Raw genomic sequence first — 144,179 nt, forward strand, 5'->3', positions numbered from 1 at the left:
GAATATGATGATACAAAAACAAATTCATTTTTGTAAAATATTGTTTTTAGTGTATAAAATTAGCAAAGCATAAAAAAAATGTATAAATCTGATATCGCTGTAATTGTACCGACCCGAAGAATAAAATGGTCTTATTACTTTTAGGCCAGGGTCAAATTAGCGTACAGCATCCGACGCGAAATGCTAATGACACTCGGCTCAAACTCTGCTGCAAGCGTGAGCCGAGTGTCAGTGTTCTCTGCTCCGATTCTTTCGCATGTGAGAATCGCATCACAGGTGAGGAGAAGAAGGAGAGATTAATCTCTCCATCTTCTCCATTGTCTGTCTCGGCATATATCAGACTGCACTTGGATGACAACCAAGTGCAGTCCAATGTTTTGCATATGTAGCGCCCCGAGGACTTGGTCGCTACAGAGGTATTGCACCTCATCCAGAGGTGTGATATTCCACTCCCGGGTAAGGATGGAGTGTGGACCAAGACTCAGTAAGCTGCATGCATCACACACACCCCATTTCCGAGGGACAGCTCAACGGTGCTCCCACTAGACAGAAGTGCAGGCACGACAGCATCTGTCCCTGGCTGGAGTGGGGAGGGGGTGGAATACCCAGTGCTGTAGGGGCAGATAGGGGTTGGGTCCTGAGCATAGGAAGGAGCCCATTGGTTGCTAGTCACCTGGGCTCATGGTCAGAGGGAGGTATAAAAGGTGGACACCATCTTAGCTCTGGGAGAAAGAAGAAGTTCAGTCTGTGAGGAGAAGTGGAGAAGGCAGGGAGCAGGGCTGCTGCATGGGCTCTGCTCCCTGGGCAGGCCTAGCACAGAGGCCGGGGCCAGAGAGAGAGAGAGAGCGAGAGGAGAAGGAACAGTGGAAAGGAAAGGGAACAAGACCAGAACAGAAGTAACAAGTGAAACAGAAAGGCTCAGGAACGAGAAGGAAGAGAGAACCCTAAGGACCCAGGAGATTGCGGGTGACGGGTTGGCAGAACAGGGTACCGGATCACAAACTGGTGGAAGCAAATCATCTTCAGCCAAGAACCGGAGGTCGTGACCAGCCCTTTGTGCGACCCCTCGCTACACCTTGCTAGGAAGGCATACCATAGAGGGTCAGGGACGTGGGCTCGTAGCCCTCCCAAGAGAAGGCCCGCGGGAGCTGGACATAAGCTTGGTCACTGGTGGGGCAAGAGCCGGAGGAAGGACAGAGAGGAGCCTTGAGACATACTCCAGAAAGACCTGGGAGTTGACCGAGTCCCCTGCCTGGTGGACGCAGCACGGCTCGGGTGGTCACTGTTTCACGAGAGTGACCTGGAGAATACAAACTGTGAGTAAAGGACATTGGATTGCAACACGTTGTCTGTGACTTCTTGCTCCTCCGGCACTATTTGTATTGGGACTATCTCCACCATCACTCCCATCGTCCACACTAACTGCCCTGAGGCTATACTTCTCCCGTGGGGAGTCATCCCATTCTTAGCTGCACACACAACTCCGGCCTCAGCGGTCTGCCTTGCAGCGGCGGTCCCCACTGACCGCAATCCACGGATGGCGTAGTCGGACTATTATCACACTAATAAGACTGCCACTGAATTGACCACCCTGGGCACGGACAGGGGTCAACGCCACAGAGACTACAACCCCCAGCGATCTGGCTCCGGGTATTTCCTGCACAACACAGGCCCAGGGGGCGCGTCACATACACCTACTGATTTGAATGGATGCGCAATGTATGAGATACACTGCCAATCGCACCAAGGCTGGGGTCCCACTAGCATATCACATCTGAGGCGAGAGCATCGGATACGATATGCTAATGACACTTGGCTCCTGCTCTGCTGCGTGCCTGAGCAGAGTGTCAGTGCTCTGTGCTCTGATCCTCTCGCATGAGAGAATCTCAGCACAGATGTGGAGGAAACAGAGAAATTAATTTCTCCATCAACCTCTGTTACCGGCGTCGAGATAAATCAGGTGGTATCCGAGTGCAGTGTGATGTTTCACAAGCACCCATAGACTTACATGGGTGTGTGCGATCCGATCCTCGGGTGCAATTGCAGCATGATGAGTTTGTTTTCGCATGCCGAATCAGCAAGAGAAAATAATCGCAGATGTGAGCTGCATCGTAGAGTAACATTGGGGCGAGTGCAATTTTTTATCGGATTGTACTCTTCTGATTGCATCGTAAGTGGGAACAAGCCCTAAGCTGTCATTTTTTTTTTCTCATGCCGGATCGGCATGAGGAAAAAAATCGCAGATCGGCTCTGTGTCATTGAATAAAACTGGTCAGAGTGCAATGCAAGATTTTCTGTGTGAGCGAGCACTTACTGCATCGTGAACCACTAAAAAAATATAAAAATAGTAACTGAATTGCTGTTTTTGTTCATTCTGCATCTGAAAAATCTAAATAAAAAGAAATATATGTTTTATATGGTACCTGAAAATGGTAGGTAAAGATCTTTAACTCGTCGTGCACACAGCTCTTTTCGCCATAAAATAAAAAAGTTACAGCTCTCAGAATATGGCGACTGACAAACTATTTTTTATTAAAAAAGCATTTTTAGTGTGTTATGGTAGCAAAATATAAAAGAAAGTGCCTAAACCACAGTAAGCGGCCACATGTTTGGCATTTTTGTAGTGGAGAGAGCCCAATTAACAATTTATGGGGTACATTTCTCTAGAAGCACAAGGTGGACACAATGTACAAGCACTAACCTGGCATATTTACTAATCTCTAGAAAAAAAGCATGGCGTAGATGTTGGAAAATAGTCACTACAGCCATAGATGAATTCATTGAGAGATGCAATTTCTACAATGGGGTCACTTTTTTTTTTTTCTGCTGTTCTGGCACCTTAGGGGCTCTGCAAACGTCGCCCGCAAACTATTCTAGTAATATCTCTGCTCCAAGAGCCAAATAGCACTCCTACAGTTGTGCTCATAAGTTTACATACCCCGGCAGAATTTCTCCTTTCTTGGCCTTGTTTCAGAGGATATGAATGATAACAAAAAAACTTTTTCTCCACTCATGGTTATTGGTTGGGTAAAGCCATTTATTGTCAAAGTACTGTGTTTTCTCTTTTTAAATCTTAATGACAACCAAAAACATCCGAATGACACTGATCAAAAGTTCACATACCTCAGTTCTTAATACCTTCTATTGCCCCCTCTGACATCAATGACAGCTTGAAATCTTTTGTGGTAGTTGTGGATGAGTTTCGTTATTTTCTCAGATGGTAAAGCTGCCCATTCTTCTTGGCAAAAAGCCTCCAGTTCCTGTAAATTCCTGGGCTGTCTAGCATGAACTGTGCACTTGAGATCTCCCCAGAGTGGCTCAATGGCATCAGTGATCCACCTCCGTGCTTTACTGTAGGAATGGTGTTCCTTTCATCATAGGTCTTGTTGACCTCTCTCCAAATGTGATGTTTATGGTTGTGGCCAAAAAGTTAAATTTTGGTCTCATCACTCCAAATTACCTTGTTCCAGAAGTTTTGAGACTTGTCTCTGTGCTGTTTGGCGTATTGTAGGCGAGATACTTTGTGGCATTTGATCAGCAATGACTTTCTTCTGTCGACTCGATCATGAAACCCATTTTTCTTCAAGTGTCTCCTTATTGTGCATCTTGAAACAGCCACACTGCTAGTTTTCAGAGAGTCCTGAATTTCTGCTGATGTTATTTGTGGGTTTTTCTTTGCATCCCAAACAATATTCCTGGCAGTTGTGGCTGAAATTTTTGTTGGTCTACCTGACCGTGGTTTTGTTTTTACAGAATCCCTGATTTTCCATTTCTTAATCACAGTTTGAATGCTGCTGACTGGCATTATCAATTCTTTGGATATTATTTTGCGTCCCTTGCCTGTGTTATACAGTTCAACTACCTTTTCCCATAGATCCGTTGACAATTCTTTGGCTTTGCCCTTGACTCACAATTCAGAAATGTCAGTGGATGGATGAAAGATGCAAGTCTGTCTGGATCCCAGAAACTCACTCAGCTTTTATGCACACACACTGATTACAAGGAAACAGGTCACAAGTGAGGATGTTACCTTTAGTAGCCATTCAAACCTATTTGTGTCAAATTCTGTGCATGTTATCAGGCCAAAATCACCAGGGTATGTGAACTTTTGATCAGGGTCATTTGGATGTTTTTGGTTGTCATTAAGATTTAAAAAGAGAAAACACAATAGTTTGACAATAAATGGCTTCACCCAACCAATAACCATGAGTGGAGAAAGAGTTTTTGTTATCATTCATATTCTCTGAAACAAGGCCAAGAAAGGAAAATTTCTGCCGGGGTAAGTAAACTTTTGAGCACAACTGTACCTATTCAGCCCTGACATATGGCCAACCAGTAGTTTCTGACGATGTATAGGGAATTACTGCATTTGGGAGAAATTTGCCCAATAAATTGTGGGGTCCAGTTTCACATCTTAACCCTTCTGTAACTGACAAATTTGCAGCTAATAAAATTAAATTTTTAACACTAAAATGTTATATTTCCACATCCCACTGTTATAAAATTCAGTGAGACACCTGTAGGTTTGAAATACTCACTACACCCTTAGATGAATTCCTTAAGCAGTGACGTTTCAAATAAGGGGTCCACGTTAAGGAAGAAAAGCCGGCACCAGACCTCGTTATTCCAGGATGCAGTAGTCCTCAAACAGAATCCGGTGGTGAGTGGCCAATGGTCCACGGTGCTACACCAGAGAGTTCCAATATAGTTCAAATAAAAAGTAGAAGAAAGGTGGCACTCACCATTGGCTTGAACAAAACGACAATTTTTATTTGGATAAAGACATCAAGGAGCAGCGGTGAACAGGGGAGTGCGGGGGAGCATGAAGCTGGACTACGGCCGCTTCACTCAGGAATGTGCTTCCCTTGTGGAGTGTTCCGCTAATATGGCCCCTCAGGGCTCGGGTCATGGAGTCCACAATCTATTCCAACAGAATCTGCGTTCTAAAAGCCAAGTAGGGCTTCTTCCAATCCGATCCCTGCCATGTGCTCAAACAGTAATGTACAGGCTGTGACAAAGTCACTGGCAAAGTACTAGAGGGGAGATATGTAGCACTGAGATTGATAGCTGCAGTAATTGTACATAGGGAAAAAGGTTCCAGCACACGAGTGGGTTAAACAGCCATCTTTGGTGCTGGGATGATTGAACACCTGTAGAGAGGGAGGAGGTCAGAGGATAAAATTCACAGCCTTTCAGAGCATTTGTGGTGGGGAGGGCCTGGAGGTGAAAGCTCTGAACTGCTTGTTTTCACACATGCTGGATGTATGGAGATTGCAGGTCTCCTTGTTTGAATCTCTTTGTTAAAGGACATGGAAGCTGGACTCTAAGCCAGGCAGGCTAACCAGTACTATTGTATGGACTTGTTATTTTATGCTTACCCTTCTGCCGGACAAATTCTGTATTTACGTTTTTTGGTGACATGATTTATGAGAACTGCAATAAATCAACCGAACTTTTAATAGAAACGGTTCCTGTGTCTGCCTCTTTAAGAAGCCGAGTATCACAAGGCATATACAGTGGGGGAAAAAAGCATTTAGTCAGCCACCAATTGTGCAAGTTCTCCCACTTAAAAAGATGAGAGAGGCCTGTAATTGAAATCATAGGTAGACCTCAACAATGAGAGACAAAATGAGAAAACAAATCCTGAAAATCACATTGTCTGATTTGGAAAGAGTTTTTTTTCAAATTTTAGTGGAAAATAAGTATTTGGTCAATTACAAACAAGCAAGATTTCTGGCTCTCACAGACCTGTAACTTCTTCTTTAAGAGGCTCCTCTGTCCTCCACTCATTACCTGTAATACTGGCATCTGTTTGAACTTGTTATCAGTATAAAAGACACCCTCAAACAGTCACACTCCAAACTCCACTATGGTGAAGACCAAAGAGCTGTCGAAGGACACCAGAAACAAAATTGTAGCCCTGCACCAGGCTGGGAAGACTGAATCTGCAATAGGCAAGCAGCTTGGTGTGAAGAAATCAACTGTGGGAGCAATAATTAGAAAATGGAAGACATACAAGGCCACTGCTAATCTCCCTCGATCTAGGGCTCCACACCAGATCTCACCCCGTGGGGTCAAAATGATCTCAAGAACGGTGAGCAAAAATCCCACAACCACATGGGGGGACCTAGTGAATGACCTGCAGAGAGCTGGGACCAATGTTACACAGGCTACCATCAATAACACACTATGCCGCCAGGGACTCAGAGCCCGCAGTGCCAGACGTGTCCCCCTGCTTAAGCCATTACATCTGAAGTTTGCTAGAGAGCATTTGGATGATCCAGAAGAATATTGGGAGAATGTCATATGGTCAGATGAAACATAAGTAGAACTGTTTGGTAGAAGCACAACTCGTCGTATTTGGAGGAGAAAGAATGCTGAGTTGCATCCAAAGAACACCATACCTACTGTGAAGCATGGGGGTGGCAACATCATGCTTTGGGGCTGTTTCTCTGCCAAGGGACCAGGACGACTGATCCGTGTACATGACAGAATGAATGGGGCCATGTATCGTGAGATTTTGAGTGCAAACCTCCTTCCATCAGCAAGAGCATTGAAGATGAAACGTGGCTGGGTCTTTCAGCATGACAATGATCCCAAGCACACCACCAGAGCATTGAAGGAGTGGCTTCATAAGAAGCATTTCAAGGTCCTGGAGTGGCCTAGCCAGTCTCCAGATCTAAACCCTATAAAAAACCTTTGGAGGGAGTTGAAAGTCCGTGTTGACCAGCGACAGCCCCAAAACATCACTGCTCTAGAGGAGATCTGCATGTAGGAATGGGCCAACATACCAGCAACAGTGTGTGCCAACCTTGTGAAAACTTACAGAAAACGTTTGACCTCTGTCATTGCCAACAAAGGATATATAGCAAAGTATTGAGATGAACTTTTGTAATTGACCAAATACTTATTTTCCACCAAAATTTGAAAAAAAATTCTTTCCAAATCAGACAATGTGATTTTCAGGATTTGTTTTCTCATTTTGTCTCTCATAGTTGAGGTCTATCTATGATGTCAATTACAGGCCTCTCTCATCTTTTTAAGTGTGAGAACTTGCACAATTGGTGGCTGACTAAATACTTTTTTTCCCCACTGTATGAGGCACTGCCACTTTCGGTATCAATTGCATAACAAATTGTCCTGTCTATTTTCTCTGATTACCCCTTGTGTGAATTAAAACTTTGAGGCTAAAGTAAAATTTTTGCAAAAAATTCTTACATTTTTCATTTTCATAGCTCAATTGTTTGTGAGTTAAAATTTTCACCACACCTATAGATAAATTCAATATGGGGTTTAGTTTGCCAAATGGGGTCACTTGTGGGTGTGTCTACTTGTTGTCACTCAGGGGCTCTGCAAATGCAACACGGTGTCCAAATTTTTGTTCCAAAAATTAAATAGCACTCTTTGCTTTCCGAGTTTTGCCATGTGCCCAAACATTAGTTTTTCACCACTTGTGGGGTATCACTGTGTTCAGGAGAAATTGTATGACAAATTACGAGGTCCATTTTCTCCTATTACCCATTGTTTAAATTATAAATTTGGTGCTAAAACAGTAACAGTATTTTGTGGAAAAAAATATTATTTTTGTTTTCACAGCTAAATGTTATAAAGTTTTGTGAATCACCTGTAGGTTAAACATGCTCAATACACCACTAGATTAATTGCTTGAGGGGTCTAGTTTCTAAAATGGGATCATATGTGGGGGGGTTTCTGCTGTTTTGACATTTCAAGAGCTGTGCAAATGTGACATGGCATTCACAATCTATTCCAGACAAATTTGCACTCCAAAAATCAAATACCGCTCTCTCTTTTCCAAGCCCTGCCATGTATCCAAACAGCAGTTTTTGACAACATATGGGATATCATTGCATTTGAGAGAAATTGAGTAACAAATTATGGGGTCAGTTTTTTCCTACTGTCCATTGTGAAATTTACAAATTTGGGGCTAAAACAACATTTTAGAGGAAAAAAATTATTTTCGTTTTCACATCCATATTTTAAAAAGTTCTGTGAGGCACCTATTGGTTCAGCCTGCTCAACACACCCCTATATGCATTCCTTGATGGGTCTAGTTTCCAAAATGGGGTCACTTGTGGGAGTTTCTGCTGTTTTAGTACCTCAGGGGCGCTGCAAATTAGACATGGTGTCTGCAATCCATTCCAGTCAAATTTACACTCCAAATACCAAATGTCGCTTCATCCCATGCCCTGCCGTGCATTTAAACCAGACTTTTGATGACATGTGGGGTATCGCCACACTCGGAAGAAAGTGGGTAACAAACTGTGAGATCTACTTTTTCTTGTCACTTCTTGCAAAAGGGAAATATTTGGTGTTAAATCAACATTTTTTGTGAAAAATGAACATTTTCAATATGACAACCTAATGTTATCAAATTCTGTGTAGTTTCTGTGAGTTCAAAATGCTCACTATACCCTTTGATAAAATACTTTATGGATGTAATTTCCAAAATGGGGTCACTTGTGGGGGGGTTCTGATGTTTAGACACCTTAGTGGCCTTGCAAATGTGACATGTTGGCCGCAATCTATTTCAGGAATTTGAGTTCTAAAATTCAAATGGTGCTCCCTCCCTTCCGAGCCCTGCTGTTTGTCCAAACAAAGGTTTCTGACCACATATGGGGTATCAGCGGGCTCAGAAGAAACTGGATAACAAATTGTAGGGTCTATGTTCTCATGCTATTGTAGCACCCTGAGGATTCGGCTGCTACAGGGGTATTGCACCTCAACCCAGAGGTGTGATATTCCACTCCCGGGTAAGGATGGAGTGTGGAACTGAGCTCGGTAGGCTGCATGCACTACACACATCCCATTTCCGGGGAACAGGCCGACGGTACTCCCACTTAGAAATGTGCAGGTACGACCGAGTCTGTTCCTGGCTGGAGTGGGAGGGGGGTGGTACATCCCATGTAGTGTAGGGGCAGATAGGGGGAGCAGCCTGGGTAAAGGTAGGAGCTCATTGGGTGCTGGTCACCTGAGCTCACACATAGAGGGTGTATATAAGGTGGGCACCAACTAAGATCAGGGTCAGATGCAGAGGATCAGATGCAGAGAGTCAGTCAGCTGCAGAGAACAAGTCAGGAGCAGAGGAGAGAAGAAAGACAAAGACCCAGAGTGAGAGAGGAGAAAAGAGAGAGACCCAGAGCACAGAAGAGAAGGACTCTGAGATCCCAACTAAAAGCACCGGGTGAAGAGTCGGCATCAGGGTACCGGAACCCAAGCTGGTGGGGGTAAAAACATTCCCCAGCCAGAGACCGGAGACCGTGGGCAGCGTCTGCCACGGTCACCCATCACATCCACCCCGAAGGCACACCACATGAAGGGTCAGGGAACCCAGGGCCAAGGGTGTCCCAACAGAAGGCCCGAGGGAGCTGGACCTAGGTGGATTACTGGTGGGGACGGCCAGAGAACGGGACAGAAAGAGAGCTCAGGGCCACGCTCCGGACTTGTTTGGGGGTTGGCTGGATCCAGGACCTGGTGGACGCAGCACGGCTCGGGTGGTCACTAGCAGCTGGAGTGACCAGTACAACATCTGCAGTAAGTAAACACCCTTAACTGCACAACCCGACTCTGTCTTCACTGCCGTCTGCACTACACCACCACAACCCCCATCCTCTGCGCCTGTCCCCTCTGAGGCTATACCCCTCCCGTTGGGGGTTATCCCACCAAGCTGCGCACCCACCATCAGCCTCAGCGGACCCTGCTGCAGCGGCGGCCACAGTGACCGCATCACAACGGGTGGCGTAGTCGACACAAAAGAACTCTTAATAACATCTGTAGGACTGCCACATAACACTGAGTTTGACGCCCTGGGCACGGGCCGGGTCACAGCCGCTCGGAGACTACAACCCCCCCCATCTGATCCGGTGCCGGGTATTCCCCTCAAAAAGGAATATGTCCCAGGGGGCGCGTCAACTTTGGCGTAGTCGGCAGGATTACGTGCCCGCAACACCCGGGTACTGCGTGCCTGAAGAAAAGTGCAAGTTTACCTCAGAAAGAAGTCTCCCGCCGGTTCCGGAGGGTCCACGCCATCGGACTCCATCACCAGTCGTTTCCCGCCGGTTGTCCGCCATTAACAGCTTTTTCCCGCCATCTGCAGAGTTTCCCGCCACTGGGAAGCGATTCCCGCCATTTCCAAAGGTTTCCCGCCTTGTCAGAGCGGACGCCATTATGGGCGTGCCAGAGGATGGCAAGAGGCCGCCTCCCATCGTGGGCCAGGACCGAAAATGGCGCCAAAAGTGGAAACCGCCCCCACCAACAGAGACTGTGATGCTAGAGGTGTCTGTCAGCGTGAAAGAACAGCCCCTGGAGCTGACAATCACCAAATGGCCTCGGGACCGCCCTCGAAGGGGGAGGAGATGAAAGAAAAGAGCAAAGATGGGTGCCGCCTGGAGCAGTCTGGAGCGAGCGCACCCGGAGACAGGAAGCCTGGAGAGGAGCAGCAGAAAAGCTCACCCGGAGATGTCCAGAGAGCAGAGCAGCACCGGCCCGCTGGCCAGGAGCCTGCTGGAAGAAGAGCAGAGCAGCACCGACCCGTTGGTCAGGAGCCTGCTGGACACCACGACCCCACTAGGCCTAGTGGAGGTCCTTGCACAGCTCCCCCGAGACCGGGAGTGTGCGCAGACTGCCCTGGAGGGCCTCGCACGGAGGATGGCCCGGGTACAGCGCGAGATATTGGCGGAATGGAGCCGGGAGATGGCCCAGCAAGCTGAAACCAAGACGCAAGCTGAAACCAAGACCCGGAGCACGCCAGCCGAGATGAGGAAGGAGACCGCCTCTGAGGATGGCGCGGGAGGACCCAAGGCCGGAGACGGCGCCGAGAAGGGAGCCGAACGCATGGAGGCAGGTAAAGGGGACGCCTATACCCCAAGCCGTGACACCGCTTACCTGCCCCAGCTCCCCGTCGCAGAGCCCGAAAGTCCCCCTGCTGTGCCCGAAAACGCCATGTGACCGACGCAGACTAGGCCCCAACCGGAAGCCGCCGCCGCGACCCCTGTGACGTCACGCGCCTCGACCCGGGGCGTGACAAAGCAGGAAATACCACCAGCCTGGTCGCAAGGCCTAGTACCCCCGGGCGCCGAATCACCAACAGCGCCCCCTACCTCCGCGGAGCCTCCGGCCTGGCCGCAAGGCCAGGTAGCCCAGGGCGCCGCCGTCCTAACGGTGCCCTTCACCTTCCAGGTGCCCCAGGCCTGGCCGCAAGGCCTGGGCAACCCGGGCGCCAACACCACCGCGCCCATAAGACCTATAGTGCCGCATCTGGGAGAGGACCTGTACGCCCAGCAAGAACAAGAGGACCCGGACGGGTCTGAAGTAACAACCAGCTGTAAGCAAAGAGCAGGAGGAAGACGCCGTTGAGTGCGGCAGAGCAAGTGATGTAAATAGTTACCCGACCGGGTACCAAAGAAACTGTTGATACATATATATAGTCCCCGTTGGGACCAGCTGAGTGAACTGTTTACCCGTTAACCCCTTAATCCCACAGGCTGAGGACTGTGAGCAGCCATTCCCTTCCCTCTACCTGGCCGAGGACTGAGAGCGGCCATATCCTTGTATATAGTTGCGCGTCCTAAAGCGCCCCCTACCGGTTTTATAGGAAAACCAGTTTTTCTAAGAGACTGTCGCACTTTTCCCGGACACACGTTGCACAGTGTCCGGAGGAGGAACCTGAAACAAGAGACGACGAGAAAGTTTTATCTGCTAAGATATGTTATTTATATATGTTTATGAAAAAAAAAAAAATGTATGTTTTTGGTGTTATTTATGTCTTACAGCCCGAGGACGTGCTGTGGTTTACCAGGGGGGAATGTAGCACCCTGAGGATTCGGCTGCTACAGGGGTATTGCACCTCAACCCAGAGGTGTGATATTCCACTCCCGGGTAAGGATGGAGTGTGGAACTGAGCTCGGTAGGCTGCATGCACTACACACATCCCATTTCCGGGGAACAGGCCGACGGTACTCCCACTTAGAAATGTGCAGGTACGACCGAGTCTGTTCCTGGCTGGAGTGGGAGGGGGGTGGTACATCCCATGTAGTGTAGGGGCAGATAGGGGGAGCAGCCTGGGTAAAGGTAGGAGCTCATTGGGTGCTGGTCACCTGAGCTCACACATAGAGGGTGTATATAAGGTGGGCACCAACTAAGATCAGGGTCAGATGCAGAGGATCAGATGCAGAGAGTCAGTCAGCTGCAGAGAACAAGTCAGGAGCAGAGGAGAGAAGAAAGACAAAGACCCAGAGTGAGAGAGGAGAAAAGAGAGAGACCCAGAGCACAGAAGAGAAGGACTCTGAGATCCCAACTAAAAGCACCGGGTGAAGAGTCGGCATCAGGGTACCGGAACCCAAGCTGGTGGGGGTAAAAACATTCCCCAGCCAGAGACCGGAGACCGTGGGCAGCGTCTGCCACGGTCACCCATCACATCCACCCCGAAGGCACACCACATGAAGGGTCAGGGAACCCAGGGCCAAGGGTGTCCCAACAGAAGGCCCGAGGGAGCTGGACCTAGGTGGATTACTGGTGGGGACGGCCAGAGAACGGGACAGAAAGAGAGCTCAGGGCCACGCTCCGGACTTGTTTGGGGGTTGGCTGGATCCAGGACCTGGTGGACGCAGCACGGCTCGGGTGGTCACTAGCAGCTGGAGTGACCAGTACAACATCTGCAGTAAGTAAACACCCTTAACTGCACAACCCGACTCTGTCTTCACTGCCGTCTGCACTACACCACCACAACCCCCATCCTCTGCGCCTGTCCCCTCTGAGGCTATACCCCTCCCGTTGGGGGTTATCCCACCAAGCTGCGCACCCACCATCAGCCTCAGCGGACCCTGCTGCAGCGGCGGCCACAGTGACCGCATCACAACGGGTGGCGTAGTCGACACAAAAGAACTCTTAATAACATCTGTAGGACTGCCACATAACACTGAGTTTGACGCCCTGGGCACGGGCCGGGTCACAGCCGCTCGGAGACTACAACCCCCCCCATCTAATCCGGTGCCGGGTATTCCCCTCAAAAAGGAATATGTCCCAGGGGGCGCGTCACTATTCCTTGTAAAAGTGAAAAAATTGTTGCTAAAGCAATAGTTTAGAGGAAAAGTACTTTTTTTTCCATTCCAGTTTGCATTAATTCCTGTGTAGCACTGAAGGGGTAACAAATTTCCTAACAGCAGTTTTGAAGTATTTGAGGGGTGCAGTTTTAAAAATTGTATTACTTTTGGGGCATTTCCGATATATAGACCCATTCAAAGTAAATTTAAATCTAAATAGGTCCCTAAAAAAACAGGTTTTCTAAATGTCTTGAAAAATGCAAAATTGCTGCTAAACTTTTAACCCTTCTAACATCATTCTAAAGTCATTCTAAAATGACTTGAAAAATGATGCAGATGTAAAGTAGACATATGGGAAATGTTAATTTTTCATTATTTTGTACAGCATGGCTAACTGGTTTAAGGATGTAAAAATTAAAAGTTTTAAAATTGCTAACTTTTCAAAATTTTTGGCACAAATTCTGATATTTTCACAAATAAGCGCAAAACATATCGACCTAAATTTACCACTAACACAAAGTACAATATGTCACGAAAAAAAAACATTCTCATAATCGTTGGGATACGTTGAAGCGTTCCAGAGTTATTATGACATAAATTGACACTTGTTCAGATTTCAAAAATTTGGCCGGGTCATTAAGGTCAAAATTGTCTTTGTCACTAAGGGGTTAATAGATGGCAAAATGGTGCAGAAAATCTGCAACATCATAAACTCACCAAAAGCTCATCCTGGGAACGTAACCTAAATGGACCCTATGATGTAGCAGTGGGGAATGTCTACTTGTTTTGGAAAATTGGTAATTTTACAATTCACTTAATCCATGTATAAAACAGCTGTAACTAAAGCTTCATTATAGTGCCCTAATTACTCTGTTCTCATACTGTCTATGCAATCTTTTGAGGAAAGCTAAAAAAACAAGCATGTGCCAGTGTAGTGATCTGTCACAAGACTATGAGGATAGAAGAATCATAGAATGTGTCAATATTATGTGAAAGCCTTTGTTGTGTATATTCTTCTGTATCACATTACTACATTTGACTGATGTGGAGAACAATCTGAGTTTTTCCTCAGTGACAGTTTTACATATCTGCTTGTCTTCTCCGCAATGTCTGCTAAATGATGTCCTTGCTGAGAAAATAGGCAATAAGCTGAATATTTTCAGAAAACATTGCTGCAAGGAGAGTATGTTTGCCCCCAAACAATCTCATCATGCCTTGTGTTGTCAGTGCAAACAGAGAAGAGTAGGTCTACAGTGTGTCCTGTTTGGTAAATACAATGTTGTTGGTGTATACCCGGTGTTACAAGTCTGTGATACATTAAATTCCAAGGATTACAGGATTTAATCTTCTGAATCTAGCTATTTCATATACGCTAAAGAAAGTGATTGTAGTGATAGAAAGTGATCACACTTCCTAAAGCTAAATGTGAACAAAACTGAGCTCATCATCTTTCCTCCATCTCACCTAACTCCCCTACCTGATTTGTTTATCACAATAAATGACATCATGCTCTCCCCTGTACCACAAGTCGGCTGCCTCAAAGTAACGCTCAACACAGTTGTGACGCTCACAGCCCTACCCTGAGAGATGGGGGTACTCGGAGCCGGGTCAGATGTTGGGGGTTGCAGTCGTGGCCTGGACCCGTTCCGTGCTCAGGGCCGTCACATAAAAGATTTAATGGGCTATCAGGGTTGGTGGTAATCGAGTGGATGTATTGACTACGCCACCTGTGGAGTCTGGTGATTCGCCACCAGCGCTGCGGCAGTCCTCTGAGGCGGGATGTAGTGGCAGCAGAAGATGGTACTACTCCCCACAGGCGGAGCAGGGCCTCAGGGCAGAGAAGACGGATGAGGGGAGTCGTAGTGGGTGGGGCGGTGTGGTGTCGCGCTGAAATAAGGGACCGGAGGCAATGGATGCAGTCTTCCAAGCTTTACTCACGTTGTTAGGTGTCAGCCGCAAGGCTTCTCCTTGCTCCTCACGGCGCGCTGCGGCCACCAGGAAGGGGTTCAGCACACTCCAGGTAGTTCGGGTGCATCAATCAGGACCCCCTGCACCAGAGTGTTCCTAGACTTTCCCACTAGGTCCTCTCCTGTCCGTATGTGGTACGTGTACTAAGGCCGGGTCTCCCTCTGGTCTATGCACAGAACAAGGGTACGGGTGGTGACTCCGCTCCGTCTGTTACCCGGTGGGATCCACTGAGCCTCCGGGCTTCTCTGACTAAGACTTGAAGTGACAGAGTCAGATATCGGGGGCCGGTACCCCTTTTGCAGCAGGAGTCCCTCTGACTAGGCCAGAATAGTGAGGACAGGTGGCGTATGCCGCTCTATCTGCATCCCCCTGGGATCCTTTTGCCTGTGGAGCTTGTCTCCTCTGCTCCCCTCCAGGCCTTCTTAGGTAGGGACCTTGACCGGGTAGAGACAGCCGTTAACTCTAGCCCGCTCCTCGCCTCAAGGCCAGAGCACGAGGACCGTGTATCCTCAATCAGCTGCAGGTTCACACAGAAAGCCACGTTCAGTGATGAAGATCACAATCAAAGGACCATAAGCCCAAGATGGCCGTTTATTAAATATGAATTTTGTGGTGTAACCTAAAGTGCGTCCTCCACCCTCACCCACTACATGGTTCCCCCTGTGTTTTGGTTCCCCCCATCTCCTCTTATCCAGGCTGGGGCAGCACCCTGGTGCATATAAGCCCCCCTCAGGTGGGAGAGGGGTAGTGTTGGGTGATGTGGTGGGGTCCTGAGAGGTGCTCCTTCCTTACCTCGAAGAGGAGATACCACACCTCGGTCTGAGGTGCAGTACCCCTGTGGCGAGAGTGGGGACCGAGGCTGCCCCCTGATAACGTCTTGTTTAAGTATCCCAACATGCTCTGGGGATTCTCAAATGAATCGTCATTGCTGACGGCTCAGCCGTCCAATCTTGTACAGGGGCGTGCTGGAGCTGTCAGTATGGTGATTGACAGCTCGACCGTCCAATCTGGTACAGGGGCGTGCAAGAGCTCAGTGTGGTGATTGACAGCTCGGCTATCCAATCTGAGACTGGGAGGCACTGGCTATCTTCAGGTGTTCATTATCCCAGGTGAATGCCTGGCTACTTAACTGAGCTGTTTCTCCCAGATCTTTGCCAGCGAGTGTGTGGTTTGTTCTCTGTGCCTTCCGCTCTGTTTATTGATCTTCTGCTGACCTTGGACCTTGTTCTCACCATCCGACTGTTTAACCCCTTCTGCTCTGATCTGCTTTCCTCCTGGTATTCTGGTCTACGGTACATTACCTGACTACGCCTTTGCCTCTTCCCTCTGTTTATGACGTACCCTCCTGGCCTGGCTGTGAAAAGTGACTCAGCGTCACAGTCATCACATAGGAAGCTGGTAAAGTAAAAAAATAAAGCAGTTAGAGATAACAGAGAGGGAACAGTAGGGAATTTTTTATTGAAATTTATTAGAAAAGAGATTAGATAATTACATTAAATAGAAAGGAATTTAGGAATAAATCAGTATTAGTTTTGGGCCAACCCTTTAATTTTCTTCTGTATCTAAATACACTTTATATAAGGCAGAGTGGCTTGTTGCTGCCCACCTGGAATCCAACATCAAGGGCACACACAGCAGCAAGATATCCCTCTGCCCTCCCCTCATCTAGCTATGAACCCTATAGAGTTAGAGAAACACAAGAAAAGCGTTGACAGTGCAAAAAAATGAACAATTTTTAATTTTTTTTTCATTTTATGTTTTTAATTATTATGTTATCCAATAAAGAATACACGTTTTATTGATTTTGAGCATTGCATATTTTTATATAGGTATTTTTTAATTAATGGTGTATCTTGGCCCCTTATTTATAGCTCTTTATACTCTTGTAGGAGTTTGATATTGATATATAAGCACAAAAACGTAGTTCTTAGTTAACATATTTTTTATTTTATCAAAAAACATAAAAACCACCAACCACTCCAGGGTGTACCTCATATGGCTGAATCCTTACTCTAGTTACTCATCTTTCCATGTGCCCAGACAGACCTCAATTTAAATGGGGAAGAACCAAGTTTAGCTCTCATTAAATCATTTCTGGGAAATATAGGTGGATAAGGGTGCACAGTCCAGGTGGGGTCCACAGCCAAGGTTTTAATTAGAGCTAAGCCTAGATTCTATCTTTTCCTCAGTTCATTTGAGGACTGTTTAGGCACATGGAGAGGTGAATCACTCGAGTTAGGGACCATCTTAATTGATGTACACCTTGTCGGTGTTGTTTTTAAAATGGATGTGTGTATGGATCAATGAAACTCTATGGGTCCGATTGCAGTCAGAGAAAAAAAAGGACAGCACACATGATGAGGCGCAATGATGCATGAATGCAGCTCATGTGCGTCGTCTGTGTGCAGGGCAGGCTCGAGGTTTTTGTGGGCCCCGGGCAAAAGAGTCTCTGTGGGCCCCTTTAACACATACCACGCTTAATGATGCACAGATACAGCAGAGAAATATATATATAGTACAATGCCAAAGATTTCACTTACGTCTTACATTACATGACCGATATCTATTGTAAATTCCACAACAGCTTAGAAACCGGCGAATCGCTCCATACAGAATACTGGCCCCCATAAAATGCTCCATACAGGATACTGGCCACCATATTACGCTCTATACAGGATACTGACCCCCTTATAATGCTCCATACAGAATACTGGCCCCCAAATAATGCTCCATGCAGGATACTGGCCCCCATATTACGTTCTGTACAAAATACTGGCCCTCTTATAATGCTCCATACAGAATACTGGCCCCCAAATAATTCTCCATGCAGGATACTGGCCCCCATATTACGCTCTGCACAGGATACTGGCCCCCTTATACTGCTCCATACAGAATACTGGCCCCAAAATAATGCCCCATGCAGGCTGTTCCCCCCACATAATGCCCCATGCAGTCTGTTCCCCCATATAATGCCCCATGCAGGCTGTTCCCCCCACATAATGCCCCATGCAGGCTGCTCCCCCATATAATGCCCCATTCAGGATGTCACCTCTCCCCTCCCTTATAATGCCCCATGCAGGATGTCACCCCCTTATAATGCCCCATGCTGGATGTCACCCCCCTTATAATGCCCCATTCAGGATGTCACCCCCCTTATAATGCCCCATGCAGGCTGTTCCCCCCACATAATGCCCCATGCAGGATGTCACCCCCGCTTATAATGCCCCATGCAGGATGTCACCCCCCCTTATAATTCCCCATGCAGGATGTCACCCCCTCTTATAATGCCCCATGCAGGTTGTCTTCCCTCATTTAATGCCCCATGCAGGATGTCAACTCTCCCCCTATATAATGTCCCATGCAGGATGTCACCCCCTCTTATAATGCCCCATGCAGGTTGTCACCTCTCCCCCCATATAATGCCCCATGCATGATGTCCCCTCCCCCCCATATAATGCCCCATGCAGGATGTCACCTCTCCCCCCCATATAATGCCCCATGCAGGATGTCACCTCCCCCCCCCATATAATGCCCCATGCAGGATGTCACCCCCTCTTATAATGCCCCATGCAGGATGTCACCCCCCTTATAATGCCCCATGCAGGATGTCATCTCCCCCCCTTATAATGCCCCACGCCTCCATATATTAAAAAACAAAAAAACAAATACTCACCTCACTTCTCACCTGCTGCCGCTGCTCCGGACTCCTCACCCGTGCCGGTTTCTTCCCGCTCTGCGCTGTGACTGCTCAGGAGAGAGCGTGGTGTAAAGACATCACCGCGCCCTCTGACCTGTGACGTCACAGTGCAGCAGCTGCGGAAGAGACCGGACCTGCTGCGGAGGCACGGGGAGAGGTAAGTATTGTGCCGCCGGCTGCCGGGATCCTGAGCAAGCAGGGGGAGCGGGAGCTGGCACCACACCGCTCACGGGACTCATAGCAGGCAGGGGTCCCCAACAATGAGTGGGCCCCTCCGCCTGCTCAGGGCCCCGGCACTTGCCCGGGTGCTGACTCCGGCCCTGTCTGTGTGGAAACAAGGAGCATACGGACAGCACACTGACCAGTGCACGTCAATGTGGTAGTTCACATGAGTGTTTTTACACATGGTCTGCATGTAGAAAAATTGCAGCATGCACTACTCTAATCCTTTTTTTGGATACGACTTGCTCATTATAAGTAAATGGGTGCATACAAAACAGATCACATACAGGTTACCATCCTTATGGCATGTTTTTTTATGGATCCTTTTCAATTATTAACATAGGAAACTTTATTTTGCTTTTAATTATTTATTAAATTGTTGATGTTAAAATGGATGCTATACAGATGTCATCCAGATTTAAAAAGGGACACACGGATGGCATACAGATGACAATAAGGATGAAACATGGATTATTTTGCAACTGTCTGTTCCCGGCCTCATAGTGTCTTTAAACTAGATGACAAATTTTAAACGACCCCTTACCAGCTACATATAAATGGTTGCTTAATAGCCTGTTTAGATAGGTCAACTGTGCTTCCGATGTACACACAACAATTAGTCATAGATCATTCTGTACATTATTCTGTTTTCACAATGTGCTGTTGAGAATGATGATTTTTAAGCAAGCTTAAAAATCATTTCACCCTAAGGCTAGGGTGACACGACGGTATTTTCTCTCATCCGAGAGAATCTGGCTGATTATGCTAATCACACTCAGTCAAACCCTAAAAGCTCATGCAGACGACCGTATTTTTAGCCCGAATTCAATCCGACAAAAAATCGGATCGCATTTGAACCAATCTTATTTTATGGGGCAGTAGAGTCTGTCCGAGGAAAAAAATAACAGCATTCACAATTTGCATCCATAAGTCGAAATTGCACTCAGCCATTCAAGTCAATGGGTCCGTCCAAAAAAAAAATCAGACAGCACTTGGATGACATCCAAGTGGAGTCCATAATGAAGAAGATGGAAAAAAGTTTTTTTTATTCCATCTTCTCCACTTCAAAGAAAATCAGATCACAGTGTTATCACACCCTGATCAAACTTTGATCAAATTTTGATCTGCATAATTGGGTCGATTCTCTCGGTTGAGACAAAATTCGGTTGTGTGACCCTAGCCTAAGAATGAGCATTTTGCTTGTTTTTTGGTTGATTGACAGCCTGTTTACACTGCACAATCTAGAAACGAGCGTTCCTAGAAATGCGTAAATGCACCCTTGCATTGAGACATAGGATTTTTGTGACAAAATAGGCCGACCCTCATCCTTCTAGATTCCATAGACTATTTTATTCACCTAAATGAAGGAATTGGAAAAATTGTGTAGTAGTTAAAATTGCTTCCATTGCCAAGTTTACAACATAGAGCATTGTCTCTTGTAGGGCTGATTCACAAGTAACATAACATTTTGGTGGATTCCATCAATGTGACAGTAGGTATGTCCATGGCAGTAATTTCAGTGTGTTTAGACACAGGAGGACTGTGTGAGGCAACATGAGGCATTCCACAATGCCACGTTACAGTAACAGCATACCGCCGCTATGTGCTTTAGGCTAAGTTTAGCTGCAGCGGAGCTGCTAATTATCCTACCCTTCTAAAGATTTGTGCTGGCTGATATTTAAGCCTTGCAGGATTTTGAGCATTATTCTAGCTCTATCCAGCAAATACTTTATCCATTGTCAACACAGTATCCGTTTAGCACTACAATAAGAACCATTGTAAATTGTTGATTTATTCATACATGTCATAAGCTACTGACTTCATTTCACAGTCCGCAATATATTATGCAGGCCAATGAAACAGCGTGACATCTGTTACATGTGTCACCACCAACTGTGTCTGGGGGTAATCATCGCTGAGGAATCTAACTCAGCTTCCTGTTATCCTGTCTCTTCCTAGAAACAGAAGGGAAGGTAGAAGTTGTAAACTACATGGGTGAAATGCGCTTTTAAAGCGGTTGTCCAGAGATAAGAGTCTGTTCACACTAACAGACTGGCCTCACCATACGACCGCTAATCAGTAAACTTTTGCGGTCTTTTGAATGCCTGTTTACAGAGGCAGACTAAAAAAAACGATCTATAGTAAATCACACAATGCGCATAGGCTGCCATTGTTCTCTGCAGTGGGAGTCCTGATTACACAGGGCGATGCACCGCTAAAGGCCCTGTCACACATAACGAGATCGCTAGCGAGATCTCTAGCGAGATCGTTATTGCGTCACGGTTTTGGGATCGCTGGGGAGATGTCAAACATGCAGAACTTTCCAACGATCTCGGCCGCCCCAGCGATCTAACCAACAATCTCGGTGGTCGTTGGGACGCTTTTACACAGCAGCTATTTCAACGATCCACACCTTGATAGGGACTGTACTTTGTCAGAAAGGCGTGCATAAAATTGCTTTTCCGTGCCCCCCTCATCTCCAGTTGGTGGACGCAGGGGCGGACACAGACTGTAGTGGGCCCCTGTGCAAGAAATTTTGGGGGGCCCCCCCTGCCCTTCATAAGGCAACAAAGTTATGTAAACATAACCCCCCATGTGCATCTCTCACCCCCCCATGTGCAGCTCTCACCCCCCGTGCATCTCTCATCCCCCCCATGTGCATCTCTCATCCCCCATGTGCATCTCTCATCCCCCCCCCATGTGCATCTCTCATCCCCCCCATGTGCATCTCTCATCCCCCCCCATGTGCATCTCTCATCCCCCCATGTGCATCTCTCATCCCCCCCATGTGCATCTCTCATCCCCCCCATGTGCATCTCTCACCCCCCATGTGCATCTCTCACCCCCCCATGTGCATCTCTCACCCCCCCATGTGCATCTCTCACCCCCCCCATGTGCATCTCTCACCCCCCCCGTGCATCTCTGATTCCCCCCACTCCTAGTTAATTAATTGTATTTAAAAAAAATAAAACTTGTTATACTTACCCCCATGCAATCCCTGCAGAATCCTGGCGCTCGTCCACGTCGCTGCCACCAGGTTCTCCTGACGTTCGGCCATGTGACGGCGCCACATACATAGCCATCAGCTTTTGTTTTGGCCAAAATATTTTTAAAGCCGCCACCACGATAAGGTAGACTCTTCTGGGCGGGCCCTACTCTAACCTATTAAAATTTTCTTAAAATATCCAATACTCTTTTTAGATATATTTTTATTTAGTTTTCTTTAAGGGAATGTGTCATATACATTTTTTTTTTAAATGACCAATAATACCACATACAGGGAATACCGCCACACCATGACCAGACCACATATTACCACAACATAGTGACCGAATAATACCACACAGAAGGGAGAAAAACTGCCACACCATGACCAGACCACATATTACCACTACATTACTAATATTACCACCACATTACTAATATTACCATAAGTGTCATTATACACGGGAGCTCTATACATGGTATGTATAACGTAAGTGTCCAGGTAATCTAGTGATCACCAGTGAAATTATACACAGGAGCTCTGTATATAGTGTCAGTGTACAGGTAATACAGTGACATTATACACAGGAGCTCTGTATATAGTGTACAGGTAATACAGTGATCATCAGTGACATTATACACAGGAGCTCTGTATATAGTGTCAGTGTACAGGTAATACAGGGATCACCAGTGACATTATACACAGGAGCTCTGTATATAGTGTCAGTGTACAGGTAATACAGGGATCACCAGTGACATTATACACAGGAGCTCTGTATATAGTGTCAGTGTACAGGTAATACAGTGATCACCAGTGAAATTATACACAGGAGCTCTGTATATAGTGTCAGTGTACAGGTAATACAGTGATCACCAGTGACATTATACACAGGAGCTCTGTATATAGTGTCAGTGTACAGGTAATACAGTGATCACCAGTGACATTATACACAGTGTACATGTAATAGACTGACTCACCGGTGACGTCTCTAGGTGAAGTCCTTCATCTTCGCTTTTCTCCTTCATCCAGCACAGACCGCCATCACGTCTTCCAGCCAGGACTCGTCTCTGCATAAAATAACACAGTTATCTAGAGCACATTCCCCAACTTCTACATTACGCAGCTGAATACAGACGTGCATCCACCATCAATATATGGTTAGTTATTAGGCAACCTACCATTCCAAATATAAATTGTAATCCACCACTGTGCCCCCATTAACTGTAAATAGGCACTTAATATATAATTTAATTAGAACCTCTACTCTTTCCGCCAATTTGTTACCAGTCACACTCCTGCATCCGCAACGCCCCCTACTCTATACTTCCTGCTCCCCGCATTCAATATTTACATGCACCCCCTGCCCCAATTCATTATATCATGTCCGTGCTCTCCCCACCCCATCATCATTTATCATTTACTCTCCCCCACCCCACATTCGTTATGTGCAGCTCATTATCCCCCTACTCCCAATTCCCCCATGTGCAGCTCTCATCCCCCTCCATGTGCCCCTCTCTCATCCCCCTCCCCCACATGTGCCCCTCTCTCATCCCCCTCCCCCACATGTGCACCTCTCTCATCTCCCCCCACATGTGCATCTCCAATCTCCCCCCCCACATATGTGCATCTCCCATCTCCCCCCCACACATGTGCATCTCCCATCTCCCCCACACATATGCATCTCCCATCCCCCCCCCCACACACGTGCATCTCCCATCTCCCCCCCCCACACACATGTGCATCTCCCATCCCCCCCCCCACATGTGCATCTCCCATCCCCCCCCACATGTGCATCTCCCATCCCCCCCCACATGTGCATCTCCCATCCCCCCCCCACACACATGTGCATCTCCCATCCCCCCCCACACACATGTGCATCTCCCATCTCCCCCCCCACACACATGTGCATCTCCCATCTCCCCCCCCCCATACACATGTGCATCTCCCATCTCCCCCCCCCCACACACATGTGCATCTCCCATCTCCCCCCCCACACACATGTGCATCTCCCATCTCCCCCCCCCACACACATGTGCATCTCCCATCTCCCCCCCCACACACACACATGTGCATCTCCCATCTCCCCCCACACACACACATATACACACACACACATGTGCTTCTCCCATCTCTCCACTCCTAGTTAATTGTATTTAAAAAAAAAATAAAACTTGTTATACTTACCCCCATGCGATCCCTGCAGAATCCTGGCGCTCGTCCAAATCGCTGACAGCAGGTTCTCCTGACTTCCGGCCATGTGACGGCACCGTCACATGACCGGAAGTCAGGGGAATCATGAAGGCGCTGCTGCAACAGCGCAGCTCAGCGCTGAAATGTCCCGGACCCGGCGCTTAGCATGGGGCCGGGGGCCCCATGAGGAGAGAGACGCACAAGAGGGGGGCCCCCTACCGGCCGGGCCCCATACTAGAGTCAGGGCAGTCATGCCCTGATGGCGGCCCTGCTGGAGGCTGGAGGGGCCCCCTCTCCCTCGGGGCCCCCGTTCAATGAACCGGCTGCACGGGCGGTAGTTCCGCCCCTGGGTGGACGCTACTGCATTCAGATTGGGTGGCCTTGGTTTAACACTGCGTCTCCGGTCAGATGGGATCTCTACTGCGTCTCCATTAAAAATGAAAACTCATTTGAGACCCCAAACAATACCTACCTCGCTAAAGATGCCTGATTTCTTCAAAGTGGAGTCACAGCCGGAGAACGCTGGTGGGATCTGAAAAAACAAGGACGCAGTAGTGTCCACCAATCGGGGACGAGGAGCTCAGAAAAGTCCAATTTATGCACGCCTACATGTCTCAGTTCTGAATCGCTGACGAGGTCGTTGATAAGGTGTCAAATACAGCGATGCACACTGCCCAGCGGGAGCGCAACGACCCAGGAATGGTCCAGGAAGCTTTGTAACGATCAGCGATCTCACAGCAGGGGCCTGATCGTTGCTACCTGTCAGACGTAACGAGATCGCTAGCGTGACTCATTAGCGATCTCGCTAGCGATCTCGTTATGTGTGATGGGGCCTTAAGAACGATGATCTTTTATCATGCATAAAAGATCATTTCACCTGATGAACAAGCGTTTTACTTGTTCATCTGGTGATCGGCAGCCTGTTTACACAGCAAGATTTAAAGTTTATAGCAATGCACGTTCACTATTACCTTGCGGGGTAAATTCCTCTTTAGGCCAAGTGCACACGCTGAGTATCTGGTGAGTTTTTTACATCAGTATCTGTAAGCCAAAACCAGGAGTGGGTGATAAATACAGAAGTGGTGACGTGTTTCTATTATACTTTTCACCTGATTGTTCCTAATCTGGTTTTGGCTTACAAATACTGAGGTAAAATACCGTATTTTGCGGACCATAAGATGCACCCCAAATTTTGGGGTGGAAAATGGGAAAATATTTTTTAAATAAAATGGTGGTGCGTCTTATAGTCGGTTTTAACAGTTGCTTCCCAGGGTTGCGGCAGCGGTGTAGCAGGGTCACAGGAGGCAGGGTCGCTGCTGCAGGAGGTCGGTGGTGGCGGCAGGAGTGGGGTGATGCTGCGGCTCTGGGCTCTCATAAGATGTCGGCGCCGGTGAGCGGAGTCCCCTTTCCCAATGATTTCCCTGTGTTGGGCTTCGGGAAAATGGCCACTGAAGGCAGCACATGCGCAGATTGAGATCATGGGAGACTAGGTCTCCGCTCACTGGCGTCGACATCTTATGAGAGCCCAGGGCCTGCAGCATCGCTCCACTCCTGACACCGCCGGCCTCCTGAAGCAGCGACCCTGCCTCCTGTTACTCCACTAGACTGCAGCCGCCCCCCTCCCCGGTAAGGATTATAAGATGCACTCCCATTTTCCTCCCAAATTTGGAGGAAAAAAAGTGTGTCTTATAACCCTAAGAGTGCAGTACTCACCAAATACTGAACATGTGCATGTGGCCTTTTATGTTGATGGTTAGGTCACAAATATCTGATCCGTGGGAGTTTGTTCACTTCACTATCTCACGTAAGCCTATTATTGTGAGACCACTCCAGAGTTATTCACTCATTTCCATTACATGCTCTCATGTTTTCAATCTCACCAGCGTGCACTAATTCTCAGTATGGGCCAGTTATAAATGTCAATTCCATTTGGAGCATTCATCACTTTAATTGTTGCATGTGGTTTGTAGCAAAGAATTATTTATATTGATATTATATTTAGTCCAATGATTATTGGGCTTATACACTGCTCAAAAAAATAAAGGGAACACTTAAACAGAATATAACTCCAAGTAAATCAAACTTCTGTGAAATCAAACTGTCCACTTAGGAAGCAACACGGATTGACAATCAATTTCATATGCTGTTGTGCAAATGGAATAGACAATAGATGGAAATTATTGGCAATTATCAAGGCACACTCAATAAAGGAGTGGTTCTGCAGGTGCGGACCACAGACCACATCTCAGTACCAATGCTTTCTGGCTGATGTTTTGGTCACTTTTGAATGTTGGCTGTGCTTTCACACTCGTGGTAGCATGAGACGGACTCTACAACCCACAAAAGTTGATCAGGTAGTGCAGCTCATCCAGGATGGCACATCAATGCGAGCTGTGGCAAGAAGGTTTGCTGTGTCTGTCAGCATAGTGTCCAGAGGCTGGAGGCGCTACCAGGAGACAGGCCAGTACACCAGGAGATGTAGAGGGGGCCATAGGAGGGCAACAACCCAGCAGCAGGACTGCTACCTCCGCCTTTGTGCAAGGAGGAACAGGAGGAGCACTGCCAGAACCCTGCAAAATGACCTTCAGCAGGCCAGAAATGTGCATGTGTTTGCACAAATGGTTAGAGACTGACTTCATGAGGGTGGTATGAGGGCCCGACGTCCACAGATGGGGGTTGGGCTCACAGCCCAACACCATGTAGGACGTTTGGCATTTGCCACAGAACACCAGGATTAGCAAAGTCGCCACTGGAGCCCTGTGCTGTTCACAGATGAAAGCAGGTTCACACTGAGCACATGTGACAGATGTGATAGAGTCTGGAGACGCAGTGGAGAGAGATCTGCTGCCAGCAACATCCTTCAGCATGACCGGTTTGGAAGTGGGTCAGTAATGGTGTGGGGTGGCATTTCTTTGGAGGGCCGCACAGCCCTCCATGTGCCCACCAGAGGTAGCCTGACTGCCATTAGGTACCGAGATGAGATCCTCAGACCCCTTGTGAAACCATATGCTTGTGCGGTTGGCCCTGGGTTCCTCCTAATGCAGGACAATGCCAGACCTCATGTGGCTGGAGTGTGTCAGCAGTTCCTGCGAGATGAAGGCATTGAAGCTATGGATTGGCCCGCCCGTTCCCCAGACCTGAATCCGATTGAGCACATCTGGGACATCATGTCTCGCTCCATCCACCAGCGTCACGTTGCACCACAGACTGTCCAGGAGTTGGCGGATGCTTTAGTCCAGGTCTGGGAGGAGATCCCACAGGAGACCATCCGCAACCTCATCAGGAGCATGCCCAGGCATTGTAGGGAGGTCATACAGGCACGTGGAGGCCACACACAATACTGAGCCTCATTTTGACTTGTTTTAAGGACATTACATCAAAGTTGGATCAGCCAGTAGTGTGTTTTTCCACTTTAATTTTGGGGGTGACTCCAAATCCAGGCCTCCATTGGTTAATAAATTTGATTTCCATTGATGATTTTTGTGTGATTTTGTTGTCAGCACATTCAACTTTGTACAGAACAAAGTATTCAATGAGAATATTTCATTCATTCAGATCTAGGATGTGTTATTTCAGTGTTCCCTTTATTTTTTTGAGCAGTGTATATAGAAGATGTAGTATTTTTCTGATGAAGTAAAATGGAATTAAAATTGAAGTTCTTAGGCCACAGCCCCCTATCAGTATTTGGTCAGTATTCGGTCAGTATTTTTTCTCAGGAGTGGGAGACAAAACCAGGTGAGGAACAATCAGAGACAAGATATAATAGAAACAAGTCACCAATTCTGCATCTGTCACCCACTCCTGGTTTTGTCTCCCACTCCTGAGAACAAATACTGACAGAATACTGACCAAGTACTGATAATGGGGCCGTGGCCTTAAACAGACAATATGAGATCAACAATAAACTATTAAAGTGGTCGTCCATTTTCAGTAAAGTGGGTCCCAACTCTGTGAAATACCTAAAATAACAAACTCAGCAGGTATTCCCCCTTCCTGGGTCCAGTGCTGGCTCCTCATTGCTGCTCCAGTTTCAAGGTTCTGGCTGTGGCATAGATGTCATGTGAACGCTCTAGCCAATCACTGAGCTCAGTGCTGTGTGCCCTGAAATCAGTAGTGTTTGCCATAAACCTCTGCACAGCCGCTGAGTTCAGTGAGCGGTGACGTGTGTTATTGACATGACTCAGGGAAAGTGAGTACCTGCTATGTTTGATATTTTAGGATTTTGGGCCCTCTTTCCTGAAAATGGACTTGATGGGACTTGTAGTTTGGCAATGATGATTAATGCTTCAGTCTTAGGGCTCCTGCAGAGCCTTAAGTAATAATCAGATGAGTGCTATCCGTGGGTATGACGGATTACCCTTGTTCCCATATTATTCAACAGCCAGTGCATATGTCAGATTTTTTCCTTAGACAGTGTCTGTCTTCAAAGATGCTTCGAAGAAGTGACATTCACTCTCTTCAAAAGTTATAGAAAAATGCTCAAAAGACTGAACATAGGACTATCAAGTTGTTTTAGAATTTCTCCTTAGAGACCAGGAGTCAGTGCACTAGAGTCATCGCCACAGGTCACAGAAGGAGCAAGGCTGTGGTGGTAGGCAGGTGATTATGATTCCTTACCTGGAAGAGAGCAGGGATTTGTTTCTTTTAACTATACCACAGACTGTTACACTTTTCAGAACAAAACAAAACATAAAGCACCACTCGGGCAGTTTTTTTATTACACCGCCAAAGTGGTATCACTAAAGTCTGTTCCCTGCCCCTAGTAAAATACTTACCAGTCACTGTCTTCTGCTCTTTCCAGGGTCGCTCCGGGCCCGCATCTTGTGACCGCAGTTCTTGAGAGACTGAAAGTCAGAGATAATGGTTACAAGCTTACATTGAGAATTAACTTCCGGTCTGACCAGCAAACACTGGAGTGATCCAGCTAGTCACAACTAGCAGAAGATGACCAGAGCAGTGCTGGGAACAGCAGAAGACGGCGGCTGGTAAGTTTTCTACTACACACAGTACACACAAGGAACATATATTAGTGATACCACTCCAGGAGTGACATGAAAAATAAATGCCGGAGTTGTACTTTAGAAAATATATAATTTATGTCAATGGCAGACATAACTGTATATAAATTATGTGCATTAAAATAGTGTCATATAAGAAAGGGTGCTAGTTAGCAGTACAAATATGATGAAACTCCATTGTAACTCAGCCAGTAAGACTCAATATGGTAAAATGATAACCAGGTTTATTGCCTGTGAATGTCTGCCAGGTTATGATCATACTGCATCCCAGACTCTATGTATTGTAAAACAAAAAGTGAAATATCGTCTATGTATTTGGTATAATGATGTGTATAGCTAAGAGTAAAGGATTATGTTGATTTTTCATATAGGCTTTATGTTACTGTAAGTTTTTGAGATGTAAAGGGCTTAAATCAGTGTTAAACTCAGACTGACCCCCCTTTTATGATATCTTAGGTAATTATAACCCAATAAATACTTGTCATGAGTTTTCAATTTCATTGGTCCTGTTAACATGGCACTTACATCCTCTAAGTACCAAAGGTTTCATGGCATGAAATGACTCGTAATGTAACGTTATACAAATGGTTCATATCTTATCTCAGGAAGTTAATAAATATTTACCCTGTGTAATGACTTAGTGTATTCTTTAGTTTCCTTGTTACACAGTATGTTAAATACTTCACAGAAGCCTCTGAGCTCATGCCAAAAATATGGCTTGTAACTAGAGATGAGCGTTGTTCTACTCGAACTGTTCGCCAATCTCAAATTCGAGCTGTTTTGGGCGTTCGGCGAACACGAACGATTTGAGAAAAATTCGGCTGTTCGAGGTTATGTTCGATAACTGTTCGTGCACCAAAATCATAACTGGATTTTTTCTCAGTAATGATGAAAATTAATGTTAATACGCAGTTTGAGTGTACAGCGGGGTGGGGGGAGGGGCAGGGGATGGATCTCTGCAGGAACAATGAAGATCTCCATTTTTTTTTTCTCTTTCCCGCATTTACAGTGGGGAGGTGCAATCTGTCAGCCTATCAGCAGCGCACACACGGAGCGAAGTGCTTTTTTTCACACAAGCAAGGGCATGTGTCATTGGCAGTGTATGTCACATGTCCTTGCCCTATAAGACCAAGCCATTTTCCCCGTCGCCACCATTTTCTCACTGCTGCAGCTACGTGTTAGACGGCACCGCTGTTGCTGTGTGCGCTATACCTTGTTAATTTCAAGCCAATTTTCGCACAAATCTACAGATAGCTTGGGAGTAGGGAATAGTTGTGATTGCAGTCCTTTTAAGGACTAGGTTACAGCATTTCCTACGACTTTTATCAGGCAGGTCTGTGCTCTTAAATAGATAGATTGTGGGAGTAAAGACTAATTGTAATTGCAGTCCTTTTCAGGACTAGGTTACATCAGTTCCTATCAGTTTTTGCCAGGCAGGTCTGTGCCAGTGCTGTGCAAGTTTTTTTCACAGCATTTGGCTGAATCTAGCAAAGCTAATCCTTTTTGGCCTATTGCAGAGTGTGTTAGTCAGTGGAGTAGCCTATCTGTGTTGCAAGATATACCACCTGTGTATAGAATACCAATTTTTTTACTGCACCTAGTGAAGTAAAATCTTTTGGGCATAGCATCATTCTATTAGTCCATCTATACTGACCTCCATCAGGTTGCAAATTGAATATAATTTTTTTCTGCATCTAGCTCTGAAAAAATATTTGGGCTTCTAGCAGTGTGTGGGACTTGTTCTATTAGTCCATCTATACTGACCTCCATCAGGTTGCAAACTGAATATAATTTTTTTCTGCATCTAGCTCTGAAAAAATATTTGGCCTTCTAGCAGTGTGTGGGACTTTCTCTATTAGTCCATCTATACTGACCTCCATCAGGTTGCAAATTAAAAATAATTTTTATCTGCATCTACCTCTAAAAAAATATTTGGGCTTCTAGCTGTGTGTGGGACTTGTTCTATTAGTCCATCTATACTGACCTCCATCAGGTTGCAAACTGAATATAATTTTTTTCTGCATCTAGCTCTGAAAAAATATTTGGCCTTCTAGTAGTGTGTGGGACTTTCTCTATTAGTCCATCTATACTGACCTCCATCAGGTTGCAAATTAAAAATAATTTTTATCTGCATCTAGCTCTGAAAAAATATTTGGCCTTCTAGCAGTGTGTGGGACTTTCTCTATTAGTCCATCTATACTGACCTCCATCAGGTTGCAAATTAAAAATAATTTTTATCTGCATCTAGCTCTGAAAAAATATTTGGCCTTCTAGCTGTGTGTGGGACTTGTTATATTAGTCCATCTATATTGACCTCCATCAGGTTGCAAACTGAATATAAATTTTTTCTGCATCTAGCTCTGAAAAAATATTTGGCCTTCTAGCAGTGTGTGGGACTTTCTCTATTAGTCCATCTATACTGACCTCCATCAGGTTGCAAATTAAAAATAATTTTTATCTGCATCTACCTCTGAAAAAATATTTGGGCTTCTAGCTGTGTGTGGGACTTGTTCTATTAGTCCATCTATACTGACCTCCATCAGGTTGCAAACTGAATATAATTTTTTTCTGCATCTAGCTCTGAAAAAATATTTGGCCTTCTAGCAGTGTGTGGGACTTTCTCTATTAGTCCATCTATACTGACCTCCATCAGGTTGCAAATTAAAAATATTTTTTTTCTGCATCTACCTCTGAAAAAATATTGGGCTTCTAGCTGTGTGTGGGACTTGTTCTATTAATCCATCTATACAGACCTCCATCAGGTTGCAAACTGAATATAATTTTTTTCTGCATCTACCTCTGAAAAAATATTTGGGCTTCTAGCTGTGTGTGGGACTTGTTCTATTAGTCCATCTATACTGACCTCCATCAGGTTGCAAACTGAATATAATTTTTTTCTGCATCTAGCTCTGAAAAAAAATTTGGCCTTCTAGCAGTGTGTGGGACTTGTTCTATTAGTCCACCTATACTGACCTCCATCAGGTTGCAAATTCAAAATAATTTTTTGTCTGCATCTAGCTCTGAAAAAATATTTGGCCTTCTAGCAGTGTGTGGGACTTTCTCTATTAGTCCATCTATACTGACCTCCATCAGGTTGCAAACTGAATATATTTTTTTTCTGCATCTACCTCTGAAAAAATATTTGGGCTTCTAGCTGTGTGTGGGACTTGTTCTATTAGTCCATCTATACTGACCTCCATCAGGTTGCAAATCGAATATAATTTTTTTCTCCATCTAACCCAGCCAATAGTTTTGGCCTAATACCACAGTTTGGCCACTCAGCTCTTCTCGGTTCCCATCCATTGTTTTTTTGTGCAAACAACTCCAGAGTTGTGAATTAGTTAACCACCAAAATGAGTGGAAAAAGGCCTGCTGCTGGTGGAAAGGGGAATAGGCGTGTTGGGAAGGGGAAAAAAGGTTGTGTCCGTGGGGTAGGTGTTAAAGCAACAGTAACATCTGCAGAAGAAAGACCATCTTCCAGCCAAACTAAAATGTCTACTTCTTTTAGCGGACAATGTGATAAGATCCCTTTCTTACGGCCACGCCAATCGCTACAAATTCCAGATGAGGCACAAAAACAGCAGGTGCTTCAACGGATATCAAGTGCTCCTTTAAGTGGGCTCTCCTCCACATCAACTTCAACATCACAAATACTCCAGTCCTCAAAGGTGTCACCCCAATCGCACTTGCTTCCTCACAGCTCCCAAATCTCCAGCTGCCCGTCTGAGTATGAGGTAGAACAGATGGTTGAGTCTGCAGAGCTGTTTACTCATACTATAGCCTGGGAATCAGAGGTCGACTCCAGCGCTTCTGTGAATCCAGACGAGGAAATGATCTGCACTGATGCCCAGAATCTTTATGAGTCGGATCCAGGACCAGACGCAGAAGGTTCTGACCATAATGTAGACCCTCATTCCCAAACTGTAACTCCTGTTGGTGGAGACAATGAGGAAGACGATGATGAGACTCAAATACCTGATTGGAGCGACAACTTTAGTTTTTTGTCAGGGCAGGAACAGGTTGGCTCTGAGGACGACGGGTGTGATAACGCACAGGGTGATGATGATGAGGTTGGAGATCCCACTTACTGTCAACCCACAGTCAGCCAAGAGATGAGGTCAGCAGAGGAGGTGGAGGAAGATGCTAGTGACGACGAGGTCAGGTTGCGCCTTCCTGGACAGAGACGTAGTACTGGAAGCATGTCAACAACTGCATCCTCAAACACAACTCTGCCTCTCACCACAAGTCGTGGTGGCTCTTCAGGTCGCATGGGTGCTAAGCCTTGCATAGCCTGGGCATTTTTTCAGATCGATAAAGATGACCCAACTCGTGTTATCTGTAACATTTGTCAGCAAAAGCTAAGTAGAGGCCAAAAAATACATAGTTTTAGTACTTCATGCATGAACCGGCACATGGACATGAAGCATAAGTTGCAGTGGGAAGCTCAGTGTGCTACAATGCGGCCTAGCCGGCCGGGCCAACCACCGTCTGCCATATCTTGTGCATCCGCGGCCTCTTCATCCTCTGTGACTGGGGGGACAGCAGTCACACCTGTTTTGGGGCGCAGACCTGCCACCTCTTTACCCGCAACAGCCAGCGTGATTGGCAGGTCATCATTTTCTTTGGAGGTGGTAACACCAGCTGGTGTTGAGCGCTGTCCGACATCGTTAGCACCACCTTTGGATCAAGGCAACCTAACATGTCCGCCTGCATCTTCCTCACAGACCGGCAGTTTGCCGGGGACACCCTTATCAACCCCGTCTAAGCACAATAGCCAGCCCTCGGTCCCTCAGATGTGGACAAGTAAAAGACCATTTCCTCCTAGCCATGAGAAAGCTAAGAGGTTGAATTTCACCATCTGCAAGCTCTTGGCTACAGAAATGCTGCCTTTCCGCCTGGTGGACACAGAGGATTTTCGAGACCTTATGTCCGTCGCAGTGCCCCAGTACCAGATGCCCAGTCGGCACTACTTCTCAAAGAAAGGTGTGCCTGCGCTCCACCAGCATGTCGCACACAACATCACCGCTTCTTTGAGAAACTCTGTGTGTGACAGGGTGCATTTCACCACAGACACTTGGACGAGTAGGCATGGACAGGGGCGTTACATGTCGCTGACTGGGCACTGGGTAACTATGGTGACAGCAGGACAAGGGGCTGCTGTCCAAGTCTTGCCGTCCCTACGAGTTGTGCGTCAATCCTCTTTATGTCAAAGTTCCTCCACTGCTTCTGCCTCCTCAACCTCCTCTCGGTCTTCCACCTGCACCCAAAGCCTGTCTGGTCATGCCACAAGCTTTCTAACTGCGCAGAAGGGATCCTGCACACCTCCTTACTATGCTGGCAGTAGGGCTCAACGTCATCAGGCGGTTTTTACTTTGAAATGTCTGGGAAATGTGAGTCACACAGCTGAGGAGTTGTGGTCAGCTCTGGAGAACCAATTTCATGAATGGTTGTCTCCACTGGACCTGAAACCAGGGAAGGCCGTGTGCGACAATGCTGCAAACCTGGGTGCGGCCCTTCGCCGGGGCAATGTCACACACGTGCCTTGTATGGCTCACGTGTTGAACCTGGTTGTCCAGCAATTTTTAGCCCACTATCCCAGACTAGATGGCCTTCTGCAGAGGGCACGGTCGCTGTGTGCTCACTTCCGCCGTTCGCATCCCGCAGCTCAGCGACTTACATCTCTACAGAAGTCGTTGGGCCTGCCACTTCACCGGCTAAAATGCGATGTGCCTACCCGGTGGAATTCAACTCTGCACATGTTGCAGCGACTGTGGCAGCACCAACAAGCCCTGGTGCAATACGTTCTGACGTATAGCCTGGGCCAACGAGATCCAGAGGTGGGGCAAATCACGCTGGAGGAGTGGTCTTAGATCAGGGACCTATGCACCCTTCTGCACAGTTTTGAAATGGCGACGAAGATGTTTAGTGCTGACGATGCCATTATCAGCATGACTATTCCGGTGATTTACATGCTGGAGCACATGTTAAACAGAATTCGGAGTCAGGTGGTGGCACAAGAGGAGGTGGAGGAAGTAGAGGAGGAGGAGTTGTATGCGGAAGGGCTAACATCTGCAAGGTCCAGACGGTCGGCAGCACCAAGGCGGCAGGCATGTGAGGGTGGGGGAGATGGTTTTACCAGGGCGCATGGTAGCAGCCAAACTAGTGAGGAAGGTGCAGGAGCCCAGGAAGAAGTGGAGGACGAACTGATGGAAGACTCATCAGATGAGGGAGACCTTGATCACATTTCTGTTGTGCGAGGTTGGGGGGAGAGGACAGAGGAAGGAAGCATGATTGTTACCTCGCCACCAACACAACAGGGACTTGGTGCTCCTGGATGCGCAACACACATGAGTGCCTTCTTGCTGCACTACCTGCAACATGACCCTCGAATTGTGAGAATTAGAAATAATCCTGACTACTGGGTTGCCACACTGTTAGATCCCCGGTACAAAAGTAAATTTGCCGAAATTATTCCTGCCATAGAAAGGGATGCACGCATGCAGGAGTATCAGCAGAGACTGTTGCAGAATCTTACATGTGCTATTCCACAAAACACCAGTGGTGCACGTAGTGAATCTCACAGTTCCAACTTGCCAACCGTGGGACCGTCAAGTGTTCAGCACTCAAACCATAACAGAACCACAGTATCTGCTGGTAACATCAATTTTGCGGAATCATTTCACCACTTTTTTAGCCCATCCTTTGCAAGGCCACAGGAGACAAGAAGTCTGACACATAGTCAACGCCTAGAGACGATGGTACAGGAGTATCTCCAAGTAAACATTGAAGCCATGACTGTGTCACTGGACCCTTGCTCTTTTTGGGCTTCCAATCTGGATAAATGGCCGGAGCTAGCCACTTACGCCTTGGAGATCTTGTCATGCCCCGCAGCCAGCGTTCTGTCTGAACGTGTGTTCAGCGCTGCTGGTGGTGTGCTGACAGATAAGCGCACGCGGCTCTCCACTGATAATGTAGACAGACTCACGTTCATAAAGATGAACAAATCATGGATCCGAAACGACTTTTCTACCCCTGTGTCATCCTGGGGAGAGTAAAAGCTTGATGATTGGTTAAAATCACCCTACCAACCGTTTTAAGCTTTCAAATTACTAATCATGTTTATCTGTATCTTGGCTCGAAAATAATTTGGGCTTTGTAGCAGTGTGCAGCACTGATTCTATTAGGCCATCTATAATAAGCTCCACCAGATTTAAAATTACTAATCATGTTTATCTGTATCTTGGCTGGAAAATAATTTGGGCTTTGTAGCAGTGTGCAGCACTGATCCTATTAGGCCATCTATACTAAGCTCCACCAGATTTAAAATTAATAATAATTTTTAGCTGCATCTAGCCCGGAAAATAATTTTGGGGCTCCGAGATGCGCAAGACACATAAGTGCCTTCTTGCTGCACTACCTGCAACATGACCCTCATATTGTCAGAATTCGAAGTAATCATGACTACTGGGTTGCCACACTCTTAGATCCCCCAAACTTTTCGATCAACCTTTTCATTTTAATAAAGACCAAAAAAATGGTCATTTTTGAAATTATAACCATTAGCAGGTTATTAGAAACTGAAATCAAACAGTTTTCAACTCAAAACTTTATTCTAGGTGATGTTACATTTTCACATAGGACCCCTTGTTCGAAAGGAGCTTCTGAACTCTCTCGTCCATTGAATTTGTCAGGTTTTGGATGGTTTCTGCTTCAATTGTTTTGCATGAGGACAGAATACCCTCCCAGAGGTGTTGCTTAGATGTGAACTGCCTCCCGCCATCATAGACACTCCTTTTGATGATGCTCCAGAGGTTCTGAATGGGGTAGAGGTCAGGGGAGCATGGGGGTCACACCATAAGTTTGTCCCCTTTTATGCCCATATCAGCCAGAGATGCAGATGTTTTATGTGCAGCATGAGATGGTGCATTATCATGCAAAAAAATGATCTTGCTGTGAAATACACGGTTCTTCTTCTTGAACCATGGCAGGAAGTGCTGTTTGAGAAAATCCACATACATTATGGAGTTCATCTTTAGCGCCTTCAGGGATCCTAAAGGGGCCGACAATCTCTCTCCCCATGATTCCAGCCCAAAACATTACTCCACCTCCTCCTTGTTGGCGCTGTAGCCGTGTTTGCGTGGGGTGTCCATCAACCAGCCATCCTCCACTCCATCCATCTGGACCATCGAGCGCTGCACGGCACTCAACCGTGAACAAAACAGTTTTGAAATCAGTCTTCATGTAATGTTTAGCCCACTGGAGCCGTTTCTGCTTGTGTGAAGTGGATAGAGGAGGTCGACAGGATGGCGTATGCACAGCTGCAAACCTCTGAAGGACCCTGCATCTTGTTGTTCGGGGGACGTTGGAGGCACCAGCAGCTTCAAAAACTTGTCTGCTGCTATGACAAGGCTTTTTTGCCGCTGCTCTTTTAACCTGACGTAATTGCCTGTAGGAAAGAGTCCTCAATTTGCCCTTATCAGCACGCACACGTGTGTACTGTGAATCAGCTACATACTTCTTGATTGCCAAGACACTTCATCCTGATCATCGCACAATGTTGATTGTAGTCATGCCTTGACCTAAACACTCCACAATTTGTTGCTTCTCAGCAGCCGACACATCCTTTTTCTTTCCCATTTTGGCAGAAAATGTAGGCTGCTTAATAATGTGAGAGAGCCTTCTTAAGTAGTCTTGCCTTTCATTGGACACACCTGCCAAACTAATTAGCACAGGTGTCTGCAATTGCTTACAGTGATATAAAGAGCCCTGACACACATCACCATCAATGAGTTTAACTGACAAACAAACAAATTCTTCCCTTATCACTCCTAAACACTTTTTGCATAATAATTTGGAACACAGTGTACATGTGCTTTTCCACAAAACACCAGTGGTTCACGTAGTGAATCTTACAGTTCTAACTTGCCAACCGTGGTCTGTATGGAGTTGTTCAATAAAGGGCCCAAAATTAAGATAACATAGATGGGAGAGGTCTCTATGAATAGGAATTCCTAAGTATTTGATACCCTGTGAGGGCCAGGCAAAGGGAAAGTTGGACTGGATGGAATCCTATATGGATTTGGGGAGGGAGACATCGAGGGCCTCAGACTTCGCTGCATTGATTTTAAAATTTGACCATGTAACAAAGTCATCTATTTCAGCCATAACAGCATGGATGGATATATATGATTGAGTGATATATACTAGGACATCATCAGCAAATAGAGAGCACTTGTACTCGGTGCCTCCCACCTCAATCCACCTAATATTGGGGTTATGGCGAATTGATGAGAGCAGGTGCTCCGTCACTAGGATGTATAAGAGAGGGGACAGAGGACATCCCTGCCTTGTCCCATTGGTGATTGTGAAAGGTGATGAAAATGTTCTGATGCACCCCCTGGGCCTTGGGACACCCGGAGCCGGACCCTTTTTGGTGGATGCTGGTGGTTGTAGTCTTCGTGGCGGCGACCCGGTTCCGTGGCTCAGGGTGGTCAAACCAGTGGCGGAACTATTTATGTGGTTTTGATGTTTAAATGTCCGACTACGCCACCCGTGGATTGCGGTCAGAGTGAACCGCCGCTGCAGGGCAGACCGCTGAGGCTGGTGTTGTGGGTGCAGCAGAGCGTAGCATAACTCCCCACGGGAGGAGTATAGCCTCAGGGCAGTGTATGCGGAGGATGGGGGTGATGGTGCAGGGCAGCAGCAGTAACGACATGGAGTCAGTGATGCAGTCCAGGGCCTTTACTCACAGTTCTTATTATCCAGACCACGTCTGCAGGTAACGGCTGCCCACGTCGTACTGTGCTCACCAGGTGAGGGGCTCAGACAACTCCCAGATAACTTTGGAGCGCTTCACAGGACCCCCTTTGTGTGTCCTTTGTCTGGCCTTTCTTACCAACCCTTCTGTCCGGCTGCCTCGGGCCTCCTCTTGGTAAACTTGGCGCCAGTTTCCCTGACCCTATGTGGTGCCTTCCTAGCGGGTGTAGCGAGGGGCTGCGCCACATAAAATGTCACAGCCTCCGGTTTCTAGCTGAGGCTCGTTTCCTGCCTCCACTAGTTTCGGGGACCGGTCTCCCCCTTTGGCCTGACCCCTCCACGCAGGTGGATTCGGGCGTGCGGTGGCGACTCGCCCGTCCGCACCCCTGGGATCCCTTCATTCCTCGTTCCTGGAGCCTTCTCCGCTCCTCTTCCTTCCTTCTCCCTCTTCCAGGCCTGGGCCTCTGTTACTAGGCCCGCCTCCGGAGCAGAGCTCATGCAGAGCCCCTGCTCCCTGCCACTTCTGCTCAGACTTCTCTGCACTGAACTAAGATGGTGCCCACCTTTTATACTCCCTTCTCAATGCACCCAGGAACTGCTTCCTCCCTGCTCCTGCACTACAAGGTTCCCCTTCCTCAGTGTTCCCTCCCCCCACTCCAGCCAGGGACAGGGACTGTCGTGCCCATCTCAGAGGCATATTGGTCGCCCTGCCCCACGGCAATGTGGTGTAATGCATGCAGGTGTCGGGTCCTGATCCACACTCCATCCTTACCTGAGAGTGAGATATCACACCTCTGGGTGAGGTGCAATACCTCTGTAGCAACCGAGCCCTCAGGGTGCTACAGTTCCATTTATCTTCAGCCTAGGTGACATACTGTGATACAGGGCCGTGATTTTGGCTATAAAAGGGTCCCCTAGACCCCTACCCCAAGCTTTTTAAGAGAATCATATATGGCGTGCCAGGAGACTCTATGGAATGCTTTCTCAGCATCCAACGAGAGTATCTAATTACAAATTTTTAACTGCATCTAGCCCAGGAAATACTTTGTGCCTAGTAGCAGTGTCTGCTAGTCAGCGGATTATCCCGGCTGTTAAGCAAGCTACACCACCTGTAGTTTGGACACTTAATTTTTTCAAAGGAAATGCTTCGGGACCACGGGATACTCAGTGAAGAGCATCAGGAGGCACCCCAAGGCATAGGGGCTGGGACTGGCAGTTGGATGCCTTGCGGTGGACAGCCGAGCTCGATCCTTATGAAAGCTTTTTAACTGCAGCAGCTTTAGTGGACGCTACTGGAGCTGGAATTACGCGGCTGCTGGCATGAGACTTGCCCTCCAATAGATCCTTGTAAATGGATTTAAAGTGTATTCATTCAAATTAGAGAGACAATTTAAATTAAAAAGCTTAGAGCTGCCTCCACCACAGGGGGGCTCGCTCGACCCACCAGCGGACAGGCACCAGTATTGGGAGAGGGGGTTCACCGCGGCTCTGGCACAAACCCGGCGACACGGAGGTGGCACGGGCAGGAGCGGACTGAACGTGTCGGCTTCTCACTTTTTGGATTTTAGAAGGGCATGACATGCCTATATTTGTGTCTCCCCCTCCTTTTACTCCTCCACCTCTTTTCTTTTCGCATGACTATATGTACTTGTCACTTTTCCATGTGTTAGTTGTGTCTTCTGAGCAGTTTGTCAGCTTTTGGACACCTTTGAAGGTGTTTTCTATGTGTTTCTATGTGTTTTTGTTTGCCTGCCATTGGTTTTAACGGTGTTCGAAGGTGTTCGACGAACAGTTCGACGAACAGTTCGGCGAACACACGGGTGTTCGACGAACCGAACCGAACTCGAACACTACGGGGGTGGCTCAACACTACTTGTAACAACCATAAATATGTGTCCAAGTTTTAGGAGCTGACACAATTGCAGATATTTGTGATAAAGTTTTGATTGTGTAGAAAGTTTTCTTTAGTTGATCATAGACTGAACATCTGCTACACAACGCATCAATCTACATCTACCCGATTGAGCAGATGGAGATAAGGTCCAGCTTTTTTTTGTTCTGTCGTCAAGATATGAAATGATCTCTCATTTAACAGACCCCATAGACATTATAGTCTTTGAGAAAATTGGTAGGATCAACTAAAATCAAATGCCTATATCAAGCTTTTTCACGATACATTCCCAATGTAGAACACCTTTAACCCTTAAAGGGATTGTCCACTCTATGTGACTGCAGACTTGTGAATCCTCACATTGCGTGCACTGCGCGCTGTGGGGATTCTCCGATGCTGGCGCCTGGAATGACAATCATGTGACCACAAGTATGTGATATGCATACTCCCAGCCACATTACGACTAGATGGGCGCAGTTTATTGAGCGAGGCCAGAAACAGTCTAGTCGGAATGTGGCCGGGAGTATGCATAACACATACTTGTGGTCACATGTCTGCCATTTCTGGCGCCAGCATCGGAGAATCCCCACAGCGCACAGTGCGCGCGATGTGAGGATTCACAAGTCTGCAATCACATAGATTGACTTGTAGTTTAAGACCGGACAACCGCTTTAAGAAGAGAGAATTATTGCTGTGAAAGAGTCATCGGTCTAAGAGTTACGTGAAACGGTGATGGATGGATAGAAAGAGATTGGCAACTAACTTGAAGATATTGAGATGATCTTTTCTTAGAGGCTCCAATATACATTTTACTCTTTTATCGCATTGTTATAATTGTTGCCTATAGAAGTAATGACTGTTCTGAACTAGGCAACCAGCAAGTAGAACAAGTAGATATGGTTTGTGTGTTTCACAATTGGGGCCTATTTTTCATAGTTTTATGTTTGAGAACCAGTCGAATTTGTAAAAGTGTAATAGAGAAAAAGGGGCTACCTAGGTCTGAGATCCTTCAATGAGAGAAGAGCTTCAGTACCTAAAAATGGCCATCACTACACATAGTATGGAGCTGTGGTGTCCCAGCTATGTATACTGTGCACATGCAGGTGCACTAGGTATCAGCTGATGTTTGGGGGTAAGGGGTGTTAGACCTCACTGATCAGATATCGATCATCAATCCTAATTGTGCATTTACAGGGTAGAATCTACTATATAATCGGCTTATCCCGTCTGTCTGTCCGTCCAGGAAATCCCGTGTCGCTGATTGGTCCGGCCGCGGCCAATCAGTGATGCGGGATTTCAGAACAAGATGGCTGCCGTTAGCGGCTCATCTGCCGCACGGAGGTCAGCAGCGATGCAGCCGGGAGATGACCGGCTAGTGCCGGTCATCTCCCGGCTGCTCGCAGCAGGAGTACCCCGACCGGCGGCCTAGGCGGCGCCGCTCCCCGGTCCTCCCTTCACACTTGCTGTCGGGAGATCAGCGGCCCTAGCCGCTGATCTCCCGACGGTAGCCGCATTGAGGTCAGCAGCGATGCAGCCGGGAGATGACCGGCGCTAGCCGGTCATCTCCCGGCTGCTCGCAGCAGAAGTACCTGCACAGGCAGCGCCACTTCCCGGTCCTCACTAACGCGGTTCGCTGATCGGTCGATCAGTGATATTGGCGCCAAATTTAAACACCGCTCTGCTGATTGGTCGTGGCCGGTCGGCCGCATACATATTCTAGAATACCTGATGCTTTAGAATTGGGCCACCATCTAGTTGGTGAATAAATGGGCTTATTACACCAGGTAGCAATTATCGGCCTGTGTAATCAAACTCACGATCACCCGATTAACAAGCAAACTCAATGTTGTTGGCTTTACATCACCCGATGTGAACAGGGGATATTCTGCCAATATCATGATACTGTATCAAGACAGTATGATCACATTAGTGCACTTTCGGTACCTGTGTAATTAGGCTGGTAAACCACTACTGATGGCCTTGTATTTAGTTGATCAGTGCTCGTCAAAGATGTATTGACAAGCTGAAGTTAGCACGTCTAAATGCAACATAAAGTAATCTCAGCCCCTGACAGCCCCTTAACGTTAGATTAACAACAACCAATGAAACAAGCCCTAAAAGAGGCACTGTGTAGATATACATTTTCTTTACTTACTGATGGAAAACTTTGTTTGATCTGTGTTTTTACTCAGATTTAGAGATAGAAAGGGCATGCTGTAACATGCTTTTTTTCATCACTGGGAGGAATCACCAGAACAATTTTACACCAAGATCATATTTTTCACATGTTCCCATTACAAACATTGCATATCTGGATGCTGAGTCAGAAGCTACAGCCGCAAGAATGCCCAAGTAATAATAAATCATTTTACCATATATCACTGAATGTTTTGTGTACTCACATTTAAAGAGACAGTATTATTACATGTTAAATGAGCCAATGCTAATATTGTAAATCTTTGATTGCACAATGGTATCATGGTATGTGTGAAAACAGTAAATTTATTACAGAAATTCCTGGGACTGAATTTTTTTTTTCAAGGTTGTTTCTGCAAAATGTGCATTGAGTTTTACAAACCCATTTAGTTTTAAGGAATAGTCAAATGTAAACCTCAGTGATTTTTATAAGCATCCCACAAAATGTTTACCTCTTGTAGGCCTTTAAAGGGTTTCTAAGCTTTAGAAATTAGTATTCTATGGTCACTGGATGGGAGCCCTGCGAACTGCCTTTTACCCATCGGCATCCCCAGCTCCTCTTTTGATTAACAGGCCTGATGCAATGTTATAAATGCGACATGACGTATACAGTGGCGACTAAAAGTTTTGCATTTTTTTTAAAAGTGTGATTACTTCTGTCTGGTTGTTGTGATGCCATTTCCGTGGTGATGAATTGAAAGTGCATGAAGTTGTCATCATGCAAGACCTTAATTTTAACCAAAATGCTTTTGAATATAGGTATGGCCATTTAATTACAGAAAACCGACTACCAAAAGTTTTGCATATAACATTTATTGATCACAACATAGAGGGTAATTCATTGTTTACAATGCCATAACTTAGTATTTTGTAGCATAACCTCTTTCTTTAATTACTGCACCACACCAATGGGGCATTGAAGCCATGAGGGTATTCACATCATCTTGAGGGATCTTGCTCCATTCCAATTGCAAATCTGCAAATAATTCATCTTTATTGTCTTTATTGCTATGGGTGTGGGCCCCAACTCGTCTCCCTAATTCATTCCAAATGTGCTCTATAGGGTTTAAATTAGGTGACTGGCTTGGCCATGGCAACAGGCGAACATTTTTCTTTGCTAAACAATTTTTGACTAAACTGCATGTATGCTTAGGATCAATGTCTTGCTGGAATTTCCATCTCCTGCCTACTTTGGCTTTACCATGTGGTAGCACTACATTCTCCAGTATAACCTTGTACATGGTAGCATTTATATTTCCATCAATTCTATGCAGAGGGCCAATGGCAGATGCAGAAAAGCGGCCCCAAACAATGATATTGCCACCACCATGTTTCACTGTAGGTGTTTGGTACCTTACATCATTACGTTTTCCAATTGGGCGATATGTATACTGCTTGCCATCACTACCAAACAGATTGAACTTCAATTCATCCGACCACAACACCTTAGACCAATCTGTCTCTTTCCATTGACTGTGTTCTTTGGCAAACTCAAGTCTGACCTTCCGGTTCTTTGCAGTGATGAAAGGCTTCTGGATTGGAACTCGTTCATTCAACTCTACTGCTCTTAGCTGTCGCACCACAGTTTGGCTACTCACTTTGACCCCAGATTCTTCATTCATTCATTTCATGCAAAATCTGTTCAGCACTTTTATGGACATCAGATACTGACTTTTTCTTAATCAACTCTAGAGGAAGTTTTCCGTGGTTGTCCAGTTCTAGGTTTGTCAGCTGTTCCATAACCTTCTTTTTTTTTAATATACAGGTGCATCTCACTAAATTAGAATATCATCAAAAAGTTAGTTTATTTCAGTTCTTCAATACAAAAAGTGAAATTCATATATTATATAGAGTCATTACAAACACCGTGATCTATTTCAAGTGTTTATTTCTGTTAATGTTGATGATTGTGGCTTGCAGCCAATAAAAACACAAAAGTCATTATCTCAGTAAATTAGAATACTTTATAACAACTGCTTGAAAAATGTTTTTACAATCCGAAATGCTGGCCTACTGAAATGTATGTTCAGTAAATGCACTCATTACTTGGTCGAGGCTCTTTTGGCATCAATTACTGCATCAATGCGGTGTGGCATGGAGGCGATCAGCCTCTGGCACTGCTGAGGTGTTATGGAAGCCCAAGTTGCTTTGATAGCAGCCTTCAGCTTGTCTGCATTGTTGGGTCTGGTGTCTCTCATCTTCCTCTTGACAATACCCCATAGATTCTCTATGGGGTTAAGGTCAGGCGAGTTTGATCGCCAATCAAGCACAGTGATACTGTTGTTTTTAAACCAGGTATTGGTACTTTTGACAGTGTGGACAGGCGCCAAGTCCTGCTGGAGAATGAAATTTCCATCTCCAAAAAGCTTGTCGGCAGAGGGAAGCATGAAGTGCTCTAAAATTTTCTGGTAGACGGCTGCGCTGACTTTGGTCTTGATAAAACACAGTGGACCTACACCAGCAGATGACATGGCTCCCCAAACCATCACTGATTGTGGAAACTTACACTAGACCTCAAGCAGCTTGGATTGTGTGCCTCTCCACTCTTCCTCCAGACTCTGGAACCTAGATTTCCAAATTTAAATTGGAACTCTGGGACCTTGTGGAGTGTGTCAATGACTGCCTTCTGGACATCTGTCAAGTCAGCAGTCTTCCCCATGATTGTGGAGCCTACTGAAACAGACTAAGGGACCTTTTTAAAATCTTAGGAAGCCTTTGCAGGTGTTTTTTGCTAATTATCTTAATTTACTGAGATAATGACTTTTGTGTTTTCATTGGCAGTAAGCCATAATCATCAACATTAACAGAAATAAACACTTGAAATAGATCACTCAGTTTGTAATGACTCTATATAATATATGAGTTTCACTTTTTGTATTGAAGAACTGAAATAAATTAACTTTTTGATGATATTCTAATTTAGTGAGATGCACCTGTAAGTACACAATGACGTTTGATAATGGAGCCATTGAAACGTATGCTATTTATTTTGGACTAGCTGGCAAGAGCAATAAATTATTTCCTTATTAGTGTTGAGCGAGCACTAAAATGCTCGGGTGCTCGAAGCTCAGGCAGAGCTCACAGTGATACTCGGGTGCTCGTCCCGAGCAACGAGCCCAATGTTAGCCTTTGGGAGACTTGAGTATTTTTGCGGCGGCACCCCCGGCAGTCTCTAGTGAGCCTAAAAAGTGCCCAAAACGATAGTGACAGTGTTAAAATGACATGGGGACAGCATGGGGATCGCCCCAGGAAGCATTTCTGACTCCCAGGTCACTGCTGTCAACAACGTAGTCAGAGGTATTAAGCCACTTTTACGGGCTCACAATAAAACGTTCAAAAACTAAACTGAAACGGTTTTCCTGTGAAATATGTTAAGGTACTTCCTTTCCAGGGTAAAGACTTGTGTATAAGGTAAAATAAATAACCAAAAACAAAAATACTCCTCCACACCTTGGGCTATGTTCAAAAATAGCATTTTTTATGCGTTTTTGCACTTTTGTATTGCTTTCAACCGTGACAAATGCATTCACCGGGAAATGTCATTTTAACATTTTACAACCTTATCTGGCCATGTGCTGTGTGACACATTCATACAGTGCTACAAAAAAGACATGGGAACAGCATGGGGAAGACCCCTGGAAGCATCTCTGACACCCAGGTCACTGCCTAAAAGTGTGCCCATCAGAAGTGATCCTTGCCGCATCAGAAGATGCAGACTTGCAACCATCCCCGTGCAAGTCCTTGTCCCAGGGCAGTGTTCAATTGTACCTCCCCCATTCCTTGCAATGCAAGCGCAAGTATGCAGCCTGCCACCCACCCACCCCCAGGCTGCAATACCATACTGCTTGCTTGCACTTGAAATTGGGCCTTTCAGACATGTGGAGGCGGAATCTGGCCACCACGTCATGGCTGCATCAGCGGTCTGGTATCCATACTCAGTCCCCAGCCGCCCGGCGGCCGGGTGTCCACGCTTGGTCCCCAGCCGTCAGGGGGCGGCCGGGTGCCCATACTCGGTCCCCAGCCGCCCCTATTTGAAGGACAGCCTAACCACAAACACGTGGACAAGTGAATGTGGCCAAGGATGATCCATCTGACTGACGCCTTCACACTGGGTTAATATTGTGGAAGCCGGGAAACAGTTGGACACTGGGATGCAACACGTCCTCCAGACATAGAGGATTGCGGGTCCTGGGTCAATCAGGTTTCAACACAAAGTTCAGAAGGTAGACAGCAGCAGTGGTCGGCCTACTACACAATGAGTAAATTATTCATGATCATGAGGCCATCCATCTCCTTAGCTTTCTGTTCCTTGGAATGCAAGCGCATGTATGTAGTAGCGGTTAGGCCTGAGGCGGTCAGCGTTTTGGCGCATATCCTACCTCCTCCGAGGATTGCTGGATGTTTTCCTACTACTATCCCAGTTCTATGACTCCCGTTAAAACCTTCAGGTGATGAATGATGGATGAGGTGGTGGCAAAGGAGAAAGAGCAGGAGGAACAGGGACCATTCACATCAATATCAGGCCAGTCAACCACACATGTCTTGTGATATGTTTCTGTACCAAAAGGAGCGGTTCGACTACACAGTTATAGGGCATACAGTGAGTGCAATGCCTACTAAAAATTTCGAGGCACTCCAATGCCCCTTGGAAGTGACATGGAGGTCAGAGGGCCTTATCTAAACCGTTTTTTCCATTTATAGCAACTGGGTCTCCTGTACACTGCTGGCCTAAGCAGTGAATGGAAATTATGAGGAACTGCAATGCCCCTTGAAACAGACGTGGATTACAGCGTACTAAAAACCTTCTACCCATTTTTGGGGAGTGGGTCTCCCTTAGTTTTCGCCTATGCATTGAAAAGCAAAAGCTGATTAAAATTAGGAGGAAATGCAATGCCCGTTGGAAGAGTCATGGAGGTTAGAGGTAATTAAAAACAACATTTCAATGCCCCTTGGAAGAGCTGTGGAGTTCAGAGTGGTTTAACAAGACGGTTTTAATGCTCTTTGGAAGAGACGTGGAGGTCACAGTAGCTTAACAAGGCGGTTTTAATGCCCCTTGGAAGAGACGTGGAGGTCACAGTAGCTTAACAAGACAGTTTTAATGCCCCTTGAAAGAGTGGTGGAGGTCACAGTGGAATAAAAAGACTTTATCAATGCCCCTTGGAAGAATGGTGGAGGTCACAGTAGCTTAACAAGACGGTTTTAATGCCCCTTGGGAGAGCTATGGAGTTCAGAGTGGTTTAACAAGATGGTTTTAATGCCCCTTGAAAGAGTGGTGGAGGTCGCAGTGGAATAAAAAGACAATTTCAATGCCCCTTGGAAGAGACGTGGAGGTCAAAGTAGCTTAACAAGATGGTTTTAATGCCCCTTGGAAGAGACATGGCGGTCACAGTAGCTTAACAAGATGGTTTTAATGCCCCTTGGATTGCTGTGGAGTCCAGAGTGGTTTAACAAGACAGTTTTAATGCCCCTTGGAAGAGCTGTGGAGTTCAGATTGGTCTAACAAAACGGTTTTCATGCCCCTTGGAAGAGCTGTGGAGTTCAGAGTGGTTTAACAAGACGGTTTTAATGCCCCTTGGAAGAGACGTGGAGGTCACAGTAGCTTAACAAGACAGTTTTAATGCCCCTTGGAAGAGCTGTGGAGTTCAGAGTGGTTTAACAAGATGGTTTTCATGCCCCTTGGAAGAGCTGTGGAGTTCAGAGTGGTTTAGCAAGACAGTTTTAATGCCACTTGGAAGAGACGTGGAGGTCACAGTAGCTTAACAAGACGGTTTTAATGCCCCTAGGAAGAGACATGGAGGTCACAGTAGCTTAACAAGATGGTTTTAATGCCCCTTGAAAGAGACATGGAGTTCAGAATGGTTTAACAAGACAGTTTTAATGCCCCTTGGAAGAGACGTGGAGGTCACAGTAGCTTAATAAGACAGTTTTAATGCCCCTAGGAAGAGTGGTGGAGGTCGCAGTGGAATAAAAAGACAATATCAATGCACCTTGGAAGAGTAGTGGAGGTCTCAGTAGCTTAACAAGACAGTTTTAATGCCCCTTGGAAGAGCTGTGGAGTTCAGAGTGGTTTAACAAGACGGTTTTCATGCACCTTGGAAGAGCTGTGGAGTTTAGAGTGGTTTAACAAGACGGTTTTAATGCCCCTTGGAAGAGCTGTGGAGTTCAGAGTGGTTTAACAAGACGGTTTTCATGCCCGTTGGAAGAGACGTGGAGGTCACAGTAGCTTAACAAGACGGTTTTAATGCCCCTTGGAAGAGACGTGGAGTTCAGAGTGGTTTAACAAGATGGTTTTAATGCCCCTTGGAAGAGATGTGGAGGTCACAGTAGCTTAACAAGACAATTTTAATGCCCCTTGGAAGAGTGGTGGAGGTCGCAGTGGAATAAAAAGACAATATCAATGCCCCTTGGAAGAGACGTGGAGGTCACAGTAGCTTAACAAGATGGTTTTAATGCCCCTTGGAAGAGACATGGAGTTCAGAGTGGTTTAACAAGACGGTTTTAATGCCCCTTGGAAGAGACTTGGAGATCACAGTGGCTTAACAAGACGGTTTTAATGCCCCTTGGAAGAGCTGTGGAATTCAGAGTGGTTTAACAAGATGGTTTTAATGCCCCTTGGAAGAGCTGTGGAGTTCAGAGTGGTTTAACAAGACGGTTTTCATGCCCCTTGGAAGAGCTATGGAGTTCAGAGTGGTTTAACAAGACGGTTTTAATGCCCCTTGGAAGAGTGGTGGAGGTCGCAGTGGAATAAAATGACAATATCAATGCCCCTAGATAGAGACATGGAGGTCACAGTAACTTAACAAGACGGTTTTAATGGCCCTTGGAAGAGACGTGGAGTTCAGAGTGGTTTAACAAGATGGTTTTCATGCCCGTTGGAAGAGACGTGGAGTTCAGAGTGGTTTATCAAGACGGTTTTAATGCCCCTTGGAAGAGACTTGGAGATCACAGTGGCTTAACAAGACGGTTTTAATGCCCCTTGGAAGAGACATGGAGGTCACAGTAGCTTAACAAGACGGATTTAATGCTCCTTGAAAGAGACATGGAGTTCAGAATGGTTTAACAAGACAGTTTTAATGCCCCTTGGAAGAGACGTGGAGGTCACAGTAGCTTAACAAGACAGTTTTAATGCCCTTAGGAAGAGTGGTGGAGGTCGCAGTGGAATAAAAAGACAATATCAATGCACCTTGGAAGAGTGGTGGAGGTCTCAGTAGCTTAACAAGACAGTTTTAATGCCCCTTGGAAGAGCTGTGGAGTTCAGAGTGGTTTAACAAGACGGTTTTCATGCACCTTGGAAGAGCTGTGGAGTTCAGAGTGGTTTAACAAGACGGTTTTAATGCCCCTTGGAAGAGCTGTGGAGTTCAGAGTGGTTTAACAAGACGGTTTTCATGCCCGTTGGAAGAGACGTGGAGGTCACAGTAGCTTAACAAGACGGTTTTAATGCCCCTTGGAAGAGACGTGGAGTTCAGAGTGGTTTAACAAGATGGTTTTAATGCCCCTTGGAAGAGACATGAAGGTCACAGTAGCTTAACAAGACAGTTTTAATGCCCCTTGGAAGAGTGGTGGAGGTTGCAGTGGAATAAAAAGACAATATCAATGCCCCTTGGAAGAGACGTGGAGGTCACAGTAACTTAACAAGACGGTTTTAATTGCCCTTGGAAGAGACGTGGAGTTCAGAGTGGTTTATCAAGATGGTTTTCATGCCCCTTACAAGAGCCATGCAGTACACCATATTAAAAACATTATTCCCATTATTGGGGAGTGGGTCTTCCATAGTCTTTGCCTATGCCTTTCAAGCAAAAGCTGCCAAAAATTAGGACGGAGGAACTTGCAATGCTGGCAAACAAGAGCCATGCAGTACAGCATATTAAAAACATTATTCCCATTATTGGGGAGTGGGTCTCTCATAGTCTTTGCCTATGCCTTCCAAGCAAAAGCTGCCAAAAATTAGGACGGAGGAACTTGCAATGCTGGCAACACGGACCAAGGTCACCCTGGTGGTATAGTGGTGGTGGAGGCTATGGATAAGGAGAAGAGCAAAATACAGCCGAAATGAGTAAGCGTATACCCATGTGTGGGTGTGAAGCGGTGCATGGGAATACACCTCCCGAAATAACACAGTGGATTTGACTTTATGTTACTCTGCTGTCATTTGGTGGTGTTAAGAAGTCTGGCCCAATCCAGCCCTTGTTCATTTTGATAAGGGTCAGCTTGTCAGCATTGTCAGTTGACAGGCGAGTGCACTTATCAGTGATAATTCCCCCAGTGGCACTAAAAACACGCTCCGATAACACGCTAGTGGCAGGGCAGGCCAGGACCTCCAAGGCGTACAGAGCATGTTCATTCCAAGTGTCCAGCTTGGATACCCAATAATTAAAAGGCACAGAGGAATCACGGAGGACGCTGATACGGTCGGCAAGGTACTCGCTCACCATCTTTTGAAACTTTCCACTCCTTGTGAGAGTACCCCGCGTCTCAGGGCCTGTAAGCTGGGCGGCCCTCAGAAAACTGTCCCAGAACGTTGACAGTGTTCCCCTGCCTCTGCTGGATTGGAGTTGCATCTCTCTCACCTGTACGCCTTGGTTGGGCAACGAACTGTGACCTCTGCCGCTAGAGTGTTCAGATGGGAATTTTTTTAACAGTTCTGCAGCAAGGGCCTTCTGGTACTGCCCCATTTTTGTAGACCTCTCCACCTCAGGAATAAGAGAGTGAAAGTTCTCCTTGTAGTGGGGGTCTAAAAGTGTCACCAACCAGTAATGACTGTCACCCAACATTTTGACAATGCGAGGGTCACGGTTAAGGCAGCGTAACATAAAGTCAGCCATGCGTGCCAGACTGGTAACGGGCAAGACTTCCGTGTCCTCACCAAGATGACGACTGACCATGCTCTCCTTCTCCTTCACCTCCTTCTCCCCCCTGTCCTCAGGCCACCCACGCTGAACCGAAGGTATGACAGTTGTACAGGTACTACCGTCTACAGTGCATGATACCAGCTCCTGTTCTTCCTCCTCCTCCTCCTCCTCTCCCTCATTGTCCCCCAATGCATGTTGGGATGAGATGAGGCTGGGCTGTGTGTAATCGCCCGTTATGGCTTCTTGATCCATCTCTTCATACTCTGGCTTCAATGCCTCCTCTTTAATTCTCTGCAGAGAGCTTTGCAAAAGGCAGACAAGTGGGATGCTGATGCTAATGATGGCGTCATCGCCACTCACCATCTTGGTGGACTCCTCAAAGTTTGTCAGGATGGTACATATGTCAGACATCCAGGTCCACTCCTGAGGTCTTATGTGTGGAGTCTGACCTGAATATCGACGGCCTTGTTGGAGCTGGTACTCCACAACTGCTCTCTTCTGCTCACAAATCCTTTGAAACATGTGGAGGGTAGAGTTCCAACGTGTGGGGACATCACACACCAGTCGTTGTGCCGGAAGCTGCAAGCGCTGCTGCACCACAGCAAGGGCGGCGGAAGCTGTAGCCGACTTCCGAAAATGAACTGACAGGCGGCGTACTTTGTCGAGCAGATCTGGCAACTCGGGGTACGATTTAAGAAATGCTGAACCACGAGGTTAAGCACATGAGCCAGGCATGGTACATGTGTGATCTCGCCTCGCCTCAGAGCCGCCACCAGGTTACGGCCATTGCCACATACGACCATGCCTGGATGTAGGTTCAGCGGTCTCAGCCAGAGATCTGCCTGCTCTTTCACAGCTGTCCACAACTCACAAGCAGTGTGAAGTTTATCACCTAAGCTTATGAGTTTCAGCACAGCCTGTTGCCGCTTGGCTGAGGCAGTACTGCAGTGCTTCCAGCTTGTAACTGATGTGGTGATATCTGAGATGGAGGCTGAACATGAGGAGGAGGAGGATGATGCGCAGGAGCTGTACACTGTGGGGCAACTCTGACTGACATAGGGCCCGCAATCCTCGGTGTGGGGAAGATGTGTTCCGTCCCAAGGTCCGACTGGGTCCCGGCTTCCACTATGTTTACCCAGTGTGCCGTCAGGGAGATGTACCGTCCCTGGCCACAAGCATTTGCCCACGTGTCCGTTGTCAGGTGTACTCTCCCAGTAACTGCGTTGTTGAGGGCACGGCAGATGTTTTGGGACACGTGCTTGTGTAGTGCGGGGATGGCACACTGGGCAAAATAGTGTCGGCTGGGGACCGAGTACCGAGGGACGGCCACCGCCATAAGGTTGCGGAAGGATTCCGTCTCCACCAGCATAAAAGGCAGCATTTCCAACGTAAGCAGTCGTGAAATGTGCAAATTTAGGACTGTGGCCTGTGGAGCGTTGGCTTCGAATTTGCGCTTTCGTTCAAAGGTCTGGGATATGGGTGGGAAGTGGACGTGGACGTTGATGCTGTTTCTTGAGAAACTGCCATAACAAGTGAAGACTGAGAGGAGGGGGCATCTTTGCATGCAGTATGGACAGGGGATTGCCTTGCACGCACAACAGGGGGTTCTATTACACGCACAACAGCGGAAGAAGCAGTGATGACACCCGCTGACATTGGTCGTGGACCCTGGGGTACGTCCCACAAAGTCGGGTGCTTTGCTGACATGTGCCTGATCATGCTGGTGGTGGTCAGGCTGGTAGTTTTGTCACCCCTGCTGATGCTGGCATGGCAGGTGGTACAAATCGCCTTTTTGGGGTTATCAGCAGAGTCTTTAAAAAAATTCCAGACTCTGGAAGACCTACCGGTTGCACTGGCAACGTCCCTCGTGTTGGTGTTACGGGGAACTGTTGCCCGCCTTCTGTGTGCAGCCACCACACTGCTTCTTTCTGCCTGTTGGGGTACTCTGCCTCCCTCCCCCTGTGTGCTGCTGACCTCGCTCTGCGTGTCCTCCTGCCACGTTGGGTCAGTTACTAGATCATCCACCACCTCCTCCTCTTCCACTTGCGCACCACGATCCTCCTCATCACTTCGTGGCAAATGTGTCTTGTCATCGTCCACCTCTTGTGACAAATTGCCAGCGTCGACTTCCTGTGGCCGTGGCTGTTCAAATATTTGGGCATCGCTACATGGGATCTCCTCTTCCACCACTTCAAGCGGAGCAGGTGAGGGGCCAAAATATGGAAATGGACCAGTGAACGGCTCTTCAGAGTGTCCAACTGTGGGATCAGTTGCTGTCTGACAACACTCGGCATGGTGGGAGGAAGGAGCATCAGGGTGAGGAGGAGTATGCGGTCGAGACTCATGGCTACTAAAACTTGACCGTGTGGAAGACAGACCGGAGGTGGTGGTGCCCAGGTAACTGGAAGTATTATCTGTTATCCAATTAATAACCTGTTCACACTGATCAGTTCGCAATACTGGTGTTATAGTGTGCTTCCCTAGTAATTCGGTCAAGAAGTGGGAGCGAGAAGATGTGGCTGTTGGTTGTGGCACATTTTCACCTTGGCCACGGCCCCGTCCTCTACACGCACCATCACCAGAACGTCCAGTTCCACGTCCCTTGCCACATGCATTGCTCATTGTAAATGAAGTAAAATAGCTTACACTCGCACTATCAATGGAAAAAGGGTAATAAAAAGGAGATTAGAACCGTGGAAGTGGAAAACCACAGTTCTATTTCTCTGGCCTACACCAGAATATTTTAAACAGATATATTTGTGTTTGAACACTGAGGGAGACACTCAATTTATTTATTTTTTATGTAAAAAATGCAAAAAGGTGGATAATACAGAGATTTGAACCATGTAACTGCAAAACCACAGTTCTTGTTCTCTGGCCTACACCAGAATCTTTTAAACAGATATATTTGTGTCTGAACAGTCAGGGAGACACTATTACTGTTTTTTTTTTACGGAAAAAAAGCCAAAAGCTGGATAATACTGAGATTTGAACCGTGGAACTGCAAAAGCACAGTTCTAGTTATGTGGCCTACACCAGAATCTTTGAAAGAGATATATTTGTGTCTGAACAGTCAGCGAGACACTATTACTGTTTTTTTTTTTACGGAAAAAAGGCCAAAAGCTGGATAATACAGAGATTTGAACCGTGGGACTGCAAAACCACAGTTATAGTTATGTGGCCTACACCAGAATCTTTTAAACAGATATATTGGTGTCTGTACAGTCACAGACACACTCAATTTTTTTGGGGGGAGGGAAATACCAAAAGGTTAATAAGACGCGTATTTGTACAGTCTGACTGAGGGAAAAATAAATACAGGATTTAGATGAAAAAAAAAGGATTTTTCCTGGCCCCTGAGACCTCTAGCAATTTGACCAGCAGGAGCACAGAGGACTGTAATGCACTGTTTGTTGGTATAACCACTGCGTCTCCTATACAGCCTGTCTGATATCTGGTATGGATATTAGTCATGAGAAGGACTGTTTGTTTGATTTGGCAGGCTTTAGAGACCCTACACTACCTATTTCGCACTATATATCTCTCCCTAACTCAGCAGCACTGACCCTACACTGTCTGATCCCGGGCGACTGTGTCCAAGATGGCGGCGCCCGGTTTTAAATACTCAAGGTGACACTGTGCGGCCAGCCAATCACTGTAATGCCCACAAACAACATGGCTGCGGCATTACAGTGACTGGCTGGCAATCCCTGCATGTTCATTGGCTCTGTAAAGAGCGCCAAACGTGCAGGGCGGAGACCTGAGCTCCCGCCCGAGTAGCCCGGAAATGCTCGGTGCTCGCCAAACATCCCGAGTAGTGAGATGCTCGGGCGAGTACCGAGCAGTGTCGAGCATGCTCGCTCAACACTATTCCTTATATATTATGAAGGTGTTGCCCACTACTTACATATACTGTAGATAACCTCTCTTTAGGTCATCAATATCAGATTGGTTTGGATCCATCATCCGGGCACTCCCACTGATCAGCTGTTTGCAGCATTGCCAACGTCAGTGTACAGAGCCAGAACACAATAGCTCTGGACATTTTATAGTGGACATTTCTGAGTACTGCAGCTCAGCTCCTATTGACGTGAACATGAGCTGAGCTGCAGCACCTAAGATCTGCACCTACACGGATCTGTGCTGTTCTAGCTTGCTAGACTGTTTAACAGCACTACAAACAGCTGATCCACAGTTGTGCTGCGTATCAGATTCCCTCTGCTCTGACATCTATGTAGTGGACAGCCTCTTTAAATTATACACACCACAGACTGGCTGCAAAAGAAAACCATTCAATTGTTTCCAAAGATATCTCTTGTAGTAGGTAAATTAATGTTAAGTGCTATTCTGATGAGGTGGATTCTGTAAGCCATAGGTCTGGTTGAGCAACATGGCCTAGAAGCAATGGTGCAGTGGAGAAGCTTGAGACAGATGCTAAGTAGATCAGCGACAACCATGATAGCAGGGTAAGCAGGAAGGCAAACAAATAAACAGAGCCGGTAGCACAAATGAAGTAGAGACAGGTATGCGGTAAACATGGGAAAAGTGACTGTATAATAAACTGGTATCTTCCAGTAGGGATACAGTTAATTACAGTAATGCAGTCTAGTATATTCAAGCAGGTCAATGATTAATCACAGTTATAACATAAGTAAAGGCAGTCTCAGATTTTTCAGCAGGTAAATGGTTAATCACAGGTATAACAAAGACGTAAATGCAATCTGATATTTTCCTTGGTCCAATCCTGATATATATCCTCCATTCTGGTCAGGGGCTGGCTGGCAAATTTTGGTCTAGGGGGCAAGCATATAGCAGTCGCCCATGAACAGCGGCCCATCTTTTTTGTATTTACCTATGGCTACTTCATAAAGGGAGCAGAGGTTACAAGACTTTAAAAAGATAAAGTCAGAGTAATGATGGGATAGTTGTGGTCAAATGCCGACTAGATTCTCAACCACTTCTTGCAGTGAGCTACTCAAAGAAGTGCCAGACTCGAGTCGGCATGTGACCATAACTATGCAAACTCATACTTGCTATCACTACGCTGGCAATACGGAGGAATAATGACAATATGTGCACAGCGCTCTATCACGATTCAGCAATCTGCAGTGACAGAGGGACTACAGAAATTTGAGCTCTGAAAAGTGTGTGGGAAACAAAAAGTGTGCGGCTGGTAAATTGCGTGATGTCTTCAGGATTGATTAATATATTCTTGCCTCTATTGTAAAATAGACAAAACAGTCCATCTAAATGTCAGTGTAGTGTATGTAATTTTATTAATACACTCACCTACCGCCGCCTTCTCCGGGACCAGCACCGTTCTGCTCCTCTTCTCAGTGATGCCACCGCCCTGCAGACTCTCTGGGTCACGCTGAGCTCTGAGTGACCAGGAAGTGACTTTCACAAAATAAGTCTATGAAGCATAAGAATGAGGCTCATAACAAGAGTCCATAGACTTGCATTGTAAAAGAGACTTCCACGTCACATAAAGTATAATGGGCCCAACATAGTCCTCCATACAGTATAATGGGCCCCACATAGTCCTCCATACAGAATAATGGCCCCACATAGTCCTCCATGCAGTATAATGGCCCCATATAGTTCTCCATACAGTATAATGGGCCCCGCATAGTGCTCCGTACAGAATAATGGGTCCCTCATAGTGTTCCGTACAGAATAATGCACCCTGCATATCACTCAGTACAGAATAATGGGCCCCTCATAGTGCTCGGTACAAAATAATGGGCCCTGCATAGTGCTCCGTTCAGAATAATGGGCCCCGCATAGTGCTCTGTACAGAATAATGGGCCCCGCATAGTGTTCCGTACAGAATAATGGGCCCCGCATAGTGTTCCATACAGAATAATGGGCCCTGCATAGTGCTCGGTACAAAATAATGGGCCCTGCATAGTGCTCCGTACAGAATAATGGGCCCCGCATAGTGCTCTGTACAGAATAATGGGCCCCGCATAGTGTTCCGTACAGAATAATGGGCCCCGCATAGTGTTCCATACAGAATAATGGGCCCTGCATAGTGCTCGGTACAAAATAATGGGCCCTGCATAGTGCTCCGTACAGAATAATGGGCCCCGCATAGTGCTCTGTACAGAATAATGGGCCCCGCATAGTGTTCCATACAGAATAATGGGCCCCGCATAGTGCTCCATACAGAATAATGGGACCCGCATAGTGCTCCATAGAGTATAATGGGCCCCACATAGTCCTCCATACAGAATAATGGGCCCCACATAGTCTTCCATACAGTATAATGGGCCCCACATAGTCCTGCATACAGTATAATGGGCCCCATATAGTCCTCCATACAGTATAATGGGCCCCACATAGTCCTCCATACAGTATAATGGGCCCCTCATAATCCTCCATACAGTATAATGGGCCCCACATAGTCCTCCATACAGTATAATGTGTCCCACATAGTCCTCCATACAGAATAATCGGCTCCACTTAGTCCACTATACAGTATAATGGGCCACACATAGACCTCCGTACTGTATACATGGCCCCACATAGCGCTCCGTATTGTATACATGGCCCCCCATAGTGCACCGTACTGTATACATGGCCCCGCATAGTGCTCCGTACTGTATACATTGCCCCGCATAGTGCTCCGCACTGTATACATGGCCTCGCATAGTGCTCTGTACTGTATGATGGCCCCGCATAGTTCTCCGTACTGTATACATGGCCCCACATAGTGCTCTGTACTGTATACATGGCCCCACATAGTGCTCTGTACTGTATACATGGCCCCGCATAGTGCTCCACACAGTATAATGGCCCCAGATTGAAAAAAAAATAATAAATACTCACCTCTGCCATTCCAACACTGATCTGGTCTCTTCATATAATGCAGTCCTACCTGTGGGCCCATGGGCCAACCCCTCACCCTTGTCAACGCGCGCCATCCCCCTTTCACTAGCGCCGCTGCCACTCTCCTCTGCACGCTCCCATCAGGCCACGTGCCCTCCCATCAGGCCACGCGTCCTGATGGGAGGGCGTGTGCAGAGGAGAGTGGCCGCGGCAGTATTGAGGCTATGGCTGCTGTATTCTAGGCAGCAGACGGTCGGGCGGCCCAAAACCTCTGCTGGGGGAACGGCCCGGAGGCCATTTGCCCCTCTTCCCCCCCCGGCTCAGCCCGCCCATGATCCTGGTATATGTCCCTCTTCTTCCTCTGTTCTTTAATGCATAGGAAAAAAAACAATTATACTCACCTTCCCTCCGCTACCTCGCTGCGCGGTGTCCATTTCTGAAGCCGGCAGCTGACTTCAGCATGCAATTGACAGAAGTGCATGACATCACTGCTATGCGCCCCCAGTCACCTGCACGTTGATGTCAGCTGCTGGCCTCTGATTGACCGTCAGCGTGTATTGCCACACACAGACTTCGGTCTCTGCGCCGCAATACACTTCAGCTGAATATGCGTCTGAGTTGAAGATTGTGCTGGCGCCGGTGGCCCCATTACCGGCACGGGTCTAATCGCAGTCGTGATCTCTGCGACCAGGGTCTTTACGCCCCTGCTGGTACTTGAAGTGAGGAATTGGTTTACCACAGGGTAGCTGCGTAGTATAGGCAAACTGGAGATTCTCTTGAAGAGATGCGTTTCCTTGATCGCAGACGCCAAGTGTGAACAAGACCAAGAAAAGTTACATGAAGGTAAATTGCTGAGAGATTGGTCTGGGTAACATCAAGAAAACTGCACTGAACTTGCAAATAACTCTGGTTGTAGCGTGGAAGCCTTCTTCTGTCTGAGAAGATGACAGACATCTGGCTGGAGCTGAGATAAGAGAAGCAGTGCAAATACCTAACTATCTTAAAGCAACCGTGGACAATGCCACTTAATACAAAAGCATTTGACCTCAGCCAGACCCGCCCCTAAATGACCTAATATTATGATGTTAGAGGAGTTTGCCTGGTTACCTAAGAAACCTGATGTTAACTACTACAAATGGAAGTGAAAAGAGCCTCGCGCTTTTGCCAGGACAGGTAAGTAACATGTGAAGGCTGTGGGTGTGGACTCACTGTGTCACAGGCCGGGCTTACCCTAGAGGGACATGACTAAGAGATTTCCTGTTTTTTGCCAGAGACTCTAGTGGTGAGGATAGGCTTGGCCGCAGGTGTCGCAGAGTGCATCTTCTTACAGTCACCACTGTACTTACGAGAGCTTCAATCAGCAAGATATCTTGAGTAAACAGTATTTACTTCATACTGGTTAAACATGAGATACAATTCAGTGTCACACAGTCCGTGTGCTGCTGACATAACACATTCAGGAAAAAAAGAAACAAAACACAGGAAGTAAAAACAACCAACAATTGAGAGCTTTCCTCCCCTCATTACAGCAAGCATATAACTTTACACACTATTGCCATCTGCTGTATGGTTAGTATAAAGTCCTCCTTTCAATTATAATAAGTCCTAATCTGTTGCATATGCCAACACCCTTTCTCAACAGTAAGGACTTATTCAATCAAACCCAACTTTTTTATTAGTCTCTGGTGTTTATCAGCATTCAACGCATTCGTGAAGATGTCTGCTGTCATTTCTTCAGTAGGACAATACTCTAACTTCAAGACTCCTTGTTCCTGATGATCTCTCAAGAAATTATATTTCACATCAATATGCTTGGTTCTTGGATTGACTCTTTCCATCTGAGCAAGAACAAGACATCCTTGATTGACTTCTTTCAGTTTTGTTGGTTCCAACTGTGGTTGTCCTAATTCTGTCAACAATTGTCTTAACCACAGTACTTCTTGACTCGCATGTGCTGCGGCAACATATTCTGCTTCTGTTGAAGACAGTGTCACAATTGACTGTTTCTTACTTGTCCAACTTATTGGTCCACCTGAGAGAAAAAAATATGTCCACTGGTAGATCTTCTGTCAGTTGGATCTCCAGCCCAATCTGCATCAACATATCCTGTTAAAATGCAATTATCACTTGTGGGTAATTTCAGCTTAACATTGCTAGTTCCTTTCAAATAACGCATTACTCTCTTCACGGCATTCCAATCAGCTTTATTTGGTTTTGATACCTTTCTACTCAGGATTCCTACTGCTGCTGCGATGTCTGGTCTTGTAACGGTAGCTAGATAAAGTAGTTTTCCTATTGCTGTTCTGTATTCTTCATTATTTGGTAGAATATTTTTTTCACTGTTCATCTCTTTGAGATAATTAGTTTCCATTGGAGACTTTACTGTTTTTGCATCCTTTAATCCAAATTTTTCTGTTTCTGTCTTGAATCATGTGATTTTGATTCAGTAGTTAACTTCCATCTTCTTCTCTTTCTACCTGTATTCCTAGGTACTGTTTCACATTTCCCAAGTCTTTGATTTCGAAATGTTGCTTCAGGATTTTTAGAATGTTTTCTTTATCCCTTTCTTGTTTAAAACAAATCAAAATGTCGTCTACATATATGAGTACATAAATCCATCTATTAATCAGCCTTTTTGTGTACAAGCATGGATCAGCTTTGCTTCTTTGAAATTTTTCATTTGTAAGTACTTCCGTGATTTTGTCATTCCACGCTTTAGCTGCTTGCTTTAAACCATATATGCTTTTCTGTAGTTTGCAAACTTTGTTTGGATTTCTTTCATCTTTGAATCCTGGAGGTTGTTCCATGTAAATGTCTTCTGTTAAATATCCATTCAGAAAAGCTGTCTTTACATCCAGATGTCTCAGCTCCATCTGTTTCATTGCTGCAACTGTAAGTAAAGTTCTTATTGTAGTGTGTTTGACAAAGGGAGCAAATGTCTCATAATAGTATTCTCCATATTTTTGAGAATACCCTTTAGCTACGAGTCTTGCTCGGTATCTTTCAGCTGTGCCATCTGTTTGGTATTTTACTTTAAAAATCCATTTACATCCTATGGCTTTTCTTCCTTCTGGCAAATCTGTTAGTGTCCATGTATTTGAATCATGCATGGATTTAATTTCTGTTTCTGTTGCGTCTATCCATTTATTAGCTACTTCTTCAGAAAATTTAGATATGTCTTCCCAAGAGGTAGGCTCATAGATTTTTCTTATGCTTGTCTTGTATGAGAGACGTTTTGGTGGTTTTCCTTTGTTTTCTCTCATTGAACGTCTTGGTTCTGTGTCTGTTTGTAGTTGTGATTCTTCACTTTCAGTATTTTGTTCTTCATTGATTTCTACTTCTTTCTCATCAGATATTTCTTCAGTTATGTCACTATTGTTTTTCTCATTTTTTGTTTCAACTGAAATCATAATGTCTTCATTTAAATCTTCAATGAATGTCACACTGTTACTCACCGTAACTCTGTCTGTTTTGGGATCTAGGATTCTTTATCCTTTGCAATTTTCACTATATCCAACGAATATTCCTTCCATGGATCTGTTTTGAAGTTTGGAACGTTTTTCTGTTGGAATGAATATAAAAACTTTACATCCAAAAACTTTTAAATGATTGACACTTGGTTTCATACCTTGCCACAGTTCATATGGAGTTTTCGTCAGTTTTCTGGAAAAAAGTCGGTTCTGTAGATATGTAGCTGTCATTGCTGCCTCACCCCAATATTTCTCTGGTAGTTTGGAATCCGTCAGCATACATCTTATCATTTCTGTTAGAGTTCTGTTTTTCCTTTCTGCTACTCCATTTTGTTCAGGTGTGTGTGTGGCACCCCAGGGGTCTGGTTTCCACAGTAATGTAATGTTATGTCTGAGAGCAGGTGGGAGGTCCATTGGTCAGGGATCCTGTGCATGCCACACCTCCTGCCCAGTCTTGGGAGGGGAAGAACTTCCCCTATAAAAACCCGGGGCTGAAGCAGGGTTAGTCAGTCAAGGAGAGTAGAGACAAGAAACAGTCATAGGAAGAGACAGCAGAAGCTCAGTGGGAGCAATACTACTACGAGTCAGGGGCTGGCAGCTGCAGAGCTCGCCCTGACTGAGAAGCTTTCTTACCGGACCCGGCGTCCGAGGCTGTGGGGACTAACTCTTACCCAGCAGCAGAAGCCGACCGGCAGGGGATTTCAGGTCCTCAGGCCCAGAAACCCGAAGGCAAGGTCACACGCGTGGGACCAGCACCGCCATCGTGGAGCGGAAGCCATTAGAAGGCCCCGAGTCACCGGCCATACGGGTGAGCACCACACGGCACACTCAGGGACGTGGGCTACTTATATCCGCTTCTAGCAAGGTAGCCAGAAGAGTACAGTCAGTTTGGGAGGCCTACAACTCCGCCTGGCCAGGGGAGATCCCATCTGCTCAAGGACTGACCAGGCCCCGTTCGCTAGCAAGTACTCCGGGAGGGTCTATCGTTACCAGTAAAGACCCTGAATTACACCGCACCGTCTCTGAGTGGTTCCTGCTACCCCCATCTTCCACGTCGGCTGCCCTGAGGCCATACCCCTCCCGTTGGGGGTTATACTATCACGCTGCACAATTCTACACCGGCCTCAGCGGTCTGCCCTGCAGCAGCAGCTCCATAGCTGCAAATCAACGGGTGGCGTAGTCGACACTCAAATAACACCTATCAAGACTGCCACACACTGAGTTTGACTCCCTGGGCACGGACCGGGTCCCCGCCACTCGGAGACTACAACCCTCATCTGATCCGGTTCCGGGTAAGCCCCCGTGCGCGAGACGCTGCGCGACACAGCAGGCCCAGGGGCGCGTCAACTTTGGCGTAGTCGGCAGGATTTCGTGCCCGCAACCACCGGGTACTGCGTGCCTGAAAAAGAGACTTTCAAACTCACCTGTGGTGAAGATTCCCGCCATCCGGCGCCATTTTCAGCCTTCTTCCCGCCATCTGTGAAGATTCCCGCCATCCGGCGCCATCTTCAGCCTTCTTCCCGCCATCCGTGGAGTTTTCCCGCCGTTGGACGCCATCTTGAGGACGCCGCGCGGGAAGAAGAGGGGCGTGGACTCCGAAAAGCCCGCGAGAACTGAAGCCCCGCCTCACGTCCGGACGTTGCGTAAGGTCCTGGAAGGAGCCCAGCAGACGCCGACGTCACTGGAGCGCGACGGAAGGTCCTCAACCCTGACGATCCACTGCGGAGCCGCGGCCTACGGAAGAGGATCATCGCAAGGTAGGCCACGGTCCACTAGGGGGGAGAAGGATGTCGGATACGGAGGAGAGCTTCACCGCTTCAACCCCCGCCAGCGCCACCGCTGTCGCGGTCATGCCTTTCACCATGCCCTATATCCCGGGGGCAGACTGGCTACCCCAGTACTCAGGGGACTGACATACCCTGCAGGACTTTAGAGAAAGGCTGGATAGCCTCTTCCAGGTGTACCCCCTCACAGAAGAGCAAAAAGTGAGCATCCTGGTGGCCCAATTAACCGGAGCAGCCCGAAGGGAGGTAAAGTCCTGGCCACCTGGGGGGAGGACTGTCGCAGGGATACTAACCCGGCTGAGGGACACCTTTGATACCCGCACCTCAGCCGAGATCAAGCTTAGATTCTACGGGTGCAAACAGCGGGCCCATGAGAGTATAAGGGACTATGCCCTGAACCTACAAGAGGCCCTGAGAGCCGTTAAGCAGACCGACCCTGACGGCGTGGGAGACGAGGACAGGCTGTTGACTGAACAATTTATAGAGGGTTTATATTGCAATGCCCACCGAACCCAGTTGCGGGCAATGGCCCTACAGGACCCTCATCTGGGATTTGCACAGTTCAAGGACAGAGCCATCCGGGTGCTCCGAGAACCGGCACCGGATGGCGTTGTGACCCACAGGCGCCCAGCTATCACTTACCACCAGGAGGCGGCGCCCTTGTCGGCAGGGCCTGTAGGGGCTGATGCGCAGGCTTTGAACAATGACCCGGCTCCAGACCTGCACCATCAGGTCCAAGAGCTAGCTAAAAGCGTTGCTGCGTTAACCCGAACTGTGCAGTCTTTACAGGCTTCCACTCCAGGGAAGATCCAGCTGGCATTCGGACCGGAGAACATCCCGTGGCGTCGACCAAGGAGGACCCCACCGGCCAGAGGAAGACCCAGTGACCGGTACAACGAGGACGGACGACCCATCTGCCGCCGCTGCAATCAACCCGGACATATGGCAAGGTACTGTCCTTTAAACTGGCACAACCTGGGGGTAGAGGGCCAACCCCAGGAAAAAGACCACCAGGCCCATCGAACTGGCGCGACAAATATGTCGGAGGGCGTCCAGTCTTGCCTGTGGTACTGGATGGCATCCCTATGAGTGCCCTACTGGACACCGGGTCACAGGTCACCACCATCCCGTACGTGCTCTTCAAGCAGTACTGGAATGACTCGGATATAACCCGCTACCCTGACGACGACTTGAGTATCATCGCCAGCAATGGTCAGCCCGTGCCACAGATCGGATTTAAAGAGGCGACCATTAAAATTGGTAGAGTCGAACTGGCGGCACAGGGACTGATTATTGTAGACATTGACAAACACGAGAGTCACCCAAAGATAACGCTAGGAACTAATGTAATTGAAAATTGTCTTGCAGAGGTGATTTTCCTTTTACAACAGGTTGCCAAGAACGCCAGCTCCGGCGAGCAGCGAGTGCTCCAGAAAGAGATCCGGGCACTGATGCGACGGCAACAGGTGGAACTCTCCGGCGGTGAGATTGGTAGCGTAAGAATGTGTGACCCTTTCCCTATTGCCATGCCCCCAAAAAGTGAAATGATGATTTGGTGCCGGGCAGCTATTGGTCCGAGAGGTAGGGATTACCAGGCAATGGTAGAACCAGTTTACTCAGACAGTAGGCCCACCATTTTGACAGCACGGGGGGTGGTTAATGTACGCCATGGAAGGGTGCCCGTTTGCCTAATAAATATCGGGAAGAGGGAAGTATACCTACCCCGGTATGCCACGCTAGCCAAATTATATACCATCAACCAAAACTCTATACAGTCTGTGGAACCCTTGCCTCCATCTCACCCGGAGGAAGGTAACGGCTCTAAGAAAGTAATGGAGGATTGGTGCCAGCAACTACACTTGGGAACTGACTCCACTCCCTCCCACCAGAAACAGGGAGTCTACCGGGTGGTTCAAGAGTATGAGAGAGTGTTTAGTAAACACCCGTTAGACTTCGGGCGAGTTAAGGGGGTAGAACACCGCATCCCCACGGGAGATCATCCTCCCATAAAAGAGAGGTATCGACCCGTACCCCCTGCACATTACCAACACGCCAAGGGGATGCTTAGGGACATGAAGGAGGCTGGGGTAATCCGGGATAGCTGTAGCCCCTGGGCAGCCCCACTAGTTTTAGTCAAAAAGAAAGACAACACTATGAGGATGTGTGTAGATTACCGGAAAATCAATCGTATCACACACAAGGATGCGTACCCTTTACCAAGGATAGAGGAGTCTTTGGCTGCTTTAAGATCTGCTAACTTCTTCTCTACCTTGGATCTCACTAGCGGGTACTGGCAGGTTCCTGTAGCAGAGGCGGACCGGGAGAAGACCGCATTCACCACCCCGATGGGACTTAGCGAGTTTACCTGTATGCCGTTTGGACTTTGTAACGCACCCGGAACCTTCCAACGATTAATGGAGTGCTGTCTGGGACACAAAAACTTCGAGACGGTCCTGTTGTACCTGGACGATGTCATCGTATATTCCAAGACTTATGAGGACCACCTGAAACATCTGGTGGAAGTGTTCGAAGCCCTGGCAAGTTACGGCCTGAAGGTGAAACCCTCTAAGTGTCACCTCCTGAAGCCAAAGGTGCAGTACCTGGGACACGTGGTGAGCGCTGACGGAGTGGCTCCCGACCCTGATAAGATCACCGCAATTAAGGAATGGCCAAGTCCCTCCAGTATAAAGGAAGTGCGGCAGTTCCTTGGGTTGGTAGGCTATTACCGCAGATTCATCCCCGGTTTCACCAAAAAGGCAGCTCCTATGCAGGACCTCCTGATAGGCCAGTCCCGGAAGGCCAAGAACCAGAAGCCGCCCTTCAGATGGGAGAAGTTAGAAGAAGAGTCCTTCCGCCAGCTGAAGATGGCCCTCACGGGGGATGAAATCCTGGCGTACCCCGATTACAGCCAGCCCTTTATCCTCTACACTGACGCAAGTAACATCGGGCTAGGAGCTGTGCTGTCCCAGATCCAGCAGGGGAAAGAACGAGTAATCGCTTACGCCAGCCGAAAACTGCGACCCACCGAGAGAAACCCGGAGAATTACAGCTCCTTTAAGCTAGAGTTCCTGGCAGTGGTGTGGGCAGTCACCGAACGCTTTAAGCACTACCTCGCTTCTTCCCGGTTCATCGTGTACACGGATAACAACCCGTTGACACACCTGGACACAGCAAGACTCGGTGCCCTAGAGCAGAGATGGATGGCTCGTCTGTCCAACTACGAGTTCACAATCAAATACCGGGCAGGACGCTCCAATACCAACGCGGACGCCCTGTCCAGGATGCCAAATCTACCGGACGTAGGAGAAGATCCAGAGGAACTGGAAGAAGTCGAACTCCCTGCGTTCCACCGTCATGGGACTATCCAGTGTTCCCACCGGGTAGGGAGTAAGCAAGCCGCTACGTTTAACCCCTTGCCTCACTACAACTGGGCGGAAACGCAAGACAGCGACCCTGCCGTCCGGCTGGTAAAGGAGATGCTGAATCGGCCAGAGGCTCGCCTTGACCCAGACGCTCCGGAGGAAGCCAAGCAACTGTGGGCAGAAAAGAGTAGACTGTTCCTTTACAAGGGGAGTTGTGCCGCAGAATGGTTAACTCCCAGACGCATGAACTAATCTGGCAAGTAGTGGTGCCACGAAGAGACGCAGCCATGGTGATGGAGGCATACCACGACGGGGCTGGACACTTCGGATGGAAGAAGCTGGAGTTCCTGCTGCGCGAGCGGTTCCACTGGGTAGGCATGAGGGGAACCATCGAGAGGTGGTGCAGAGACTGTGGCCCGTGCAACCTAAGAAGGAAGGACCGTGCCAGCCAGAAGACTCCCCTGCAGTCCATCGTCACCCGGCAGCCGTTGGAACTGGTAGCCTTGGATCATGTAAAACTGACCCCAAGCAGAAGTGGCTACGTCTACGCACTAACCATCGTGGATCACTACTCCCGATTCTTGGTTGTCGTCCCCGTCAAGGACTTAACAGCTCGAACAGCAGCTAGAGCCTTCCAGCAGCATTTCTGCCGTCCACACGGGTACCCGGACCAAGTGTTGACAGACCAGGGACCTGCCTTTGAAGCGGAGGTCTTCCAAGAATTCTGCACTCTGTATGGCTGCCGGAAGATAAGGACGACACCCTATCATCCGCAAACTAATGGACTTTGTGAGAAAATGAACCAGGTGGTAATGGATCTTCTGAAAACGTTGCCCCTGGAAGAACGCGGTCTGTGGCCTGAGAAGCTGCCCGATTTGGTGGACCTATACAACCACATCCCGGTAGGTTCCACCAACTGTACCCCGGCTTACCTAATGAGGGCGAGACCTGGTAAGTTACCTGTTGACCTGGAAATGGGAGTCCTGACACCCGAGGACACTTCACCAGAAGCAGACTGGGACACAGAGAGGCAGCAGCAGTACCGGAGAGTACAGGAGAGCATGGAGCGATGTCTCTGTCAGGCTAGGGAAAGACAAGAGAAAACTTACAACCAGTATGTTCCCGCTGTTCCCCTGGTACCCGGAGAGCAGGTCTTGAAGAGGAAGAGACGGCTCCACAAGTTGGACGACCAGTGGGAGAAGGACCCGTACACCGTACTGCCCTCAGGCCACGAGAACCCGAAGGTTTGTACCATCAGTAAAGACGGAGGGGAAACCACAGCCATTGTATCCCGGGACCACCTGAAAAAGTGTCCCGAACAACTGAGGAACCCTGAAGAGGAACAAGAAGACCATCGACCCGTAGAGGAAAGGGAAGATATGGTTAGTACTGTGCTCGGGGACTTCCCTCGGTCTTGGACTCAAGTCAATGGTGCAGTTGTGGTACCCGTACTCACCTTCCTCCGACCAGCATCCCAAGCACCTACGGAGCAACAGGTAGAGCTGGAAGAACAGCCGGTCCAGGAGGCAGAAGACCCCACACCAGCAGACCAGGAGGATCAACCCTCTGCTTGCAGTGAGCCTGCCATATCCCTAGTGAGCCAAAGAGCCGGTAGACAGCTGCCCAGTTTACCCTTGACAGCTCCTACATCCTGTAGTTCAGGGCTAGACAGTCAGCTCCGTAGGTCCACTAGGGCCACTAGAGGCCAGTTACCCGCACGTTGGAGGATTTGAAGTGTATAAATTGTTTTATTTATGTTTACCTGTGTATTGTTCCTTGTGTATAATTTTATGTTTCTAGTTATTTGTAGGAGTCCTTGGTGGATTTACCGGGAATCCCTTGTACATAGTTGGAGCGTAACCCAGGATGGACTAGAGACTGTTAAGGACTCGGGGTAGGACAGACCCCTACCTGGTTACGTCTCCCTGTTTTGGTGAAATGGACACCTTGCTTTCCCTCAAAGACTGCACCCGGTTGCGGACACGCCGTGACCATTGTTATGTGTCTCTTTATTATAATGTTTTGGTTGTACTCTGTTATGTTTACAAAAATGTGTTTAGTCCCGGAGTACTAAATTTTTCTAGGGGGGAATGTGGCACCCCAGGGGTCTGGTTTCCACAGTAATGTAATGTTATGTCTGAGAGCAGGTGGGAGGTCCTTTGGTCAGGGATCCTGTGCATGCCACACCTCCTGCCCAGTCTTGGGAGGGGAAGAACTTCCCCTATAAAAACCCGGGGCTGAAGCAGGGTTAGTCAGTCAAGGAGAGTAGAGACAAGAAACAGTCATAGGAAGAGACAGCAGAAGCTCAGTGGGAGCAATACTACTACGAGTCAGGGGCTGGCAGCTGCAGAGCTCGCCCTGACTGAGAAGCTTTCTTACCGGACCCGGCGTCCGAGGCTGTGGGGACTAACTCTTACCCAGCAGCAGAAGCCGACCGGCAGGGGATTTCAGGTCCTCAGGCCCAGAAATCCGAAGGCAAGGTCACACGCGTGGGACCAGCACCGCCATCGTGGAGCGGAAGCCATTAGAAGGCCCCGAGTCACCGGCCATACGGGTGAGCACCACATGGCACACTCAGGGACGTGGGCTACTTATATCCGCTTCTAGCAAGGTAGCCAGAAGAGTACAGTCAGTTTGGGAGGCCTACAACTCCGCCTGGCCAGGGGAGATCCCATCTGCTCAAGGACTGACCAGGCCCCGTTCGCTAGCAAGTACTCCGGGAGGGTCTATCGTTGTTACCAGTAAAGACCCTGAATTACACCGCACCGTCTCTGAGTGGTTCCTGCTACCCCCATCTTCCACGTCGGCTGCCCTGAGGCCATACCCCTCCCGTTGGGGGTTATACTATCACGCTGCACAATTCTACACCGGCCTCAGCGGTCTGCCCTGCAGCAGCAGCTCCATAGCTGCAAATCAACGGGTGGCGTAGTCGACACTCAAATAACACCTATCAAGACTGCCACACACTGAGTTTGACTCCCTGGGCACGGACCGGGTCCCCGCCACTCGGAGACTACAACCCTCATCTGATCCGGTTCCGGGTAAGCCCCCGTGCGCGAGACGCTGCGCGACACAGCAGGCCCAGGGGCGCGTCATGTGTGGAACAGTTTTCTGGTGTTCTATTCCATTTTGTCTTAAGTAGTCTTCTATTCTGTGACCTGTAAATTCACCTCCATTATCACTTCTGATGACAATTGGCTTCCTTTGAAATTTGTTACTTGATCTTGTTACATAGTCTACAAGTTTATCAAAAGCTTCACTTTTGTTCTTAATTAAGTATGTGACTGTGTATCTTGAGTAGTCGTCTATAAAAGTCAACATGTATCTATTGCCTCCTGATGTAGTCACTTTCATGGGTCCACATACGTCAGTATGCACCAAATCAAGTGGTCTTTCGCTTTTCATCTCACTTTTTTTTGGAATAGATATCCTTGTGGCTTTGGATTTTATACAACATTCACATCTTACGGTAATTGAGCAATCTGATATCTTTAAATCTTTTGTCAATTCTTTTCTCTGTAGTTCCCTTGTACTGTCAGGGTATCTATGTCCTAGACGTCTATGCCACATGTGAATACAGTTTTTGTGATCATGTGTACATACCTTCATCTGTTCCTTTGGTGTGTCAAAATGATATAATTGTTCATCTGCCTTGACTTTGGTTATCACCTTGTTTCCTGCAATAATTGCACATGCATTGTCTTTGAATTTTACTGTAAGTCCTTTTGCTGTTAAACGTTTCACAGATAATAATCCGCCTTCCAATTTTGGAACATACAACACATCCTGTACAAGTATCTTTGAATCTTGTCCGAACTTGTTTGAACAATTTAGCATACCTTATCCGATACCTTCTGCGGTTATTTTGCTTCCATCTGCAAGATAAATGGCTTCTTTCTTATCTAAATCAAGATCAGTAAAGAAATTCTTGTTACTTGTCATATGACTCGTTGCTCCTGAATCAATAAACCAACCAAGTGATGATTTCTTGTCTGTTACTTTAAATGTGCCATTCCAATTATTCTCACATGAATCGGAAATTGTGTTTTTTACTTTCTGTGTATGCTTTTTATGTTGTAATTTTTGTTGTTCTGCTTTCCATATGGTACAGTCTTTCTTTAAATGACCTTTTTTCTTACATCTGAAGCATTCTCTTGTCTCTTTATTATAGGGTTTTTTAAATTCTGTAGCTTTAAGAGCGTTTTCACTGTCCTTTTCAGTAGAAGAATCATTTCTTTGTTCTTTTCTTCTCTGATATTCATCTATTAGTCTTGTTTTCACAAAATCTAATGTAATGTCAGTTTCTGGTCTTGTCTCAAGGGCATTTATCAAGGCTGTATACGAATCTGGTAAACTACACAATAATATAGCTGCTACATGACTATCTTTAATGTCTACACCAATAGATCTTAGCTGTGATATCACTTCCATCATTGAGAATATGTGCTTCTGCATGTCGTCATTTGCACTCAATCTCATACTGTAAAGCTTTCTTAATAAAAATAACTTGTGATTCAAGCTAGGTCTTTCATACAGTTTTCTTAATTTTTCCCACATTCCTTTAGCTGTTTCTTCATTTCTTATATGTATTAATTGAGCATCATCCACTAATAAGCTAATGGTGGCTCTCACTTGTCTATTCTTCTTATCCCATGTCTGATTATCTTGATCTGTTCTTTCTGTAACAATTACTTCCCATAAATCATCCTTAGATAGCAACATCTCTACTTTGAATTTCCATAACTGATAATTTTCACTATTCAGTTTAGCTACTGTGAATTTCAGTTCTGTGTTACTCATCATCTTTATATAGTCTTACTTGTTTAGAGAGTTGTACTGAAGATATTCTCCTGTTTTTTCTTGCTGATAGTTCCTGTATGTCCTGCCTGTGTTGAATTCTCTGTAATTATATCCAGCTCCTGGGATCATGAATTCCTCTGTCACTCTGTATCTGGATTTATTTCCTTCTGTTTACAGAGCTTATCGGTGTGCTCCGTTATCTGGGGTTATAAACCAGGATCCTCTTGTAGTGCGGGCCTGTAGTGTCTGGGCTTTAGTGTCTGGGCTCCGGCCTGGGCCCATAACCTGTCGCAGAGTGCATCTTCTTACAGTCACCACTGTACTTACAAGAGCTTCAATCAGCAAGATATCTCGAGTAAACAGTATTTACTTCATACTGGTTAAACATGAGATAGAATTCAGTGCCACACAGTCCGTGTGCTGCTGACATAACATATTCAGGAAAAAAAGAAAACACAGGAAGTAAAAACAACCAACAATTGAGAGCTTTCCTCCCCTCATTACAGCAAGCATACAACTTTACACACTATCGCCATCTGCTGTCTGGTTAGTATAAAGTCCTCCTTTCACTTATAATAAGTCCTAATCTGTTGCATATGCCAACAGCAGGTAGTCGCCAGGTGTCACTCCAGGGCAGTCTCCAAACCTGCAGCAGCTGACCCATAGGTCAGAGTAGATATGCGAGGTACAGCAGGGAGAGACAGAAGAATAGTCAGACGGTCCGAGGTCATGGTGTAATATCCCAGAGTTTCGTGTTATCATAGTGCTTTTTTAGGTTATTTAGAAAAATGAAGTTTCACACAGTTTTTGGTAAGGATTTGTATTATTTCTATGTGTGTCACTATGATGCAGCAAACAATACACCATTTTGGGTAGCTAAATAGTTAAACTCCTCACTGAGCTGATAGCTAGGAAACTAGTTTGGTGGTGGAGCTTGTTGTACCAAAACTGCTGCAATCTTAGAATAGAGTTAGAGACCAGCTAGAGCAGGGATGTCAAACTCAAATACACAGAGGGCCAAAATTAAAAGCTTGGACAAATTCGCGGGCCAACCTTGATATTTATTAATAATGTCTACAATTAAGGACGTTTCTCCTTATAATCAAATATAATGAACCTTTTCATATGGAAACAAACTTAAAGGGGTTTGTGAAGACCCAGGGTCTTCCATGGGCTTAACGCGTCTCAGACAACACAGGGTGATGGTAAAACAGCGTGGCAATACTTTATTGAACCACAAAGCGGACAATAAACACATAGAACAGTCCCAGCAAATACCCAAGATGGTACAACATTACACAGTCTCACTCTTCCTTCTCCGCCTGCCTGTGATAGAGCAGCTGCGACTTTGGAGACTTCCAGGGCCGACTACATCAACCAGTGGCGCCCCGCTTCTGGTGGGCCCCCACCGAGAGAAGGTAGTGGCAAGCTTAGGAAGCTAGCAGTCCATTGAGGTACAAGGCCAGGAGACCCGAGGGTCCCAACCTGGCCTCTCCGAGAGTTTCCATAGGGCCAGGCAACCGGTGGTTCCCTCCAGGCAACTCCAAACAACATATCCAATGGGACCAGGTGATTTCTTCATCCTCTCCTGGTCTCCCCAAAATGTATCCATGGTCTCTCTGATGGTCAAATGGAGCAGATCCGTATCTTTCCAGTAAGAGTCAGTACCCTTAGGCTAGAATAATTTAGAATACAAATCTATGTCTCTTTGGGTACCATGCAATCCACTACTTTCTTGAAGGATGTCTCTCATTCTCCTTGTAAAGTCTTTCTGATGCTCCTTGATTCTCTGTCCCAAGTCTTTTTAAGAACACATCCACAGTTCAATGGTCATTAGTCACATGTCAGAGGTAAAGGTGCAGGGCTCAGCTATCATTGTTTTAGCTAATCTATTTACATAGTTGGTATCAAAGGGGCTGTTGTAAATAAACTTTCAGCTGACAGTACAATTTGTCATTAGCATAATAAACATGATTGTTTCCAAATGAATAGGGTTATACAAATACTGTTACCTTTTTGTTCAGCAAGAGAAATACAAATACATTTATATGTCAACACAACACAACAGTGTATTTCTCTTGACTTAACAAATCTAATCGTCTGTCTAATTAAGATTATAGGCTGTATCATCACAGGGTTGTCCCTCGAAGAAAGTACATTTTAATTAACAGATCCTAGAATATTGGAATAATAGAATATGTTATGTAAGAGCAGTAAAAAGCATATGACCCAATGGCCTAACGTCATGCTAGGTATGGGAAGAACCCAGCGTACGATGATGGGAAAAGGGGGGGAAGCCCAACAACTAGGAAATGGGGAGTGGAGACCCCTAAGTAGATCTAACAACAGCCTGATTCCCCTATCGTCCCTAAATAGATTCCGCACCTATCGCCGAGCAGGATATCTTAGCCCTGGCTGACCCTACAGCTAGGCCCTAGGTAGTGAGGAGGAGGGTTGAGCACTAGTAAGTCCCACTGCAACTAAAGACAAACAAGGGAAACATACAAGGGGATACACTTATCTCTGTGAAGACACCAGAGAGAAAACAACTACAATCCACAAAGGAACTCCAAGAGATTGCTAGAATTCCAGACCTGAACAGAGGAATTAACTCTATCACCAGCAACTCTCTGGAGAAACTGAGTGTATTTAAAGATCCAGAAAGGGTGTTTCAATTAGCAGCAGAAGGTGGAGAGGGAGGGATGAAGAAAGGATCAAGAAGGTGTCTGCAAGGTCAAGCGCAGCGACCTTCTACAGCCGGATCCAGAATGACTGTCTGTCAAACCTGACATAGCCCTGAAACCTAATTTAAATAAGTAATAACACAGGATAAAAAACCTTGAATAGTACAGATAATAAAGTATAATGCCAACAAAAGTGCACCCCAAACACATAGTGAATTCTCCCACAGTAGTCTCCACATGCACGATATGATGGCCCTAGCATACCCCAAATCCCCTCAACCCGCTCGGCAAAGTATGGTGAACCCATCACAATTTGATTCCCCAACTGTAATCACCACATAGCCCTGAATACAGTATAATAGCCACATAGTGCTCCATACAGTATAATGGGCCCTGTATTCCCTTCCATACAGTATAATGGGCCCCACATAATCCTCCATACAGTATAATGGCCCCACATAGTCCTCCATACAGTATAATGGCCCCACATAGTCCTCCATACAGTATAATGGGCCCTGCATTGACCTCCATACAGTATAATGGCCCTACATAGTGCTCTATACAGTATAATGGGCCCTGCATTACCTTCCATACAGTATAATGGCCCTACATAATGCTCTATACAGTATAATGGGCCCTGCATTGCCTTCCATACAGCATAATGGCCCCAAGTAGTGCTCTATACAGTTTAATCGCCCACCTGGCTTCGCAGACCAAATATACTTACCCTGCGGACCGGATTTGGCTTGCGGGCCAGAGTTTGACATGTGTGAGCTAGAGCCAAACCAGAGAACAGACAGGAAACATGAAATGGAATTATTCTCCCCATTCCAGTGGGCCGTATGCCGACGGACTAACCTGAAGAAAACAAGTAGGATAGCCTAAGGACTAGCCCCCGAGGGGTTGAAAGAATTCCCTGGGCCTAAAGGAAACCATACACTGTGGACACTGAGGAGTACTGGCCCAGAGGGTAGTCCCCCATAACATGAATGGGAATTTAGACATCTTACAAAACAATGAAGGTTATGAGAGCAGGGATGCTGGGGTCCTCTGGGGAATGTCACCCTAGGCGGAAGGAGAAAACTCCATTGTGTTAGCTTGGACAGGCTAGGATTGGCTCTGACTGCATTCGCTGTGTATTATGCCTCATATGTGCTGTTCCCTGCATTTGTCACTATGTGCCTCTCTTGTGGAACCTTGGTAATCTGAAATATGTAATACCATCTATGGCTGTGTACCTTTTTGGCTGCTAAGTAAAGTTCACCTGGTTTTCTGTTAAAAGTGAATGCTGACTCTCCTGTTTCCCTCCACCACACCAACACCACAGCAAAAGCCACCAAACACCATAGAAGCAAGTGGACAGAATTACCTTCGTTAACCTCCGCACACCCACAGCCATGTACCTATTACACTGCACCGGAGCACCGGGCACGGCCACCAGCCCCCATGTGACAACAAGAAGGATCCGACTCATTCCCGGTGTACCGAGTTCGCTGCACTCTGTCACAGCGGCAGGCAGCACAGGTTCACTATACAAAGCCGGGGTCAGGATTGGAGAGGTCAGACAGAACAGGTAAATAAGCTGGATCAGAAACAGGGAAGACAGCACAAGAAAACACACTGACTGAACGTTGGAGACAGACAGGAACCAAAGTTCAGACAGGGAACAGGAGGTTGAGCAGCCTAATATATCCACTGCTGGCAGGAGATAGGCTGGGGAAGGTAAACTCTGTAGGACACAGCAGGGTTAAATTTGTTTGCAGGATCTGGACGCGCATCACTATAACCAATAAAGTAAGATTCTTGGATGAGGCAAAATAATATATGTAAGCATCAATACAAACCTATATAAAAAGACATATATGCATGTTTTCTCCATATCTGACATGAAATCAGAATAAACCTTTCCCGTTTTAGGTCAATTAGGATTACCATAATTTTTAATATTTGCCAAATGCCAGAATAATGAGAGAGAATGTCTTAAGGCATTTTTATTACTTACTGCAAAGTCAAAAGTTTACATACATTACATTAGTATTTGGTACCATTGCCCTTAAACTGAATGACTTGGGTCAAACGTTTTGGATATCATTCCACAAGCTTCTCACAATAGTTGGTTGGAATTTGGGCCCATTCCTCCTGACAAAACTGGTGAAACTGATCCAGGTTTGTAGGTTGCCTTGTCCGCACCTGCCTTTTTAGCTTTGCCCATAAATTTTCAATAGTATTGTGATCAGAGCTTTGTGATGGTCACTTCAAAACATTGACTTTGTTATCCTTAAGCCACTTTGTTACCATTTTGGCAGTATGCTTCTGGTCATTGTCCATTTGGAAGACCCATTTCCTGCCAAGCTTTAACTTCCTGGCTGATGTCTTGAGATGTTGCTTCAGTACTGTCACAAAATCTTCTTTTCTCATGATGCCATCTATTTTGTAAAATGCACTAGTTCCTCCTGCAGCAAAACAACCCCACAACATGATGCTGCCACCCCTGTGTTTCACAGTTGGGATGGTGTTCTTAGGCTTCCAAGATTCTCCCTTTTTCCTCCAAACGTAACGATAGTCATTGTGCCTAAAAAGTTCAATTTTAGTTTCATCAGACCACAGGACATGTCTCCAAAAATTAAGGTCTTTGTTCCTGTGTGCATCTGCAAACATTAATTTGTCTTTTTTATGTTTCTTTTGGAGTAATGGCTTCTTCCTGGCAGAGTGGCCTTTCAACCCATGTTCATACAGTACTTGTTTCACTGTGGATATTGACACAATTTTACCAGCTTCCGCCATCATCTTCACAAGGTCTTTTGCTTTTTTCCTTAAGTTGACATGCACATGTCGGACCAAAGCACGTCCATCTCTGGGACACAGAACCCGTCTCCTTCCTGAGCGGTATGATGGCTGGACATTCCTATCTTGCTTGTGCTTGCGTATAATTGTTTTTACAGATGAACAAGGCACCTTCAGATATCTTGAAATTGTACCCAAGGATGAGCCAGACTTGTGCAAGTCCACAATTCTCTTCCTTTTATCTTGGCTGATTTATTTAGACTTTCCCATGATGCTACACAAAGAAGCAGTGTGTTTCAGATGTGCATTAAAATACATCCACAGGTGTATCTCTAACTCAGATGTTGCCAAAAAAACTATCAGAAGCTTCCAAACACATGACATCATTATATGGGCAGTCCAGAATTGTTAAAAGGCATAGTAATCTCAGTGTATGTAAACTTTTGACTTTGCAGTAACTAATAAAAATGCCTTAAAACATTTTCACTCTCTCATTATTCTGGCATTTGGCAAATATAAAAAATGATGGTAATCCTAATTGACCTAAAATGGGAAAGCTTTATTCTGATTTCATGTCAGATATTGAGAGAAACATGCATATGTGTCTTTTTATATAATGTATGTAAACTTCTGGTTTCAACTGTACATACAATGGTTAAAATACAAATAGTGTCAACTCAGTAAAAATGTCACGAACACAAGGCAGAGTGTATGGTAATAGAAGACCCAGTATATAATGTATCAAAGCAGAGAACATAAATATATCATAATATAATGGTTATTTAATGATATAATGGTGCGTGGTAATAATACCATCAAAAGATTGTTATATATATATTTTATGTCTAAGTGTTTGTGCATAATCTAAATATAGATCTCCAACAAAATGAACATATAAAAGTGCTTGTGCTTAATCAGGGTCTGCAGTAGGGGCTGCCGGCGGTAGAGATCTCACTATTATCCCTTTGGCCAAGGAGACTTGTGTGGCGCCCACCCGACGCACGTTCTGGCATAAGCCTTTGTCAGGGGGTGACAGCTATCCCTATAGCCAAGTGGAAACAGCAGGGATATGAGCAAAGTTGGAAGTGCAGCATGATGACTCAGCGCGGAGGCCTGACACGGGAGGGGAGCAGACCAGAGAACGCAGTGAGTAGTACTGCGTTGGGAACACGTGCACGTTCCCGCCGTGACATAACAATTAACTAATACTTTACCATAATGGCTACCTCTAGCTTTAATTTTTCTTGAAAAGGGTGAGGAGGAGCATAGAATACAAAAGCCTTAAGATTTGTAGTGAGTTACGATAAAATGTAAAATGAAATGCAGAAATGAGAATAATCATTATTGTACAGTATAAACGTAGAGCGACGATATAAAAAATACATGTGTTCTACGCAGACTTTCAATAAATCTAACTGGCAGGCTAAGTCTCTAAATTTGCAGATGCTGCATAATCCAATATTCTGAGGTGCATGCTGTAGCTATACGGTGTCTAGTATTCATTTACATGTCAAGATATATATCATGGCTGTTTTAGTATCCGTAGCATGCTGTTATGTATGTTAACCTTTTAGTACACTAAGAGGTTAAAAAAACAGAACTATTTGTTTTTTTCTATGTTCAGTAAAAATAATAAGTTTTCGTTGTTTTCAAGTTGAGGTCATTTTGATTGTAGTGGCAACAAATAATTATATTTTTATACATAAAAGGGAACCAGTCATTGGATAATGGTATTAACCTGCAGATAGAAGGTTAATCTGCATGCTAATGCTAATAGCGTTAGAAAGGTGCCTGGTCAACATACTGAAAGTGAGGCACCTGGGAGAAAATTAACTTTGTTCCTCCCTGGATCCGCCGTCATACAGACGTGGAGGCACTGCTACATTCACCGCTAACTGATGCACTGGAGAGTGAGCTGTCAAAGTGCCGGTATGAGCTTACAGCTGCCACTCACAGCATATTGAGCAGTGACTGTAGTCACTCCGGCACAACTGTATGGCTGTAAGCCAGCGGCTGCTGGGAAGAATAAACTTGATTTTCTCCCAGGTGCCGTGCTTTCAGTGTGGCGGCCGGCTACTTTTCTAATGTGATTAGCATGCAAAGTAGCTCAATATCTACAGGTTAATAGCTTTTTCCATCATAACATGTTCCCTTTAACCATCTAGAAGGAAATACAGAAAAAAATGTCTTGGTTTTCCTTTTTCATTTTGTTTTTATTCCCTTAGGAGACTTCAAGTAGCAATATTTTGATCGCTAGTATAATTAAGGAGTGTGGTGGAGTAGGACGTGCCGTATTCATTAAGACGCACCTGCCACTTAATTAATTCGGCACATATTCTTAGTGGCGTGCATCTCCATCCGCCTCATCAGAAATGCTGCTCCAGCCCTTATCCATATGTATGTCACTTGACAAATGGTAAGGTTTTAATATTAGAGTTAGGACTGTCCCATAAGGGTTGCCGTGACGTGGCTTGATGGCTTTCACATTATTTTGATCAAATTTTATGTTAACTAAATACCCTTTATTATTTATCATTATTTCTATGCACTGTGCAATTTATTCATTTACTTTTAGGTATCAGTGTTTTGATTTTGTCTTTGTTTTTTTTTCCAGTCAGAGACTGGAGTAGCATTTCTGGCATAAGTAATGGTATTATTTTATGAACTCGTTGGTCGTGCACCGAACTGCCCATGCTCCGCTCACATTGGTTAAGATGTCTGGGACTGTTGTGAAAACGCCAAAAGTTAAAAAATTGTTGCTCAAAAATTTTGTGAGTTTTCAAAATGTTTCTGGCATAAGCACTTTGATTAATCGGATTATTACCTGTAAGTATTACACTGTCAAGCAATCTAATAGGTCATGCCAAGACATGGCCTGTCCCCTAGGCTTTCAGGTATTTCGGCCTCCACTGGTACTTCAGTCTTGCACCCCTCTACAGCTCTGTCGTATGTGAAAATGTATGAGTGTTTGTCAGCTAGGGTTCGCTCACACTAGCATATAAAAAAACGGTCGTATTCTCATTCAGAAAAGTTGGACAAGTGGAATCCGTATGGTTTACCTTTTGTCATGCGAGTGTGTGATTATTTTCCTGGCTCACATCCGTATGTGATCCTTATGCAAAATGTTTTTAACATCTTTTACATACTGTAATACTCTATGTAAATTAAAGTTAGCTGTCAAAAATAATAAAGCAATCTTATATAAAGATATAAATTGATAGATGTTAGAAAGAGATTAGAAAAAAAAAACATGCAGGTCCGACCTTGTCCAGGGAATTCAACATAGTCCAGGGAATCCGACGTAATCCAGGGAATCCGACGTAATCCACAAATGGAAACCTGAAAAACATAAAGAGAGAGAAAAAACAAGACATTCACCCTGCGCTCTGCGAGACCTGGCCACTGTGAAGAGCAGTTAAGTCACTGACGTCACTGCTCATCATAGTCACCAGGTCACGCTTTTTTTTAGGTTTCCATTTGTGGAATACGTCGGATTCCCTGGACTAGGTCGAATCTACATGGGTCTTTCTTTTTTTTTTAAATAAACTTGTGATCCAGGGAAAGTGTCGGAGAATGTTTTTTTGAATAAAGTATCTTTGTGTGCGTTTTTTTTCATTTTAGTACTGGTTTAGTAATGGGGGTGTCCGATTGACACCTCTCCATTACTAATACCAGGGTTTGACGTCAGCTGTGTTTTTGGACAATTCACAGCTGACATCAACCCCAACTACCATTATCCTAATTGCCAAGACACCAAGGCAATCGGGAAGAGCAAAGGCCAAGTGCTAGACTTGGAGCATCTAATGTGATGCGCCACTTCTGGGGCGGCTGAGGGCTGGTATTTTTAGGCTGGAAAGGGCTCAATAATCAGGGACCTTCCTAGCCTGATATTATCAGCCTGCAGCTTTCTGGTTTACCTTTGCTGGTTTCATAAAATAGGGGGGACGCCACGTAATTTTTTTTTCATTTATTTATTTAATTATTATGTTAAACAAGCCTAAAAAGCTGGACAATAAACTCCACGCGAAGGGCACTAAAGGGTGCCATTTTAAAATATATAGGGATGTTGTAAAATGACATCTGCAGGATAGCTATCTATTTATTATCTAGTTATATCTACTATCTTTCTATTATCTATCTATATCTTTAAAAAAGATTTTTTTTTGTTTTATTTTCTTGGTTGCCAGGAGGGTTCTGGCTGTGAACTTCCTGTGCTTGGCTGATGCAATTTCCTGGTTCCTTTAAGATGTGTATGTAAAAATTGGACTCCTTACAGATGGTCTGTGTGCCGTCCATTTTTTTTTTTTTTTTGCACCCATAGACTTGCATTGGCAATTCTTTTCCGATATACACGCCCACTCGCTGCATACTGCGATCTTTTTCTCCCTCCGAATACAAGTGAGAAATAAAATAGTAGGTCTGCACTGCCTCATTAAATAACATTGGTTCGAGTACAATCTGATTTTTTATCGGATTGCACTTATCCCATTTATTCGCAAATGTGAGCGAACCCTTAGTTCATTATCCTTCTCTGTATCACATTCACAGGCAGAAGTTTGGAAAGCAAAGCTTATACTATCATTTATATTTTCAGTATTCACACGGACGCCAATACCCAGTTGAAACAAAGTCTGCTGACCTCTTTTCTCACAACATAATAGTTGTTTTTTTTTAATTTCTCATTTGAAATCCTGACCTGTGCCTGTACATGCTGGCTGTTGGTAAAGGTTATTTTTAAAAATGTATCAATGACAACTGTTTTGACTGGTCTCAACAACCCATGGGAACATTCGAGTACACACGATTAAGGTCACGACTAGCCTTTATTGCTTAAAGAGGTGTACTGTAGTAAGAAGCGGCATTATGTCACAACCACAACCCTGTTATTTGCTCGCAACTGTTTTGTGGAAATAATTATACATGTATTTATCTATATACATATATAATTTATTGATTTTACTCACATATATAATGCCATTAATGCCACAGCTCTTTACAGGCATCATCATCACTGTCCCCAATGGGGCTCAAAATCTAAGTTCTCTATCAGTATGTCTTTGGAGTGTGGGAGGAAACCCATGCAAACAAGGGGAGAACATACAAACTCCTTGCAGATGCTGTCCTTGGTGGAATTTGAACCTAGAACCCCAGCAGTGCAAGACTAACCACTGAGCCACCGTGCTGCCTGTACATACATATATACAAGTGCTTCTCACAAAATTAGAATATTATCTATAAGTTAATTTATTTCAGTTCTTTAATATAAAAAGTGAAACTCATATACTATATAGAGTCATTACAAACAGAGTGATATATTTCAAGTGTTTATTTCTGTTAATGTTGATGATTATAGCTTGCAGCCAATGAAAACACAACAGTCATTATCTCAGTAAATTAGAATAATTAACAAAAAACACCTGCAAATGCTTCTTACGCATTTAAAAAGGTCCCTCAGTCTGTTTCAGTAGGCTACACAATCATGGGGAAGACTGCTGACTTGACAGATGTCCAGAAGGCAGTCATTGACACACTCCACATGGAGGGTAAGCCACAAAAGCTCTTTGCTAAAGGCTGTTCACAGTGCTGTATCCAAGCATATTAATAGAACGTTGAATGGAACGATAAAGTGTGGTAGGAAAAGGTGCACAAGCAACCGGGATAACTTCAGCCTTGAAAGGATTGTTAAGAAAAGGCAATTCAAAAATTTGGGGGAGATTCACAAGGAGTGGTGTCACGCAAGTGCAACACAGAGGGAAGAGGGAAAGGGAACCCAGACTCTAGGAAAAGGAGGGAGTGGAGACCTCCTAGGCTGGTCTAGTGTGACTCTGTCTCCCCTAATGACCCTATATTGGCTCTTCACCAATCGCCGCACGCATGCCTCACCCTGTCTTTCCCTGGCGTATGGCTAATGCTAGGGAAGGGAGGAGATGAGCACTAGTCGATCCCCACTGAACACTAAAGACAATAAGGAAGGACAACCAAGGGGAAATTGCTTAGCTTTAGATGACTCCAGACAAATGCACACACGTCCTCAAGCTCCAGAGAGGAAGAAGTATTGCTCTTGCTAAAGCCTTCACAAGGAGTAATGAATATCGCCGGCACCTCCCTCTGGAACACAGCAGGTATTTATACACCCAGGCCAGAGTGTTAATTAGCTAGAGGAAGGTAGCCGCTGGGTACTACAGACAGGCTCTAAGAAGATGTCTGTAATGCCAAACATAGAGACCTCCTGCAACCCATTGCAAGGCAACTATCTGTCACTTCTGAGACATCCGTGACAGTAACCACCCCGTCTATGAGTGGCATCCGGACACTCAGGACTAGGTTTCTCAGGATAAGAGGTGTGGAATGAATGAACCAACCTGGGAGCGTTCACCTCTGATACTGAAACCCACATACTCTCTTCTGGACCATAGCCTTTCCAGTGCACCAAGTATTGTAGAGAACGATGTTGGAGACGAGAATCTACAATCCTCAAAATCTGGAACTCCAGATTACCATCAACCATTACTGGGGGCGGTGGTAGAGGTGAGGGCTTAAGAGGTTCCACATACTTCTTGAGTAAAGACCTATCGAACACATTGTGAACCTTAAGAGCATGAGGAAGTTCAAGATGAAACGCTGCTGGGTTAATGATGGCGGTTATTTTATAGGGACCAATAAACCTAGGTCCCAGCCTCCAAGAAGGAACTTTGAATCTTATATTCCTGGTAGACAACCACACAAAGTCATTCACATTCAGGTCCAGACCTGGCAAGCGTTTTCTGTCAGCCATACGTTTATACCTGTCTCCCATGATCTTTACTTAGAACACTCTGCCATACCGAGGAGAGGGACAAAGCAAACCATTCTTCCTCAAGAACTCCTGAAGCTCCTCCCCCACTACCCCCACTAAAGGTACCAAACTGTGGGAGATAACCGTATGCACCGAAGAACAGTGACCTGCCAGTGGATTCTTAACGATGATTATTAATGGCAAATTCTGCCAGCGGTAAGTAGGATGCCCAATCCTCCTGATTTTCGGAGATGAAACATCTGAGGTAGGCCTCCAAATTCTGATTGACACGCTCGGTCTGTCCATTCTACTGAGGGTGGAAGGCAGAGGAAAAGGACAACTGCACCCCAAGTCGAGAACAGAATTCCTTTAATAACTTGGAAACAAACTGGGTTCCCCGATCTGACACCACATTGGTGGGAACCCCGTGAAGCTTCACAATCTCATTTATGAAGACCTGAGCAAGTGTCTGGGCATTTGGAAATGCAGGCAATGCGACCAAGTGAACGATTTTACTGAACCTATCTACTACCACCAAAACCACCGTTTTGCCTGCAGAAACCGGTAGGTCAGTATTAAAATTCATGGATAAGTGTGTCCATGGCCTACTAGGGATACGTAGCGGAAGAAGAGTACCAGACAGACGGGTATGTGAAACCTTAGAACGCGCGCAAATACTATAAGCAGCTACGTGTTCAATCACATGCCGATGCAACTCCGGCCACCAAAAATGATGAGAGAGGAGACCCGCAGTTGTCTTACCACCTGGATGCCCAGCAAGCACAGAGTTATTGACTCACCCCCTGGGCCAGTGCTGTAGTGCGGCGCGCGTGCTCGCGGGGGATACCCGGAGCCGGATCCGATGGGGGTAGTAGTCTTCGTGTGGCGGTGACCCGGTCCGCGCCCAGGGTGGTCAAACTAAGTGGCAGTTATTGGTATGATGGTATTAGTGTCCGACTACGCCACCCGTTGAATGCGGTTATGAAACCGCCGCTGCAGGGCAGACCGCTGAGGCCGGTGGTATAGGTGTGCAGCAATGTTGATATAACCCCCAACGGGAGAGGTATGGCCTCAGGGCAGCGGATGTGGGTGATGTTGGGAGTGATTGTGTGGATGTCCCAGCACTAACGGTGCGACAAGGAAGCATGGAGACGCGAGGGTACAGTTCAGGGCCTTTACTGATGGCACAAGGCAAATTCCCCCGGGAGTACTGGCTAGTAGTTGGGGCCTGGTTAGTCTGCGAGTAAGCCGGAGTTCCCCTGGCCAGGTGGAGTTGTAGGCCTTCCCGTTAGTCTGTACCCTTCCTGGCTACCCTGCTTTCGGCGGTTACAAGTAGCCCACGTCCCTGGGTATACCGTGTGGTGCTCACCCGTATGGCTGGTGACCTGGGGCCTCCTGTTAGCCTCCGCTCCGGGATGGCGGTGCTGGTCCCTTCGTTGTGACTGAGCCTCCGGGCTTTTATGGCCAGAGGACCTGGAATCCCCTGCCGGATGGATTCTGCTGCTGGGTATATCTTAGTCCCCACAGCCTCGGACTCCTGTGTCCGGTTTTAGTACCTTCTCCCAGGGCGAGCTCTGCACAGCTCCAGCCCCTGGTGCTTCTCCTTGGCTCCTACAGAGCTCCTGATGTCTATCTGTCCCTGTTTCTGCGTGTCCAGACCAGACTCCGTCTCTGTCTGGAACTCCTCTCTCTAACCCTGCCTCAGCCCCAGTTTATGTAGGGGAAGTTCTTCCCCTCCCAGGACTGGGCAGGAGGTGTGGCATGCTTAGGATTCCTGCCCAGGAGACCTCCCACCTGCTCACAGATGTAATACTGCTATTACTGTGGAAACCAGACCCCTGGGGTGCCACATTTCCCCCTAGTGAAATTTAGTACTCCCGGACTAAACATATTTTTTTTTTTTTTTTTTAAAACATAACAGGGTATAAACAATAACAATTAAATACATGAGATGGTCACGGCGTGTCCGTAACCGGGAAGCAATAAGGGTGTCCATTTCACCAAAGAACAGGGAGCCGTAACCAGGTAGGGGTCTGTCCTGCTCCGAGTCTTCAACAGTCTTTAGTCCATTCCTGGGTTACGCTCCAAACATATTTACAACAGAGTTCCGGTTACTCACTGTCCATAACCTGTCAGTCCATATAAAGAAATCTGTAACTGAAAAACATAATTAGCAACGGCTACAACAAAACAGGTAAACATAAAATAGTTAAAGCAACTAGCCAACTTAGATTCTCCAACGTACGGGCATCTGGCCTCTGGTAACCCTAGTGGACCTACGGAGCTCACTAACTGGTCCTGCACTACAGGGTGTAGGAGGTGTTATGGGCAGGCTGGGCAGCTTTCTGCGCACTCTTTGGCTCACTAGGGGCACGGCAGGCTCACTACTAGCAGAGGGTTGATCCTCCTGTACTGCTGGCGTGGACTCTTCTGCCTCTTGGGCCGGCTGCTCTTCCAGCTCTACTGGTTCCTCTGTAGGCACTTGCGGGACTGGCTGGAGAAAGGTGAGGACGGGTACCACGACAGCACCGTTTACTTGTGTCCAAGACCGGGGGAAGTCTCCGAGTACAGTCCTGATCATTTCTTCCCTTTCCTCTGCGGGTCGAGGGTTTTCTTGATCTTCTTCTTCAGGGTTTTTGCAGCTGCTCGGGACACTTCTTCAGGTGGTCTCTGGAGACAACGGCTGTGGTTTCTCCTCCATCCTTACTGATCACGCAAATCTTTGGGTTCTCATGGCTTGATGGCAGTACGGTGTACGGGTCCTTCTCCCACTGGTCGTCCAACTTGTGGAGCCGTCTTTTCCTCTTCAAGACCTGCTCTCCAGGTACCAGGGGAACAGCGGGAGCATACTGATTATAAGCCCTCTCTTGCCTTTCTCTAGCTTGAGACAGACTTCGCTCCACGCTCTCCTGCACTTTCCGATACTGCTGCTGCCGTCCTGTATCCCAGTCTGCCTCTGGCGAGGTGTCCTCGGGCGTCAGGCCTCCCATATCCAGGTCGATAGGCAGCTTACCAGGCCTCGCTCTCATTAGGTAAGCCGGGGTACAGTTGGTAGAACCTACAGGGATGTAGTTGTATAGGTCCACCAGATCAGGCAGCTTCTCAGGCCACAGACTGCATTCTTCCAGGGGCAATGTTTTCAGGAGGTCTATCACCACCTGGTTCATCTTCTCGCTGAGTCCATTAGTTTGTGGGTGATAGGGCGTTGTTCTTATCTTCGTGCAGCCATACAGGTTGCAGAACTCCTGGAAGACTTCCGCTTCGAAGGCTGGCCCTTGGTCTGTCAGCACTTGGTCCGGGTACCCGTGTGGATGGCAGAAGTGCTGCTGGAAGGCTCTAGCTGCTGTTTGAGCCGTTAAGTCCTTGACCGGGACCACCACCAGGAACCGGGAGTAATGATCTACGATTGTGAGGGCGTAGACATACCCAGATCTGCTTGGAGCCAGTTTCACATGGTCCAGGGCTACCAGTTCCAGTGGCTGTCGGGTGATAATGGGCTGCAAGGGAGTCTTCTGGCTGGCACGGTCCTTCCTTCTTAGGTGGCACGGTCCGCAGTCTCTGCACCACCTCTCGATGGCTCCTCTCATGCCTACCCAGTAGAACCGTTCACGCAATAAGAACTCCAGCTTCTTCCACCCGAAATGTCCTGCTCCGTTGTGGAACGCCTCCAGAATCATAGCCGCGTCTCGTCTGGGGACCACTACCTGCCAGGTCAACTCATGTGTTCGAGAGTTAACCATTCTCCGGCACAACTTCTCCCTGTAGAGGAACAGCCTACTTTTCTCCTTCCACAGTTGCTTAGTCTCCTCTGGGGCGTCTGGGTCCAGACTGGCATCGGCTTGGGTCAGCATTTCCTTCACCAGACGGACTGCAGGATCACTGTCTTGCGTCTCCGCCCAGTTGTAGTGGGGCAAGGGATTGAACGTCGCGGAGCACCTGTCCTTCACACGGTGGGAATACAGGGTAATCCCATGACGGTGGAACGCAGGGAGCTCAACTTCTTCCAGATCTTCTGGATCTTCCCCTACGTCCGGTAAGTTCGGCATTCTAGACAGGGCATCCGCGTTGGCATTTGAGCGTCCTGCCCGGTATTTGATGGTGAATTCAAAGTTGGACAGGCGAGCCATCCATCTCTGTTCCAGAGCACCGAGCCTTGCAGTGTCCAGGTGTGTCAACGGGTTGTTATCCGTGTACACGATGAATTTGGAGGAGGCAAGGTAATGCTTGAAACGTTCGGTCACTGCCCACACTACTGCCAGGAACTCCAGCTTGAATGAGCTATAATTCTCAGGGTTCCTCTCGGTGGGTCGTAGCTTTCGGCTAGCGTAAGCGATTACTCGTTCTTTTCCTTGCTGGATCTGGGACAGCACGGCTCCTAGCCCGATGTTACTTGCGTCCGTGTGGAGGATAAAGGGCTGGCTGTAGTCTGGATATGCCAGGATTTCATCCCCCGTGAGGGCCATCTTCAGCTGGCAGAAGGACTCCTCTTCCAGCTTTTCCCACCTGAAGGGCGGCTTCTGGTTTTTGGCTTTCCGAGATTGACCTATCAGGAGGTCCTGCATAGGGGCTGCCATTTTGGTGAAACCGGGAATGAATCTTCGGTAGTAGCCTACCAACCTGAGGAACTGCCGCACTTCCTTTATGCTGGAGGGTCTTGGCCAGCCCTTAATCACAGTGATCTTATCAGGGTCGGGAGCCACTCCGTCAGCACTCACCACATGTCCCAGGTACTGCACCTTTGGTTTCAGGAGGTGACACTTGGAGGGTTTCTCCTTTAGGCCGTAATTCGCCAGAGCTTCGAACACTTCTGCCAGGTGTTTCAGGTGGTCCTCGTAGGTCTTGGAATAGACGATGACATCGTCCAGGTATAACAGGACCGTCTCGAAGTTCCGGTGTCCCAGACAGCATTCCATCAACCGTTGGAAGGTTCCTGGTGCGTTGCAGAGCCCGAACGGCATACAGTTAAATTCGCTGAGACCCATCGGGGTGGTGAATGCGGTCTTCTCTCGGTCTGCCTCTGCTACAGGAACCTGCCAGTACCCGCTAGTGAGATCCAAAGTAGAGAAGAAGTTAGCAGATTTTAATGCAGCTAAGGACTCTTCTATCCTTGGTAACGGGTACGCATCTTTGTGTGTGATACGGTTGACCTTCCTGTAGTCTACACACATTCTCATAGTGTTGTCCTTCTTTTTCACTAAGACTAGTGGAGCTGCCCAGGGGCTACAGCTGTCCCTGATTACCCCAGCCTCCTTCATGTCTCTAAGCATCCCCTTGGCGTGTTGGTAGTGTGCAGGGGGTACGGGTCGGTATCTCTCCTTTATGGGAGGATGGTCTCCCGTGGGGATGTGGTGTTCTACCCCCTTTACTCGCCCGAAGTCTAACGGGTGTTTACTAAACACTCTCTCGTACTCTTGAACCACCCGATAGACTCCTTGTTTCTGGTGTGAGGGAGTGGAGTCAGTACCCAGATGTAGTTGCTGACACCAGTCCTCCACTGGTTTCTTAGAGCCGTTACCTTCCTCTGGTTGAGATGGAGGCAAGGGTTCCACGGCCTGTACAGAATTCTGGTTTAAGGTGAACAATTTAGCTAGCGTGGCATACCGGGGCAGGTGTACTTCTCTCTCACCGATATTTATGATGCGAACGGGCACCCTCCCATGGCGTACATCGACCACCCCCCGTGCTGTCAAAATGGTGGGCCTACTGTCTGAGTAGACGGGTTCTACCATTGCTTGGTAGTCTCTACCTCTTAGACCAATAGCTGCCCGGCACCAAATCATCATCTCACTTTTTGGGGGCATGGCAATAGGGAACGGGTCACACATTCTCACGCTACCTATCTCACCACCAGATAGTTCCACCTGTTGCCGCTTCATCAGTGCCCGGATCTCTTTTTGGAGCACACGCTGCTGGCCGGAACTGGCGTTCTTGGCAACCTGCTGTAAAATGAGAATCACCTCTGCAAGACAATTTTCAATTACATTGGTTCCCAGGGTGATTCTAGGGTGACTCTCATGACGGTCTATGTCCAGTATAATCAGTCCTTGTGCCGCCAGTTCGACTTTACCGATTTTAATGGTCACCTCCTTGAATCCCACCTGCGGCACGGGCTGACCATTGCTGGCGATGATACTCAGGTCGTCGTCTGGGTAGCGGGTTATGTCCGAATCATTCCAGTACTGCTTGAAGAGCACGTACGGGATGGTGGTGACCTGTGACCCAGTGTCCAGTAGGGCACTCATAGGAATGCCATCCAGTACCACAGGCAAGATTGGACGTCCCCCTACGTATTTATCACGCCAGTTTGATGGGCCTGAAGGTCTTATGCCTGGGGGTTGGCCCTCTACCCCAGGTTGTGCCCGTTTAAATGACAGTACCTTGCCACATGTCCAGGTTGATTGCAGCGGCGGCAAATAGGTCGTCCGTCCTCGTTGTATCGATCGCTGGGTCTTCCTCTGGCCGGTGGGGTCCTCCTTGGTCGGCGCCACGGGATGTCCTCCGGTCCGGATGCCAGCTCGATCTTCCCTGCAGTAGAAACCTGTAAAGACTGCACAGTTCGGGTCAGCGCGGCAACTCTTTTAGTTAGCTCTTGGACCTGATGGTGCAGGTCTGTAGCCGGGTCACTGTTTAAAGCCTGCGCATCAGCTCCCACAGGCCCTGCAGACAAGGGCGCCGTCTCCTGGTGATAAGTGATAGCAGGGCGCCTGTGGGTCACAGCGCCACCTGGTGCCGGTTCTCGGAGCACCCGGATGGCTCTGTCCTTGAACTGTGCAAAGTCCAGGTCAGGGTCCTGTAAGGCCATTGCCCGCAACTGGGTTCGGTGGGCATTGCACAGTAGACCCTCAATGAATTGTTCAGTCAACAGCTTATCTTCATTTCCCACGCTGTCAGGGTCTGCCTGCTTAATGGCTCTCAGGGCCTCTTGTAGGTTTAGAGCATAGTCTCTTATACTCTCATGTGCCCGTTGTTTGCACCCATAAAATCTTAGTTTTATTTCGGCTGAGGTGCGGGTGTCAAATGTGTCTTTCAGCCGGGTTAGTATGTCTCTGACAGTCCTCTTCCTCCCAGGTGGCCAGGACTTTACCTCCCTTTGGGCTGCCCCGATTAATTGGGCCACCAGGATGCTCACTTTTTGCGCCTCCGTGAGGGGATACACCTGGAAGAGGCTATCCAGCCTTTCTCTGAAGTCATTTAGGGTATGTGACTCCCCTGAGTACTGGGGTAGCCAGGCTGCCCCCGGGATATAGGGAATGGTGAAAGGCATGACCGCAGCAGCGGTGGCCCTGGCGGTGGCTGTGGCGGTGAAGCTCTCCTCCGTATCCGACATCCTCCTCCCCCCTAGTGGACCGTGGCCTACCTTGCGATGATCCTCTTCCGTAGGCCGCGACTCCGCAGTGGATCGTCAGGGTTGAGGACCTTCCGTCGCGCTCCTGTGACGTCGGCGTCTGCTGGGCTCCTTCCAGGACCTTACGCAACGTCCGGACGTGAGGCGGGTCTTCAGTTCTCGCGGGCTTTCGGAGTCCACGCCCCTCTTCTTCCCACGCGGCGCCCTCAGGATGGCGTCCAATGGCGGGAAAACTCCACGGATGACGGGAAGAAGGCAGAAGATGGCGTCGGATGGCGGGAATCGGCTCCAGATGGCAGGAAACGACTCCGGACGGCGGGAAACTTCACCACAGGTAAGTATAAAAGTCTCTTTTTTTCAGGCACGCAGTACCCGGTGGTTGCGGGCACGTAATCCTGCCGACTACGCCAAAGTTGACTCACCCCCTGGGCCAGTGCTGTAGTGCGGCGCGCGTGCGCGCGGGGGATACCCGGAGCCGGATCCGATGGGGGTAGTAGTCTTCGTGTGGCGGTGACCCGGTCCGCGCCCAGGGTGGTCAAACTAAGTGGCAGTTATTGGTATGATGGTATTAGTGTCCTACTACGCCACCCGTTGAATGCGGTTATGAAACCGCCGCTGCAGGGCAGACCGCTGAGGCCGGTGGTATAGGTGTGCAGCAATGTTGATATAACCCCCAACGGGAGAGGTATGGCCTCAGGGCAGCGGATGTGGGTGATGTTGGGAGTGATGGTGTGGATGTCCCAGCACTAACGGTGCGACAAGGAAGCCCGGAGACGCGATGGTACAGTTCAGGGCCTTTACTGATGGTACAAGGCAAATTCCCCCGGGAGTACTGGCTAGTAGTTGGGGCCTGGTTAGTCTGCGAGTAAGCCGGAGTTCCCCTGGCCAGGTGGAGTTGTAGGCCTTCCCGTTAGTCTGTACCCTTCCTGGCTACCCTGCTTTCGGCGGTTACAAGTAGCCCACGTCCTTGGGTATACCGTGTGGTGCTCACCTGTATGGCTGGTGACCTGGGGCCTCCTGTTAGCCTCCGCTCCGGGATGGCGGTGCTGGTCCCTTCGTTGTGACTGAGCCTCCGGGCTTTTATGGCCAGAGGACCTGGAATCCCCTGCCGGATGGATTCTGCTGCTGGGTATATCTTAGTCCCCACAGCCTCGGACTCCTGTGTCCGGTTTTAGTACCTTCTCCCAGGGCGAGCTCTGCACAGCTCCAGCCCCTGGCGCTTCTCCTTGGCTCCTACAGAGCTCCTGATGTCTATCTGTCCCTGTTTCTGCGTGTCCAGACCAGACTCCGTCTCTGTCTGGAACTCCTCTCTCTAACCCTGCCTCAGCCCCAGTTTATGTAGGGGAAGTTCTTCCCCTCCCAGGACTGGGCAGGAGGTGTGGCATGCTTAGGATTCCTGCCCAGGAGACCTCCCACCTGCTCACAGACGTAATACTGCTATTACTGTGGAAACCAGACCCCTGGGGTGCCACATTATGATGTTGCTTAATTACTTTGCAGCGCAGATCAAATGGTACAAATAACTTTCCTGAAGGGCAGGAGGCAGGGGCGTCCCCCTGAGCCTCCAACACCTCACCCTACAGTTCAGGATACTGTGCCGAAATGACAACCTCTTTCTGTAATATCGGGGCAGGGTTCTGATGGTCACCGCCACCAGGGAAGCTCCGTCACAAAGCATCAGCCTTGACATTTTTGAACCCTGGACGAAAAGTGACATCTGGCTTGCCTAGGGTTGAGAAGTTTAGCTGACTGGAGAAATGACAGGTTCTTATGGTCAGTAATAACAGTAACAGACAGCACCCTCCAACCAATGTTGTCATTCTTCGAACGCCAATTTGATCGCCTAAAGTTCCCTATTACCCACATCATAATTTCTCTCAACCGAAGACAATTTTTTAGAAAAGAAGGCGCATGGATGCCATTTACCAGGGGACGGACCCTGAGACAACACAGCCCCAACCCCAACATCCGACGCATCAACCTCCAAAATAAAGGGTTGGGAAAATTGGGTTGACTGAGTATAGGTGCAGTGGCAAAATGATTCTTTAAGGAAGAAAAAGCCTGGAGGAAAACATGCGACCATTAAGAAAAATCAGACCCCTTCTTAGCTATGTCAGTAAGGGGTTTCACAATTACAGAGTAATTTTAGATAAATTTCCGGTAAAAATAAGTAAAGCCCAGAAAATGTTGTAGAGCCTTCAGGTTAATCATAGAATCATAGAATCATAGAATGGTAGAGTTGGAAGGGACCTCCTGGGTCATCTGGTCCAACCCCCTGCTCAAAGCAGGATTCACTAGATCATCTCAGACAGATGTCTGTCCAGCCTCTGTTTGAAGACGTCCATTGAAGGGGAACTCACCACCTCTCGTGGCAGCCTGTTCCACTCATTAATCACCCTAACTGTCAAAAAGTTTTTTCTAATATCTAATCTGTGTCTCCTCCCATTTAGTTTCATCCCATTGCTTCTAGTCTTTCCTTGTGCAAATGAGAATAAAGATGATCCTTCTACAATGTGACAGCCCTTGACATATTTGTAGACAGCTATTAAGTCTCCTCTCAGTCTTCTTTTTTGCAAGCTAAACATTCCCAAATCCTGCAACCGTTCCTCATAGGACATGGTTTGCAGACCAGTCACCATTCTGGTCGCTCTTCTCTGAACTTGCTCCAGTTTGTCTATGTCTTTTTTAAAATGTGGTGCCCAAAACTGTACACAGTATTCCAGATGAGGTCTGACCAAAGAGGAGTAAAGACCGATAATGACTTCACGTGATCTAGACTGTATGCTTCTGTTAATACATCCCAGAATTGTATTTGCCTTTTTTGCTGCTGCATCACACTGTTGACTCATGTTCAGTCTATGATCTATTAGTATACCTAAGTCTTTTTCACATGTACTGTTGCTTAGCTCTATTCCTCCCATTCTGTATATGCTTTTTTCATTTTTATTGCCCAGATGTAGTACTTTGCATTTTTCCCTGTTAAAAACCATTCTGTTGGTTGCTGCCCACTGCTCCAGTTTATTTAGGTCTTTTTGAATCCTCTCTCTCTCTTCTCTAGTATTAGCTATCCCTCCTAGCTTTGTGTCATCAGCAAATTTAATCAGTTTACCCTCAATTCCTTCATCTAAATCATTGATAAAGATGTTGAACAATACAGGTCCCAGGACGGAGCCCTGTGGTACCCCACTTAAGACATTCATCCAGCTGGATGTGAAGCCATTTACAACCACCCTTTGAGTCCGATCACTAAGCCAGTTATGAATCCACCTAACAGTTGCCTGGTCCATTGCATACTTGGTCATTTTTTCAATAAGGATGGTGTGAGATACTTTGTCAAATGCTTTGCTGAAGTCAAGATATACTATATCTACAGCATTTCCCTGATCCACCCAGTCAGTGATTCTGTCATAGAAGGAAATTAAGTTAGTCTGACATGACTTGTTAGTTACAAACCCATGCTGACTCTGGTTAATCACTTCATTCTTATCCATGTACTTACATACATGTTGTTTAATAATTTGTTCAAATATCTTTCCTGGTATAGAAGTCAGACTCACCGGCCTATAGTTCCCTGGGTCCACCTTCTTCCCCTTTTTGAAGATAGGAACAACATTTGCTCTTCTCCAGTCTTCTGGGACTTCTCCTGTTCTCCAAGAATTTTCAAAGATTATGGAGAGTGGTTCTAAAATTTCTTCTACGATCTCCTTCAGTACTCTGGGGTGTAATTCATCTGGACCTGGAGACTTGAACTCATTTATGTTAGCTAAATATTCCCTCACAATCTTTCTGTTTACAGATAACTTGGATTCCTCTATTCCTTTAAAAGGACAGTGAAGATCAGTTGATGTTACATTTTCTTTCTGAGAGAAAACAGATGCAAAATAGGAATTAAAAAGTTCGGCCTTCTCAACATCCTCTCTTACCATTTCTCCATTTTCATCCTGTAAAAATCCTATAGCATCTTTGACTTTTCTTTTACTTTTGACATACCCCCAAAATCCTTTTTTATTGCTTTTGACATCTCTTGCAAGCCTTAATTCATTGTCAGCTTTAGCTAACCTGATACGTGCCCTGCAGGATCTGCAGACTGCATTATAATCTTCTTTAGATATGCCTCCCTCTTTCCATTTAATAAACATTTCTTTCTTTCTTTTTAGCATGTGTTTAAGTTCTGTGTTCATCCATCCTGGTTTCCTTAAATGCTTCCCATTCTTCCTACTTTTCGGGATTGTTAACGATTGTGCTTTGAGAATCTCATTTTTAAAAATTTCCCATCCTTCCTGGACATTTTTGTCCTTAAGGACATCCAGCCATTGGATCCCTCCTATTCTCTTTCTGAGTCTCTTAAAATCTGCCTTTCTAAAATCTAACCTTGAAGTCTGAGTCTTCACATGTCTTCCTCCTCTAGTTATCCAAAATTCTATAATAGCATGATCGCTGCCTCCTAGGGTCCCAGCCACCTTTACCTCCTCAACCATTTCCTCCCTGTTTATAAGGATTAGATCCAAAGTAGCAGATCCCCTTGTTTTCTCCCCTACCTTTTGGAAGATAAAGTTGTCAGCAAGAGAGGATAAGAATTTGCTTGACCTGTTAGTTTTACTTGAGAGAGATTCCCAACAAATGTCTGGATAGTTGAAATCTCCCATGACCACTACGTCATATTTTTTGGAGAACTTGGTCATTTGATACATAAAGAGTTCATCCATATCTTCAGCTTGCCCAGGTGGCCTGTAGTAAATGCCTACAATGGTGTCCTTTCCGTTGTTCTCTCCTTGTATTCTTACCCAAACAGTTTCCACAGAACTCCCAGTCTCTGAAGCTTCAATCTCTGTGCAGATATACGCTTTTCTAACATACAATGCAACACCTCCTCCTCGTTTATCAAGTCTGTTTCTTGCAAATAAGTTGTATCCTTTTAGCCTTTTATTCCAATCATGTGTATCGTCCCACCAAGTTTCAGTGATTCCAATGACATCATATTCCTTTTCCTGCATTAGTAGTTCCAATTCTCCTTGTTTGTTGCCCATGCTTTGTGCATTTGTATAAAAACATTTTAGTTTGTGATTGGTTTCTTTTCCTCCCATATTTTTATTATTTAAATTGTTTTGTCTTTGTTCTTCCTTTCCACTTCCAGTAGCAGAGATCTCAATAGTATTTGTCAGTTGTATGGCTTTTTCTGGCCTTTTGTTTCCCTTCCCACATTGTTCTAGTTTAAAGCTCTTCTGATGAGTGTAGCAAGGCGACTTCCAAATACATGTTTTCCAGTCTTCGTAAGGTGCACCCCATCTCTAGCAAGTAGTCCATCGTATAGGTAATTCATTCCGTGATCCAGAAATCCAAATCCTTGTTGACGGCACCATCGACGTAGCCAGTTGTTCACCTGTAGAATCTTATTCCACCTCATTGTTCCATGGCCATCCACTGGGAGGATGGATGAGAAGACCACCTGCGCTCCCAATTCTTTCACTTTCTTGCCTAAGTCTTCAAAGTCACTGCAGATGGTTTCCAGGTCCTTTCTTGCGGTGTCATTTGTCCCCACATGTATTAGCAGGAATGGGTAGTGATCTGTAGGTCTGAAGAGTCTTGATATCCTGTCAGACACATCTTTAATTTTTGCTCCTGGAAGACAGCACATTTCTCTTGAGGTTATGTCTGGTCTGCAGATAGCGGCCTCTGTTCCTCTTAACAGGGAATCCCCCATGACCACCACTCTCCGTTTTTTCTTCACAACATTCTTCTTTCTCCATCCAGGAGGATTCTGAGGGCTTACAAGGTTATTCATTGCTGGCAAAGTCTTATTTTGCTGTATTTCTTCATGGTTCTCCTGCGTGAGAGCCTGGTACTGGTTCCTGAGCAGTATGGGTGCTGACTGCCTCTCGATCCTCCTGCTTCTGTGGGTCACATGCTTCCATTCCTCTGTTTCGTCAGGTGCAGTTCGAATTTCTTCTCTTTCTGAATCATGAAGAGATAATTCTGCTCTGTCTAAGAACTCTTCACCTTCCTTAATGATTTTCAAGGTAGTTAACCTCTCTTCTAGATTTCGCAACTTTTCCTCCAACAGGGACACAAGCTTGCATTTCTGGCATGTGAAGTTTGGCTTTTCCACTGGCAAGTCTGTGAACATGTAGCAGGATATGCAGCTCACCAAATGGCTCCTGGACTCTTCCATGTTCTTATTGTTAATGTTCTGAAAACAGTGAAAAAAGCTTAAGAAAAAATCTTCAAAATGCCGGCGCGCGGTTTACCGATGTCCTCTTTTCAGCTCCAACAGCCAAACTCCAGTGTTCTTTGAGCTCGCGGAGACTCTTCACTTACCCCAAAATGCAGTGGGAATATGCAAATTATCTCCTCAGGACTCCTCCCCTGGTTAGGTTCTAGGGATGTCTCCAAGCAAGGACTGCATGGATTAAATCCAGCTTGGAGAATACCTTAGCTCCTACAACCTGGCTGAACAAATCATGAATCAGAGGAAAAAGGTATGGATCATGGATGGTAATTTGATTTAATTCCCAGAAATCTAAACAGGTACGTAGACCGCCAACTTTTTTCTTCACAAAGAAGAACCCTGCCGCAACGGGCAGAGATGAGGGTCTGATATGTCCCTTCTCCAGACTTTCTGCAATGAAATCCTTCATGGCTTGTCTCTCAGGGCCAGAAACATTATACAATCTGGACTTTGGTAGTTTAGCTCCAGGGGTCATGTTAATAGGACTGTCATAAGCATGATGAGGAGGCAAATCCTGACACCCCCTCTCAGAAAAAACGTCCTCAAAACCACACAGAAAGGCAAGTATATTTCCATAGAGACAGTAGCAAGGGAAATATTTAAACAGTTCTCATTCCCCATTCAATAATCTCCCCGGTTAGACAATCCACCAACGGATTATGTTTAACAAGCCAAGGGATACCCAAAACAATAGGTGTGGGAAGATTGTCCAGGACATAGCAAGGGATTATTTCACAATGAACTGACTAGTGATGAGCGAATATGTTCGAAACCCAATCTCAAATGTTAAGTTCGACATGAATGTGGCACATTTGGATTCGTGATCGGAAAGGCGAGCAAAATTTGTTAAATTCGGGAAAATCGGTAACGTTCAGCGAATTTACATGGTTACGTGATTGCGGGGCAACTACTGCGTTTTTTACAGTTTTGCTACCATAGTGCATGCGTATGGTGAGCGGGGACACGTGGCAGATGAGTGAAAGCTGGTGAAAGCTCAGAACAGGTCAGATCAGAGGCGCACTGTTTTTTTTTTTCCCTTCCTGTAGGTGGTAACTTTAAGCCAGGAAAGCGTGGCTAGCCAATCAGAGCGCAGGAAGCATCCACAGTGTCCCAGACACAAGGGCTTCTGCAATTACCTGCTGAAATCACATGTCCTCTCCATATAAAATCCAGCCATGTTCCCTAAGTGTCATTTTATGCATGTCACTGAATGAGATAGACGCTGCTTAGTGTGCTGTGTCCTGTGTAATGAGAGATATTAGCTAGATAGATGAGCGCTTCTGTGGAAGTCAGACAGTGTAGATAAGTCCTGTGCTGTGTACCTGTTCAATCAACCTTTCAGCCTTTTTTTGTTTGTTTTTGTGCAATTACTGAGATTCTCACAGAAAGAGTAAGGTCTATGTATCAAAACAGTGCTGTGCATCGGTTGTACTGTGCTCCATGCAGACCTTCAATCTATTTTTGCACTTGCTAATGTGATAAAGCAAGCAAACCCTTGTAGGCCACTTTTTGCTTTTGTGGGGTTGAAATTCAGCTACCTGTAGACCTTGTCAGTGTCTTTTTCATTTGCTAATATGATAGTGCAAGCTGTGTTAGCCCAGTTTGTCATTTTTTTGGTGGATAAACTTCAGCTTTATGCACAGTAAAACAAATATTTTTTTGCTGTTGCTAGCCGCAGTCCACCCAAGATTTTTTTGTGTCACAGACGTGTTACACTCTGCTATAAGCCACCTAGTGCTTTTAGTGGCAGTGAAATTCAACTGTTTTCAGAGCTTGTGCAGAGTCAAAAAAATATTTTTTTTGCTGTTGCTAAGGTTATACAGCAGCCTAGATCTGAGTTTGAAATAGTTTGGAGAATATCTCCTATGTTATACAGGCATCATCCACAGTTAAAAAATACTTTGTTCGGATCCTAAAGTTATACAGCAGGGACATGACAGTTTGAAATAGTTTGGAGAATATCTCCTATGTTATACAAGCCTCATCCACAGTAAAAAAATACTTTGGTTCCCAACGTTATACCGCAGGGATATCTCAGTTTGGAATAGTTTGGAGAATATCTCCCATGTTATACAGGTCTCATCCACAGTAAAAAAAATACTTTGTTTGGTTCCTAACGTTATACAGCAGGGACATCTCAGTTTGAAATAGTTTGGAGAATATCTCCTATGTTATACAGATGTCATCCCCAGTAAAAAAAATACTTTGTTCAGTTTTTAACACTATGCAGCAGGAACATCTCAGCTTGAAATAGTTTGGAGAAAATCTCCTATGTTATATAGGTGTCATCCACAGTAAAAAAAAAAACTTTGTTCGGTTAGTAATGTTATACAGGAAGCCATATCTTACCTTGTCATTTAGGGCCGCTGAAATTCAGGTGTGTGCAGAGCTGTTGCAGAGGAAAAAATCTATTTTTGTTTTGCTAATAGCATGCTCCTACCACAGTATCTGAGCAACACGAGTGAGAAAAAGAGAGGTCGTGGTGGACGGGGGAATAGGCATGGTGTTCAAGGTATACGTGGGGTAGGTGGTAATGTTAGTGAAAGCACTAGTGAACCAACAGCATCATGTCCTATCCAAAGACAACTGACAACTTCTGTTACTGGACGGGCTACTCCACTCCCTTTCTTTGGCAGCCGAACAGCGATACACTGTTGTTGATAAGGGCCAGAAAGAGCAGGTGCTTCAGTGGATGGCAAACGTTGCTTCAAGTGGCCTCTCCTCTTCTTCCTCCACCTCACATCACACACAGTACAGTCCACAGAGGTGGCACCCTAATTACCCTTGCTCCCCCCGTGTCACAACTGTCCAAGTGCCCAACTGACTGTAGCGAACCACAGATGGACGAGTCTTTAGAACTGTTCACCCATTTTATTCCATGGGCATCAGAAGTGTACTCCAAACATTCACAGAGTCAAGAGGAGGAAAGCATCTGCACTGATGCCCCAAATTTTTTTACGTTGGATTCAAGGCAGGATGGGGTAGGATCCGAGCAGGTTCCTGACCATCGTCACCAGACGTTAACCACCGGGGAGGTGATCCTGATGAGACTGAGATACCTGAGGCTCATGCGGACTGTACTGTGCTGTCAGGGCAACAAGAGGAGAAGGGTAACTCTGAGGGCAAAGAATGAGATAACATATTGGATGATGACGAGGTTGAAGATCCTACTTGGTGTGAACTCAGAGTCACGCAGCCGATTAGGTCATCTGAGGAGATGGAGGAGAAAGACGAGGAGGTTACCTTCCACCCTACTGTGCAGACACGGAGTGATGCAAGCACGAGGAGCACTGCATCCTTACCCACAACTGTGGCTGTGATGTCAGCAGCGGTCGCGGGTCTGCAGCTCGCAGGAGTGGCAAGGGTTGCTTAGCCTGGGCCTTTTTTGAGACCGCAAAGGATGAGCCAACTCACGTTATCTGCACACTTTGCAAGAAAAAACTCAGTAGAGGGAAAAAGTGCAATAATTTGACTACTACATGCATGAACCTTCACATGCGCACACAACATGCGTTACACTGGGAATCTCACTGTGCTAAAATGCAGACCATCGGAGCTCAATAACCATCAGCTGCCCCCTGCTTCTTCCTCCTCCTTGGTTACCATACCAAGTATTGGCGTGCAGGTCTCCCACCGCAAAACTTCTGGTTCTCTAACCGCTCCAGTCAGGCTGAGTGAGAAGCCGTCAGCTGTAACGGAGGTGGACTTGCCTGCTGTGTTTGTTTCACCGAGCACACCACACGTTTCTCAATCCACCGTAACATCTGCACCTCACTCACAGTCCAGCAGTTTGTCCGTTTCACCATACTCCGCCCTCTCTCAGCACTGCAGCCAGCCCTCAGTCCCACAGTTGTGGTCACGTAAAAGATTGTTTCATCCTATACATGACAAAGCTAAGAGGTTGAACTCCAACATCTCAAATCTGTTGACCACGGAAATGCTGCCTTTCCGACTGGTAAATACAGACTGTTTCTGAAAGCTGATGGCTGTCGCAGTCCCCAAGTACCATGGCCAAGTGCGTTACATCTCGCTGACTGTGCACTGGGTGACTCTGGTGGCTGTGGGGACAGGTGGGGAAGGGGCTGCTCCACAAATCTTGGAATCCCCAAGGCTTGCAGTAGAAACCTCTGTATTTCACACTTCCTCCACTGCTTCAGCCTCCTCTACCTCCTCTAGGGCGTCTACCTGCGCAATCAACCTCTGCCTTAACGAGACACGCATTCCAACAGAGCTGAGCGAATCCACACCACCTCCGTACTGCGCAGCCAGGGCTCACCGCAATCAGGCAGTCTTCAAATTAATATACCTTGGAGATTGCAGTCATACAGCTGAAGAGTTGTGGACAGCTGTCCAGGCTCAGTTTCAGCAATGGCTGTCTCCGCTGAACCTGGAGCCAGGGAAGGCCATGTGCGATAACGGTGCGAACCTGTTGGAGGCCCTATGCTGAGGCAAACTCACACACGTGCCTTGCATGGCTCAAGTCCTCAACCTGGTGGTATAGCTATTTCTCCGCCACTATCCCGGCCTGGATGAGCTGCTTCAGAAAGTACGGAAGCTGTGTGCTTATTTCCGCCGTTTGCATCCCTCATATCATCGACTTGCAATGATACAGAGGTCTTTCTCCATGTCAGTTAACAGGTTGATATGCGATGTGCCGACGCGGTGGAATTCCACTCTACACATGTTGCAGCAACTGTGGCAGCAGCAACAAGCCCTGATGCAGTATGTCATGTCATATAGCCTAAGCCAACGCAGTACGGACATGGGGCATATCATGTTTACGGAGTGGGAACAGATTAAGGACTTCTGCACCCTGACGCCCAGTTTTGAAATGGCTAATAAACTAGTTAGTGCTGACAATGCCATCATCAGCATAACTATTCCGGTCATCTACATGCAGGAGAAGACTTTGAATAGCGTGGAGGTGGTTGTCCCAGAAGAAGAGGAGGATGCGGAAGGGATAAGAATGTCTCAAAGTTTCAGACTGTCGTCACACAGGCGGATGCCAAGTGACGGTGGCTTCCTGCGATCGGTGATACCAGACATACTGTTAGTGAAGGTGCCAGACCCGAGAAACAAATGGAGGAGGAAGAGGTGATGGGCGAGCAACAGTCTGAAGATGAAGAGGATAATCATCCACCATCTGTTGAACGTGGTTGGCAGGAGGGGACGGAGGAAACATGCATCAGTGTTACGCAGCCAACAACAGAGTCTGGCTTTGGACCACCTGTAAGAGCCCGACTTATGAGTGCCTTCTTGCTGCACTTTCTGCAACATGATCCCCGTATAGTTAGATTTCAAAATAATGTTGACTACTGGGTTGCCACTCCATGTTATAAGAGTAAATTTTGCCAGATGCTTCCCGCCCTGGAAAGGGACACGCTAATGTTGGAGTATCGAAACAAGCTTTTAAGCAACCTTAATTGAGCTTTTCCCCAAGATAGGAGTGAGGCACACAGTGTGCATCGCAGCTGTAGTCTTTCAACCTCCGGCACGTCAGTTTGTCAACGCCAAAACATTAGCAGTAGCAGCAGAGAAAGTGGCATAAGCAATTTCTGTGAGTACTTTCACACATTTTTTAGACCAGCTCGTACACCAGCACAACAGAGTACAAATATGACACGTGGAGAACGACTGGAGAAGATGGTGGAGGACTATCTAGAGCTCAATACGAATAACATCAGCGAGGATTTTGACCCTTTTACATTTTGGTCTTCAAAAATGGATGAATGGCCTGAGCTCACCTGTCATGCCTTGGAGGTTTTATCATGTCCGGCAGCCAGCGTTCTCTCAGAACATGTGTTCAGCGCTGCTGGTGGTGTCCTGACGGATAAGCGCACCCAGCTGTCCCATGAAAGTGTTGACCGCCTAACTTTCATCAAGATGAACAAGTCATGGATCTCAAAGGACTTTTGCACCTCAATTGCAGACTGTACAGAGTAGGCGATGTCGTAGTTTTTAGTGTGCTGCATTGATCTTGCGGAATTGCAGTCTGTGATATGGCTTGTGTGTCTGCTCTTGCTGTGGCTGCAGGTTTTAGGCCCTAATTTTTGGAAATGTGGGGAATCCTGATTGGGTCTCCATCTATTGGGCTGGCTGTAGTGGAAGAGGTGTCGGTCCCCATTTTGCTACTTATACTCTAGTGAAATTGATGCCACTTTGGTGGTTTTAGGCCCAAATGTTTTCAAATGGGAACAGTCCTGATTGGGTCTCCATCTACTGTGTTGGCTGTAGGAGAAGAAGTGTCATTCCTAATTGTACAATTTCTACTGTACTGAAATTGATGCCACTTTGTTGGTGTCTGCCAGTAATTGGGTTGGCTGTAGTGGAAGAGTTGTCGGTCCCAATTTATTCTACTTATACTCTAGTGAAATTGATGCCACTTTGGTGGTTTTAGGCCCAATTGTTTTCAAATGGGAACAGTCCTGATTGGGTCTCCATCTACTGTGTTGGTGACGCGCCCCGGTGCCTCGGGGCTCTCTTTGGGAGGAATCACGGTGGCTGGCCCAGGGCGGTCAGTGCACAAAGGGGTATCACTTTTTAGTGAAAAGTTCAGAGAGTTTGTGACGCCACCTGTGGTGTCTGGTGAGGATCACCAGCGCTGCAACCGTCCTCTGAGGCAGATGTCAGGGCAGCTAAAGATGGTACGGCTCCCCACAGGTGGAGCGGGCCTCAGGGCAGTGTAAAATTGATGAATGGAGCGCTGGGCGTTGTAGTGCGGGGAAGGAAGAATGGCGCCGGTGAAGAAACAGTCAGAGGCCGTTCGATCAGTCGTCCAAGATTTTACTTACAGTTCTTAGGCAATTCACAAGTGCACTTTTACAGGCGCCGCGTTCACCGGACAGGGGTTCAATCCCTCCTCAAGCAGCTTAGGAATGCCTGGCGGAACCCCACTTTCTCGTGTTCCTACTTTGACCGTCTTTACACTTGGTCCTTCTCTCCTCTGCCCTACGCTGCCCACTCTCAATCCCGCTCGGGTATGCTGAAGTCCTTCCTTCCTGTAGGTCGGATCCGGGACCAACCTGACCCCCTGGAGATTAGAATGAAGCAACCGATCCCTCCTGATACCTGGCAGGAGCGGGGCGTACAGGTGCCGTCCTGCACGCGCCATACCCCCTGGGATCCCTTCCTTAGAACGGAGCCTACTCCCTGCTCCCCTCCGGGGCCTCTATCCTGGGCCCTAACTTGTAGAGCTGAGCTCCTGATGAGCCTCTGCTCCCGGACTGTTCCTCTGAACAGCCCTCACTAAACACTCCCCTACTGTTAAGTTGTCTACCTTTTATATATCTACTGTATAAGTGCTTCCTGTATCTGCTTCCTCCACCCACACCCTCTATTGGTTCCCCCTACCTTTGGGTTCCCCCCACTCCAGCCAGGGACAGGGCTCAGTAGCTGCGCTCTGCATGTTGCCCCTCCAGCCGGCCTGGAGCAGTGTAGTGATGGATGCAGGTGTTTGGGGTCCCGTGCAGCACTCCCATCTTACCTGAGAGAAGGGAGACACCACACCTCGAGGTGAGGTGCAGTATCTCTGTGGCGACTGAACCCTCAGGGGCGCCACATTGGCTGTAGGGGAAGAGGTGTCGCTCCTAATTGTACAATTTCTACTGTACTGAAATTGATGCCACTTTGGTGTTATTAGGCCCTAATTTAGGGAAATGTGAACACTCCTGATTGGGTCTCCATGTTCTGGGTTGGCTGTAGTGGAAGAGATTTTGGTCTCCTTTACAACAGTTATACTCTAGTGAAAATATTTTTTTGGTGCAGATATTGTCTGCATCTCAGCTTAAAATTGTTTGGGGCAGATATTCTTCTCCACACGGGGGGGGGGGGGGGGGGGTTGGGTGTGAGCAGCTTCCTGACCCTCGACTGTACTCTGCTGTCAGGGCAAGAAGAAGAGGAGGATGACTCTGAGGGCGAGGAATGGGATATCACATTGGATGATAATGGGGTTGCACTTCCAACTTGGTGTGAACCCAGAGGCACGCCTGAGTAGCTCATCTGAGTAGGTGGAGGAGGAAGACGGGGAGGTTACGTTGCATCTTATGATGCAGACACGGAGTGATGTAACCCTGAGGAGCACTACATCCTTAGCCACAACTGTGGCAGTGACCAGCAGCGGTCACTGGTCTGCAGCTTGCAGAGGCGGCAAGGGTTGCCTAGTCTAGGCCTTTTTTGAGATCTGAAAACTTTGAGATAAAAAACTGAATAGAGGGAAAAAGTGCAATAATTTGACTACTACATGCATGAACCTTCACATGCGCAATCAACATGCGTTACTCTGGCAATCTCACTGCAATAAAATGGGGCCCTCAACAACCATCAGCTGCCCATCAACCGCATCCGCTGCTTCTTCCTCCTCCTCTGTTACCATGCCAAGTATTGGCACACAGGTGTCCCACTGCAGAACCTGTGCTTCTCTACCTGCTCCAGTCAGGCTGAGTGAGAGCCAGTCAGCTGTAACGGAAGCGGACATGCATGCTGTATTTGTTTCACCAAGCACACCACACGTTTCTCAATCCACTGTAACATGTCCCCCTGCACCTCACTCACTGTCCAGCAGTTTGTCCGTTTCACTGTACTCCACCCTCTCACAGCACCGCAGCCAGCCCTCGGTCCCGCATTTGTGGACAAGTAAAAAATTGTTTCCTCCCACACATGACAAAGCTAAGAGGTGGAATCCATCATCTCCAATCTGTTGGCCATGGAAATGGGGGTGTCAGGCCCCAATTTTTTGATTTGTGAACACTCCTGTATGTCTGCTTTTTTACTGAGGAGGTAACCGGATAACCTGAAGGAAACCCCCGCAAACACGGGGAGAACATACAAACTACTTGCAGATGTTGTCCTCTATCATCATAAAGGAGTTAGCGCGTTGTCTAGGAAACCGACCACCGCTGTTGTCTACCTTGTGAACATTGTGTTGAAGCTTGCAAGGTGTCACAGGTTTACCGTGATAGAGAGGAGCCGGAAGACAGCAGCGTCTGATTCCTCCCACTCCTGTAGCCATTAAAAAGAAGCCTTACGCCTTCATATTGATTGGTGCAGGGGTTAATCTGCTCAGTTGTGAGCTCCTGGAAGCTTAACGTGATTTAGGCTCTCGACAAATTTGTCCCGTGCATCTCCCCTACTGTGATAACACTGTAAACCAACACATCAGACTATCGCCTGCCGTGGACACCTTGAAAAGGAAGCTGAAGACCCACTTCTTGTGACAAGCGTACAATTTGCGGTAACCCTCGCTCCAGCATACTGTTGCATGACTTGCTGTACCCTGACTTCCTGTATCCTCACCCATCCCTAGTAGATTGTTTGTGCGCCCTGGCGAGCAAGGTCCTCTCTCCTCTTGTACCACTTGGTGACCCCTTTTGACATGTAACGCGCCACGGAATAAATGTCGCTGTAATAGTAATAATAATTATAGTACTTGTACTCTGGGTCAATTGATGGCATTTTCCAGGTGTCTACCCCTAATTTGATGTGTTTTGGCAGCTTTTGGGTCGGTTTTAAGGTGTTGCATATGCGTTTTTTTTGTCCCCCCATTGAATCCTATGGCGTTCAGTAATGTTTGTCAAACATTCGACTAATAAATTGGCAAATATCGCAAATTCGGTGATCGTAATCCGAATCAAATATTGAAACATTTGCTCATCTCTAGAACTGACCCAACCCTTAGTTTTACATTATGTACAATCTAGGTAAATGCTTCCTGTGCAAGTGGCGCCGAGTCGATGGCAAAGATGGAAATAGGTTCAGCTAAAGCACAGCAAGCAAGGCCATGAGTCTTCACAAACTCAGCATCAACCATGCTGACTCCGGCTCCACTGTCAGCAAACACAGAAATTTTCTAGGGTTTGCTCTCTAGCACGACCTCTGCTGACAGGACAAAGCGGGAACTGCAGGTTGGTAACAAATGAACCCCTTGTTTATCCAACTCCAGACTACCAAGAGTTAATTAACTCTCCATTTGTTTAGGAATTGAAGGACAGGTCCCAACAAAATGTCCCTTTTTCCCACAAAAAAAACATACGGCTTTTTTCCTGCGAATCTCCGGGGAGATCTATGATATAGAGACACCCCCTAACTGCATGGGTTCCTCCACCTTCCCCAGTACTGGCTCAACCCCAGACCGCTCACCCGCCAGAGGCACACAACCCCGACAAGAAGGCCCCAGAGAAGGTGGTCTTACCTGTCTAGGCCGAAGGCGTCTATCAAGACGTATGGCCAACGACATGGCAGCCTCCAAGCGCTGAGGGTTTCTTATACTGCCAAGGCATCTTTCAACCTTTCAGTAAGCCCCTCACAAAACTGACTTCTAAGGGCTGAGTCATTCCATTTGGAATCCGTTGCCCATCTACGGAATTCCGAACGGTACGTCTCCACTGACCGATTCCCCTGCTGAAGGAGACGTAGCCTAGACTCAGCCAAGGCGACTCGGTCAAGGTCATCATAGATGAGGGGTTGAGCCTCAAAAAAACCCTCCACAGACTGGAGACAAACCGAGTCCTGCGGTAAGGAAAACGCCCACGACTGAGGATCTCCCTGCAAAGAGAGATCACAATACCAACCCGTTGCTCCTTATTTCCGGAGGAATAAGGACGAAGTTTAAAATACAGTTTGCATGCCTCCTTAAATACAAAAAACTTGTCCCTACCTCCTGAAAACCTGTCCGGGAGGGCAACCTTGGACAGGCCTACCTGCACAGACCTCATATTGGCGACCTGTAACCGCTGATGCTGCTGCTGAACCTCACAGAGGAGGTTATTCACCTCCAGAGACAGACAGCGGAACTGCTCTGCGAGCTCTGCAACTGAACCCAAACCAAGGGAGACAAGAAAAAAAAGTCCACGCCCAAAAACACACAGAGAAAAAAACAACAACGTGTCAGTGTCAGAAAAAGACCTGGGCTGTTGTTCAGTGATCCAAGGTGTTCTTTTCAGATGAAAGTAAATTTTGCATTTCATTTGCAAATCAAGGTCCCAGAGTCTGTAGGAAGAGTGGAGAGGCACACAATCCAAGCTGCTTGAGGTCTAGTGTGAAGTTTCCACAATCAGTGATGGTTTGGGGAGCAATGTCATCTGCTGGTGTAGGTCCACTGTGTTTTATCAAGACCAAAGTCAGCGCAGTCGTCTGCCAGAATATGTTAGAGCACTTCATGCTTTCCTCTGCCAACAAGCTTTTTGGAGATGGAAATTTCATTCTCCAGCAGGACTTGGCACCTGTCCACACTGCCAAAAGTACCAATACCTGGTTTAAAAACAACAGTATCACTGTGCTTGATTGGCAAGCAAACTCGCTTGACCTGAACCCCATAGAGAATCTATGGGATATTGTCAAGAGGAAGATGAGTGACACCAAACACAACAATGTAGACGAGCTGAAGGCTGCTATCAAAGCAATCTGGGCTTCCAAAACACCTCAGCAGTGCCAAAGGCTGATCGCCTCCATGCCACGCCGCATTGATGCAGTAATTGATGCAAAAGGAGCCACGACCAAGTGTTGAGTGCATTTAGCGAACATACATTTCAGTAGGCCAACATTTCTGATTTTAATAGCATTTTTCAAGCTTTTGTTATAAAGTATTCTAATTTACTGAGACAATGACTTTTGTGTTTTCATTGGCTGTAAGCCATAATCATCAACATTAACAGAAATAAACACTTGAAATAGATCACTCTGTTTGTAATGACTCTATAAAATATATGAGTTTCACTTTTTGTATTGAAGAACTGAAATGAATTAACTTTTTGATGATATTCTAATTTTATGAGAAGCAGCTGTATATATATATATATACACAGTACAGACCAAAAGTTTGGACACACCTTCTCATTTAAAGATTTTTCTGTATTTTCATGACTTTGAAAATTGTACATTCACACTGAAGGCATCAAAACTATGAATTAACACATGTGGAATTATATACTTAACAAAAAAGTGTGAAACAACTGAAAATATGTCTTATATTCTAGGTTCTTCAAAGTAGCCACCTTTTGCTTTGATGACTGCTTTGCACACTCTTGGCATTCTCTTGATGAGCTTCAAGAGGTAGTCACCGGAAATGGTTTTCACTTCACAGGTGTGCCCTGTCAGGTTTAATAAGTGGGATTTCTTGCCTTATAAATGGGGTTGGGACCATCAGTTGTGTTATGCAGAAGTCTGGTGGATACACAGCTGATAGTCCTATTGAATAGACTGTTAGAATTTGTATTATGGCAAGAAAAAAGCAGCTAAGTAAAGAAAAACGAGTGGCCATCATTACTTTAAGAAATGAAGGTCAGTCAGTCCGAAAAATTGGGCCAACTTTGAATGTGTCCCCAATGCAGTAGCAAAAACCATCAAGCGCTACAAAGAAACTGGCTCACATGAGGACCGCCCCAGGAAAGGAAGACCAAGAGTCACCTCTGCTTCTGAGGATAAGTTTATCCAAGTCACCAGCCTCAGAAATCGCAGGTTAACAGTAGCTCAGATTAGAGACCAGGTCAATGCCACACAGAGTTCTAGCAGCAGACACATCTCTACAACAACTGTTAAGAGGAGACTTTGTGCAGCAGGCCTTCATGGTAAAATAGCTGCTAGGAAACCACTGCTAAAGACGGGCAACAAGCAGAAGAGACTTGTTTGGGCTTAAGAACACAAGGAATGGACATTAGACCAGTCGAAATCTCTGCTTTGGTCTTATGAGTCCAAATTTGAGATCTTTGGTTCCAACCACCGTGTCTTTGTGCGACGCAGAAAAGATGAACGGATGGACTCTACATGCCTGGTTCCCACCATGAAGCATGGAGGAGGAGGTGTGATGGTGTGGGGGTGCTTTGCTGGTGACACTGTTGGGGATTTATTCAAAATTGAAGGCATACTGAACCAGCATGGCTACCACAGCATCTTGCAGCGGCATGCTATTCCATCCTGTTTGCGTTTAGTTGGACCATCATTTATTTTTCAACAGGACAATGACCCCAAACACACCTCCAGGCGGTGTAAGGGCTATTTGACCAAGAAGGAGAGTGATGGGGTGCTACGCCAGTTGACCTGACCTTTACAGTCACCAGACCTGAACCCAATCGAGATGGTTTGGGGTGAGCTGGACCGCAGATTGATGGCAAAAGGGCCAACAAGTGCTAAGCATCTCTGGGAACTCCTTCAAGATTGTTGGAAGACCATTTCCGGTGACTGCCTCTTGAAGCTCATCAAGAGAATGCCAAGAGTGTGCAAAGCAGTCATCAAAGCAAAAGGTGGCTACTTTGAAGAACCTAGAATATAAGACATATTTTCAGTTGTTTCACACTTTTTTGTTAAGTATATAATTCCACATGTGTTAATTCATAGTTTTGATGCCTTCAGTGTGAATGTACAATTTTCAAAGTCAAGAAAATACAGAAAAATCTTTAAATGAGAAGGTGTGTCCAAACTTTTGGTCTGTACTGTATATATATATATATATATATATATATATATATATATATATATTGTGGTAGATAGGTCCACTCGACAGCACACGAAGGTAGAGACGGGAACACTGTCTCTTTAAACTCTTCCCAGATTTATTATACAGGCAGCATATACCGTGGTGAAGTAAAAATAAACATGGCCCTTTGGGCAAAAACAGGAGAACAAAACAAAGTGGTAGCACAAAGCACAGTCCTTGTGGTAGCGGGGGTCCGCCCGCTCAGAGTTTAGGAAACAAACGGTTCAGCTTTTCCTTGTCAGGACACAAAGCACTGGAGTTCCTCTCACCAGCCCTACTGAACACTGAATGATTCAAAAGGCTAGCTATTTATAGCCCAGGCCACACCATGGGGTGGAGATATGGTGAACAGCCACCCACCCACCCACACTACAGCTGTTCACATTAAATCCAAGCCCATTAAAAATGGCCGATTAACTCCGCAGCACATAACATGCTGGAGAAAACTTCAAGGTTTCACATCACTGAAGCAAATAGCCTCAGTGAAACATATATCCCCTCCAGTACTTTGCCAATGACTTTGTTACATATCCCCCTCTGCCCAAGCCAGGGGTTTTGACACCTTCAGTCATCAAACAGAGAAGTCTTGACAGGGCATCTGCATTACTGTGTAGCTTCCCGGGCCTGTGCTCCACATAAAAACTAAAATCCTGGAGGGCTAGAAACCACATAGTCACCTGGGCATTCTTTCCCTTTCATCCACCTCAGGGGTGCATGATCTGACACTAGCTTGAACTTTCAGCCTAATAGGTATTATCTCAGGTCGTCAATTGCTTACTTGATGGCCAGGCACTCTTTTTCCACGATGGCGTAATTTTTCTCACATGTAGAGTTTTCCGCTCAAGTACAGGATGGGATGTTCTTCTCCGTTTACTTCTTGGGACAACACGGCTCCTAACCTGACCTCTGAGGCATCTGTCTGGACTACAAACTCCTTACTGAAGTCCGGTGCGACCAAGACCGGCTGCTTACACGAAGCAAGTTTCAACTCTTGAAATGCCATCTCTGTTTCAGAAGACCATTTGGAAGAGAAAGGGAGAAAAAGCGCGCTATGTGAAGGACCTGAAAGGTAGATGTGACGGAAACAGCCAAAAGGCCACTCACCTGTTGGAGTTGTGCACCCCTGCACAACTCCGGTGTTAGTATGAAAATGGAAGGAGCAGGCACGTCTCACCGCAAGGTACAGGTAGCTTGGCACACCAAGTGCCGTGTGCTGCAGACCACCGCTCGTGCTCACCGCTTCCAGGTTACAAAATTGCAGGCCACGTGTCCGCCCACAGATCACGTGACTCAGGATCAGATGTGCATCACCACAGGTCCTGAAAGTTAGGAGAGTGCAGCCCTCAACCGCAGGTCCTGAGTTGAGCAGCCAAAGGGGAATTTTATAGTGGGGGGTTTTAAGAATGATTAACTAGAAGCTGCTCCTGCCGCTAACCCCCAAAGGGGGATTGAAAGTGGTCCAAATTAAATAAAAAAGCGGTCTATAGGGCGCTAAACGAATGAACACTAGAGGTGAAAAAATTTTTAGGGCTAAAAAATAAATGCAATGAGCCCTTTCCACAACGCGTTTCGATAGTAAACTATCTTCCTCAGGTGGTACCACCATGGTGTGGCCTGGGCCACTGTGACATCCTCGATCCTGGCTTCAGGATTGGCCCCCAGACACGTAGCTTCCACTGATTCCCTGTCTCACCACAGTTTAAGCAGGTTGATGTTGTATACCTGGTTTGGCTTTCTTCTCCCTGGCTGGTGGACCTTGTAGTTGACATCACTCAACTTTTCGACCACCTCATATGGCCCTTGCCACTTGGCCAGGAACTTACTCTCCACCGTGGGGATCAACACCAACACCTGGTCTCCAGGGTGTCAGTCTCACCGACCTGTTGTAGACCCTTGCTTGGGCCTCTTGGGATTGAAGGAGGCTCTCCCTCACAATCGGCATCACCTTCGCGATCCTGTCCTGCATCTGGGCCACATGTTCGATGATGCTCCGGTGGGGTGTTACCCTGGCTTCCCAAGTCTCCTTTGCAATGTCCAGAAGTCCGCGAGGGTGCCGTCCGTATAGCAGTTTAAAGGGGGAGAATCACATAGAGGCCTGGGAGACTTCCCTAATGGAGAATAACAGGTAAGGGAGTAGGCAATCCCAGTCTTGGCCATCCTTTTTCACAACCTTCATTAGCATCGATTTTAGGGTCTTGTTAAACCTCTCCATGAGGCCGTCCGTCTGTGGATGGTACATGGACGCCCTGAGTTGTGTAATATGGAGAGCCTTACACAACTCCCTCATCACTTTGGACATAAAAGGAGTGCATTGGTCTGTTAGGATCTCCTTTGGTAGGCCCGTCCAGGAGAAAATATGCACTAGCTCTCGAGCTATACTCTTGGCAGAGGAGTTTCTCAGGGGTACCGCCTCCGGGTACCGTGTTGCATAGTCCATCACCACTAAAATGTACTGGTGCCCCCTGGCGGACTTAACCAGGAGTCCGACAAGGTCCATGGCAATCCGGTTGAATGGGACCTCTATAATGGGCAATGGTACTAGGGGACTGCGGAAATGGGATACTGGAGCAGTTAGCTGACACGTAGGGCATGATCGGCAGAAACTAACAATGTCTCGGTGACATCCAGGCCAGTAGAACCTCTGCAGGACTCACTCTTGGGTTTTCTCTACTCCCAGATGCCCACCCAAGACATGAGAATGGGCCAAATCTTATACCTTATGCCTATAGGGACCCGGCACCAACAACTGCTCTATCACATCTTCTCTTAGTTAAGTGACCCGATATAGCAGCTCCTCATTTAAAGCAAAATGTGGAAACCTGGTGTCAGCCCCTGGCTCTTGAGCGACCCCATTTATCACAGACACATTGTCAAATGCCCCTTTTAAAGTAGAGCAATCCCAAAATTCCCCTCAGAAACCCCTAATTCAGGAATCTTGGCCTCCTGGGTAGTGTTGAGCGAATTTGTTCGGCATTTCAAATTCGTGTTCATGTGCGGGGTTCCGACTTGTTCACCCATTAACATCCCTGATTTGCCACGCTGTCACGCAGATGACTCCTGGGTCACTGTCTCATCCTCGTCACCAGCAAGGACACACAGGGGGATTTCATCCGCCTCCGACTTTGATGGGGATTCATCTTGGTTGACCCGGCTACTGTCTGAGTTACTTGGCACCCCCCCCTTCCGCCATAAGACCCAGAACAAGCTAAAGTCCCGCCCTATTATCATGTGGTGTAGCAGGTCTTTAACCACTCCAACCTCATGGGACTCAGCACTGCCATTTGTTTTTACAGTCACTCTGGCAACACGGTAGTACTTGGCGTCCCCATGAATACAGCGGACACCCACGTTTTTCCCGGGGATCAACTGATGGGGGAGTGTGACCCTTATCAGAGTCACTAAACTCCCCAAGTCCAAGAGTCCCATCACTAGTATTCCAGTTATTGTTACGGGACACACGGCCCTCACTGAGCTGACAGTGCACACTGCAGGCTGTAATAATAATAATAATAATAATCTTTATTTTTATATAGCTCCAACATATTCCGCAGCGCTTTATAGACATTATCATGGCTGTCCCTATTGGGGCTCACAATCTAAATTCCCTATCAGTATGTCTTTGGAGTGTGGGAGGAAACTGGAGAACCCAGAGAAAACCCATGCAAACACGGGAAGAACATACAAACTCCTTGCAGATGTTGTCCTTGCTGTATAGACATAATATGAACGGCGCCCCACCCCATGCTGCAGTCCATCTGTTTGGAGGACATAGAACGCCTAAACACAGAGGAGGCACAAGATCTGGTTAATTACCTGGGTAAAGCAGTCCAACAAAGCAAATAGTGCAGCTCTGCCCCGATGCGCATTTCGGACCAAAGGGTCCTTCGTCAGGAGGACGACCCTTTCGTCCGAAAAGAGCGTTGGGGCTGCACCGCACTATTTGCTTTGTTGGACCGCTTTAACCAGGTAATTAACCAGATCTTGTTTCTCCCCTGTGTTTAGGTGCCCTCCTTAATTTATATTTTTCATCACTACACAACCACTTGGTTTTAACACTGTTGTACACTCTCTTCCCTCCCCCCTTCCTCCATTTCCTTCCTCCTCTTCTTTCCCTCATTCTCCCTTTCCTTCCTTTCCTCCACCCCTCCCCTGCCCCTATCCTCTTGTACCCTGGGAGGGCATTGCTCATATTTTACTCTATCTATCCCACAGGGTACCTTTGGCACAATGTCAGTGTCTATCCTCTTTAATTCTATTTAATGACAGTATACCTCAGCCCTTCTACCCTCATACATGATAAGAGTGTGATTTTTAATTTATATACACATAGGCCCTTTTTTACTTTGGGATATACTGTCTGTACGTGGTGGTGCTGTTACCCATTTATATGTGACACTGTATGGGGTATTTCAAGTTCCATTGATGTTCCTTTTTGTCATTACAGTCCTCTTTATTGTTGTTTCATATATATTTTTTGTACTAATGTTTGCAATATTTTAGTGCGGGCATGCTTGTGCATGTCGTGCCACTTTAACCAATTTCCTAATAAAGGTTTTTTAAGTTTCCTAAATTGTCATCTCATTTTCAATTGGACCCATCATTCGGTGGTTCAGTTTGTTAGGTTTGGTACATAAGACTGCATAACTCTTATAAATGTGTTCACACTCACAATAGGAAAACGCTTCACTTACACCCAACTGGTCCCTGTACAGACTACAAAGGCCCTAACCGCATAACTAAAAAACACTAACTGGAACCTGGCTCCCTAAAAGGTTGTCAAGGGTTTCTTGATGAACCAGAGGGGAGGCTGCAACACACTACCAACAAGGAGAAAGGAAAGTGTGAGGAGAGATATGAGAACCCACAATAAGAAACTAAGACACAATCAAATAAGGTGGATGAGTGAAGGTTAAGGAGAAGCAAAAATAACAGGAACAAGTAAGACCTCCCAAGAACCTAACAGTGGTAAAAGGAAAAGGTGATGGGAGGGAAAGCAAACCAACTTGCAGCAAGAATACAACTGGAGTTTACCAAGCAAGGTAAACCCCTAATATAAGGAACCTGCACTCCTAAGTATACATCCACCAGGAAATATAGCAAGTAAGGAAGCGCAGAGAAGGGATAGTATATAAAGCCGCATCCAGAACTTGATAGGGCAAAGTAAAATGGGAAAATGGAAAACACCTGGAAATGAGTATGACAAAGGAAGAATCAGCATTTGGACAGGGAAGGAAAAGAGCCATAGCTCATCAGGCAGACTAACTGACCACGAAGCAACAAGTCACCGGATCAACTCCCCAAACCGAACTATGACAATAACCAAGCATATCTGACATTCAGGTTTCTGAAAAAACTTTAAGACAACTTCTGAAGGACCTGTAATGGCAGCCATATTGGAAAAAATGTCAAAGTGAATTTTACGAGCTTAACAGAAAATGTCAGCTCCAGGGGTTGTACAAGTAGTAATTTCTCCTGGTCCACTGGTGCCTGCAGGGCCACATAAGAAGACAGTATGAGGCCTCATTCACACGTTCAGTATTTAATTTGATCAGTATTTGTAAGCTAAAATCAGGAGTGGAACAATTACAGGAAAAGTATAACTGAAACTCGTCACCACTTCTACATTGTTCACCCACTCCTGGTTTTGGCTTACACGAACTGGTGTAAACTACTGAACGTGTGATCGTGGCTTTAGAGATGGCACATGATAAAGATTTTGCAACAGGCCCCAGTAGCTTTAAGTTACACCTCTGGGAAGATTAAGGACTTATATCTACAGATTCTTGTAGATGTGCAAAATTCAATCATGGCCAGACAGATAACAGTATACATACCATACCATACTGATTGCCAGCTAGCAATCTGATCTATTGCTGCATTATGATGTGATGAAAGATCTTACAACACACAATCAATGCCAGTCCCATGTTTCCCTCTGGCGTGGCAGCTGACATGTTATCTTATGGATATGTCCAATGTGTGTACTTCTGTGTGAAAGGTCTTTGCAAATTGCCAAACGGTTAAATCCCCATTTGCTTACATGAGAAAAGAATGACTCAATTATGAGACAAGCTTGAAAATTCACTTTACATTAATTGGCATCTATAAAACATAGGTTCAGTTTTAACTGAGGCTCATGCTGATTAACCCTTCAAGGCCAAGTTCTTCCAAATGCTTCTCTGTCTACAGCCAAACATAAGTCCAAGCAACAGAAAATGATCTCTGATGGTGTGAAGGATTTCACAGGCTTTATTTATTTTTTTGCTTTTTCTTTTCCAAGTCTGGTGGAAGCTGGAAAAGCATGATCTGTACCATGGATAATAGTGAGGCAATGTTTGCTGGCAACTGGATGACAAATTAAAATTGATCTGCATACAGAGCAATGCTGGGAGGACACCATTCAAGTCCTCCCTGCATGCTACTCTACCCCATTTTACCTTTGGAAGACCATGAATTAATGGTGTCATCATAGATTTTCATGGTGGTGGCATTACAGAAAGTGAATCTCGAAAAAATCTCCCTGTCTCTTTAAAGGGAATCTGCCAGCAGATTTTTGCTATGTAATCTGAGGACATCATGAGATAGAGGTTAAACATAGAATTCAATGAAGTGTCACTTATCAAGCTGTGTGTTGTTGTTTACTTACAATGAAGGTTTTATCACTAGGATATTATCATTGGCCTGACGCCAAGGCGTCCGAATCTGTCCCCTCCTGTGATAAGCAGCTCACTATCAATAGACTATGTACATACAGACCCTGGTGTGGGTGGCAGCAGCTTTCTCAGCTCTGCTGCATGCTACATCTAAGAACTATGATTGTGTCACAACTGCTGCATCCAGTAATCTAAGTGATACATCACTGGAATCACAGTCTCTTGCCTACATTATGCTGCTCTCAGATGAGGTAGCAAAAACCTGGTGACAGATTCCCTTTAAGACCGACTTCACACATCTGTGGTTTTTAATGGACAGCACACAACCAAATTACATCTTTGTGCTGTCCATTCCATCACAAACCCGGTCATAAAAAAGTATGCATGCGGTGTTCGAATCGGACCAAACTGGGACATGTCTCCACTATTATTTTTGCGGACAGTCATTGGGAGACTTTCCTTTAATATGTATAGGAGGCTTTAGCAAAATTGCTCAAATAGCAGCAGACTTTTACCCAGTGAATTACCAATAAATTTGACCCTCAGTCTATGTAAATACTTTTATGTCCAAAAATGACAAAAGTATTCTTGTCAGCCTGACAAAGGAGCCGCTGTGCTCTGAAAGCTTGCACATATATATCTTCTTCTGGTTAGCCAATATAGGTATCACTCCGAGAATACTTTTGTCATTTGTGGACATAAAAGTATTTACATCGATTTTTCTGGCTAACACGGTACCACAATATAACTTTGTATTGTAACCTCAGTCCACAAATATTGAAGAATACTAATATCTCATGAAGAGCCTATCATTGCCATACATATTGAGAATTCATTTCCAATAGAACACAAACTGCAGATAAAAAATTTAATGTTGAAGCAATTTGACAATATTTTTAACAGAGAAATAACATGTAAAATAATGGATGAGATTGTTTGTTTGATTTCAGGGCCATCAAAATTACATGAAATAACTAAATGGATGCTAAGAATTATCATTAACTTACAAGAGAGATAAAAGGGACATATGGCCTGGACTCTAATTAGGAAGTTCTAAAAGATAACATAGCACAAAAATAATTGATACGACTCAGCCCAAGTTATGAAGACCAGAGATGAGACAGTTAGGCTGCGTGCCCACTATGCGTTTTTCAAGCGTTTTTGCCACGGAATTTCTGCAGCGAAAACGCTTAGAAAACACTTGGTAATACGTGCCCCATGGTCCCCAATGATAATCCCCATGTGCTGTGCACATGCCGAAGAAATTTCCGCTGCGGATTATCATTGTGGAAAAATCCGCAGCATGTCCATTAATTTTGCGGACATGCAGCATAATTGCCGCCATTGACTTGCATTGAATCGCTTAATATTTGCATGACTACATGTGGACATGCGGATATTAAGCGATTCAATGTGCGGATGGTACCCGGGTCTGGAGAAGAGTAGACTCTCCTCCGGACCCAGGTACCATAGAACCTGTTAAAAAAAAAGAATTTAAACTAAAAAATATACATTATACTTACCTTCTGATGTCTGCGGTCTTCTCTCCGGTGCGTCCTGGCTCCCCAGAGGCTCGTGATGGTGTAAAAGGACCTTCCATGATGTAATTTAGTCATGTGACAGGTCACGCGACCGCTGACGTCGGCGGTTGCGTGACCTGTCACATGACTAAATGACGTCATGGAAGGTCCTTTTACACCACAGCGAACAGTACAAAAGACCGGACGCAGCGGAGAAAAGACCGGGGGCCATCGGAAGGTGAGTATAATGTTTTTATTTTTTACCATTTTTATTCCTTTTTTTAACTATTAACTTGGTCACACTATATAAATCCATGCCGTTTGCATGGATTTATATAGTGTGACCAAGTTGTCAAGCACTTTCCAAGTGATGCTAAAATCGCTTGGAAAGCGCTTGATAACTCGCATGCAGAAATGCATGTGAAGAACGCTTGACAAATGCTTCTACCTGGCGGGAAAAACGCATGTAAAATCCGCATGCGTTTTTCCTGCCAGGGAGATGTGGAAAAAATCTACAGCATTTCTGCATCGTGGGCACATAGCCTTAGAAATCTTTGTTTCTTATGTTCTGCATTTCTTCAGTGAGTTCCTAAGGCACCGATTTTAATCAGCTTGTTTCTAAAGAAAAAAATGGTAGTTGAATAGTTTATTTGGTTTCTTACAGGGTAATAGCACCATCTACTGGATATATCATGAATTGTTACTGCAAAAGTAGTATGTACTTATTTGATTTTGCTGCCATGTGAAATAAAATATCAGCAGTCACTAAAATCAGCAGATACTATTATGTCCAGCTTTTGTCCAGCTGAGAATCACTATTTAGTGCAAAACTCTGGGAGAAAAACAACATGCACAACAGCAGATGCTTTTAGAAAAAGTAGATTTGGTTTCACCTTAGTTTAGATCCCCCCATCCATGTCCAGAAAACGTCACCAGTGTTGAATCTTCATGCACAAAATCAGCTGGTATGGAGCAGTGAAGGATTTGAAAGCTAAGTACAATTTTTGTTATTTTTTAACACATAGTTAGCTAAAATTGTTATGGCATTTAAAAAACCCTTAAAGTAATTCTGTCATCAGTTTTGGCCCTGGAGGGCTGCTGGCAGTGCTACACAGGAGAGGCGAGCAAACTGAGCATGCCTTTTTTTTTACTGTTTTAGGCTGCGTGCCCACGTTGCGTTTTTAATGCGTTTCCGCAGCGTTTTTGCAGCTGCAGAAACGCATTAAAAACGCATGGTAAAAGGGCAGCAATGTTCCCCAATGATAATCCGCATGTGCTGTGCACATGCTGCGGAAATTTCCGCTGCTGATTATCATTGTGGAAAAAAACGCAGCACTACCAATTATTTTGCAGAAGTGCTGCGTTTTCGCCGCCATTTACTTGCATTAGAACGCACCAATTCCGCAAGACTGCATCTGTACTTGCGTAATTGGCGCGTTCTAATGTGCGGATGGTACCCGGTTGTAGAGGAGAGGAGAGTCTCATCCACACCCAGGTACCATAAAAAAAAGAATAAAATAAAAAATAAAGATTATATTCACCTTCCGACGGCCCCCGGACTCCTTCTCTTCGCTTGCTGACAGATCGCGCAGGACTGAAGGACCTGCGCTGACGTCACAGTCATGTGATGGCAGGTCTTTTCAGTACCGCGATCTGACGGCAGCCAGCACAGGAGTGCAGCAAGTCTCGGGGGCCATCACAAGGTAAGTATTGGTTTATTTTTTTATTTTAACCATTCTCTCGGGTCACACTATATAAATCCATGCTTTTTGCATGGATTTATATAGTGTGACCAAGTTGTCAAGCACTTTCCAAGTGACGCTAATCGCCTGGAAAGCGCTTGTCAATCTGCATGCGGAAATGTCAGTGAATAACGCTTCACATCCGCTTGTCCCTGGCAGGAAAACGCATGTACAATCCACATGTACAATCCGCATGCGTTTTTTTCTGCCAGGGAGATGCAGAAACGCTCAGGAAAAAATCCTGAGCATTTCTGCATCGTGGGCACATAGCCTTAAACCTTAATCAGATGTCCATGTTGCAAGTAGGGGTTGTATCCGTTTTTTTCTCTAATAGAACAAGTGCCTATTATAATCTATGGGGCTATTCACATGTCTGTGTTTTTTTCACAGACCATGTATCTGTGTCAAACTCCCGGAGACATGTCCGTTTTTATCCAGTATCACGGTTAACATCAGTGTACAATGTGTGCTGTCCGTGTTTAACATATCAAAATATAAGAAAAGCTTTGTAATTTATTTATTCATCCATCAGTGAAAAACACTGATGACACATTGATGGTAAAAACAAACACCCGGACCGTACACTGATGACACACTGATGGTAAAAACAAACACACGGACCGTACACTGATGACACACTGATGGTAAAAACAAACACACGGACCGTACACTGATGACACACTGATGGTAAAAACAAACACACGGACCGTACACTGATGACACACTGATGGTAAAAACAAACACACGGACCGTACACTGATGACACACTGATGGTAAAAACAAACACACGGACCGTACACTGATGACACACTGATGGTAAAAACAAACACCCGGACCGTACACTGATGACACACTGATGGTAAAAACAAACACACGGACCGTACACTGATGACACACTGATGGTAAAAACAAACACACGGACCGTACACTGATGACACACTGATGGTAAAAACAAACACACGGACCGTACACTGATGACACACTCATGGTAAAAACAAACACACGGACCGTACACTGATGACACACTGATGGTAAAAACAAACACCCGGACCGTACACTGATGACACACTGATGGTAAAAACAAACACACGGACCGTACACTGATGACACATTGATGGTAAAAACAAACACACGGACCGTACACTGATGACACACTGATGGTAAAAACAAACACACGGACAGTACACTGATGACACATTGATGGTAAAAACAAACACACGGACCGTACACTGATGACACACTGATGGTAAAAACAAACACACGGACCGTACACTGATGACACACTGATGGTAAAAACAAACACACGGACCGTACACTGATGACACACTGATGGTAAAAACAAACACACGGACCGTACACTGATGACACACTGATGGTAAAAACAAACACCCGGACCGTACACTGATGACACACTGATGGTAAAAACAAACACCCAGACCGTACACTGATGACACACTGATGGTAAAAACAAACACACGGACCGTACACTGATGACACACTGATGGTAAAAACAAACACACGGACCGTACACTGATGACACACTGATGGTAAAAACAAACACACGGACCGTACACTGATGACACACTGATGGTAAAAACAAACACACGGACCGTACACTGATGACACACTGATGGTAAAAACAAACACACGGACCGTACACTGATGACACACTGATGGTAAAAACAAACACACGGACCGTACACTGATGACACACTGATGGTAAAAACAAACACACGGACCGTACACTGATGACACACTGATGGTAAAAACAAACACACGGACCGTACACTGATGACACACTGATGGTAAAAACAAACACACGGACCGTACACTGATGACACACTGATGGTAAAAACAAACACACGGACCGTACACTGATGACACACTGATGGTAAAAACAAACACACGGACCGTACACTGATGACACATTGATGGTAAAAACAAACACACGGACCGTACACTGATGACACACTGATGGTAAAAACAAACACACGGACCGTACACTGATGACACACTGATGGTAAAAACAAAAACACGGACCGTACACTGATGACACACTGATGGTAAAAACGGACACACTGACCAAACTGATGACACACTGATCCAAAACATGGACCACACCGGTACCATTTTCTCACGTATGTGTTTAAACACAGACAAGTGAATGAGGCCTTAGCAGCATGATTGTAAAATTAAGATTTTATAATGGAGTACCCAATCCTGCAAGAACTCCAAAAGCTTTCCCTAAGGCATACATACATTTTTCCATATGTGTGATATTTTTAGCTTTTAATATTGTTTTTCATAGAATAACACATTCGCTGTTCCTATATGTCCTTTGTTTTCAGACTGATTGTCCGCAAAAAAATAAATACAAAAGCATAGATATGTCTCTGGCGTGAATGGAGAATGGACAACACACAGGTGTCATGAACATGTGAACTCAACCTAAAGCTGAAGCATTATTGCTTCTCTGCATTAAAGGGAACCTGACTCTGATATACAGTACAGACCAAAAGTTTGGACACACCTTCTCATTTAAAGATTTTTCTGTATTCTCATGACTATGAAAATTATACATTCACACTGAAGGCATCAAAACTATGAATTAACACATGTGGAATTATATACTTAACAAAAAAGTGTGAAACAACTTTTGCTTTGATGACTGCTTTGCACACTCTTGGCATTCTCTTGATGAGCTTCAAGAGGTAGTCACTGGAAATGGTTTTCACTTCACAGGTGTGCCCTGTCAGGTTTAATAAGTGGGATTTCTTGCCTTATAAATGGGGTTGGGACCATCATTTGTGTTTTGCAGATGTCAGGTAGATATGTGGCGCCCTGCTGTGCATTGGTGCCACAGATCCTAGAGGGGCGCATGAACGGATTTCTCCACAAGAGGCCCCCCACAGCATACACACACCTCCACCTTCCACCTCCGACCACCAGAGGGAGCCCGTTAGGGATATAAATAGGGAAGGTGGAGCTAGGCAGTCAGTCAGTTCCTGCAGTAGAGAAGCCTGAGAGAGGTCAGACTGCAGTGGAGTCTAGTCTAGAGAACACAGCTAATAGTTTAGCAGTGGAGCATGAGGCTCCTGCAAGCTAGACTCAGGGAGCTCAGTTAGAGCCCAAGGCGTGCCGACGCCATAAGAGCAGTGAAGCGCGGCAAGCTGACGCTAGTGTGTATACCCTAGTGAGGGCCCGAGCGAGGCTGAAAGCTAGAGGAGTGATTAGCATTGGGGGCAGAGGAGCTGTACAAGCTCACCCCAGAAAACATATACCGCACACCGGGTCCGCGTCTACAGGGCCGTATATCCCCCTGTAGAGACAACCGGAGACCCTTGGAAGACTTCAGGTCCCAGGATCACCCAAGAGCTGATACGTACTAGAGCCAAGAGTCACCGAGGCCCTGCAAGCTGGGAGCGTGTACTCCAAGAGAAGGCCCTACCACAAAGTCAACCGGTGCAGGACAGAGACTAAGTTAGGCCTAGCTCCAGGCAGGTCAGAAACTTACTACACAAAGGCAAGAAACAGGAGTCCCTATACCCGCTCACTGGGAAGAATCCTGATATGCACCCTTCACCCTACAGTGCTCCGGAATGTGCCTGAACCTCCATCAGTAAAAGGTACTGAAGTGAACTGTGAGTTTGCCTATCCTTCTTCAGACCCGGCTGGGTTCCCCCTGTCCTGCATCCCTACATCCACGCTGCCCTGAGGCCTAGCTCCACCTGTGGGGAGCTATACCACCCAAGCTGCCTTAACACCGGCCTCGGTGGGCTGCCGCAGCGCTGGTGATCCTCACCAGACACCACAGGTGGTGTCACGAACTTTCACATAATTATCCACCCTTTAAAAGAGAGGCCCAGGGTACAGGCCCGGGAGCCGACTACCGCTACATCCCCCAAAATTAACAACAAGGCCCGGGCGCCGAGTCCTCCCCATCCCCTGGGCGCGTCAGATGCACAGCTGATAGTCCTACTGAATAGACTGTTAGAATTTGTATTATGGCAAGAAAAAAGCAGCTAAGTAAAGAAAAACGAGTGGCCATCATTACTTTAAGAAATGAAGGTCAGTCAGTCCGAAAAATTGGGCCAACTTTGAATGCGCCCCAAGTGCAGTTGCAAAAACCATCAAGCGCTACAAAGAAACTGGCTCACATGAGGACCGCCCCAGGAAAGGAAGACCAAGAATCACCTCTGCTTCTGAGGATAAGTTTATCCGAGTCACTAGCCTCAGAAATCTCAGGTTAACAGCAGCTCAGATTATAGACCAGGTCAATGCCACACAGAGTTCTAGCAGCAGACACATCTCTACAACAACTGTTAAGAGGAGACTTTGTGCAGCAGGCCTTCATGGTAAAATAGCTGCTAGGAAACCACTGCTAAGGACAGGCAACAATATAAGACATATTTTCAGTTTTTTGTTAAGTATATAATTCCACATGTGTTGATTCATAGTTTTGATGCCTTCAGTGTGAATGTACAATTTTCATAGTCATGAAAATACAGAAAAATCTTTAAATGAGAAGGTGTGTCCAAACTTTTGGTCTGTACTGTATATGAATTTTTGATGATTATATTTGTGTCTATGTGTTTAAAAATATACATATAATGATGATGTCTGTAAGTGTTGTGGAATACAATAGCGCCATATAAAAGAGTACAATAAAAATAGTTTACACTATGTATATACATTGTACATAAAGGGTATATTCACATAGGACAGATTTGCAGTGGATTTTTGTGTTACAAATTCATGGGATATACTGTATATGTGGAAAAATCCTCACTTTTTACCTGTGGTTTTGACTTTGCTGCAGATTTCATCCGAAGAGCAGGTGCAGACGGCCGTAGATTCTATCACCCGAGAGAATCGGGCCGATAATGCTAATAGCACTCTGATCTGAGTGTGATCATAGAGTGATCCGATTCTCTCGGATGAGGAGAAGATGGAGAAAAAAAATTCTCCATCTTCTCAATTCTGTCAGTCCGTGGAAATTGAACTGCACTCAGATGTCATCTGTGTGCAGTCCAATGGTTTCATTGACTTACATGTCCGAGTGTATCATGGTTGAGTGAATATTGGATCAAATGTGGGTGTTCAGCGACTAAGCAACATAGCCTGTCCGAGGAAAAAATCGGACATGTGCACGGCCCCATAAACTAACATTGGTCCGAGTGCGATGCAATATTTTGTCGGTAGGCACTCAGACCAAAAAACTTCTTGTGTGAAGCTTGTGTGAACCCTCGATTAAATGGACATTATTTGCAAGCAATGACTGTATGACTATCTATGAGACCGGTTCACGGCCTCCATCACTCTTCACTGTTAGTTTTATGACTACCTATGAGACTGGCTCACAGCCTCCATCACTCTTCACTGTTAGTTTTATGACTACCTATGAGACTGACTCACAGCCTCCATCACTCTTCACTGGAAGTTGTATGACTACCTATGAGACTGACTCACAGCCTCCATCACTCTTCACTGGAAGTTGTATGACTACCTATGAGACTGGCTCACGGCCTCCATTACTCTTCACTGGTAGTTGTATGACTACCTATGAGACTTGCTCACAGCCTCCATCACTCTTTACTGGTAGTGAGCGTTACCTAAAAATTTTAGTGCTTTCTTATCTGATGAATGTGACATTTTAGAGAGTGATATTCTTGAAAGTCAGACATTCTCCATTTTGACGCTATGTCGGCTGTGTAGGGACTTTATATGTGATGACAGGTTCTTTTTGATTAAACATTTGTCATCCCATTTATGCTGCATGAAATAGTGACAGGCGGCCTGGTTTCAGCACCATTGGTTATGTGTGAATTATATGCAATAAATTTGTGAAAGGCGTTTGTGCCCTTTCAGAAAATCTTGGCCCTGGGGCACAGTTTGGTGTAAAGAACTATACCACTCTTACTCACCATCCCCAGGTCCATCGATGAGTCTCCGCCACTGCTGGCAGTGTTTAGTATTGGCTCATCGACTCAAGACGGAGGTTCTGTTAATCCGAGCGGAGCAGCGCCGCCACCTGATCCACTGCGGTGCTGTCACCATGATGTCCGTGCCATGGCCAATACCGGATAGCAGGAGCCGCGTAGGAGACTCAGCGGTGGACTCGTAGATGAGGAGTAAAGTGCGGTTTGTTTTCTATTACAAACTGCGCCTCTGTACCAAGATTTTCTGAAAGTGGACAACATCTTTAATCTCACTCTTTTATAGTTCTGTGCAAAGAAAAGGCTGGAGCACTGGACTAGGACAGTGGGCGGAAGCCGGAATGACGGGGGGTTGGAAAAGGTGGGGACAGGGACAGTGAGGGTAGGATCTGGGGGGGGTCATTTATGGGGTCACCCTGGGAGGGGGTCTGGTCTTTTTCCCCGCTCCCATGGCACAGTACAAGTCATATAAAGTATACGGGAGTCAAACTTGGCTGATGTATGACAAACAGTTTAGTCAAAGAAAGGCAATTAGACCATCTATTAGATGGGACCAGAAGGATATAGGATTATGGTTGAGGGTAATGGCCCCAGCTAGATTCGGGCAGTTTTTTCTGGTCGGGGCCGGGTCATCCGGCCAAGGAGCTGGGGAAAGGGATAATGGGCAGACGGGACAAGCAGGAGGACAGAAGTCAGGTTTAGGCTGTGTGCCCACGATGTGATTTTTAAGCGTTTCTGCAGCGGCAAAAACGCTGCAAAAACGCTTAAAAAACGCATGGTAGAAGGCCTGCCATGTTCCCCAATGATAATCCCCATGTGCTGTGCACATGCTGCGGAAATTTCCGCTGCGGATTATCATTGCGGAAAAAAACGCAGCACTACCAATTATTTTGCGGAAGCGCTGCGTTTTCGCCGCCATTGACTTGCATTAGAACGCATTGATTACGCATCACTGTATATGTAGATGCGCATTCCATGCGTTCTAATGTGCGGATGGTACCCAGGTCTAGAGAAGAGAAGACTCTCCTCTGGACCCGGGTACCATAGAAAACTGTAAAAAAAAGAATAAAATAAAAAATAAATATATACTTACCTTCTGGCGGCCCCCGCTGCACTCCTCCTTGCTTGCCGGCAGTTCACGACGTACTGAAGGACCTGCGCTGACGTCAGATTCATGTGATGGGTCACGCGACGCTGACGTCGGCAGGTCGTGAAGCAAGACAGCACGGGCCATCGGAGGGTAAGTATAGATTTATTTTTTTATTTTTTGACATTCTCTCGGGTCAAACTATATAAATCCATGCTGTTTGCATGGATTTATATAGTGTGACCAATTGACAAGCACTTTCCAAGTGATGCTAAAATCGCTTAGAAAGCGCTTGTCAACCCGCATGCGGAAATGCAAGTGAAGAACGCTTCAATTCCGCATGTCCCTGGCAGGAAAACGCATGTACAATCCGCATGCGTTTTTTTCTGCCAGGGAGATGCAGAAACGCTCAGGAATAAATCCTGAGCATTTCTGCATCGTGGGCACATAGCCTTAAGCTGGCAATTTATCGAGAGCCAGTGTAAGTTTGGTACCAGCTGTAAATTTAAACACGTCTGTTCGTTCTGTAATGGTTACTCACATGAAGTGGGAAAATGTTTCAAGAAAGCAAAGGGAAGGGTCCCTACCACCAATTTCCATGGGGGTGATGCCAGTGAAGCTAACAAAAATGCTTCCCTTTCTAAATAGATTTCCGGATAGGGCAACGGCGGAGTTGTTGGTGTCGGGTTTTGAAGTGGGTTTTAAGATTCCCTCCTCTTCAGTTGAGGTTCCTTTTACTAGTAAAAACTTGAAGTTGGCTTACCAGCATCCGTCAGTGGTTGCAGAGAAGCTGGGAAAGGAAGTGGCATTGGGCAGAATGGCAGGGCCATTTAACGAGTTATCGTTGGGAGATTTAGTTGCTTCCCCATTGGGAGTTGTACCTAAAAAAGAGCCCAACAAGTTTAGGTTAATCCATCATCTCTCTTATCTGAGTGGGAGGTCGGTGAATGATGGGATTGCATCAGAACTATGTTCCGTGGTTTATACCTGTATTGACGAAGCAGTGGGGTGGGTCAGGAAATTAGGAAAAGGTACACTGATGGCCAAGACAGACATAGAAGGTGCGTTCAGGTTACTGCCAGTACACCCGGATAGTGTCCGACTGCTGGATTGTTTTTAAGACGGAGCATATTTCATAGATCGTTGTTTGCCCATGGGCTGTTCCATATCTTGTTCTTTGTTGGAGGCGCTCAGTAGTTGTCTAGAATGGGTTGTCCGAGACATGTCTGGTGGGGCACCGATCATTTATTATCTCGATGATTTTTTGTGTTTTGGCCCAAAAGATTCATCGCTGTGTGAATCCATATTGCATGCTATGGAATGTGTTGCTAAGCTGTTTGGAGTCCACTTGGCTCTCGGAAAAATGCAGGGCCTGTCTTCTTGTATTTGTTTTTTGGGGATCATTATTGATTCAGAGAAGTGGGAAGTTCGGTTACCGGAGGAGAAAGTGGTGGCATTATGGGCTGAAGTTGCAAGGGCTAGGCGGCTAAAAAAGCTTACATCGAGGGAGACACAATCGCTGCTAGGCAAGCTGAATTTCACGTGTAGGGTTATGCCCATGGGGCGGGTTTTCTCCACAAGATTGGCGAGTGCGACGGCAGGGGTAAAGGCCCCTTATCATTACATTAGATTGTGAAAAGAGCATAAGGAAGATTTGTAGTTTTGGGCAAGTTTTCTTGAAGCATATGTGGCGACCCTGCGGGTTCAGTCGCCACAAAGGTACTGCATCTCACCCAGAGGTGTGGTACCCCACTCTCAGGTAAGGAGGGAGTACTGACCGGGACCCACCCACCTGCATCCCACACTACACCATTCCAGACCAGCAGGCGGGGCAAGATGCACGTGTACAATGTTTAGCCCTGTCCCTGGCTGGAAGGGGGGGAACCAAGAGAGGGGGAACCATGTAGTGGGTGTGGGTGGAGGAAGTATATCAGGGGAGCTCAGACAGGAAGAGTATAAGAAGAAGGGGAACCATCTAGAAGTGGGTCAGTACAGAGGAGAAACAGTGGGAGTGGGAGCTCAGAAGGAGCTCTGCTCAGGGGAGGGAGTGAGAGAGGACGTGAGCCGAGGGAAGGCTCCAGACAAAGAGGGGATCCCAGGGGCATAGTGAGTGCAGGAAGCCACCCGTGCGCCCGAGTCTACACGGACGTGGAGGGATCAGGCCGCAAAGGGGACCGGCCCCTAAACTAGTGGAGAATAATCAGGCTCAGCTAGATAACCCCAGGCTACTGTGCTTGCAAGGTGCAGCTGCCAACCACCACAATTACATCGCCGAAAAGGTAGCCGCATAGGGTCCAGGGGATTGCCAGTCACCCGACAAGACCCGAGGCTACCGGCTTGGGACACTGATTGTGAGGCGCAGGGCAGGAGGGTGAGAGCCAGAGCAGGGAAGACGACCGAAAAAGGAACATAGAACGGGGTCCCGTTTAAGTACTCCTGAAATACTTGAGAGCTGCTGAACACCTGCCTTGGTGAACACAGGACGACGTGAGCGGTTATAATCCGGAAAGTGTAACCTGAGGAACTTAACAACTGTGAGTAAAACCTGAAGACTGCACCACACTGTGTCCTTGAATAATTGCTGCGCCATCACCAGCCCTGCCCTACACAGCACCAACAACATCTACCTCATAACATCACTATTTCCTGCCCTGGAGCTAAGCTCTGCCTGTGGAGAGCTGAACCAACTCTGCTGCGTCACCATCAGCTCCAGAGGATCTGCACGGCAGCGGCGGCCCCATATAGCCGCATACCACATGTGGCGTCACAAACATTATCTCTTTAAAAGCTTTATTCCCTTTTTACTTTTCCCCTTTAATTGAGCGCCCTGGGTCACGGACCGGGTCACTGCCACCGTGACATCCCCCAGCATCGACAGCCCGGCTACCGAGTACCCCACGGCCCAGGGGGCACATCACATATAATGGGCGTTCTTTGATAATGGAGGAAGTAACAGACAATGTCGATTTAGAGCTGTTCACGAATGCTGCAGGTAGCACAGATTTTGGCGCTTATTTCAGGGGACAGTGGTGTGCAGGGGATTGGCCTGAGAGTTGGAAAGTGGCTGTTGGTAAAAAATGTAGCGTTGCTGGAAATTTTCCCAATAATGGTTGCAGTGTCACTGTGGGGTCATCAATTTCGTAACAAGCAGATTCGTTTCCACTGTGATAAAATAGGGGTAGTGTTGGCAATCAACAATATTATGGCATCTTCCCCACCTGTGATCAAGGTGTTACGGCGGCTGGTGTTGGAATGTTTGCGATTAAATGCTTGCATAACAGCTTCTCATGTACCAGGTGAAAGGAATTCAATTGCTGACCCCCTTTCTCATTTCCAATGGGATCGCTTTCAGTCGCTGGCTCCGGACGCAGAAGAGAGAAGGCTCGAGTGCCCGCAACATTTATGGAACTTGGTATTTGTGCAGCCCAACCATTAATCAAATCATCCTTATCCCTTAGCACATGGAAGGCCTATAAATCAGTTTGGGGGTTGTGGGAGGACTGTTTGAGGGCTATCAAAAACATTTTGTCTGAAGATCACCAGATGGGTTTGCTGCTTCTATGGTTAGGGGAGGGGGATCAGGAGGACTGGTCGGTATCCAAGGTTAATCGGTTAATCGCAGGTTTGTCATTCGGCTTCAAGACCAGGGGTGGTAGGGATCTGACAAAGAATTTCCTGTTAAAGCAAGCAGTTAAGGGTTTTCATAGGAGGTGGGCACAGAGAGATGGCCGGTGCCCGGTATCGTTTTGGCTCTTGGAATATTTGGGTAGGGAGTTGGGAGAAATTTGTAGCTCGGATCATGAGGTAAGGCTCTTCCAGTTAGCTTTTTCATGGGCATTTTTGGGGCACTAAGGGTTAATGAGCTGGTGGCTCCATCTAAGAAGAAAATTGGGGTGGTATTAGCGAGAGATGTGTTCGCGACAAAAGAAGGCGTTGAATTTTGGTTGAGGCAATCAAAAACTGACCAGTTGGGCAAAGGAAAAAAGATATGGTTGAGAGCGGTGCGAGGGTCAGGGATGTGTCCGTTAAAAACTTTTTAGTGTTTCAAGGGGTTGGGGCTGAATTTGGACGGGCCATTGTTGTGTCACGAAGACGGTACATTTTTGTTGCAGTATCAATTCACCGGCATTTTTAAGAAGTGTTTGAGTAAGTTGGGATAGGATTCGCGCAGTTTTGCCCCTCATTCTTTTTGGATAGGGGCCACTACGGAGGCTGTGGCTTGCGGCCTGAATTCAGATATCGTAAAAAGGATAGGGAGATGGGCGTCAAGACGTTTTTTGTCCTATGTGAGATCGGAGTCGACAGTTAACGTGTGAATAAAATGTGTATTATTGTATTTGTAGCGCCCCGAGGGCTCGGCCGCTACAGGGGTATTGCACCTCTGCCAGAGGTGTGGTATTCCACTCCTGGGTAAGGATGGAGTATGGACCAGGGCTCAGTTAGCTGCAGACACACCCCATTTCCGAGGGACAGCTCAACGGTGCTCCCACTAGACAGAAGTGCAGGCACGACCGACTATGTCCCTGTCTGGAGTGGGGAGGGGGGTGGAACACCCAGTGCTGTAGGGGCAGATAGGGGTTGGTTCCTGAGCGTAGGTAGGAGCCCATTGGTTGCTGGTCACCTGGGCTCATGTTTCTAGAGGGAGGTATAAAAGGTGGGCACCATCTTAATTCTGGGTCAGTTCAAGCAGGAGGAGAAGAGAGAGGAGTTCGGCCGGAGAGGGCTGACAGGGAGCTGTGGCTCAGTCTGGGCCCAGCTCCATGAGGCAGGCCTGAGGAGAGGGCCAGGAACAGAAAGGAACAGCAAAGAAAGAGAGGAAGAAACAGAAGGGCTCAGGAACAAGAAGGTGGAAGGGACCCTAAGAACCCACGAGAATCCAGGGTGCAGGGTCAGGCAGATTAAGGGTACCGGATCCCAAGTTGGTGGAGGAGAAACAACCCTCAGCCAAAGACCGGAGGTCGTGATCATTTATTGGTGCGACACCTCATCAAACCTGCTAGGAAGGCACCATATAGGACAGCGGAGGACGGGGCCCACGTTTAACCGCACAAGTCCGCGGTAGCTGGACAAAAGTGGGTCACTGGTGAGGCAGGCCAGAGAAAGGACAAAAGGGGGTCTTGAGCCATACTCCTGAGCTGTCTGGGAGTTGACCGAGCCCCTCACCTGGTGGACGCAGCACGGCTCGGGCAGTCATTCCCTGCAGAAGTGACTTGGATATTAACCGTGAGTAAAGACCCTGGACTGTAGTACGTTGTCTGTGTGCTTTTTCGCTCCTCCGGCATTACCGGTACTGGGACTCTCACCACCATCACTCCCACCATCCACTACACTGCCCTGGGGCCGCCCTCTTCCCGTGGGGAGTCACACCATCCCAGCTGCGTACATCATCGGCCCCAGCGGTCTGCCCTGCAGCGGCGGTTCCTAATAACCGCAATCCACGGGTGGCGTAGTCGGACATCTCTTAAAACATCTAAAAGACTGCCACTGCTCTGACCACCCTGAGCCACGGGACCGGGTCGCCACTACTACCCCCATCGTCTCCCTATTGCCCGGTTCCGAGTGCCCCACGGCCCAGGGGGCGAGTTATATTCTGATCATAATGTTGTTTTTTGCATAGGTTCCCCTCTGTTGATTTGGATAATGGACCACTTCTATGTCCATTGGGGCGCGATGCAGACAGACGTGCGGCGAGATGGAAGGCAACTCGGCTTTTCAAGGGACAAAGCTGTTATTCTTTGGCTTGGGTTTAGGGGTATGGGTTGGAACAATTGTATTGTCCGTTTAGAACGCTCTCTGGATATATTGCTCTTACACATGGGGGGTAATGATTTAGGGGTTCGGCCATGTAGGGACCTAATTAGAGACATTAAGCATGATTTATTGCGGCTTTGGTCATCTTTTCCGGCGATGATAATGATGTGGTTGGGAATTGCTCCCCATAAGAAATGGCGAAACACCCGGTCTATAGAGTTTGAATAGAACATGTAAGAAGGTGAACAGGGCAGTTTCTAATTTCGTTTCCAGAAACGGGGGGGGGGGGGGGGGTGGGTAGCAGTTCGTCATTTTGACTTGGAAAATGTCTCAGAGGAATTTTGGTTGGCAGACGGATATCATTTGAACGACCGTCAGAATTGATTTATGGTCATTAGCCTTGCAATAGGGCGTCGAGCAGGAGATGTTTATGAAACAAAAGGGGGTCTCGAGTACTTAAAGCTGTCAAGTACTCTCATTGTGGCGTGCTTTAGGGTCCTTGAAGTCGGTTATAAATTGATATGGGAGTGTCAACAGGACATGGATCCCTCGGTTATATGTGGTATTTGGGTCTGGTGATTTATGGGACTTACGACAAAGGAATGTCGAGTCTCGGACATGGCTGTTTTAACCGTTTTATGAACCCTTTCGAGGGTTTTTGGTGCTCCTGAGCTTGAGGTTCGCGGCTGGCAGTAAGTGCGGTTGTGTTATTGGTGTCACCAGACTTTTCTTAGCTTCAAGGACCTTAACACGTTTTTTATATATAGCACGGTTTTTAATTGTTATAATAAAAGGCCACTGTGGCCAATTGTATCTTATCCATGGTGTTAATTTTTCTTGGGTTTAGAATTAAGATTGGTGGGTTGGTAAGGGGATGTGTTTACTAAGGTGGAATATGACGGGGACAACTCACCGAAGATTAACAATACCAACGTCAAGAAAAGGCTGGAGCACTGGACTAGAACAATGGGTGGAAGCCGGCATGACGGGGGTTTGTAATAGGTGAGGAAAGGGATAGTGAGGGTGGGGTCAGGGAGGGGGGGGGGTCGTTTATAAGGTCACCTTGGAAGGGGTTCTTGTCTTTTTCCCCGCTCCCAGGGCACAGTACAAGTCCCACCCGCCCTCCCTGTTTCTTGTTAATGTTTTTTCACGAGTCATAGTGGCGCGTGACATGCTTTAGGGTCCTTGAAGTTGGTTAAAAATTGATATGGGAGTGTCAACAGGACATGGATCCCTCGGTTATATGTAGTATTTGGGTCTGGTGATTTATGGGACTTACGACAAAAGAATGTCGAGTCCCGGGTGTGGCAGTTTTAACCGTTTTATGAACCCTTTCGAGGGGTTTTGGTGCTCCTGAGCTTGAGGTTCGCGGCTGGGAGTAAGTGGGGTTGTGTTATTGGTGTCATCAGACTCCTCTTAGCTTGAAGGACATTAACACGTTTTATATATAGCACGGTTTTTTAATTGTTATTGTTATAATAAAAGGCCACTGTGGCCAATTGTATCCAAGCCATGGTGTCCGTTTTTCTTGGGTTTAGAATTAAGATTGGTGGGTTGGTGGGGGAGGCGTTAACTAAGGTGGAATATGACGGGGACAACCCACTGAGGATTGACAATACCATTGTCATGTTAGATGTGCTCATCCTGTGCTCACTTCCCTTCCCCCCACTGCAGATTGACACCTTCCTATTGCTGTACACAAAGAGAACTGCTGCCAATGGCTCTGTGCACACAATGTCTTTTACACTAAGTCAAACTGATGAGTTTTCCAGGCAGATGCTTCAGGAAACTCTGGAGTTTTTTTTTTTTAAGCATCTTTTGTGCAATTTTTTCAGTTGTTTCCTGAGCATTTTTTTGGACTGTTTTGGGTGTCAGCTTTTTTTTATGATTTCTGTGAAGTCTTTTTTAGGACTCTCTCACATGAGCGAATAACACGGCTGAGCGCTATGCGATGTTTTATCAGTTACACTCGGACTAGTGTTATTCTATGGGACAGCTCGGATCTGCGATTATTTTCTCATGCCGAGAATTGGATTGCATGTAACCCATACAAGTCTACGAGTGCAAGAAAACATCACACTGCATTCGGATGTCATCCAAGTGCAGTCCGAATACAGCAGACGCAATTGAGGAGATGGAGCAATCACTTTCTCCGGCTCCTCCGCACCTGGGCTGCGATCCCCTCATGCTACAGAGTTTGAGCTGAGTGTAATTAGCATAATCAGCCCGATTCTATCGCACAAAACAAAATACGCTCGTGTGACCCTTGCCTTACTATCGCTCTCCAGTCAATTTTTTTCACTCTATTGAATAATGAAGAAACCATTAGCATTTTTTTAAGCAAAAAGAACAACAAACGCTCCAAAAAATTGTCCAATTGTCTTCCGGCATCTTTTCACCTTTAAAGGGGTTGTCCGATCAAAACCGATAAGACTACAGTCACTCTGTGTGAAGCAACCTGGGCTTCCATAACACCTCAGCAGTGCCACAGGCTGATCGCCTCCATGCCACGCTGCATTGATGCAGTAATTAATGTATAAGGATCCCCGACCAAGTATTGAGTGCATTTACTGAACATACATTTCAGTAGGCCAACATTTCAGATATTAAAAACATTTTTCAAGCTGTTGTTATAAAGTATTCTAATTTACTGAGATAATGACTTTTGTGTTTTCATTGGCTGTAAGCCATAATCATCAACATTAACAGAAATAAACACTTGAAATAGATCACTCTGTTTGTAATGACTCTATATAATATGTGAGTTTCACTTTTTGTATTGAAGAACTGAAATAAATTAACTTTTTGATGATATTCTAATTTAGTGAGAAACACTTGTAGCTATAATATAGTGATGTCATAGCTTCTGCTGCTTTCTAAGACAGTACAGGGTTAATGATAGAAGAAGGATCCCCAGGATACCAGTGAAAGTGAGAGGACAGGCAAGGGGGTGGCTTTGTGGTGCAGGACACCACTGTATCCAGCCCTTTGGCTGTCCCAGTCCGCAGACCACACTGGAACAGCCAACGGGTGACATGTGGCCCGCAGACCACACTTTTCTCAGGTTTGGTCTGGATGTTTCTGCAAAGATTGCCAACAGTGACCCCAAACATCAAAGTGCACCCATTACAACTCTCCCTGAAGTTACAGTATGTCATCTGTCAGAAATGATGTGATTTGTGACTCGCCTGCTATTGTGTAACAAGTCACAGTTAACACAAATCTAACTTTACAGATACAGAGATCTATATAATGATCTTTTTACACCTGGTTTGCAATGGTGATAATAGGGCATCATCTTTGTCTAAAGCATTGTTTCTCAACTCCAGTCCTCAGGACCCATCAACAGATCAGGTTTTCAGGATCTCCTTAGTATTACACAGGTGATGGAATTATTATCAAGGCACCAAAATATGCCACAGGTTCTCTCACCTGTTCAATACTAAGATCTGTTAGGGGGTCCTGAGGACTGGAGTTGAGAAACACTAGTCTAAAGGAAAGAAGGCTTAATTCAGGGGCATTCCATCCCTAGCGGCAGACCACGCAGCCACTATGGGGTCCGTGTGCCTCCACCAATTCCCCCTCCATGTCATTGCAATTTCAATGGCATCTACATTGATACATTGCATGGCTGAGTGACTCAGCACAGCAGGCACAATGATATCATTACATCACACCTCCTGTACGGACATAGCTTTGTTGGCACAGTACACTGACTGGAACAGGATTGAAGGAAGGTGAGTAGTTTCTATTTTTTTTCTTATTGTAAGTACTTGTAAGGAACATAATATAGTGTGGGGGCATCATAGTGTGTGTAGATGGTGGTGGCGGGGGGCTGCAGGGCCATAAAATGTGTGTGGGAGTCCCCATACTGTGTTGGAGGCTGTACTGAGTGGAGGGCTGCGGGGACCATCATATTGTATGTGGAGACCCTATTACTATGTGGGATCCCTCAAACTGCATGTTGGAGCTGTAGGAGACATAGTTACATAGTTACATAGTTACATAGTTTATAAGGCCGAAAAAAGACAAGCGTCCATCGAGTTCAGCCTATTTCTTGTGCACTGCAGCTATTCTGCAGCGTTGATCCAGGGGAAGGCAAAAAAAACCCATGCGGTATAGGCCAATTTACATCATTGAGGAAAAATTCACTTCCCGACTCCAATCTGGAAAGTCAGATTAAATCCCTGGATTAATTAACTATCACTAAGCATAAGATGTAATTTTATTGTTCTCAAGAAAGGCGTCCAGGTCTCTCTTGAACTCATTAAGTGAGTTGGACATCACCACTTCCTCTCCCAGAGAGTTCCAGAGTCTCACGGCTCTGACCGTAAAGAATCCCCTTCTATGCTGGTGCAGGAACCTCCTTTCCTCCAGACGCATAGTGTGCCCCCTCATCTTTGTCACCATCCTTGGTATAAAAAGGTCATGGGAGAGATCTCTGTACTGCCCCCTGATGTATTTATACATGTTTATGAGGTCTCCCCTAAGCCTTCTCTTTTCCAACGTAAATAGGCCTAATTTTGACAACCTCTCTGGGTATTCTAGTCCCTCCATTCCCTTTATTACCTTAGTCGCCCTCCTTTGTACCCTCTCTAGCTCCAATATGTCTTTCCTGAGCCCCGGAGCCCAGAACTGTGCACAATATTCTAAGTGCGGCCTTACCAGCGCTTTATACAGAGGAAGAACAATGTTCTCATCATATGCCCCTATTCCTCTTCTGATGCATGCCATGATTCTATTTGCCTTCGCAGCTGCTGCCTGACACTGGGCACTCCAATTTAATTTGCTGTTAACCAAGATGCCCAGGTCCTTCTCCATGTCAGATTTCCCCAACGGTTTCCCATTTAATATGTATGGGTGACTGCTGTTTTTCTTTCCCATGTGTATGACCTTACATTTATCGGCATTGAACCCCATTTGCCATTTTTTGGCCCAACTCCCCAATTTATCTAAATCCTCCTGTAGCTGTGCCCTATCCTCATCTGTATTAACTACTTTACAAAGTTTAGTATCATCTGCAAATATTGCTATTTTACTATGCAACCCTTCCACTAGATCATTAATAAATATATTAAATAATATAGGGCCCAAGACAGACCCTTGAGGCACCCCGCTAGTAACCCTGACACACCCTGAGCTTACTCCATTGATAACCACCCTCTGCTTTCTATCACTCAGCCAGCTATTTAACCACTTGCACACATTATCCCCCAGACCAAGCATTCTCATTTTATATACCAACCTTTTGTGTGGCACGGTATCAAACGCTTTGGAGAAGTCAAGGTATATAACATCCACTGACTCTCCCCGGTCCAGCTGTGAGCTCACCTCCTCGTAGAAGGCCATCAGGTTTGTTTGGCAGGAGCGATCCCTCATGAATCCATGTTGATATGGAGTTAGACAGTTATTATCATTAAGATATTCTACAATAGCATCTCTAAGAAATCCTTCAAACAATTTACCCACAACAGACGTTAAGCTGACTGGTCTATAGTTCCCAGGGTCACTTTTAGACCCCTTTGTGAATATTGGTACCACATTTGCTTGGCGCCAGTCTAGTGGGACAGTCCCTGTCCATAAAGAGTGCTTGAATATAAGATACAGCGGCCTGTCTATCACATTACTTAATTCTTTTAGTACCCGGGAGTGTATGCCATCTGGGCCTGGTGACTTGTCTATTTTGATATTATTTAAGCGTTTCTGAACTTCCTCCTGGGTTAGGTAGGTGATATTTAGCGGAGGGTTTACTTTATCACTCTGCATTTCCTCCGATAAATTGTTTTCTTTGGTGAAAACAGTGGAGAAGAAGCTATTGAGTAGGTTTGCTTTACCCTCATCGCCCTCTATGATTTTACCCAGGTTATTTTTCAATGGGCCAACGCCATCAGTTTTAATCCTTTTACTGTTTATATAGTTAAAGAACAGTTTGGGATTCGTTTTACTTTCCTTGGCAATTAGTCTCTCTGTCTCCTCTTTTGCTATTCTTATTTGTTTCTTACAGATTTTGTTTTTCTCCCTATAAGATATTAGCGCTTCCTCGCTGCCTTCTTGTTTAAGTTTACCGAAAGCCCATTTTTTGTTTTTCATTGCCCTCTTGACTTCCTTATTTAGCCACATTGGCTTCCTCCTATTCCTAGCCCTTTTATTCCCATAAGGTATGTACCTTCTACAGTGACTATGTAGGACTGTTTTGAAAATTTCCCATTTTCTATCCGTGCTCCTATTACTGAAGATACTATCCCAGTCTATAAGGTGAAGGGCATCTCTTAGCTGATCAAACTTTGCCCTCCTGAAGTTCAGTGTTTTTGTGACTCCCTTGCTGGGCACCCTACTGAAGCACATGTGGAATTGTATAATGTTGTGGTCACTATTTCCCAGGTGCCCCCCGACCTGCACCTCAGTTATTCTGTCTGGCCTGTTAGTTAATATTAAGTCTAAAAGGGCCGTCCCTCTAGTTGGTTCCTGCACAAGTTGTGACAAATAATTGTCTTTGATAATTGACAGAAACCTGTTTCCTTTCTGAGATCTACAGCTTTCGTTTTCCCAGTCTATATCGGGGTAGTTGAAGTCCCCCATAATAATCACCTCGTTATTTTTTGCTACTTCGTCTATTTGTCTCATTAATAGACTTTCCGTGGCTTCTGCTATATTTGGTGGTTTATAACAGACTCCTATGATAATTTTATTATTGTTTTTTGCCCCATGTATCTCCACCCATAAGGACTCGACCTCCTCATTTCCCTCCCATACATCCTCCCGTATTGTAGGCTTTAGACACGTCTTTACATATAGACAGATTCCACCCCCTTTCCGACTTCCGAGACATAATATAGTGTGGGGGCTGTGGAGGCCCTCAAACTGTATGTTGGGGCTGTAGGAGACATAATATAGTGTGAGGTCTGTGGAGGCCCTCAAACTGTATGTGGGGGCTGTAGGCGACATAATATAGTGTGAGGGCTGTGGAACATGGCAGGTTCAGCAGGTACATCAATTTAATGCAATTATCTAACCTCTCTTCTAGTATACTTCAATTAAAAATTCCCTACCAATCCCTCTCTACTTTCTCTATCTGCTTTATATTTTTTTACCCACTTCCTGTTTGATGACGCTTTTTTGAGAATCCCCAAGTGCATGCTTACTCAAACAAGACGTCATCAGGGGGCAGATGCTGCTGTCACTACTGCCATCATCAGTGACGTCCGTTTCAGGGGCTGAGGTAGTCTGACGTATGCTCAGAAGAATCTTGTCAATGTGCAATATTCTTTTTCATGCACAGTGACAGTGCACTCCCTTGTTGGCTCTAATGAGAAGCTGGCAAGAGAGCGCACTGTCAGTGTACATTGGTAGGAGACAACCCAGTGAGCAGGGAGAAATTGACTTCGGATTCAAGGGCAGGGCTTGACTCTGCATTTTCTGCTTGCCGTGTTATCTACTTACAATGTGCACTGACAGTGTGCTCTCTTTCCAGAGTGATGGTAGCATCTTCTTTTTTAATGTAGAGAAGTACATCTATGAATTCATGATACCATCAATGATATGTAGCTCCTCAAAATCAGCAGCACTTTCCTTTCTAAACCTAAACTATTTTTGAGTGAGGCTATGGTCACACAGAGTTTTTTGAGGCATTCCAAAACAATGAGTTTTTCAAACAGAAAAAGCTTCTGAAAATGCTGCTTTTCTGTTTTTTTTTTTCAATACAGAGCAGTGCATCTGTGAATTCATAATATCTTCAATGAAATGTAGCTCCCCGACACAAGTAGCACTCATAGACCCGCACATAAGGACACTGGAACCACCATATTTCACTGTAGGCACCATGCACTTTTCTAAATTCATTTATCTAAATACATGATGTCAACAGATGTACTCTTAAAGAGGTCATTCTTGAAGAATGGAGAGAGATAGATGTTGCAATATGTCGCCAACTTGTTCATTCCATGTATAGAAGACTTGGTGCTGTCCTTAAAATTCATGGAGGTCACATAAAATACTAGATTTCAAAATACTCAGTGTAGTATTTTTTATGTAGGATGTATTGTTTTCATTTTTGCATCAACTCATTTGAGTAAAACTGAAGATTTTGTACTGAAAGTTATATTATCAACCTTATTTCATGTTATGGTTAAAAAATGTTCAATGAAACTCAGTAATGTCAAAGTTTTGGAAATTGTTCTTGTATTTAGTGAGAAAGTGATTAAAAACTTACTTTTCAAAGGGTTGTACTAAGTTATGCTGATCACAGTACATACAATTACTGTATAATGGAAGATATGAATATATACAGAACAGGTAACTGCAGATACACACTGGAGACCTCTCCAATTGAGGTCATTAATTTTTACTTTTCTTCTTCACCAAGCTGTCTGACTGTTATAATACTTCTTACAGCCATAAGTCGTCTCTGCAAAATGTAACACACGGTCATCTATAGCTGATCTCTTCCAGTGCACCCTCACCCCAATTCTACAGTAGCAATACCTCCATTTTTTGTTCCACAGTAACGGTATCTTCAAAAATAAAATACAATACACAACTGATGTGCCCTATGTGTCTCTTACAGTAGGTACGGAAAGTATTCAGACCCCTTTAAATTTTTCACTCTTTGTTTCATTGCAGCTATTTGGTAAATTCTAAAAAGTTCATTTTTTTCTCATTAAAGTACACTCTGCACCCCATCTTGACTGAAAAAAACTGAAATGTAGAAATTTTTGCAAATTTAATAAAAAAGAAAAACTGAACTATCACATGGTCATAAGTATTCAGACCCTTTGCTCCACATCTGTGGTCCTCAGCTAGACCAGAGACCCATGGCAATAGATTAACTGCAGGACAGGGAGCCAACAGCTATCTGCTCTGCAATGACTTTTAAATCCAGTTGAAAATAACGCTGGTCCTGATGACCCTGCAACTGTCATCGTTATGTCCATGCTTAATGGTGCAATCGATGCCACCATAAGGCAATCCTGAAACCAGTAGTACTTTTAGTCAAGTTTATTGTGCCATTAAAAACTCCTTTCGAAACCTGAACTCTATTTCAGTGAGGCTATGTTCACACAGTTTTTTGAGCCGTTCGAAAACAATGAGTTTTTCAAGTAGAAAAAGCTTCGTGAAATGCTTTTTTCTTTTTTTGTGAAGTTTCCGGAAGGATTTTTTCTTTCTTAAAGCAATTTTGAAGCGTTTTTTAAGATGTTTTTTCTTGAATCATTTTTTACAGCCATTTGATTTGACAGTGCCTAGCTGGGAGAAGTTTTTCTTCAGAATCCACGTCACGGTGCCCCTATTCAGGATGGTCCTAGCCTGTAATATTAAAACTTTACCATTTGTCAAGTGATGTGCATGTGAATAAGGGCTGAAACCCTGCTAGTGGACACGCAGCCATGGTGAACCACATGAATATAATGTCCAGCTTAAAGAAAAGGCAGGCCACACCTTTATATGCACAGGTTGCAAGCAAACTGAAAAAAAACCCTAAAGAGATGAACTGGAATATAAGTTGGTGTGCATGCAGTGTGGTAAAGAACAAAGTGACAGCAATGATGAAGATTTTGAAATTGAAGATGTCTCAGTTCATAAGGGATTTGACCAGAAAAGGTTGAACGATTTAGCACGAGATTTGGAACCATCAAAAAAGCCTTCAGAACGCCTAGCATCAAGACTGCATGAGAAAGACTTGCTTGAAAAAGGAGCAAAGGCATCCTACTTTCGATCAAAGAAAGTGCATTTCTGCAATACTTTAGAAGTGACAGTGGCTTTATGTATTGCCATAACATACTTGGTTTAATTGAGGAATTGGAAATTCCAATCTATATCTCAAATCAATGGCGACTGTTCATCGATTGCTCAAAGTGGACCTTAAAGTGTGTTCTCCCCCACAATGGCAATTTATTTTGTGCCGTCCGAATTGGAAAGTTTCTCTTTGTGAAGAATAAACACATAAACAGTAAGGACAGTTGTTAAGTTGTTGCAATAGCACAAACACAATTGGATCATCTGTGTTGACCTTAAAATGGTATGCTTACTTCTTGGTCAGCAACGCTGATAAACCAAGTATCCTTATTTTCTGTGTATGTGGAACAGCAGAGCTCGTGAGCAGCATTGGGTGAAGAGAAATTGACGGCTAAGATCTGATA

The sequence above is a fragment of the Phyllobates terribilis genome, unplaced genomic scaffold (genome assembly GCF_046119375.1).
Source record: "Phyllobates terribilis strain yellow unplaced genomic scaffold, ASM4611937v1 Scaffold_11__3_contigs__length_659146591, whole genome shotgun sequence".
NCBI lineage: Eukaryota > Metazoa > Chordata > Amphibia > Anura > Dendrobatidae > Phyllobates > Phyllobates terribilis.